This window comes from Neoarius graeffei, chromosome 23 (genome assembly GCF_027579695.1).
Source record: "Neoarius graeffei isolate fNeoGra1 chromosome 23, fNeoGra1.pri, whole genome shotgun sequence".
In the NCBI taxonomy this organism is placed as follows: Eukaryota; Metazoa; Chordata; class Actinopteri; order Siluriformes; family Ariidae; genus Neoarius; species Neoarius graeffei.
This window is the reverse complement of record NC_083591.1, coordinates 43,604,800-43,724,970: the sequence shown is the minus strand read 5'-3', so window position 1 is coordinate 43,724,970 and position 120,171 is coordinate 43,604,800. Positions and strand designations below refer to the sequence as shown.

Sequence of the window (120,171 nt, the reverse complement as noted above, 5' to 3'; positions counted from 1 at the left end):
CCGGTAGTCGCCATATTTGTGACCGTCAAAATGGCGGCATAAATATTATCGCTATGGAAACAATGACGTAGGCCGAAATCCTCTATACACATGGAAAAACATTTCCTGGATTCAAAAATGGCTTCCTACACTTCCTGTCCAACCAACCAGCATTTAATTTTCAGAACATGATGTGTGTGTGTTTTAAAGTAAATAACCAAACTATCGATTATTATTCATCAATACAGTTGTTCATTCATAAACGTACATAGAGTAATAAATACCCTGGGCTTGATTATTTATTACACACACAAATTTGCCCTGAAAATAATGAAGGTGCTTTTATTTTTTTCTATTTTTAATTTGATTTGTATTTCTAAGTCCCTGGTCTAACTGTTAACCAAAACTAATAAATTATATATATATATATATATATATATATATATATATATATATATATAGAGTTTTTATTTCGTCCTCAGTTGGTTCAGCAACACGCTCCATCATTTTGTTTTTCTGTACTCACAGTATATGAGCTGATATCCTAGTAGTAGAGTAGCCAATCAGAGCACGCGATTGCTCATATCCAGTGAATGTGAATAGATTTTTTTCTATCTAGCAATCTTTTATTTATATATATGCATCTCAAAAAATTAGAATACCATGAAAAAGTTCCTTTTTTTCATAATTTAATTCAAAAAGGTAAACTTTCATATATTCTATATTCATTACATGTAAAGTGAAATATTTAAAGCCTTTTTTGTTTTAATTTTGATGATTATGGCTTATAGCTCATGAAAATCAGAAATCCAGTATCTCAAATTATTAGAATATTCCCTAAGATCAATCAAAAAAAGGATTTACAATACAGAAATGTACAACTTCTGAAAAGTATATTCATTTATACACTCAATACTTGGTTGGGGCTCCTTTACCATGAATTACTGTATCAATGCGGTGTGGCATGGAGGTGATCAGTCTGTGGCACTGCTGAGGTGTTATTGAAGCCCAGGTTGCTTTGATAGTGGCCTTCAGCGTATCTGTATTTTTGGGTCGGGTGTTTCTCATCTTCCTCTTGACAATACCCCATATATTCTCTATGGGGTTCAGGTCAGGCAAGTTGGCTGGCCAATCAAACACAGTAATATCATGGTCAGCAAACCATTTGGTAGTAGTTTTGGCACTGTGGGTAGGTGCCAAGTCCTGCTGGAAAAGGAAATCGGCATCTCCAAAAAGCTCATCAGCAGATGGAAGCATGAAGTGCTCTAAAATCTCCTGGTAGATGGCTGTGTTGACTTTGGACTTGATAAAATACAGTGGACCAACACCAGCAGATGACATGGCACCCCAAATCATCACAGACTGTGGAAACTTCACACTGGGCTTCAAACACCTTGGATTCTGTGCCTCTCCACTCTTCCTCCAGACTCTAGAACCGTGATTTCCAAATTAAATGCAAAATGTACTTTCATCTGAAAAGAGGACTTTGGACCACTGAGCAACAGTCCATTTCTTTCTCTCCTTAGCCCAGATAAGACACTTCTGACATTGTCTCTGGCTCAGGAGTAGCTTGATATTAGGAATGCGAAAGTTGTATCCCCTTTCTTGAAGATGTCTGTTCGTGATGGGTCTTGATACACTGACACCAGCCTCAGTCCACTCCTTGTGAAGCTCTCCCAAGTTCTTGAATCAAGTTTTCTTGACAATCCTCTCAAGACTGCGGCCATCCCTGTTGCTTGCGCACCTTTTCCAGCCACCCTTTTCAGCAGTGACCTTTTGTGGCTTACCCTCCTTGTGGAGGGCATCAGTGATCATCTTCTGGACAACAGTCAAGTCAGCAGTCTTCCCCATGATTGTGGTTGTGTGTACTGAACTAGACCGAGAGATACACTGTGTTCATACTCTCGTCTCTCGTCTTCTTCCGCTTATCCGGGACCGGGTCACGGAGGCAGCAGTCTAAGCATGGAAGCCCAAACTTCCCTTTCCCCAGACACCTCGGCCAGCTCCTCGGGAAGAACACCGAGGTGTTCCCAGGCCAGCCGAGAGACATAGTCCCTCCAGCGTGTCCTGGGTCTTCCCCGGGGCCTCCTCCCAGGGGGACATGCCTGGAACACCTCCCCAGGGAGGCGTCCAGGAGGCATCCGAAAAAGATGCCCGAGCCACCTCAGCTGGTTCCTCTCGATGTGGAGGAGCAGCGGCTCTACTCCGAGCTCCTCCCGAGTGACTGTGCTTCTCACCCTATCTCTAAGGGAGCGCCCATCCACCCTGCGAAGGAAACTCATTTCAGCCGCTTGTATCCGCGATCTTGTTCTTTCTGTCATTACCCAAAGCTCATGACCATAGGTGAGAGTCGGAACGTAGATCGACCGGTAAATTGAGAGCGTCGCCTTTTGGCTCAGCTCCTTCTTCACCACGACGGACCGGTAAAGCGACCGCATCACTGTGGAGGCTGCACCGATCCGCCTGTCAATCTCACGCTCCATCCTTCCCTCACTCGTGAACAAGATCCCGAGATACTTAAACTCCTCCACTTGAGGCAGGACTTCTCCACCAACCTGGAGAGGGCAAGCCACCCTTTTCTGGTCGAGAACCATGGCCTCGGCCTTGGAGGTATTGATTCTCATCCCAGCCACTTCACACTCGACTGCAAACCGCCCCAGTGCATGCTGAAGGTCCTGGTTTGAAGAAGCCAACAGGACAACATCATCCGCAAAAAGCAGAGATGAAATCCTGTGGTTCCCAAACAGGATTCCTTCCGGCCCCTGGCTGCGCCTAGAAATTCTGTCCATAAAAATTATGAACAGAACCGGTGACAAAGGGCAGCCCTGCCGGAGTCCAACATGCACTGGGAACAGGTCTGACTTACTGCCGGCAATGCGAACCAGACTCCTGCTCCGTTCGTACAGGGACCGGACAGCCCTTAGCAAAGAGCCCCGAACCCCATACTCCCGAAGCACCCCCCACAGAATACCACGGGGGACACGGTCGAATGCCTTCTCCAGATCCACAAAGCACATGTGGACTGGTTGGGCAAACTCCCATGAACCCTCGAGCACCCTATGAAGGGTATAGAGCTGGTCCAGTGTTCCGCGACCAGGACGAAAACCGCATTGTTCCTCCTGGATCCGAGGTTCGACTATTGGTCGAATTCTCCTCTCCAGTACCATGGAGTAAACTTTCCCTGGGAGGCTGAGAAGTGTGATTCCCCTATAATTGGAGCACACTCTCCGGTCCCCTTTCTTAAAAATAGGGACCACCACCCCAGTCTGCCACTCCAGAGGCACTGTCCCCGACCGCCACGCGATGTTGCAGAGGCGTGTCAACCAAGACAGCCCCACAACATCCAGAGACTTGAGATACTCAGGGCGGATCTCATCCACCCCCGGTGCCTTGCCACCGAGGAGCTTGCAAACCACCTCAGTGACTTCGGCTTGGGTAATGGACGAGTCCACCTCTGAGTCATCAGCCTCAGTCTCCTCAGTGGAAGACATGACGGTGGGATTGAGGAGATCCTCAAAGTATTCCTTCCACCGCCCGACAATGTCCCCAGTAGAGGTCAACAGCTCCCCACCCGCACTGTAAACAGTGTTGGCAGAGTACTGCTTCCCCCTCCTGAGGCGCCGGACGGTTTGCCAGAATCTCTTCGAGGCCGACCAATAGTCCTTCTCCATGGCCTCCCCGAACTCCTCCCAGTTCCGAGTTTTTGCCTCCGCAACTGCCCGAGCTGCAGCACGCCTGGCCTGCCGATACCCGTTGGCTGCCTCAGGAGTCCCGGAGGTCAACATGGCCCGATAGGACTCCTCCTTCAGCTTGACGGCATCCCTTACTTCCGGTGTCCACCACCGGGTTCGGGGATTGCCGCCACGACAGGCACCGGAGACCTTGCGGCCACAGCTCCGAACAGCTGCGTCCACAATGGAGGTAGAGAACATGGTCCACTCAGACTCAATGTCCCCCGCCTCCCTCAGAAGCTGGGAAAAGCTCTCCCGGAGGTGGGAGTTAAAGACCTCCCCAACAGAGTGCTCGGCCAGACGTTCCCAGCAGACCCTCACCATACGTTTGGGCCTGCCAGGTCTGTCCAGCTTCCTCCTCCGCCAGCGGATCCAACTCACCACCAGGTGGTGATCAGTTGACAGCTCAGCCCCTCTCTTCACCCGAGTGTCCAAGACATAGGGCCGGAGATCAGATGAAACGACTACAAAGTCGATCATCGACCTCCGACCTAAGGTGTCCTGGTGCCATGTGCACTTATGAACACCCCTATGCTCGAACATGGTGTTCGTTATGGACAAACCATGACTAGTACAGAAGTCCAATAACAAAACACCACTCGGGTTCAGATCGGGGAGGCCGTTCCTCCCAACCATGCCCCTCCAGGTGTCACTGTCGTTGCCCACATGAGCATTGAAGTCCCCCAGTAGCACAATGGAGTCCCCAGTCTGAGCACCCCTCAGTACCTCTCCCAGGGACTCCAAGAAGGCCGGATACTCTATACTGCTATTTGGCCCGTAGGCACAAACAACAGCAAGAGCCCTCTCCCCAATCCGAAGGCGCAGAGAGGCGACCCTCTCGTTCACTGGGGTAAACTCCAACACATGGCGGCTGAGCTGGGGAGCTATAAGCAAGCCCACACCAGCCCGCCGCCGCTCACCACGGGCGACTCCAGAGAAGTGGAAAGTCCAGCCCCTCTCGAGGAGCTGGGTTACAGAGCCCAAGCTGTGCGTGGAGGTGAGCCCGACTATCTCTAGCCGGTACCTCTCAACCTCCCGCACAAGCTCAGGCTCTTTCCCCCCAGCGAAGTGACATTCCATGTCCCAACAGCCAGCCGCTGTGTCCGGGGATCAGGTCGTCGAGGCCCCTGCCTTCGACTGCCACCCAATCCACACTGCACCAAACCCCTACTGCTACCTCTGTGGGTGGTGAACCCACAGGAGGTCGGGCCCACGTCACCTCTTCGGGCTGAGCCCGGCCGGGCCCCATGGGCAAAGGCCCGGCCACCAAGCGCTCGCATACGAGCCCCAACCCCGGGCCTGGCTCCAGGGTGGGGCCCCAGCTGCGTCCTACCGGGCGACGTCACGGTCCTGGATCTTTTCTCCATAGGGGGTTTTTGGTGAACTGCTCTTGGTCTGGCCTGTCACCTAGGACCTGTCTGCCTTGGGAAACCCTAACAGGGGCATAATGCCCCCGACAACATAGCTCCTAGGATCATTCAAGCACACAAACCCCTCCACCACAATAAGGTGGCAGTTCTAGGAGGGGTGTGTGTTCATACTGTTTTACTCAAACTCGAAATGAAATATTCTAATATTTTGAGATTTTTTTTTGTTTTTGTACTGTATGCCATACTGATTAAAATTAAAATAGAAATGCTTGAAACATTTTAGTTTATGTGTAATGAGCCTATAATATATAACTTTCACTTTCTTAAATAACTGATGGAAAATATTGAACTTTTTCACAATATTCTAATTTTTTGAGATGCACTAGTATATATATATATATATATATATATATATATATATATATATATATATACACACACATACATACACACACAGTGTAATGTGTGTACACACATATATATATATATATATATATATATATATATATATATATATATATATCTCACACACACACACACACGTGTCGTGTGTGTATATATTTTTTTCTATCAACATTCACTGGATATGAGCAATCGCATGCTCTGATTGGCTACTATTAGGATATCAGCTTATATACCGTGAGTAGAGAAAAACAAAATGGCGGCGCATGTTGCTGAATCAATCAAGGACAAAATAAAAATTCGACTCAAAAACAAAACCCTAAAAAAAAATTTTAAAAATGGAATGAAAAGTATTTGATGGTAAGAACATATCTTTTTTTATTTTCTAAAACTTGTCGCATTTTTCACAAATTGCGATCGTCCTTTCACCAGGTTGTTTACATTCTAAGCGGAAATTATTTTGTCAGACATTTTATACAAAGTTTTTATTTATTGGATTTGCAAAAAATAAAAAATGTCCGGTTTCTCAAAATCCACTGAACGTGGAGATAAAACAATTAATCCACTCAATCGTCATACATGACTTTCGCTATGCGACTCGTCAGCTATATGCTCATGTATGACTCAATTTTGTGGAATAACCTTTTTTAATATATTATATATATAAAAAGAGAAAGGGGCGGCATGGTGGTGTAGTGGTTAGCGCTGTCGCCTCACAGCAAGAAGGTCCGGGTTCAAGCCCCGTGGCCGGCGAGGGCCTTTCTGTGTGGAGTTTGCATGTTCTCCTCGTGTCCACGTGGGTTTCCTCCGGGTGCTCCGGTTTCCCCCACAGTCCAAAGACATGCAGGTTAGGTTAACTGGTGACTCTAAATTGACCGTAGGTGTGAATGTGAGTGTGAATGGTTGTCTGTGTCTATGTGTCAGCCCTGTGATGACCTGGCGACTTGTCCAGGGTGTACCCCGCCTTTCGCCCGTAGTCAGCTGGGATAGGCTCCAGCTTGCCTGCGACCCTGTAGAACAGGATAAAGCGGCTACAGATAATGAGACGAGATGAGACGAGTCCGGTTGAACACACTCATACATGCATTGCCAATCAAAAGTTTTAACTTTGTATACACCCAGTACTGTATTTTTTTATACTTAGATTTAAATTAGTGTTCACACTGTAGACATTCTAGACAATCTCAATAAGAAATAGGTTTAACTGAACTGAGAAATGTGTACGGCTTCTCATTTATGCACTTTTCCAAATCAGCCAATCATGTAGCAGCATGCTTTTCTGCTCACCATGGTTGTAAAGAGTTGCTATGAGTTTCAGTATCCTTCCTAGCAGCTCGAACCAATCTGGCCATTTTCCTCTGACCTCTCTTATCAACAAGGCAGGCGTTTCCACCCAGAGAACTGTCACTCACTCAACCTTTTTTTGTTTTTCGCACCCTTCTGTCTCAACTAGAGACTGTTGTGTGTGAAAACACCAGGAGATCAGTAGTTTCTGAAATACTCAAATCAGTCCATCTGGCTCAAACCAACACCCATGCTACAGTGAAATGAAAGTCACAGGTCACAATTTTTCCCATTCTGATGTTAACATTAACTGATGCTCTTGATTTGTATTTGCGTGATTTTACGAATTGTGCTGCTGCCATATGACTGGCTGATTGCATACCTGTATAAATGAACTGGCGTTAACGAGGACGGGGAGTGCGTTATCCACTATAAGAGAAATCAAAACAATGGTAACAAATCTATGCAGTGAATCCAGACATAATTCGAAAACAATATTCCAGTCTTCAACTGTCCAGTCTTACGGAGCCTATGCATGCTGCATGTTCAGATTCCTGTTCTTGGCTGACAGCAGTAGAAACGGATGCAGTCTTCTGCTGTCGTAGCCCATCTGCATCAAGCAGGGCTGTGAAATAGAAATGACAAAATCCGAGGAAACAATTTTAGCAGGGGGTCTGGGGCCCACAGGGCCCCAGAAGCTGAACAGAGTTTGTGTATATTGATAGATTTGAAGCATCTCCTTGAAAGCAAATATTTTCTCAACCATGCCATTTAATTTGAACTGTTTATTATTATTATTATGAGTTTCAGTATCCTTCCTAGCAGCTTTCCCCGGTTCTTTTATCTTCTGTATGTGCTCATGGAGATATTCACTACCGACTTTAAAAGGGATAGTTCGGGATTTTTGACATGAATCTGTATGGCATCCCCATCAACAGTGTCGTGCAAACACACTGACTTACCCCTGAGAGCATCCTGTGAGTCCAGTTCTTGTCCAGACGAAAGTAGTCCGGCAAGTTTGTTGGGGTCACGAAAGTAAAACGTTTTTCGTCTCAAAACAGTATGTGTTCAAAAGAGTGATATATTTGCATCACAAAACCGTTGCCAAATAAAAAGTCAGACCTCGCAATTATTTGGCGCTATATTTTGTCTCCCTCGGTATCACTGTGCGCTGTCATGTTGACATCTGCGCAGGAATCAACACCTTTCCCATTGTTTGGCAGTGATTAGGAGTTCAGATCAGCGGCGCTAACAAGCTGCAGCTCCAGCTTCACCTTCTTCCACTTCTCTGTCCACCCTTTCTCTCTTTGCCCGTTCTAACTCCATCTGGCGAATTTCTTCATCTGTATATTCGGGTTCATAAAGATATCCCTTTGGCTGTGAGATGAAGTCAATGTTTTCAACGTCGCTGTCGTAGTCAGACATGTTGTCGCTAACTTTGCTAGCAGTAAACAATGAATGAAACAGCCGTGGCTGTCACCTGGCGGCAGCGCGCAGTGATAAGAAGGGAGAGAAAATAGTGCCAAGCGATTTCGAGGTCTGACTTTTTATTTGGCAATGGTTTTGTGATGCAAATATATCACTCTTTTGAACACGTACCGTTTTGAGACGAAAAACGTTTTACTTTCGTGACCCCAACAAACTTGCCAGACTACTTTCGTCTGGACCAAAACTGGACCAAAACTGGACTCACAGGATGCTGTCAGGGGTAAGTCAGTGTGTTTGCACGACACTATTGATGGGGATGCCATACAGATTCATGTCAAAAATCCCGAACTATCCCTTTAAACTCCAGCCATCGCCAGTTCCATGGTTTTTTGATGCCGTTTTCCTTGTCAAATGTTTTTGACATCGTCGGTCTCACCGTCCTCCCTCTGAACGATGTCCCTCCGTGACACGAACATACCGCGAAATTGTCCTTTTCAAAACCGTTGATATCGAAAGCGTGTTGGGCAATTCCACGTAAATGTCAACCTCACCATGCAAAAATAAAGCAACATATAATACATCAAAACCACTCCCAGAGATATCACCTAGGCCTGTATTTTACAGATGTGAATAAGTTGAACCAATTTGTAACCAACCTAATATGTCACTGTCAGTCTTTCTTTCTTTCTTATAATGTAAAACCCAAGCTAAAATCAACTTTGATCATGTACAATTCTATATTATTGCCACAAGCCACAGAAATGTATGCTAAAATCCACAAAACAGCAAAACAATAGCCATCCTAAATATTATTTAAGAACTTTGATAGTTTTAGCTGATATTTAGAGAGTTTTTCAAAGGGTTATGGTGGTTAAATTGCTGATTTTCTAAACATATGCCATGTCTATTTCAGACGCGTCACATCCATAACGCTGACTTTTCCTTCCGAAACTCTGCATGAAATACAAAATATTTTAAACAAAGATTTTTTAATATTCACCTTAGACCCCTCTATCAAACGGATATCTCCATTTCGACATTAGGTTTACAATTTCACAGAGTTTGATAAAAATGTACAGTCACCCAAGAAAAGTGATACTTTTTCTGTCACATCCATAACGCATCTTTTATTGGCGTTTTCTGGCATGCCCTAGATGTACTATGGGAATTGTTCTTGTTCTATCACTTCTCCAGTATGGTACGGCCTTAAAATATGCAACACCTGTTTAAATACTGGGAGACAATAAAACATGCACTGGGTCATTTGTTGCCATTTTGAGTTCAAGTGTCACGTCCATAACGCTGGAATTCCTCTGTTTAAAGAGCACAAGATTCGCGCCGTGGTTTGTAAGCATGGCGCAAATGCCGTAAACCGGTCTGTCATTGTCGCAAAAGAAACCTCCCCCCCCCCCATTTTTATTGCAAAATTAGATGATTTACTAAAATGATATTTTTGGCGGCCAAATTCGCGGAATTCCGCGGATCCTTCACAGCCCTGATCAAGGTTCAACATGCTCCGAGATGCTTTTCTGCTCACCACGGTTATAAAGAGTAATTATTTAAGAGTGAGCTAATGTAAGCTTCCTGCCCTTCACTTTAAATAACCAGTCAGTGTAAGCCTGTGGTCAGAACATGACAGGGTCTCCATTCTTTATGAAGCAACAGTTGTTTTCTTGATAGGTTACTATGAAACCCTTCACCCAACCTGGGTCATGATATTTACATTACAATAACCGGAATACTTTTTTCAGACATAACATTTATTACATTTTGTAGCATCCGTCTCCTAGTAAAGACAAGGGGCTACAAAAAGCATATCAAGAGCATGAAAAACTAACAGTGAGAAGGTATGAGAGCTTCATCTTCGCTAAACATCGTAAGAGAACCAGGAATGGAACAGAAATTATAAATTTAAGATGACTTCCTAGTTCTGACAACATGAGGGGAGGGGAGGGGAGGGGAGTGGAGGGAAGAGAGAGGAGGAGAAACCACACACACACACACAAAATAGAAAGAGGAAACACAGATTATATATAGTGCTTAATGGAAGGGTCATATGAAGAGGAGGACAACATGCTCTACGTTCCCGTGGAACACATACTGTGTTATAAATTTGGAGTCATTACTTCCTCTCAAAGCAATCTCAAATAATCAATAAGAAAGACAACTTGGACGACAATAATAATAATACCCTTGTAGTGCTATCAAATAATTGCATGATGAATTACTGCCAACAATTTTGATTAGGTCAACATATTTTGAAACACAAAAGTGTATATAAAAAAAGACTTTGTAAACACAATACAAAACCTTTTTTAAACCTAAATAGCATGTCGACAATGTGACCATCAGGTGTTTATTGCCAGATAGCTATGCATTGTACAGTTGCACTTTATTTCATAATCAAAAGAACCGATACTTAAATAAATGTAAATATATAAAATAAGAGCATCTGCACTTCATCGTCTGATCAGTTTTATTTCTTCAGTGTAAAACTTTGATCCTGTTGTAGTCATTCACCTATGGCACAGAGGTTTTATCATTCTCACACACAGACGCGTGCACACACCTTTGGAAATAACCCGAAGGACTTCTTAGATCTTAATCCTGGGTCTGGACCCCTCAAAAAAAAAAAAAAAAAAAAAAAATCTGTCAAGAAATGAAGAGACCAATATTTTTTTTATCCCGTTTTCTGGCATTAATGTTAATACTTTCCCAAAATTATTTGAAGAACGACAAAAAAAAAAAAAAAAAAAAAATCAGTATTGCCTAGGTTTGAATGAAATTAAATCCTAACCAAATTATTGGTGAAGCTCTTATTATAGATATATTAATTTAGTTTTTGAAACTACAGTCACCTCACTGTCCCCAACACGACAGACGCCAATCATATCATATCATATATCATGTGTTTGATCTATATCGGTAGATTTTGATTAACAGTGTACGTTTTACTAGGTGAAGCTTTTAAAGTGTCCTTTCCTGGCTTCCCATTGGCTGGAGCTGTTGAAGCAGCGACACTGGCATCGCCGGGGGTTGCCATGGAGACGGGTATGTTCCGTTTGATCGGCTCATCGCTTCTGGATCGCTCCTCTGGGCTGGGCTGTGTGGGTGGGGCCTGCTCCACTGTGGGAGGAGCTGTGTGCTCCTGCTGCAGCTTTTGGCTCTGAAGGAGGCGGAGCTGAACGCGGAGTTCCAAAATAGCCTCTTGCTCCTCGTGGATGGCCTGATTTAGATGAGTGTTCTTGTTCTGCAGAGAGAAACCGCAAAATCCTATTATTGAATAAAGTACATGTCTGATAATGTTTTAAACTGATTATTATTGATAAATACTTTTTGGGCTCAACATCATATCAAACATTAAAAGGAGTACGCCACCCCCAGGTGAAATTGAGTCAGTCCCTGCAGTTGGATGAGTGAGCCAAAGCGTTTTGTAGCCGACCCAGCCATTGCTCTGATCTAGAAACGCCCCGGTTAGCTTTAGCTTAGCGTAGTCGCTGTAATCCGGCGTGTCCAGCTACCATTGTCGTTGCAAAAGTGAATCAAATAACTCAAGATTTTTTATAATTATTTCTCATGACCTGTACATTCACATCGAGTACACATATCAATGCAAATTAATATGAAGGGATTTACTAGACCAATTTATATCTGGAACTAGCCTGGCTAACGTGACTTCAAAGCTCTCCGAGCATTTGGTCTGGCCAAGCTATTAAGCCAAACCGTTTCCCAGAGCCCGTGGTTGACCCGCCTCCCTGAAATGCCTCAGTTTGCTACTGGTCGAAGCCAGAAAAGGCTGTGACGAAGCTTAAACCAAATCACATCACTCTTTCCTCTGACGTATGTGACGCGACGGAAACTGCTTGAGTAACTGGTAGATTAAACTCTTACCAGAGCCGGTCGGGAGCAAGGCGAAAACGTCCTTCCTTTCAATAAATACCTCCAAAGCTGCTCTTTGCTCCGTTTTCAATGAGAACTTCCCGTTGAATGCTTTCAATACAGCATCTACCGCTGTAAACAATCTATGGCTTCCGGTCACAGTTCTACTACGTCAGTGCCTTGAACACGCCTCTACCCAGGGCCGTTGGAGATGCTCAAAGTTGATTGGTTCCCGATTTTTCAGGAGCTTGGAAATGCTGTAGATAGCCTGCCTGGCCAGACTAAGCTCGGAACAGGCCCTTGTGTTGCGTCACGCTTAGGATGGGCGGGCCCAGGCTAATCTGGAACCATTTTCGGCCACAGCACAGGCAAAGCACCGCTGCAGGCGCAAAGACACCACGCAGCACCACAACTTCCGTCAATACACCAGTGTTACCAGCATGTAGTTGCGGTAAGAGGAGAAGAGAAGAAGTTGTAGTAAGGTTGTTACGCAAGTAGTTTGAAGTTAGTTTCACATCTACTGAGGAAAAATGGTTATTTGCTGTGTGAAGGGCTGCAATAACAAGCAGAGGACGTACACGAACATAATGTTTCACAGAATTCCAAAACCAGTGGAACGAAGAAATCTTTGGCTTGCAGCCCTCGGCATTCCTGCAACACCACCAGTGGATAAAATCAATCAATATCGTGTTTGCGATGAGCATTTCAAACCGGAGGACTACGAAGAAAAAAAATGCAGTATGCTACGAGAAAGGTGTTGCTACATCTGAAGGATACGGCCGTTCCATCCATTTTCAGTACAGAGGCAGAACAGAGTTCATCATCCATGCCTGTACGTATAATTTCTATCCCTCCTTCCTTGGGTTATACATTGCCAACGTTATAACTGAAACGTCCCGTTAGTCCGACTCACATTTCGAACTCGGGTTCGAAAAGGTAGGGTCTTGGATCTTGGTAGTCGAAGTCATCATCTTCGTCTGTCGTGTAATCTTCCATATTCATCGCCATTACAACTCGAGAAAGCACACCTGTCAGTGTCAGCCTAGTAGCAGAGAACTTAGAAGTCACGCTGGTGTATTGACAGAAGTTGAGGGTTTTCAGGTGCTGCGTGGTGTCTTTGCGCCTGCAGCGGTGCTTTGCCTGTGCTGTGGCCGAAAATAGTTCCAGATATAAATTGGTCTAGTAAATCCCTTCGTGTTAATTTGCATTGATATGTGTACTCGATGTGAATGTACAGGTCATGAGAAATAATTATAAAAAATCTTGAGTTATTTGATTCACTTTTGCAACGACATGCTAGCTGGACACGCCGGATTACAGCGACTACGCTAAGCTAAAGCTAACCGGGGCGTTTCTAGATCAGGACAATGGCTGGGTCGGCTACAAAACGCTTTGGCTCACTCATCCAACTCTAGGGACTGACTCAATTTCACCTGGGGGTGGCGTACTCCTTTAAAGGAAAAGGCAACTTTTGTACAAAATCACCACAAATAGATAGATAAATATATAAAGTAATCGATCATGGAATTTATAGAGAAAGAACAGACCGCATAACAGTATCTTTTAACTTTTAATAATATGGGCTTGCGCTGAGCTCAGCGAAGATGCGTTCCGCCATATTGATCTACTGCGTGACGTCATGCGACCCACCACTGAAAAGAACTCTTCAGTGTTTCATGGTAATAAGGTAAAAAACCAGTACAATCGCTTCTTCAAAGTTTCACCAAATGGTTTTATTTATGCAACTTAAAGCTCATAATACTGTATAACTTTGGTTGAGTAAAAACACGGAGCAAAAACATGGCTGAGTCCTGAATGACTCCTATTTGGATTTGTCCTACCAAGCCTACTGCGCATGCGCGAAGCGGCTCGGCTCGGTTTTCCCTTTCGGGCGCTCTCGTTTTCTGTTAGAATTTGGTAAAGAAAAAAATAAATAAATATTATTTACCAGCTTACCGGGTCCATGAACATAAATCGGACAGCTGACAAGGTCGGGATATAAACGAATCGAATACAAGCCACCCGCCGGGACTCCTAATCACAGTGATCTGCTTGTAAACACTGTTTTCATGGGCCCAGTGACATCACAGATCAGAGGGAGGCGCATTAACGAAAGATTCTGATTGGTTTATAGTTGCCCACAATCTCAAAATGGCTGCCTCCTCCAACTTCGACTCCTCTGTGTCAATTCATGATTTCAAAGTTAAAAATATTTTTTCATGTTCGATATATAATGGAAATAATTAACGGAATTGATTACGTACATGTTTTTCTCCTATTACACACCTGGTTTTGTACAAAAGTTGCCTTTTCCTTTAAATAAATAAATAAGATAGATAGATTTTATTAATTATACAGACACGAGTGGGAAATACACCACTTTTATTTTTCATACAAACTACATCTGGGATCACCGAGTACCATATTTTCCAATATCTCCACTCGTGAGGATACCGATGACGTCACTCCCAGTATTGTCCTGCGGAGTTGATGCGCGTTGTCAAAATGGCAAACCGATTCAAAATTAAAATTCGTTTGATTAATGTGTGTTGTTTTTATTTTTGGTGGATGTGTTTATATAATTAAATAATATTGGCTGGCTTTTTTTCGTTGTCTATCAGATATAGTCCATCTAACTAGCATGATATTGAATGAGTCGAAGACGAGTTCAATATCATGCTAGCTGAACAGAATATATCTGACAGACCATGAAAAGAAAAGCCAGCCAATATTATTTAATTATACATACACACTCTTCATATCAGCATTCTCAAATGCCAACGCTAGCTTACCCGCAACTCAGTGCTGTTAGCGCGGGTCCAGTTACCTTCATCAATAGCGTTAGCGAAGGCCAACACTAGCGCAGTCAAGCCAGTGCTACCGAGAGCTCCTAGCACAGGCTAACAACCGAGAAACTAAGGGTGTATTCAGACCAGGATAGTTCGATAGTTCACTTGCTTTGGTCCGAACCAAATGTTTTTTTTATTTTTTCATTTTGGTGCGGTTCGCTTTCACACTGTACATTTTAGTAAGCGGACCAAAATCTGTCAACAAAGCCACGCGCCCTGAGGTCGTCCAGCTATTGGTCAGAGACGACACGCACAAAGCGTTAAGTTCAAAAGTAGTCATGGAGGCTTTCCGTGCTGTTATTCTTTTTAATGTCATCAAAGCTATACGTTTTTTCCAGTTTTTACTGTTTTCACAATTGTGCGATTACTATGCTGTTGTACAAGTAATTTATTAATGACGACTTCAAAGGGCAAGGCGGCTACGGAGGATAGCGCTGATGAGTGCACATCATGTGACAGTTCTGGCTCTTCACGCAAGACGGAGGAGGTATGTGTCGGGATATTCGCCTTATCCATCGTAATAGATGAATTTCTTTTTTGCGTCGCTAGTACCGCCACTTTTTGAAAGAATGTCCCTGATTTTAATGTAGGTCTGACGGAGTTTCTTCACTTTTAGCCGACATTGTTCTGGGGAGCGCGTGAACCCCTTCTCCTTCATTTTCTCACTGAATACAGCAAACACGTCGCCATTTTTGTGTGTTCTCTCCAAAAGCACAGATATGTGGACATCTGCCCATATATCCACAAGGGGACGCGTTTCTTCCTCGGCCCACGTTTGCCCCCTACTCATTTTTTGTACTCTGTAGTCTAGCCTACCGCTGGTCTGAATGACTGAACGACTGTTGTAAGGTTCCCTTGACAACCGAAACAGTGTTTACACTTTGCGGTGGAGTGTCAAGACTCTGTTTCCCATAATGCTCGACAAACGACAGACACTCCCGAGGTACAAAAAAGCAAAACTGTCGGATTAGGTCCGGTCTGTTTTCACACCTCCAAAAGGTCCGCACCAGGGTTCCTTTGGTCCGGACCGAGTCCGACCTTGCAGCTCGGTCTCGGTCCGCTTGTTTGGTCCGGACCAGAGTTCGGTGGTTTGTATTCAGACCAACCCAAAAGGTCCGGACCAAGGGAAATTTGGTTCGTTTGGTCCGGACCAAACAACGTAGGTGTGAATACGCCATAAGATTTCCATCTCCAGACTCTTCTTCCATGCATGCTCACCACAGTATTTTTCACTCATACTTAAGGATTCATTTCCATGTAATTTACTTACTTATAAAATCAACACTGACCGTTACACACAACGGCGCGACTTGGCAGCCAAAATTCTCTCAAAATCTTCCGTTTATAGACGCAAGCCTGGCGGCCATGTTTGTTTACAAATTGTCACAATCGCTCGCTAGCGTGGAAGTTTTATATCTCCGACGTGTGACATGTTGTCTTGACAACATGCAATATTGTAACGTTTCATGCGCATTCTACACTGGGTAGAGTAGCAGAATACATGTAGGATAAGCGATATAACAACAATATTGCATGCTATCAAACCAAATGAATGAAACCCGCTAGAAGGGAACAGAATGCATGTTTTTATTCCATATAAATAAAAAGCACAGTGGCATGAAGATGTGAAGTTTGTCTTCTTGTGTTGAAAAATCTTTCACTCACTCAAACTATGTTCACCACTCAAAGATAAACTTCATATCTTTGTGCCACTTTGTAATATTTATTTATATTCATTACCGTATCTCCCTCATTCTCTCACCTCCAGCTCCTCATTCTGCTTTTGTAGATCTTCCAGAATAATCTGCAGCTCCTCCTCGTCCTCGCTCTCACTCTCGCTGTCTGACGAGTACTCTTCCGTCTCACTTCGGCCCTGCTGCCGGCTGTGCGCACGCGTGTATACACGTGCAGGAGAAAGATATGTTAGTTAAACCAGAGTTTCCCAACATTCTTATTTCAACTGAACCTAAATTACTTGCCCTAAAAAGTACCACATGACTAGTCTGGCTAACGTGACAAAGCTCTACGAGCTATTGGTCTGGCCAAGATATTAAGCCCAACCGTTTCCCAGAGCCCGTGGTTGACCCGCCTCCCTGAAACGCCTCAGTTTGCTACTGGTCGAAGCCAGAAAAGGCTGTGACGAAGCTTAAACCAATCACATCACTCTTTCCTCTGACGTATGTGATGCGACGGGGCTAACTGGTAGATTAAACTCTTACCGAAGCCGGTCGGGAGCAAGGCGAAAACGTCCTTCCTTTCAATAAATACCTCCAGGGCTGCTCTTTGCTCCGTTTTCAATGAGAACTTCCCATTGAATGCTTTCAATACAGCATCTATGCGTAATAGATGCGGAAGCGTGAATGAAGCGCTTCCGGCATAGATTCTGTAAACAATCTATGGCTTCCGGTCGCAGTTCTACTACGTCAGTGCCTTGAGCACGCCTCTACCCAGGGCCGTTGGAGATGCTCAAAGTTGATTGGTTCCCAATTTTTCGGGAGCTTGGAAGAGCTGTAGATAGCTTGCCTGGCCAGGCCTTCGTGTTGCGTCACGCTTAGGATGGGCGGGCCCAGGCTACCACATGACATTAGCAGATGCAATGGCCAATATTTATCCATCCATCCTTCCCTTTTTGCTTCTTACCATGACAAAACCTGGGAATATCCAGGGCACAGGGAGGGAGGGAGGAAAGGGGGGGGGGACCCAAACACACACTTATTTGTTGAATTAATGCAATCTAAGGGCCTCTGCATGCTCTTGCGACAAGGCTTTCGCAGATAGCTTTTCGCAGACAGTTGTAATTTATCGTTGAGCAGGGAGTAATAGGCGTGCGCGATGTTATTCACCGCCACAACGCAAGGGGGCGCGAAGTCGCGAAATCGCTAGGAGTAGTTGGTGGGTGTGGTTAGTGGAGTGTTTATCCTCCGGTTACTTATAATGACTAGAACTGGAGTCGTATAGATGTACGTACTTCCTCACTTCCTCGATCAACCGCTCTTCGTGCTGCTCCATCTTCGCTCGTGTTTTTAAAAATGGCGGTCGTGAAAACAAACCAAACCAGGAAAGTAGGGAAGCAGAAGTGCGTGTACAGCGGATGTAGAGTGGACCAATCAGAGCCCTCTTGTCTGCGACGCTGTCTGCGAGGCTTCTGCGGTGGTCACAATTTTTGGGAGGTGCGCGCAGAGCGTCTGCGAAGGTGGGGGGGCTACGCAGATGCTATCTGCGACGCTATCTGCGAGGACTGCGTTGTCAGCATAAATTGGCCTTAAGTAAGTGCATGATATTTCTGAGGGAAAGAATTATAAAAACAGAGTTTGGACTCTTTGGTTCTGTTTATATCCCTCTTCTCAGTCATGTTACTGCCACACGTCCAGTGGTCACGTTACCCTCATTTTACTGCTTAGAGATGGAAACAGAGAAATCCAGTGCTAAACAGCCAATGTAGCTAGATAACACTGATATGGGCAAAAAAGCATGCTCACTAGTCGATGTGCAAATAAATAAAGATGCCAAAAGAAATATAGAACAAGAACAAAATGTGGAAGCTGCTTTTCCTAGATCGAGAAACCTGTTGATCATGAAGTTGGACACAGTATTAGCTACATTCTTCCTGGACAGCCAATCCAATCATTATTTATTAGAAACTGATAAACTTGGATCAATGACTGCTGCAAAAAATAAAATATCTGGTGTGGCAACGTGTGTGTTTTTTTGCTAGTATGGTCATATCTGACTTGCAAGAATAAGATGACGGACATTTGTCAAGCTAGCTACTCTGCCACTGTCGCTCCTGGGGGGGCTTAGCTGTGTGTACATGGGTGTCGAGAGAGTGGGGTCAAACAAGACGACAGTGTCATTTATATCCCCCGCCCTATATACCAAGTTTCAAGATATTATTTGTCACATTTTTCAAGTTCTGCTGCAGGAAACCAGCCCGACCTCTTTACATGGCATAATAAACCCACCGGACCTTTGGTCCAGGTGAGCTAAAAAATAAAATCTCACATTTCTTAGTATCAAAAGGCACATATACATTACTTAATCAACACATATACCCAGGGTGCGATTTGTCAAAAAAACAGAAGGGGGGATGTTTTTTTTTAATCATGAAACGTCACAAAATTAAGGTAACAATAGGCTAACAGCTCAATAACATCATCCGATGATATCAGATGAATAACACTAAATGAAAACGAACACTAAACCAGAGATAGTAAATTCATCTTCCTATCTCTCTGACTAAATACACGAACACTAACACAACAAAGTTCGCATTGCTTGTCGTGTTGCTGTGATGTTTCTCTCCCTCCGGATTAAATGGACAGTGACTCGAAAATCACTAAAATACATGAATACTAAATGAAGTTTGCTCTGATGGCGCAGTTCACAATGTGCCCAGCTTTCCGATTTAAACTGTTTTTTTCTCATCCTTATACTTCCTGTTTCATGGACTGTAACGGATTTGCTTATTTAGTAATTTTAATACAGAATTTACTTTGAAACTATAATCAGACACTCCAACGCCCCCCCTAAAAAAAAAAAAAATCGGCCATGAAAAAGGCGGCATCCGCTAAAAGGCGCGCTGTTTGCATCCCTGCATAGAACGCAAAGATATTGTTATTATCTACAATGTATCTATTTGCTGGGGACGTTCGTGAACATCAAAGCTGCCACTTCGGGTCATTTTGAAAGTGAGTGCAATGTAGACCATAGAAAACTGTCTCACAACATGCCTGTCATGTCAACTTTTTTTTTGGTTTGTTTGTTTTATTGACGGGGTTGTCCCCGAGGATTTTTTTTCAGCAGAGATAAAAACCAGAGGGGGGCAAATCACACCCAGCATACAGGGGCTTCAAAGTTTGGGAGAATAGCAGGATACAAATAATTTACAGCAGGGTGCAAAATGGTAAAATGTCTGCCAGCGGCAGACATAATGCACGCAAAGCGTGCAGGGATATATATATATATATATATATATATATAGATAGATAGATAGATAGATAGATAGATAGATAGATAGATAGATAGATAGATAGATAGATAGATAGATAGATAGATAGATGCAAGTATGAATTTTTCATGGGGCGGGATGGTTTGGAACAGGCCATCTAAAATTGGGATAACATTTACCCGGGACGGGTATTTGAGGCGGGTCGTCTAGCTTAAGCTTGATTAGCATTGTTACGCACACCAGTGTTTCCCACAGAAATTTTGGAGACTATGGGGGAGGCGCGGTGAACGTACGTTCGCGGTTGTTTAAAATTGAGTGATATGTTAAATATTAAGTTATTACTGAAAAACTATTGATTAAAAAAACAGACACTGAGAAATGGTCCTATAAACAACTTTACCAATATAAAAGATTACCAGGACTACAAAAATGCAGAAAAATAGGCTTTACTTATCCAAATGCACCTGTTGGTTCAAAAGTTAAAGTGCAGAGAACCTCACAGCACGACATGAAGTTACCTTAAAATATAATATAAATGCCTCAGCTTTCATGTAAGAAAAAAAAAAACTATTAATACTAGTACTGTGTGCAGGCAGTCTCTCCTGAAGACTAAATTAAACAATAATTATAAACTAATAAAATAAATGGCTCAGGCTTCATAGAAGAAAAAAACAATTTGAACAGAATCTCACAGTATGATGCTGAAGCTGCCTAAACAATGGAAAATAAAATACCATTTTGGCAAAAACGTTGGCATCCATTAATTTCTTGTATTAAGTAAAATAATATGTTGCCAGATACTGCTGACGTTTTACAGCCCAAAATATGTTCAAAACCCGCCAAAATGCACTTAAAACTGCCCAAATTGGGCGGGAAAACGCGCAATCTGGCAACACAGGCGGCAGTAATGGCTGCACTCGTGTCGAGGATGTAAACACAGTTGACGCGGCAACGGACATACATGACATAGTGGATGTAATTTACGTTCACAACTTTTTTTGCTGTCAGAAATATTTAATATTAAATTTTGTGACTCGACTGACAATAGCCGGCGGCATAACAAGCCATAGCCGTCGATTTGCCGCCGGTGACCGGCTACTTTTGAGACCGCTGAGCATATACCAACTTTCAAGACCGTACCGCTCATAGTTTTCAAGTTCTGCTCCGGAAACAAAACCTACCTCTAAGACTAATCTGAAAGACTAAGTCTGAAATTGTTTCCATGGAAACATGAAAAATTTCTCAAATTTCTTAGTATGAAAAGACACGTCTACATCACCTTGTTAACCTGTATATCAAGTTTCAAATCCATATCATGAATATATCTGTGAAGAATCTCAGTCATCCAGGTACATAGTAATCTGTGGTTACTATGTACCTGGATGACTGAGATTCTTCACAGATATGTTTCTACGCACTTTGGGATGAGTTCCCTTCGACTGGTGCGGGAGTATGAGAGGACTTCCAGAAAACTGGCAGACATCTTAGCCAGAGAGGTTCGTTCATTTTTGTCAACCTGGAACGACCATCATTGAACAGAGGTGGGTGTCTAAGACATCTTTCATCAGCCACCTACAATGCAGCCATCAGCATTCTGATTTGGATTCTATGATGATCCATGAGAGGATAAATACTGGATACTCCCTATTAGTCAGACAGAACTGAGGAAGCCTTTCGGATGAGAGGCGAAACGTTTTCAAGAATCTTCAAGCAAGTCCAGTTGCTCTCTTCTACCAACCACATATCATGAATAGTTTTGGATATGCGCTCCGGAAACGAACATTGCTCTTAGAAACTAAGTCAAAATCTATTTATGTAAAAATGTGAAAAATACTTTTTTTTTCCCCCCCCAAAAAATAGCAAAAGGCTAGCCTGGGCCCGCCCATCCTAAGCGTGATGCAACACGAGGGCCTGTTGCGAGCTTAGTCTGGCCAAGCAAGCTATCTCCAGCTCTTCCAAGCTCCCGAAAAATTGGGAGCCAATCAACTTTGAGCATCTCCAACGGCCCTGGGTAGAGGCGTGTTCAAGGCACTGACGTAGTAGAACTGCGACCGGAAGCCATAGATTGTTTACAGAATCTATGCCGGAAGCGCTTCATTCACTAGAAACATTACGAACATGGAGCAAGTTCTCATTGAAAACAGAGCAAAGAGCAGCCCTGGAGGTATTTATTGAAAGGAAGGCCGTTTTCGCCTTGCTCCCGACCGGCTTCGGTAAGAGTTTAATCTACCAGTTAGCCCCGTCGCGTCACATACGTCAGAGGAAAGAGTGATGTGATTGGTTTAAGCTTCGTCACAGCCTTTTCTGGCTTCGACCAGTAGCAAACTGAGGCATTTCAGGGAGGCGGGTCAACCACGCACTTTGGGAAACGGTTGGGCTTAATATCTTTGCCAGACCAAATGCTCGCAGAGCTTTGAAGTCGCATTAGCCAGACTAGCAAAAGGCACCAGTTCACATGTTGCTTGATATGTATACAAAAGTTTCATGAAGATATCTTCAGTAGTTTTAAAGATATGACCTGGAAACGAAAACGTGACCGGACGGACGGAACCCGTTTCTACATTCCCCACCCAGCTTCTTTGGGCAGGGGATTTAAAAAATAAATAAATAAATAAATAAATAAAAACCGGGGGTGGGGGTACCGTTTTTGTAGTTCACCGTGTCCAAATTCTAGCAATACACCTTTACATAAACACATGTATAAAACACTACGTTATAAGATTTTAAGATGTTTCTTTTCATTTAGTGAAATTATTCGTAATATATATGTTATTTACCAGCTGGGAGGTCCGTATGGTGAAATACCGTGACCGAGGTCTTGAAAGAGGGCCTCAGTCAGTATTCAAGGCCAAGGTCACGGTAATTCACCATACGGACCAACCTTAAGCTGGTAAATAATATATTTATTTTTTTCTTTACCAAATTCTAACAGAAAACGAGAGCGCCCGAAAGGGAAAACCGAGCCGAGCCGCCATTTTGAATCCTCATTCACGGCTGTAATGCAAATGGCTTCCTCCTCGGTATACAAGTGCACTTCCATGGCAGGAAAAAAACTACATTTTACCACCTATGTAGTCCCCTATTTATACAAATAGGAGTCATTCAGGATTCAGCCATGTTTTTGCTCGGCGTTAGCAAATTAGAGGTTTTCGGCTTTCTCCTGAAAAGTTTTCTTTTATTTCTTCTTCCTCAGGGTAGTAAAACTCGCTTTCGCTGTGAAGACTGTCGTTATCGCTATCCATGATGTAAAATTAATGCTATTCTCCTGAGAAATGCTGGCAAAAATTTATAAGATTTTTGATAATCTTATAAATAAATCTTATAAAAGAAGATAAATGTTGACAAAAAAATGCTACTATGTTTGTTGTCGTTGTGAACGAGCAAGTCACCAGAGGTCCGTAACCGGGGTCCGTACCGTAGGATATGGACCTGCTCGCCAGCCAATCAGAGCGCAGGATTTGATGGAAACAGGACCGCGAAAATAATATTTGTTATGGACAATGCCTTCATATATATTTTGTCTAGTATTCAGATGCTGAGGCTTGGAACCATTTGAATCATGATGTATGATTTTATTTATTTATTTTTACACACAGTCACAGTGAAACGATTGCTTTAATTTGATTTGGCACTGACGTTTTCAGTTCCCTGATTCATGACCGCAAACATGTGACAACAAATTACATGCTATACTACTGACAGTGTAGTAAAATTAAACCGGGGTGTTAAGACTCGTAATATATTACCCCGCTGAAAAGAGAACCTGTTAACTCTGACCTCTGTATGTCAGCAATCTCAGCACGCAGTCGTTCGATCTCCTCCTTCTCCGTGGCGATCTGCCTGCGCAGGACCTGCTCCAAAGCAATCAGCTCCTCCTGCTCGGTCAGGATCTCGTTCTCCTACGAGAGAGACATGAGTGTTTTACTCCTGCACGTTTAGTCTGTTTGAGCTGGAAATAGATAGCACTCTACTGTAATTTAAAAGCAAAATGAGAAGCCCTGGATCAACGGGACATCTATAGCTTACATCCATTAGTTCCTGAAAACTCATTGTCCCTCATACAGTCAGGAAATGTAACCTGAGTTTCTCTGAATCCAGCAGATCGCTTTGGTCTCACCTGAGCCAGGAGAATGTTAAGGACCTCCTCTTCATTCTCAGACATCTCCTCTTTGGACACGTCTTCTTTAGACAGGCTGGCGATCTCTTGTGCTATCTTACTCTCACACTCCTGCATGTGTGTGTAAAAAGAGACATCAAAGAAAGAAAGAAAGAAAGAAAGGTGAAAGAAAGAAGGTGAAAGAAAGTGAAAGAAAGAAAGGTGAAAGAAGGTGAAAGCAAAGAAAGAAAGAAAGAAAGAAAGAAAGAAAGTGAAAGAAAAGAAAGGTGAAAGAAGGTGAAAGCAAAGAAAGAAAGAAAGGTGAAAGAAAGAAGGTGAAAGAAAAAGAAAGTGAAAGAAAGGTGAAAGAAAGAAAGAAAGAAAGAAAGAAAGAAAGAAAGAAAGAAAGAAAGAAAGAAAGAAAGAAAGAAAGAAAGAAAGGTGAAAGAAGGTGAAAGCAAAGAAAGAAAGAAAGGTGAAAGAAAGAAAGAAAGAAAGAAAGAAAGAAAGAAAGAAAGAAAGAAAGAAAGAAAGAAAGAAAGAAAGGTGAAAGAAGGTGAAAGCAAAGAAAGAAAGAAAGGTGAAAGAAAGAAAGAAAGAAAGAAAGAAAGAAAGAAAGAAAGAAAGAAAGAAAGAAAGTGAAAGAAAAGAAAGAAAGAAAGGTGAAAGAAGGTGAAAGCAAAGAAAGAAAGAAAGAAAGAAAGAAAGAAAGAAAGAAAGAAAGAAAGAAAAGAAAGTGAAAGAAAGTGAAAGAAAAGAAAGGTGAAAGAAGGTGAAAGCAAAGAAAAAGAAAGAAAGAAAGAAAGAAAGAAAGAAAGAAAGAAAGTGAAAGAAAGTGAAAGAAAAGAAAGGTGAAAGAAGGTGAAAGCAAAGAAAAAGAAAGAAAGAAAGAAAGAAAGAAAGAAAGAAAGAAAGAAAAGAAAGTGAAAGAAAGTGAAAGAAAAGAAAGGTGAAAGAAGGTGAAAGCAAAGAAAGAAAGAAAGGTGAAAGAAGGTGAAAGAAAAAGAAAGAAAGAAAGAAAGAAAGAAAGAAAGAAAGAAAGAAAGGTGAAAGAAAGAAAGAAAGAAAGAAAGAAAGAAAGAAAGAAAGAAAGAAAGGTGAAAGAAAGAAAGAAAGAAAGAAAGAAAGAAAGAAAGGTGAAAGAAGGTGAAAGAAAGAAAGAAAGAAAGAAAGAAAGAAAGAAAGAAAGAAAGGTGAAAGAAAAGAAAGTGAAAGAAAAGAAAGAAAGAAAGGTGAAAGAAGGTGAAAGAAAGAAAGAAAGAAAGAAAGGTGAAAGAAAAGAAAGTGAAAGAAAAGAAAGAAAGAAAGAAAGAAAGAAAGAAAGAAAGAAAGAAAGAAAGAAAGGTGAAAGAAAGAAGGTGAAAGAAAAAGAAAGTGAAAGAAAGAAAGAAAGAAAGAAAGAAAGAAAGAAAGAAAGAAAGAAAGGTGAAAGAAGGTGAAAGCAAAGAAAAAGAAAGAAAGAAAGAAAGAAAGAAAGAAAGAAAAGAAAGTGAAAGAAAGTGAAAGAAAAGAAAGGTGAAAGAAGGTGAAAGCAAAGAAAGAAAGAAAGGTGAAAGAAGGTGAAAGAAAAAGAAAGAAAGAAAGAAAGAAAGAAAGAAAGAAAGAAGGTGAAAGCAAAGAAAGAAAGAAAGAAAGAAAGAAAGAAAGAAAGAAAGGTGAAAGAAGGTGAAAGAAAGAAAGAAAGAAAGAAAGAAAGAAAGAAAGAAAGGTGAAAGAAAGAAAGGTGAAAGAAGGTGAAAGAAAGAAAGAAAGAAAGAAAGAAAGAAAGAAAGAAAGAAAGAAAGAAAGAAAGAAAGAAAGGTGAAAGAAAAGAAAGTGAAAGAAAAGAAAGAAAGAAAGGTGAAAGAAGGTGAAAGCAAAGAAAGAAAGAAAGAAAGAAAGAAAGAAAGGTGAAAGAAAGAAAGAAAGAAAGAAAGAAAGAAAGAAAAGAAAGAAAGAAAAGAAAGAAAGGTGAAAGAAGGTGAAAGCAAAGAAAAAGAAAGAAAGAAAGAAAGAAAGAAAGAAAGAAAGAAAGAAAGAAAGAAAGAAAGAAAAGAAAGTGAAAGAAAGTGAAAGAAAAGAAAGGTGAAAGAAGGTGAAAGCAAAGAAAGAAAGAAAGGTGAAAGAAGGTGAAAGAAAAAAGAAAGAAAGAAAGAAAGAAAGGTGAAAGAAGGTGAAAGAAAGAAAGAAAGAAAGAAAGAAAGAAAGAAAGAAAGAAAGGTGAAAGAAGGTGAAAGAAAGAAAGAAAGGTGAAAGAAAAGAAAGTGAAAAAAAAGAAAGAAAGAAAGGTGAAAGAAGGTGAAAGCAAAGAAAGAAAGAAAGAAAGAAAGAAAGGTGAAAGAAAGAAAGAAAGAAAGAAAGAAAGAAAGAAAGGTGAAAGAAGGTGAAAGAAAGAAAGAAAGAAAGAAAGAAAGAAAGAAAGGTGAAAGAAAGAAGGTGAAAGAAAGAAAGAAAGAAAGAAAGAAAGAAAGAAAGAAAGGTGAAAGAAGGTGAAAGAAAAAGAAAGAAAGAAAGAAAGAAAGAGAAAAAAGAAAGGTGAAAGAAGGTGAAAGCAAAGAAAGAAAGAAAGAAAGGTGAAAGAAAGAAAGAAAGAAAGAAAGAAAGAAAGAAAGAAAGAAAGGTGAAAGAAAGGTGAAAGAAAAAGAAAGTGAAAGAAAGGTGAAAGAAAGAAAGAAAGAAAGAAAGAAAGAAAGAAAGGTGAAAGAAGGTGAAAGCAAAGAAAGAAAGGTGAAAGAAAGAAAGAAAGAAAGAAAGAAAGAAAGGTGAAAGAAAGGTGAAAGAAAGAAAGAAAGAAAGAAAGAAAGAAAGAAAGAAAGAAAGAAAGAAAGAAAGAAAGAAAGAAAGAAAAGAAAATAAAGAAAGAAAGGTGAAAGAAGGTGAAAGCAAAGAAAGAAAGAAAGAAAGAAAGAAAGAAAGAAAGAAAGAAAGGTGAAAGCAAAGAAAGAAAGAAAGAAAGAAAGGTGAAAGAAAGAAAGGTGAAAGAAAGAAAGAAAGAAAGAAAGAAAGAAAGAAAGAAAGAAAGAAAGAAAGAAAGGTGAAAGAAGGTGAAAGAAAGAAAGAAAGAAAGAAAGAAAGAAAAAGAAAGAAAGGTGAAAGAAAAGAAAGTGAAAGAAAAGAAAGAAAGAAAGGTGAAAGAAGGTGAAAGCAAAGAAAGAAAGAAAGAAAGAAAGAAAGAAAGAAAGAAAGAAAGAAAGGTGAAAGAAAGAAAGAAAGAAAGGTGAAAGAAGGTGAAAGAAAAAGAAAGAAAGAAAGAAAGAAAGAAAGAAAGTGAAAGAAAAGAAAGGTGAAAGAAGGTGAAAGCAAAGAAAGAAAGAAAGAAAGGTGAAAGAAAGAAAGAAAGAAAGAAAGAAAGAAAGAAAGAAAGAAAGTGAAAGAAAAGAAAGGTGAAAGAAGGTGAAAGCAAAGAAAGAAAGAAAGAAAGGTGAAAGAAAGAAAGAAAGAAAGAAAGAAAGAAAGAAAGAAAGGTGAAAGAAAAAGAAAGTGAAAGAAAGGTGAAAGAAAGAAAGAAAGAAAGAAAGAAAGAAAGAAAGAAAGAAAGAAAGGTGAAAGAAGGTGAAAGCAAAGAAAGAAAGAAAGGTGAAAGAAAGAAAGAAAGGTGAAAGAAAGAAAGAAAGAAAGAAAGAAAGAAAGAAAGAAAGGTGAAAGAAAAAGAAAGAAAAGAAAGTGAAAGAAAAGAAAGAAAGAAAGGTGAAAGAAGGTGAAAGCAAAGAAAGAAAGAAAGAAAGAAAGAAAGAAAGAAAGAAAGAAAGAAAGAAAGAAAGAAAGGTGAAAGAAAAGAAAGTGAAAGAAAAGAAAGAAAGAAAGGTGAAAGAAGGTGAAAGCAAAGAAAGAAAGAAAGGTGAAAGAAAAGAAAGTGAAAGAAAAGAAAGAAAGAAGGTGAAAGAAAGAAAGAAAGAAAGAAAGAAAGAAAGAAAGAAAGAAAGAAAGAAGGTGAAAGAAAGAAAGAAAGAAAGAAAGAAAGAAAGAAATCGGTCAGAACGTGTACCCTCTGTCCTCGTAGTTGAAAAAGGAACTAACTGAGACAAGGGCAACTTTAGTGTTACTATCAGAACATTTTCTTTAATACTGAATAATGAGATTTGATTTATAAATAAGTTCATGTTTATTTACTCTCTCTCATATATATATATATATATATATATATATATATATATATATATATATATATATATACACATACACACATACACACACACACACACATATATACATACACACACACAACCGTTCAAAAGTTTGGGGTCACCCAGACAATTCTGCGTTTTCCATGAAAAGTCACACTTTTATTTCCCACCATAAGTTGTAAAATGAACAGAAAATATAGTCAAGACATTTTTCTGGCCATTTTGAGCATTTAATCGACCCCACAAATGTGATGCTCCAGAAACTCAATCTGCTCAAAGGAAGGTCAGTTTTATAGCTTCTCTAAAGAGCTCAACTGTTTTCAGCTGTGCTAACATGATTGTACAAGGGTTTTCTAATCATCCATTAGCCTTCTGAGGCAATGAGCAAACACATTGTACCATTAGAACACTGGAGTGAGAGTTGCTGGAAATGGGCCTCTATACACCTATGGAGATATTGCACCAAAAACCAGACATTTGCAGCTAGAATAGTCATTTACCACATTAGCAATGTATAGAGTGGATTTCTGATTAGTTTAAAGTGATCTTCATTGAAAAGAACAGTGCTTTTCTTTCAAAAATAAGGACATTTCAAAGTGACCCCAAACTTTTGAACGGTAGTGTATGGGCAGCCGCCGAGGGCTGCATCTTGCAGCGAACACCCGCACAAAAAAGGCTGTTGGCTAATCGATTACATCTTGACTGACTATTTTAGTATCTTTTCTTCAACTCCACCCTCTGTTTGCTAGAGAGCTGTGATTAAAACGAGCGTTTGGAGAAAAGCGAAGACGCCCATTCCATTACGGCATGACACGGCACAATTTCAGTGTTAAATTGTGTGTAATGGAATCCAGTCGCATTACTTTTCCTGTTAGTGGTTGAACAGGATATAAAAACAAGATCAACTGTGCGCTACTGCTCACTTGCGTATCCTCTCCGTCTCGCTTATATCAGATTGCAAGCAATCGAAGGAATAGGAGACTTTTTATGAATGCTGACTTCAACAAATAATTAACCCTGAAACAAGTAAGTAAAGAGCAGTGTCTCTCCCCAGGGATTTCACACAGCATCCTGGTAAACTGTCAATTTGAAATAGCGTCAAAATCCACCCCGTATGTTTCGTAAATACATTCAGTCGGTAAACAGGAAGTCGATGTTTTCAGGTCTGTGGCACGGTATACAACCCCCAAGCTGAAGCTCGGTACCAAATATCAAGCAGTTGTGATTTTGTAGTTGCTGAGAAAAAAAAAAAAAAAAAAAAGTGTTATGAACATTTTGTAAATCCATGCTATACATGTTTCATAAATAGATTCAGTCAGTAAACAGGAAGTCGATGTGCGACAGACCTGAAAATGGTATACACGGTATAGAACCCCAAGCTGAAGCTCGGTACCAAATATCAAGCAGTTGTGATTTGTAGTTGCTGAGAAAAGTGTTATGAACATTTTGTAAATCCATGCTATGGTTTCGTGAATAGATTCGGTCGGTAAACAGGAAGTCGATGTGCGACAGATGGTATACATTAGGGGTGGGCAAAAATATCGATACGGCGACATATCGCGATACTTTGTCTTCCGATTCAATATCGATACTCAAATTTGAATATCGATATTTTTTCAAATAATAAATCATGTTTCAGACGGGTTGTAAATCCAGTACGACTTCCGCACCTCCGCTCTGCAAGGTGTCGCTGTGCCGCTATCTCACTGCAAGGCACTCTTCGTCTTCTCTTTTTTCCCGGTGGTTGCAGTGAGGAAAAAAAACAAGCAAGCATGGCTGTTAACGTAAACCTAGAGACGCCGCCGAACTTTAAGGCAGATGTTTGGAGGCACTTTGGATTCCAAAGGAAAGGAGAAAAAAAAAAACAAAACAGTGAGCTGGACAAAGAGTACGCACTTTGCAAAACCTGTTTCGCTCCAATTAGATATTCAATTTCTACTGCAGGTGACATAATCAGCTCTCAGAGGAGCTGTCTCACCTCTGAGCATGCTGACCAGCTGCTCTTCCTGAAGAGGAACATGCAGTTTTGAAATGTGTGCTCACAGTACAGGTTTGGATTAAACTTTCCATAAGTACTAGGCACAAGTTAAATGTTCTCAAGTTTACAAAGAACAAATTGATATTAGTGTTAGCACTGAAATGTATGTGCAGTCTGCAGTGCAAGTTTTAAGTTTTCATAAAACAATTTGATTCTGCTTGTTAAGCAGCACTGATGTGTCCATGCTTACAGAAAAGTTGAGAATACTAGCACAGAAATGGGAATTTTCTGTATGTTGTAATGAAGCAACTCTTGGTTTTGCCAGCAGTGGAACAGAGACAAATATATGTCTGGCTAGAGTGTGTAGTTATGTATGTGAAATGTAATTTTACAGTGGTCAATAAATTCTGATTTTCTTCAGTGACACATATCATGATGTGGTTGAAATTTCTTGCAATATATCGATTATCGCTGAATCGCTGTACCGTGATATTATCGTTATCGTGGGCAAAATATCGCCATAGTATCGTATCGTGAGGTATCTGGTGATACCCAGCCCTAGTATACATGGTATAGAACCCCCAAGCTGAAGTTTGGCACCAAGTGGCTATGATTTGCGGCTGCTGAGAAAAAGGGTGTTTCGGACGGACGGACAGAGGTGAACCAGTATACTACCCCCTAGGGCTGTGCCGATAGACGATGCCATCGTCCATCGACGATGGTGGTCATCCATCACGATGGAGAGCCACCATCGTGATACCACGCCCCCTCCTGTCATAATCATGCATATACGGTATCATCTGGGCCTATTTAACCAAAAAGTTAGTTTTTTGTTAGCTTAGTTAGTTAGTTTTGTTTAATATATAAATATATAACATATTATAAATACATAATTACATAAATCATTATAAAGTAATATCCTATTACTGCTTGTTCACGTAGGCTATGGTGCAGGGACATGCTAGTGAACATAACGTGGTTACACAAATATAGTATGCTACTAATAATAAATTTTGACTTCATTTTTTAGCCTACACTATACTTTTGTAAAATTTGTCATGTTGTTCAAACAAATAGCCACTATTAACGACTTCAGTCGGGAAATATTGCACCCCAAACGGCAGTGAAGCGCAGACTTCGGCAGAAGTCAAATAACTTTAATCTGGTAAATAGGCCTACTTTCAGACTCAAAATGGTCCACTCTAAGCCATAATGTCAAACCAAATGGAAGAATGAAGGTGATTCTGACAAATGTAAAGACAGTAAAAAAAAAAAAAAACCAATATTAAATCATGATTTTAAAAGCTGGTGCAATAATTCAAACACTAATAAATTGGAAAAATTAGCGCGTTCAAGTGCGCACTAAAGGCCGAAACGCATCTTCAATTGATATGGTGTAAATAAACAATGAGTAATAGCTTAAGTGTAGTTTCTTCTCATAGTTTGAATACTAGTCTTTCATTGTTAGAGCTGATTAATATCTTGCCGTGATCAGTGAGTGCTCGGGGAGGTTCATTTCCACCTGCGCTTTGCGCAGCTCATTTCTCCGAAGCCAGCTGTGCGCAAACGCAGTGTTGACTGCTCGGCAAACTCCAAACGCTCGGTCTGTACTGGCCCTCTGCTGCACAAGTGAGTTGGTTATGGCCAGGTTCAGATTGTGCCCAAAACAACTTAACCACGGCCATTTCAATTGCCTGATGGCTGTGACAATATTCTCCCCGTTGTTATGCAGGCGATCTTTTTCTCCTCTATTTTCCATTCGGCAAGTGTCTCGCGCAATGCGTCTTCTAAATTGTCCGCTGAATGTGTCTCTGGCATGAAACTCGTCTGCAGGCATTTGGACTGCATTGCCCACTCTCGGTCCACATAATGTACGGTAGCTGACATATAGGGGCATCATGTTGCAGCTGGACCACATATCCGTTATCAAGGCCAAATATTCCACATCACCTAGCACTTTTTTTTCTTTACGTGCCAAAGCCTCGGATGAGTATCTAATAATTTTAATAATAATAATAATAATAATAATATATTTAATAATGTGGTATTAAAATCCCCCCCGCCGCCCACGATATGATCGTCCATCACGATGTTTGCACTGTAAACATCGTCGATGCCAATTAAGGGGACATCGCACAGCCCTACTACCCCCCCACCCCCACCCCCCAGAGTGAAGGGATAACAATGAAATGATTATGTTTTACACTGGGGCACAATCACCGATATGCATTGCGTTTCCATAGGACACGGTTTCTACGTGCTTATTGTAAAAATATATCGTGGCGACTGATTTTCTCCTCATCATGGGAAAGTCATGTTTCCAATTCAGGGTGGCATGAAATTCTTTCCATTACAAATAAACAAACGGATAAGAAAAAGATCCAAGCCGTCAGGTGCCTGGTTTAGGAAAAAGAGGAAAGAAGAAGAGGAGAAACACCTAAAAGACATGCAGCTATTTCATTGCTTTATGAGTATAATATTATGCAGGTAATGAAATAGACTAGTACAACATTTATGTTGCTTGCTACGTTATTGCACATAGGGCGACAATATTCCATTTGCTGTCCAGCTAGCTTACATAACACTGGATATAATTTCACACAGTTTCATCATGATAATGCGTGTAGCCTGCAGCAAAATGATTCCACTCGAACCAGCACAGACCAGATTTGGTCAACTTTCACTGAAGTGATATCAGAAAGGTTTTCCGTGATTGCACTGATTAGTTCCTGAGCTTCCAGGGTCTATATTATACTGATGATATATACATTTTGAGTCTTATGCCGAGCATTAGCCAAGGAGGGTTGTCTGGTTCACTTGGTGCCTGCGTTCAAAGTTTGATAAACTGTGCATAATGACACACAGGCCTAGAATTAACTGTGCAACAAATGTACACTCACCGGCCACTTCATTAGGAACACCCACACACCTGCTGTTTTATGCCGATATCTAAATCAGCCAATCCTTTGACAGCAGCACAATGCACGAAAACACGGGCGATTGCTCTAAGACAACGAGGGAGGCTCAGCCTCCTCTAAAAATGACGAACATCGTGTAGGATGAATTGCGCTAGGCTTTTGTTATAGCCGACCTTATAACATTGCTATTTCAGATCCAGAATCATAGAAATATATGTGCTCAACCCAACTACAGTGCGAAATCATTCCCTTATAACTTTAATGTGTGTGTGAGTTTTTCCCCCTCGTGACAGCGCGATGCAGCCCAGCCTCAGTGGACTTCAATGGCATTTGGGAGCTCTGCGCTTTTCAATCTCAAAATGCAAGACGATTATTGGACAAATACTGCGAAAACGCCCGCCCACGGAGTCTCACGGACTCCCAGCCTCAGTGGATTTCAATGGCATTTGGGAGCTCTGCGCTTTTCAATCTCAAAATGCAAGACAGTTATTGGACAAATACTGCGAAAATGCCCGCCTACGGACTCCCAGCCTCACAGTGGGAGGGACATGGCAGTTTCCGCGAGGAGACTGGTGATTGGTGAAAGCGGCCGGATATTTTCTTTGATTGACAGCTCGTTTCAACTATAGACAGGCAGCGGTGAATTTCAGTTCAGTCCCATGCGGATTCGCTAGTGCTGTGGTGTATTGTAAGAGATCAGCTTACATTTCGATTTCATTCATTACATACGGTTTCTACCAGCTTTTTTAGTTTGTATATATTTTCATTGTAAATAAAGTGTAAATATAGTGTTGTCAAGTTTGCTATCTTAGTTCCAGAAATTTCGTTTATCTGAGTGACTGAACTTGAGGGGGCTAGTCAGCCAGCAAGAAAGCTGCGCACGGATGCCGAGCATTGCTGATTTAATTTTGGCGAAGCCATTTGCCAGTCTTCCTTTCGAGGAAAAAATTAAAATTAAAGAGCAGGGTAGACCAGCGCCTCAAATTGACTTAGTGAAAAAGGTAGGGAATAATACTTGTTCCTTTCAGCTCTCCTGGTACGAGAAAGTGAATTGGCTAACAGCAAGTGACCCACATCGACAACAGTAAATAGGCTACTTTAGTAATATGTCATGGATGGACCAAAAATATAGAATCTATTTAAAATGTTTATGCTGAGTATATTATATTGGAATATATATTTTTCTGGATATGAATTAAACACAGCTACAATTTGGAAAACATTTTTAAACAAAAACACAGCCGAGAACATTTCACACTACAGACCTGGATTAAAAGTGAAGGGTTATCAAAATTGTCAATAAAACATTTCTCAGTCAAAATAAGTAAAATATAGGGAAAGTGTCACTGAATGAAATGTGTGGCACCCAGCTCTATGTTTGGCTCCCCAAGGTCAGTGCTTGTGCTTATTCCAGAACACTCTGCTGTTACTGCTGAGGTTCCTGACAAAGAGCTGCTTTCAATAATGATCAATTTTTAAACAACATGCCACAATTTTAAAATATAAAATGTTAAAATATACCCCCCCAACACCACCATCATGTATATTGGACAGTAGCTAATGGGCCAAAAGAACCTGTTATTTCACAGTTTGTGACGCTGCCAACAATCAGCCAGATCAGAGGCAAGAGTATGGGCAAAATTGATGTTTTTTCTTTTAAAATCTGGAAATATTGTAACTGACCAGCCTCCCCTGTTTGAAAGACTACCAGCCGCCACTGCATGAAAATCATGCAGATACAAATCAAGAGCTTCAGTTAATGTTCACTTCATTACATTTACGGCATTTAGCAGACGCTCTTATCCAGAACGACGTACAACATGCCCACAGCAGCTTGGGGAGCAGTAGGTGCCTTGCTCAAGGGCACTTCAGCCATTCATTCCTGCTGGTTCAGGGAATCAAACCAGCAACCTTTTGGTCGCAAAGCTGCTTCTCTAACCATTAGGCCATGGGTTCCCCAGTATCAGAATGGGAAAAATTGTGATCTCAAAAGTGTGCCATGGGTGTTGATTTGAGCCACATGGACTGGTTTGAGCATTTCAGAAACTGCTGATCTCCTGGGGTTTTCACACACACAAAACAGTCTCTAGAGTTGAGACAGAATGGTGCGGGGAAAAAAAAAAAATTTATGAAACGTCTTGTTGATAAGAGAGGTCGGGGAAAATGGCCAGATTGGTTTGAGCTGCCAGGACGGATATAGCAACTCATAACAACCGTGGTGAGCAGAAAAGCATCTCAGCACGCAACAGCAGACGCTCTTATCCAGGTTTCGAAGATTCAGCCAAGAACAGGAATCTTAGAAAGTGGCTGGTGAGTGTATTTAGGGCGTCAGACTCATATGCTGGCTTTAAATGAAAATTCAGGGGGCAACTATAATAAGTAATTAAAAAAAAAAAAAAAGCAGAGTTTTGGGGGCTTTTTTGGAAAGGGGAAGGGGAGTTGGGGCGCTATACAAGCTAGAACCACCACTTATTCATGTAATACACGTAGTTTTAGCAATGTGACCAACGTACACATGTAGAGCTCTTTTCCAAAATGCTATAAATCCATTTTGATTGTTTTCAGAAAAATGACATTTATTTACCCAGACCCATAAATTTTGCAAATATTTAATTTATCCTGTTATAATAGATAGTTGGTTCAGTCTGAACATTTTCAACAATAATTGACAAATCTAACAGCGTTACTGATTATAAATCCAAAGTTTATTTTTTTTCAAAATGCTTTAAATCCATTCATTTTTTCTGTCTTTCTGTTTTTAAAACAAGAGAACATGCTGTAGATATATAATATCAGGAACTTGTATCCTTCCTCTGGTGTTAGCTTTCTGTTACTATCTCTTATGGTAACAGGTCGGTTTTGACCCGTGTCTTAAATCAGCCATAAAATACCCTAAAAACAATTATTTATCATCCAATTTGTTTCTTACCTCTTGGTTACCTTGTTAGGCTCCCTTATCCATGAAAAGATTGGTTTTAATATTTTTGTTGTGGCCCCCTGGGCCTTTCTTTTAACAGCATACCCCTCGTTTTCAATATAAAAAAAAAGTGGTCAAATGAACCTCAAGAGAATAATGTAAACAAATAAAAGGTTGTTCTGTTACCTGACTATTACTGAGGGGTATTAGATATTATCAACTATAGTAACCAGGCTTTTGTCTAAACGGGGGAACAGGGGCGCTGCGCCCTCTTACTCTCGGCGTGCGCCCCCTTACCGACTCCGTGAAAACATCCCAGCAACACTACGTGACAATGTGTCTGATCATCAAATACGTTATAATTGCTCCAAAAATATTCCAATCATAGTAGATACACCGCCAGACGGTGCAAAAACAATCCGAATTGGCGTTTTCCAGACTGAGGCGCCATGTTGTTTACTTGTCGCGGCTGCTCTCGCGAGATTTGACATGGGTTACATACAAGGTCAGCTGACTTGTAGAGCGAGATTTCTCGAGACTGAATGACCTTTCACCCACCAGCGGGAGCTTTTGACAGAAGTAGTTCGCGAGTTGTTTTTGTTGACACTTGGGCATTTAAAGATGTCATCCCGCAGCACGAAGCGGAAGAAAGCCAAAGACTGTCCGTCCGGGGCAGAAGAAGATTACTTCTTTCTTTTTCAATGTTGACAGACAATTTGTTACAATCTCCCTCTCAGATAGCCTCAGAATGTCCCATTGGAGCATTTTTCAAAGGCTTTGCACGGCGGGGGGGGGGGGGGGGGGGGGGGGGGGGACAACCGGCACCATCCCCCCCCCGCTTCGCTCCCTCGCCATGGTGAGCGCCCTCATACTAAATTTTTCTAGAAAAAACCCTGGTAACATCTATGGTGTTTCGGGTCAATTTCGACCCATATATATTTACTTCAAGAAAAGGCCAAAAACAAGTCTTTTTTTTTTTTTCTGTTGACTATCAGTGGCCTCATTGCTGGATCTGTACACTCCAGCAAGGAGAACACCACCAATGTAGGCATCCAGGCATGCACAGATTTTTATGCCATATTTGTCTGGCTTACTGGGCACGTATTGCCGGAACGGGCATTTTCCACGGAAAGGGAGAAAACGTTTATCTATTGTCACCTCTGGCCCTGGGTTGAACATCAGTGGAAGGAGTTGCACCCATCTCTCCCAGACATCCCTGATGGGAGCAAGCTTGTCAGATTTTGCTCTGGTGTCTCTGTTGTCAAATCTGAGGACTCTTGATATCATTCGAAAGGTCTGAAGTGACACTGTTGCCCGGAAAATATTCCTGCCTGTCGATGCGTCCCAGAGACTATCAGTGGCCTCATTGCTGGATCTGTACACTCCAGCAAGGAGAACACCACCAATGTAGGCATCCAGGCATTCCTCATCAATGTCATTCCACATGTTGCCATGGACTTTTTTTCCTTCAAGGTTTGTCATAGCAATTATGACTTTTTTTTAGTGACGATGGCATAAACAGATCAAAACATGACTTGATGTCACTTACTCTCGTCACAGCAAACCTTGTGATCCCAGGGGTCATTTTGATGACATCTGCAGCAGCTGTCCTGCCATGTACGTCAGGAGGTACTGAGCTCCAACAGATGTTGCCACTTTTGGATTTGAATGTTTCAGCAGGAGCAGCTTCAGCACCGGTGACCTCCTCATCAGACTGATCAGATGTGTCTGTGTCTTCTGGTTGAAACGCCACATCATCCTCCTCCTCAGAGACCTGCTCATCTCCATCGCTATACTGCCCTGTGTCCTCTGCCTCATTATCAGCAAAGATATGATCCAGAGCTTGGCTTACATTCAGTCCTCTTCTCATTGTTGCATGCTGTAAATTGGAGATGTGTACTCTGCAAGTCACCAACTCTAAACTCAATTGGCCTTACACGCCTGGACATGTCTGTCTTTGTTTGTTCTGTCAAACAAGCAAAGAGAAAAGCCCCTGACTGAAGCTCAAGTGGTTGGAGGAAGAGCTGGCTGTAGGCTGTTGGCTGATTGTGCGTTTATGATTTCAGTTTTGGCATTTATTATTGTTTTATAAGCTTATATTTTAACTGGGTCGAAATTGACCCTAACAATAGCCTAGTAAACTAGACCCACCGGCCTAGCGGCCAAAAATATTTTTTGCCTAACGAGTGGGTCTAGCCTCGCACCATATAAACAAAAACGACCCGGGCATCAAATCGTGCCCGCCAATCACAACGCAAGGTTTTTGTTTGGATTCTTTGGGCGGGCTTTTGCAGGAGTGACGACAAAGCTGCGCGACGCTGGAGAAAGCGCAGCAGGAAAGATGGCTACGGCTAGTGAACAGCGCGCGTTTGACTCCGCTTTGGAATCAGTTTTAGAAGAATTAGACCTGGAGTTTTCGTTGAAACATGAGCAGGAAGAGGCTCTCCGCTCATTCCTTTTCAAGAAGGACGTTTTCGCTGTTTTGCCGACCGGCTATGGCAAAAGTCTGATCTACCAGCTGGCTCCGCTCATAGCCAAAAGGATGGGGCTAGTTTGTGCAGTACGAAGAATTAATAAACAGCTTTGAAACATTACTTTTTGATTGTTTCTTATTTTCCCGTTATTTTAAATTTAAAGGAAATTATTTCACCAAACACCACTAAATAAAAACTCTCAAAAACAGTTTAAGCAAACACTTGAAAAACACTTGGAAAAAATGTGTATGTGGTACAGACTCCAAACCTGTGGTCATTATCTCCAAGCTTCTTAATATCTAGAACCTGTTTATTAATTAATACGCATTTTGAAAAATTATTTATTTCAAGGCCTCCCCCACTGCTTTCTGTCGCTCTGACTACGTCACAGTTGCGCTGATTGGTCAGAGCGTTGGCCTATACGCACAGAGACAGTTTGAAAGACAGCGGTTTGTTCCTCCTACCCGCTTCGGAAATGTCTACGGATCGAGGCCAGACTAAATATTCACATTTAGTCTGGCTTGCCAGGCTACCCTAACAACGCAAAGGTCACAATTTTCACCAGAGCATTTTATAATTTAGTAAAATTATTTTTTTGGATTTTATTTTGTTTAAATAGAAGTTCCTGACAAAGTCAAAAAGTCTTGATGCAATAAACAAATTTATGTAGTACTTTTATGCATGCTAAACCTAAAAACGGGTCGGTGCCGACCCTAACACTAGAGGAAGGATATCATACAATTTATAATAGAATCAAATAAATTATATAAACACTTGAATAACATTCATTCATTTATGTTTCCTCTCGTTCATGGTTATCTTTGTTTAAACGACGTCTTCTACCACCTGGTGAAGGTCTCACAGGTTCTTCAAAACCATCACAAGTATTCACAACCACCATTTGCAAAAGTTATTTGGGCTCAAGAAGCTACACAAGCAAACAAAAGGGGTGTTCACACAGCAACTTTTACTCCGGTGTAGCACCGGGGCTGCCCCGGTAGAGCGTTCACACGGTACAAAGTTATAGCGGTGTCGCCCCTGAAAGCTGCTTAAACCGGTGCAAATCTAACCCTGCTCGGGAGGTGGTTTAAGAAATTTACTCCAGAGTAAATGCTAGTTTGCGGGGCAGCAGCGATATAAAATGGGACGTCTGAACGCTACAGGGGTAGACTCGCTACGCGTGAGGAGAGTTGATTACATACGGGCATTGCATAATTTGCATCCTGGTATTTTGCGCTTCCAAAATGGCGAATATCAACAACAACAGAACTGCGTGTCTTCCAGTGTTGCCAGATTGGGCGGTTTTAAGTGCATTTTGGCGGATTTGAACATATTTTGGGCTGGAAAACGTCAGCAGTATCTGGCAACACTGGTGTCTTCATCCACGTTGTTTTCCCGGTGCTTGGTGATGTCATGACAACCGGGAAAAGGAAGTACATTTTCACGCATGCGCATATATCATTTCCGCATTATTACTATCGGAAATGATAGTAATAATGATAGGAAATGATAGTAATAAAAGGAAATATCAAAACTTTATTACTATCAAAGGAAATGATAGTAATAAAGTTTTTGCTACTATTGCACGGTCGCAGAAACTGCCGTGTGAACGCAAGTGGGGCTGCACCGGTGCTAACACGCTTCTCTCTAGTAAGCAGGTTTGTGACGTGTGAACGCTGCGCAAAATTTACACCGGTGTAAGATATATCGCAACAAAATACATCGGTGCAGCATCGATGCAAATATGTGCCGTGTAAACACCCTAAAAACTCCTCGCTTCCGGGCGCCGCCATGTGGGATAGTGTAGAACGCTGACCGAACTCTGATTGGTCTAGAGGAAATGTCGCACTCAGCCAAAAAACAGGTGTAGCGCCTATGGTGTTTTGGCGAGAAACTACAATTTGCAGCACATATGAACAAGGAAATATAGCGATTTGGCATGAAACATTAATGGAGCAGTGAATAGGCTCAGTACACAGCAGAATAGCATGACGAACTCGTTTTTTTTAAAATTCAGCGTTTATCGTGTTTTGGAAAAGAGCTCTTCACATATTAAAATAAAAAGACTAAGAACCCGGGCGGCACGGCTCTACATGTGTACGTTGGTCACATTGCTAGTACTATGTGTATTACATGAATAAGTGGTGGTTCTAGCTTGTATAGCGCCCCAACACCCTCTCCCCTTTCCAAAAAAGCCCCCAAAACTCTGCTTTTTTTTTTAATGATTTATTATAGTATGGACGGCACGGTGGTGTAGTGGTTAGCGCTGTTGGTTAGCCTTTCGCCCGTAGTCAGCTGGGATAGGCTCCAGCTTGCCTGCGACGCTGTAGGAGGATAAAGCGGCTAGAGATAATGAGATGAGATGAGACTAATGCCGCTTTTCCACTACAAACGCGGCTGAGCCGTGCCGTGCTGAGTCGAGCTGAGTGGGGCTGTTGGAGTCGCATTTCGACTACAACCGCGCTGAACCGTGCTGGCTGGAAGTGGGTGGACACATTGGGTGGAGTTAGCGAAAGTGGGTGGACGTCACGTGATGTCGTAGCGCAAACAGTGACATCAGTGAGCTTTTAAGCGGTAGTCTCACGACCCGGAGAGTAAACAATAAACATGGAGGACATGGAGTCGTTAGTGTTGCTGGTCTTGGTGCTGTGGCTTGTTGTCACCGACAACGCGGACAGATACTGGCAAGAGCGTATAGATGAGGCGAGGCGCATAAGGCTTCAGAAATTCTCGTAATTCGTAATTCTTCTCCTTCCGGGTTTACGGTGTTTACAGATCCCAGCGTGCTCGCGGGGCGTGTGTGGGCATGTGAGGACACTCCTCCTCACCAATCAGTGCACAGGGGAGTGTCTGCTCACGCCCCCAGCCTCACTCGGGTCGCTTTGGCTCGCTTCAGCCCCACTCCAAAACCGTGCGAGTTTTAGGGGCTAAGCAGGGCTGAAGCGAGCTGAGTCGTGCTGGTTTTTGGTAGTCGAAACGCGAGCCGTGTCGGGCTGAAGTGAGCTGAAAAAGGGTAGTGGAAAAGGGCCATAAGAACCCCCTGGCAGCAATGTACTGTTGAAATCTGTTTCAAGTCTTCTAGCATGCTGTTTTGGATGCGGATTAATCTGCATCGCTGACCAGAACGTTCAGAGTGATATGGTGTGTGTGTGTGTGTGTGTGTGTGTGTGTGTGTGTGTGTGTGTGTGTGTGTGAGAGAGAGAGAGAGAGAGAGAGAGAGAGAGAGAGAGAGAGAGAGAGAGAGAGAGAGCCCATGCCTGTCTCTTTGCTTCGCGCAGTTTGCGTTTGAGAGCGGTGAGGATACGCTGCACCTCCCACAAGCGCTCCTCTTTGGACAGGTCTTTTATCCCAGCCTGCAAGTCTCTGTGCAAGCGGTTCAGCAGGAACTCCTATAGAAAAACCACACACACACGTTACACTTTTTTCCCCCCTAAACAGATCACTGATCATTACAGAGCATCAGCCAGGTCAGATTTTTCCCCCTGATTATTTTCCCAGTGCACACATTCTCATTTGTTTTGCAAACACAACTGAAACCTCCAACCTCATTTGTGTATCACACATTTCCTTATGATGCACAAGTTTTTCTCCAACTTCCTTATATAAAATATGCAAATGTGCTAAAAATAAATTCCACTTCCCTTTGCTGGTCAGGCAAGCCTCAACGTTTTCGCCCGAAACGCTTCAACAAGTTTCAAGCATACAGTATAACATGCATGCTGTATCGTTTAGCTTCTTTACAGCTGTACCTGTCTCCGGATCTCCTCCTTAATGCTCTCCTGGGTATCAGGCAAGGCCGGCATGGTGGCTACGTTGGACCAGCGCAGAGGATGCACCACTGGTTTCAGAACCACATCACCGAAAAGCTCACGCACATGTGTGAAGAAGACGTAGAGCACTCGGTTCCCTATCTGTAAACGGAAAGGAGGAGAGTTTTTAGTTATCTACAGTAGATCATTACAAGTGTAATATATCAGGAGTAAAACATGACGCAGAGTTCTTGGAGAGTTTTTTCCCCTCCAATAACACCACATCCCAAACTGCTTCATTCCTCTTATAAAACAATCTGCTAATGAAGTTAAGTTATGGAGAAACGACAAAAAGCTTCTTACCGAGTTAAAACTTAACAAGATGTTTTATTGTAATTACAAGATTGAGTTTCTCTCACGTGGCAACAATATGCTTCGGTGTTTAATGACATCATACAAGTCTCGAGAAGTGCAGATTCAGGAGTAACATCGTAGGGACATAACATACAAACAGTTTGCTGTTATTTATGAACAGCTTTAGTTTTACTGATGCAGGAAATGGGCTTAAACCATTCAACAGAGACAAATCTGCCCCAACCCTGTGTTTAAACCATGTAATCCTTGCAAGTTGCCTTTGAAGTAAACACAGCCAAGCTAAGCAGCTCTAAGAACCAGTAACATTTAAACACAAGCATGAAAAGGAGGGGGGAAAAACAGCCAGATCCAGCGTATGGCAAAATTATGAATCACAAGTTTCTAAAGCATCTTCAAAACGACGTGATTTTAAAGGAGAACTGATGGCAAATTTTTTTTTATCATCAAAATTCTATTTCCAGAGATGCCTACCCCAAATTTTGAATTTCAGTATTCTTGAAAACATTTTTCAGTATTTTGGAATGACTTTCAGTAACATTAATTTATGCGCATGGCCATTATAAAGAGGTGTATATACCAATATGTTTAACATTTAAATTATTAAAAAGAACTGTTTTGTGTGAATTGAATAAACAAAACACGAGCAGCCATCTCAACTGAATTTCCACTCAACAAATTTCTAGAGCATACAATATATCACATTTTTATAAATACAATAGTGTTCTCTGTTTGCAGACATTACGGTTGACTACCAATCATTGGTATTGAATGTAACTCCTCAAAAGTATTATATTATATTGCCTGGCAAAATGTTCTACCTGTTAACGGATTCTAATAAAATTTTAAAAAAAATTCTTATTTCATGCCAAAGAGAGTCTGACATTGTTATCTTAATGTCCCAATATATAAATACTTCAGCATAATGCTTCAGAAGAGACATTGAATAAAATGACATTAATAATTGTATTTAAAACAGTTTGCAATTTTAAATTAAAAAATTAAAAATTTAAAAATTAAAAACAGTTAAATCAATTTTTTGCCACAATCCCAACAGCACTAATCATAAAATTCTGTTTTTGATCATACTACATGTACATTTGCACTTGCAACACTGAAAAGACTTTGAATTAAAGAAGTACAGCCAGTGTTTGATATTTCAGTGAATAAAAATCAGACATGTAAAAAGAAACTGAATAAGTTTAACTCATATTTCATGGCACTAATCGGCAAGTTCAACTCCAAGCACAGGTCAACCATCACTGCTTCAGCACGTGTCACGTTCCGTGTCTTTTCATCCACAGATTTCGTAAAAAACTGCTGGATACCCCCAGATTTACTTTCCGCCTGACTCGCCATTTCAGCATACTCCATATGTTTTTTTGTAGTTGACATGCCGCATGCAGTCATCGTGACCACCATGAGTGATGTTAATGTCAGTTCTACACAGTTTGCAGTGTGCGTATCCATTGCCCTCTTGACTGGGTGTAATGCACGGCCATTCTACTGTATATCGTGGGAGGAACACCTGAGACCTGTGTTTCACTTGTCCCGATACTGAGCGTTTCATTTCCACTATTGAGAAGCAGCACCATGCGTCTGTACTGTGTGATGCCGAGCGAAAATAGCGCGAACAAATGTGCGGAATCTGCGCATGTCACACACAGCATGTACGGAATCTGCGCATGTCACACACAGCATGTACGGAATCTGCGCATGTCACGCACAGCATGTACGGAATCTGCGCATGTCACGCACAGCATGTGACAAAACCTCTTTTTTTTTTTTTTTTACACATTTTAAACATCTGTGCTTTTTTAAAACCTCTTTTTTACACATTTTAAACATCTGAGCTTTTTTAAAACCTCTTTTTTACACATTTTAAACATCTGTGCTTTTTAAAACCTTTTTTTACACATTTTAAACATCTGTGCTTTTTAAAACCTTTTTTTACACATTTTAAACATCTGTGCTTTTTAAAACCTTTTTTTACACATTTTAAACATCTGTGCTTTTTTAAAACCTTTTTTTACACATTTTAAAACCTCTTTTTTACACATTTTAAACATCTGTGCTTTTTTAAAACCTCTTTTTTACACATTTTAAACATCTGTGCTTTTTTAAACCTCTTTTTTACACATTTTAAACATCTGAGCTTTTTTAAAACCTCTTTTTTTACACATTTTAAACATCTGTGCTTTTTAAAACCTTTTTTTTTTACACATTTTAAACATCTGTGCTTTTTAAAACCTTTTTTTTTTACACATTTTAAACATCTGTGCTTTTTAAAACCTTTTTTTTACACATTTTAAACATCTGTGCTTTTTAAAACCTTTTTTTTTTTTACACATTTTAAACATCTGTGCTTTTTAAAACCTTTTTAACACATTTTAAACATCTGTGCTTTTTAAAAGCTCTTTTTTTTACACATTTTAAACATGTGCTTTTTTAAAACCTCTTTTTTTACACATTTTAAACATCTGTGCTTTTTAAAACCTCTTTTTTACACATTTTAAACCCTTTTTTTACGCATTTTAAACATCTGTGCTTTTTAAAACTTTTTTTTTTTACACATTTTAAACATCTGTGCTTTTTAAAACCTTTTTTTTACACATTTTAAACATCTATGCTTTTTAAAAGCTCTTTTTTACACATTTTAAACATCTGTGCTTTTTAAAACCTTTTTTTTTACACATTTTAAACATCTGTGCTTTTTAAAACCTTTTTTTACACATTTTAAACATCTGTGCTTTTAAAACCTTTTTTTAACACATTTTAAACATCTGTGCTTTTTAAAACCTTTTTTTTTACACATTTTAAACATCTGTGCTTTTTAAAACCTTTTTTTACACATTTTAAACATCTGTGCTTTTAAAACCTTTTTTTAACACATTTTAAACATCTGTGCTTTTTAAAACCTTTTTTTTACACATTTTAAACATCTGTGCTTTTTAAAAGCTCTTTTTTACACATTTTAAACATCTGTGCTTTTTTAAAACCTCTTTTTTACACATTTTAAACATCTGTGCTTTTTAAAAGCTCTTTTTTTACACATTTTAAACATCTGTGCTTTTTAAAACCTTTTTTTTTTTACACATTTTAAACATCTGTGCTTTTTAAAACCTCTTTTTTACACATTTTAAACATCTGTGCTTTTTTAAAACCTCTTTTTTACACATTTTAAACATCTGTGCGTTTTTAAAACCTCTTTTTTTACACATTTTAAACATCTGTGCTTTTTAAAACCTCTTTTTTACACATTTTAAACATCTGTGCTTTTTTAAAACCTTTTTTTACGCATTTTAAACATCTGTGCTTTTTAAAACTTTTTTTTTTACACATTTTAAACATCTGTGCTTTTTAAAACCTTTTTTTTACACATTTTAAACATCTGTGCTTTTTAAAACCTTTTTTTTACACATTTTAAACATCTGTGCTTTTTAAAACCTTTTTTTACACATTTTAAACATCTGTGCTTTTTAAAAGCTCTTTTTTACACATTTTAAACATCTGTGTTTTTTTAAAACCTCTTTTTTTTTTACACATTTTAAACATCTGTGCTTTTTAAAACCTCTTTTTTTTACACATTTTAAACATCTGTGCTTTTTTAAAACCTTTTTTACGCATTTTAAACATCTGTGCTTTTTTTAAAACCTATTTTTTTTTTACACATTTTAAACATCTGTGCTTTTTAAAACCTTTTTTTTACACATTTTAAACATCTGTGCTTTTTAAAACTTTTTTTTACACATTTTAAACATCTGCTTTTTAAAACCTTTTTTTTACACATTTTAAACATCTGTGCTTTTTAAAACCTTTTTTTTTTTTACACATTTTAAACATCTGTGCTTTTTAAAACCTTTTTTTTTTTACACATTTTAAACATCTGTGCTTTTAAAACCTTTTTTTTAACACATTTTAAACATCTGTGCTTTTTAAAACCTTTTTTTACACATTTTAAACATCTGTGCTTTTTAAAACTTTTTTTTACACATTTTAAACATCTGCTTTTTAAAACCTCTTTTTTACACATTTTAAACATCTGTGCTTTTTAAAACCTTTTTTTTTACACATTTTAAACATCTGTGCTTTTTAAAACCTTTTTTTTTTACACATTTTAAACATCTGTGCTTTTAAAACCTTTTTTTTAACACATTTTAAACATCTGTGCTTTTTAAAACCTTTTTTTTTACACATTTTAAACATCTGTGCTTTTTAAAAGCTCTTTTTTTACACATTTTAAACATCTGTGCTTTTTTAAAACCTCTTTTTTACACATTTTAAACATCTGTGCTTTTTAAAAGCTCTTTTTTACACATTTTAAACATCTGTGCTTTTTAAAACCTTTTTTTTTACACATTTTAAACATCTGTGCTTTTTTAAAACCTCTTTTTTTTACACATTTTAAACATCTGTGCTTTTTAAAACTTTTTTTTTTACACATTTTAAACATCTGTGCTTTTTAAAACCTTTTTTTTACACATTTTAAACATCTATGCTTTTTAAAAGCTCTTTTTTACACATTTTAAACATCTGTGCTTTTTAAAACCTCTTTTTTACACATTTTAAACATCTGAGCTTTTTTAAAACCTCTTTTTTACACATTTTAAACATCTGTGCTTTTTAAAACCTTTTTTTTTTACACATTTTAAACATCTGTGCTTTTTAAAACCTTTTTTTTTTTACACATTTTAAACATCTGTGCTTTTTAAAACCTTTTTTTTTACACATTTTAAACATCTGTGCTTTTTAAAACCTTTTTTTTTACACATTTTAAACATCTGTGCTTTTTAAAACCTTTTTTTAACACATTTTAAACATCTGTGCTTTTTAAAAGCTCTTTTTTTTACACATTTTAAACATCTGTGCTTTTTAAAAGCTCTTTTTTACACATTTTAAACATGTGCTTTTTTAAAACCTCTTTTTTTTACACATTTTAAACATCTGTGCTTTTTAAAAGCTCTTTTTTACACATTTTAAACATCTGCTTTTTAAAACTTTTTTTTTACACATTTTAAACATCTGTGCTTTTTAAAACCTTTTTTTTTACACATTTTAAACATCTGTGCTTTTAAACCCTTTTTTTTAACACATTTTAAACATCTGTGCTTTTTTAAAACCTCTTTTTTTTTACACATTTTAAACATCTGTGCTTTTTAAAACCTCTTTTTTACACATTTTAAACATCTGCTTTTTAAAACTTTTTTTTTACACATTTTAAACATCTGTGCTTTTTAAAACCTTTTTTTTTACACATTTTAAACATCTGTGCTTTTAAAACCTTTTTTTTAACACATTTTAAACATCTGTGCTTTTTTAAAACCTCTTTTTTTTTTACACATTTTAAACATCTGTGCTTTTTAAAACCTCTTTTTTACACATTTTAAACCCTTTTTTTACGCATTTTAAACATCTGTGCTTTTTAAAACTTTTTTTTACACATTTTAAACATCTGTGCTTTTTAAAAGCTCTTTTTTACACATTTTAAACATCTGCTTTTTAAAACTTATTTTTTACACATTTTAAACATCTGTGCTTTTTAAAACCTTTTTTTTTTTACACATTTTAAACATCTGTGCTTTTAAAACCTTTTTTTTAACACATTTTAAACATCTGTGCTTTTTAAAACCTTTTTTTTTTACACATTTTAAACATCTGTGCTTTTTAAAAGCTCTTTTTTACACATTTTAAACATCTGTGCTTTTTAAAACCTCTTTTTTACACATTTTAAACATCTGTGCTTTTTAAAACCTCTTTTTTACACATTTTAAACATCTGTGCTTTTTTAAAACCTTTTTTTACGCATTTTAAACATCTGTGCTTTTTAAAACCTTTTTTTTACACATTTTAAACATCTATGCTTTTTAAAAGCTCTTTTTTACACATTTTAAACATCTGTGCTTTTTAAAACCTTTTTTTTTTTACACATTTTAAACATCTGTGCTTTTTTAAAACCTTTTTTTACGCATTTTAAACATCTGTGCTTTTTAAAACTTTTTTTTTACACATTTTAAACATCTGTGCTTTTTAAAACCTTTTTTTTACACATTTTAAACATCTATGCTTTTTAAAAGCTCTTTTTTACACATTTTAAACATCTGTGCTTTTTAAAACCTCTTTTTTACACATTTTAAACATCTGAGCTTTTTTAAAACCTCTTTTTTACACATTTTAAACATCTGTGCTTTTTAAAACTTTTTTTTTTTACACATTTTAAACATCTGTGCTTTTTAAAACCTTATTTTTTACACATTTTAAACATCTGTGCTTTTTAAAACCTTTTTTTTTACACATTTTAAACATCTGTGCTTTTTAAAACCTTTTTTTTTTTTTTACACATTTTAAACATCTGTGCTTTTTAAAACCTTTTTTTAACACATTTTAAACATCTGTGCTTTTTAAAAGCTCTTTTTTTTTACACATTTTAAACATCTGTGCTTTTTAAAAGCTCTTTTTTACACATTTTAAACATGTGCTTTTTTAAAACCTCTTTTTTTTACACATTTTAAACATCTGTGCTTTTTAAAACCTCTTTTTTACACATTTTAAACCCTTTTTTTACGCATTTTAAACATCTGTGCTTTTTAAAACTTTTTTTTACACATTTTAAACATCTGTGCTTTTTAAAAGCTCTTTTTTACACATTTTAAACATCTGCTTTTTAAAACTTTTTTTTACACATTTTAAACATCTGTGCTTTTTAAAACCTTTTTTTTTACACATTTTAAACATCTGTGCTTTTAAAACCTTTTTTTTAACACATTTTAAACATCTGTGCTTTTTAAAACCTTTTTTTTTTACACATTTTAAACATCTGTGCTTTTTAAAAGCTCTTTTTTACACATTTTAAACATCTGTGCTTTTTTAAAACCTCTTTTTTTACACATTTTAAACATCTGTGCTTTTTAAAAGCTCTTTTACACATTTTAAACATCTGTGCTTTTTTAAAACCTCTTTTTTTACACATTTTAAACATCTGTGCTTTTTAAAACCTCTTTTTTACACATTTTAAACATCTGTGCTTTTTTAAAACCTTTTTTACGCATTTTAAACATCTGTGCTTTTTAAAACCTTTTTTTTTACACATTTTAAACATCTATGCTTTTTAAAAGCTCTTTTTTACACATTTTAAACATCTGTGCTTTTTAAAACCTTTTTTTACGCATTTTAAACATCTGTGCTTTTTAAAACTTTTTTTTTACACATTTTAAACATCTGTGCTTTTTAAAACCTTTTTTTTACACATTTTAAACATCTATGCTTTTTAAAAGCTCTTTTTTACACATTTTAAACATCTGTGCTTTTTAAAACCTTTTTTTTTACACATTTTAAACATCTGTGCTTTTTAAAAGCTCTTTTTTACACATTTTAAACATCTGTGCTTTTTAAAAGCTCTTTTTTACACATTTTAAACATCTGTGTTTTTTTAAAACCTCTTTTTTTTACATATTTTAAACATCTGTGCTTTTTAAAACCTCTTTTTTTACACATTTTAAACATCTGTGCTTTTTTAAAACCTTTTTTACACATTTTAAACATGTGTTTTTTTAAAACCTCTTTTTTTTACATATTTTAAACATCTGTGCTTTTTAAAACCTCTTTTTTTACACATTTTAAACATCTGTGCTTTTTTAAAACCTTTTTTACACATTTTAAACATGTGTTTTTTTAAAACCTCTTTTTTTTACATATTTTAAACATCTGTGCTTTTTAAAACCTCTTTTTTTAACACATTTTAAACATCTGTGCTTTTTTAAAACCTTTTTTACGCATTTTAAACATCTGTGCTTTTTTTAAAACCTCTTTTTTTTTTTTTTTACACATTTTAAACATCTGTGCTTTTTTTAAAACATCTTGTTGTACACATTTTAAACATCTCATAGCATCATTAGCTAGCACCTCTTGGCAGACAACACCCTGTGGAGCATCTTCATATCCAGTCCATGAAAATCCAAACTTTAAATAATCGTGGTCATACTTCCTTCTTTTTTTGCTTGGCCCAGACTCTGTCTCCTCACTCACTGTAGCTTTAGGTACTAAAAATCGATCCATTTTGTCTCTGGCAAAGGCTAGCTGAAGTTCGCTAAATGTCCGCAATAGTAACTTCTTCTGGTTTATTTTTCCTCACGTTGCCCCCCCCCCGAAGAACTCTGGCGCCCCCTAGGGGAGGCGTGCCCCACACTTTGAAAAGCCCTGTGCTAGGTAATATATCAGTCCATATGTCAAAGCAATGGCCGTAAACGAGATTCATCGAGACCTGTGCGAGACACTGTAGGATGGAAGTAAAACGTACAGCAGAAATCAAAGCGACCAACATCTGCCAATGTTGTCAAAAGACACACGCGCCTTCTTTCGAATGCTGACGTAATCAAACCGGAAGTGTTGTTTGTTTTGATAGCAATCGGGAAAGTCTGAAAAAAGTAGGCAGTAATCGTCATTTAAACTCGTTTTTTGGAAAACAGTTTTCAAAATGGCGGCGCTGACACTTCATGTTTTGAAGTCTCGCACAAGTCTCGTGAAGATCGTGCGGATGAGCGATGCCTGCCGTGGACCATCCATCCATTACCTGTAGCCGCTTATCCTGTTCTACAGGGTCGCAGGCAAGCTGGAGCCTATCCCAGCTGACTACGGGCGAAAGGCGGGGTACACCCTGGACAAGTCGCCAGGTCATCACAGGGCTGACACATAGACACAGACAACCATTCACACTCACATTCACACCTACGCTCAATTTAGAGTCACCAGTTAACCTAACCTGCATGTCTTTGGACTGTGGGGGAAACCGGAGCACCCGGAGGAAACCCACGCAGACACGGGGAGAACATGCAAACTCCACACAGAAAGGCCCTCGCCGGCCACGGGGCTCGAACCCGGACCTTCTTGCTGTGAGGCGACAGCGCTAACCACTACACCACCGTGCCGCCCCTGCCGTGGACCAAATGAACTAAATTCAGCATGGATAAAAACCGAATAGGCTGATAAGTATAATATTTAATTGCAATTAGTTGCCAATACGAGTGGCGATATAAGGTTACTAAAACCGAAAAATGTAACTGAAGAACATGTTAATTAAGAAATAAAGCAAGTTTAAAAATGACTTCAGTTCTCCTTTAAGGCATGAAGTGTTGAAAAAAAAATGTGTTAAAAATTAAAAACCGCACCTTTAAAAATGATCTAACCTCAGCGTTAAAGTCTCACCTGAACAGTCGGATTGAGCACAATGGAGATGTTCTGGATGTTCATCTTGGTGTCCGCCTCACGGGCGATCACGTGGTCCATATGAGTGATAAGCCATGACAAGAGCAGCCTGCTTCCCTCAGGAACCTCGGCCAACAGCCGCTGGAACTCGTGCAGCTTCTCTGCCTCGCTGGAGCGGCCGCACGCATCCTCAAATCGCGGCGCCAGATCTCGGCCCAGGAGGTTGTCGGGCAGCTCGCGCAGGTACTGCTTCATTAGACTGGCCACAGTGTGTGGCTCGTACTCCTCCAGGCACGGGCACTCCTCCCGGTCGTACGCCGCCTTCAGCTCGTCCACTTTCGACTTCATTCCTGCAGAAAGGCGAAGTAGTTATAAACCTCACAATCAAGAATGGATAATGACCCGAAACTAGCTAGCAACGCAACACCACAAACTAGCTCTCCTCGTTATGCAACAGCAACAAATTGGGAAGAGCGAAGGCTTGCATATGCTTCCTTGGAGACATGCAATGCCATAACAATGTTTCTTCAAACTGCAGCTCGTGCTCTGAAGACATCCAGAGGAAAGCGCTATCTACCCTCTTCTGCATACATGAGCTCAAAGACACCCATGATTGGCTAATGTTGCTCTGATTGAGAGGACAGAATGGAATACCATACCTCCTACCAAGAAAGCATGAGCAGTTATCTCTTAAAGTGCATATTCTGGACCAATTTCATTTTTTTTTATATGAAAGTATGTCCCTTTACACACTCATCCAGAAGGGTAATTTTGCACAAGGCCATCTGTCTACAGCAGAAAAAAATAAAATAACAAAACGTGTCTGGAAAAATCCCAAGGGAGTCTGGAGCCAGATTCGTGACGTCACCTGCGGAAGCGCCAGCAGGCTGCGCGAGCTTTGCACGGTTTCAGTGCACAGCCTGTGTAGACCAAGCGCTCCCATTTCTCTCTTGTTGTCCGGTCTTTTGGAAAACGATGAGTACTAATCCCATCAAGATTGGTGTTGCTACACCCTCCTACGCTACATCTGTTAACCATTTTAATAATTACGTGATAACGTTGAAGAAATTTGCAGAAAACCACCAGGTCGTTTTCTCATAAACAAACCAGTGCTGACGTAGCATTCAGAGGGAGGCGTCCCGCACGCGACGTCACGAAAATCAACATTTCCCTGGAAATCCAAATGCAAAGTTTTTTCAGAGGCGGACCAATTCGCCTCAAATGGCTTGATTTCAACTGAATTTTTCTGGTATTGCGCAAGGTAAAAAAATTACACAGAATGCAAAACGTGACAGATATTTGACCAAAGTTTAATATAAAATAGGAGAATTGCACTGATCTGGTTCCTGAATTTACCCGTGATATGCACTTTAAAATTCCTGCCCATGATTATGGCGGTGATGTTGGAGTTCAAACATTCATTCAAACCTCAGCAGTAGGGTGGACGATTTTCTTTTGCACCACTTAAAGGGCTGATGACACGAACATGACTCTATGCAATTTCTTAAATAAACTATACAACATGGCAAACATGTTAGATTTCTGTTATAATTACGTGAAAAGAAGCTGTTGTTACGCAAATATCCAACTTTTAATTGCACAGCGCAAGAAAACTGGGTCCGTGGCTCGCGGCCATGTGACGTCAGCAGGAGAACACGCTGCGGTTCACTGGCTGTTCTACTCTGGTTCTACTCAATGGAAATGGCGCATGAAAACGCCAGTGAACTCTCTAGTGCTAGCTCTTCCTCTTCTGGGAGTCTAGAATTGTGTTGATCTCTTCCGAATAGACTCTATGATAGCCTACCCTCTTTACCCTTTGCCTCTCGTTGCTAGGCGGCAGTTACATGAAAGCCGCAAGCTTTCACAAGCAAATACATGACTGATATCACGCCGACTTTATGATTACATTTATGATTATCATGTAGAATCTATAGCTCTACGTACCTTTATCTTATGTCGTTTCACAACACATGTTCTGACAGGAGGACTATCTTTGGATCCGGCATAGCTACTAGTAGATTCCCTCCGGAATACTGGCAGTGTTGCCAGATTGGGAGGAATCCCGCAACAGATACTGGCAACAGATACTGCTGACGTTTTCCAGCCCAAAATATGTTCAAAACCCACCAAAATGCACTTGAAACCGCTCAACTGGGTGGGAAAAATCCCAATCTGGCAACACTGTGTAGGCACTGCTGATGGTAGTAACACACGTTTGTGATGAACTGAACACCCAAGAGATTCTTTTAAGCTGGGAAGGGTGTCAAAACAATCCAAATCGAAGTGTTCAGAGCACAGGACGGATGTTGGTGAGGGCTCCCACTTGTCACGAGTGCGCCTGACTTGCTTCACCCACTTCGCATGCAGCTCGGGATCTCTGGGAAACTTGAATAAACTTACCCCATCCTTGTAGGTTTTGGAGCAAAAGCCGGCAACACAACGCGAAGGCATAATAACTAATATATATATGTATAATAATAATATTAATAATGACAAACTGAACACCTGTCGCATCAACAATAAACTGGTAAGTTAGGAGGAAGATTCTTTCGCTGACGTCATATAGCTCCTCCTCCTCATTCGTCTCCTGGGTGCTGCAGCCCCGTCAAATTTGCCCAAATAGCCGCGTTTTTTATCATAACTTGTAAAATAGGCGCCTTCGTGAATTAATATATGGATCATCGGGAATTACTTTTTATGTTATAAAACATCGCCAAAGATGTCAAAAACGTGTCATCAGCACTTTAAAATGTATTTCAATACTCGAACAAAATCCTGAAAATTTCCGCAGTTTTTTTTTTTAAGCTAGAACTAAGGTTATGAAAGCAGAGAATCATTGGATGTTAAATGCCCTACAGTATAAAAATTGAGGATTTTTACTAAAGCCAGTCAATTACATGTCACTTTCTTACTAATTTGTGCCAACACTGTGTTATAAACTGGTATAAGCAACCAAAGTCTGCTTGTTCCTTTATACAGTTACAAGTGTCGATGTAGGTTAACGCGACAGCTTACCAGAGACACGATAGATGCCTTCACACTTCATGCCATAGCTCTCGACGTAGTCAATGCACTCGCGGAAAATGGCAGGCAGCTGGATTCCGTCGTACAGCGCTGTCCTCCTCACTGCCTCGGCTAACGGCGCACCAAAAATGGGTCGGACTGTGGCTGGAGTCTCCACAGCGACTGGCTCTGGCTCTGCAGTGCTTGGCTTTTTCTTCTTCTTCTTCTCCTTCCACTGCTTGACCACGTCGGCTGCAGTCAAGTCTTTGGACTTCTTGTCCTTGGCCTTCTCCTCTTTGGGGCCTTTTTCCTTCACTTTAAAATCCTTTTCCTTCTTCTTGGAGAAGCTGGGCTTCTTGAACACGTGGATGCCTTTGGAGCGCTTCATCTTGGATGGGCTCTCGGCCTCGTCAGCCGAGCTATCCTCCTGGAAGGCAGCGTAGCCCTCGGCTACAAAAGAGAAGGAAAGAAAAGCAAATGAAGGAAGAGGGAGAGAGGTAGAACTCGCATCCTGCTCTACAGACCTGATACCATAATAAGCAATCAGGCAGATTACAAAGCTGTGAGAAATATCCCATGCCACCTCCTCTTTCATCTCTACTCCAGCCAATCTTCCTCAAGGTGAGCCGTGACCAAAAAAAGAGAAGACAGAGGGGAGATTTTTAAAAAAAAAGATAATAATAAAACGTTTATAAATGAGGTCAGCTCACAATTTAGTGCTATTCCCTGTGAGACTACTGCACCCGTTCTCTATTTAGCACTCCATCTTTGGAGCCGTGACACCTACTTTGCAAAGCGTACCCTCAGTAACTGAGCTCATAACAGCAATCAGAGCCCATCAGCCAGTGCTTATGAACCTGTCTCCTTAGAGAGCTTTGGAGTCAATCAGAGATGTTGCTCTGCCACAAATACACACCCACAGAGGACAGGGACTGACAGGGTGTGTCCTCAAACTGTCCATCACTTCCTGCTTCCCTGCAATAGGTTGGCTAAATATAGCCGGTGGGTGGAAAGCAGTGTACTCTCTCCAGAGCTGCGGAGTAAAATCCGACGCACTCGGCCAGCGCGGACTCCATCACACCGAAAATATTCTTATTCTCTTGAATACAATTACAGAAGCTGATAGCTGTTGGTGAATTGTAGAACTGATTACAAGGAACAAACCAGAACAGAATCTAGACCATAGTGATGGTTCAAGTCTGACAAGTTCTAGTATGACTAATCTTGAGGAGTACATCTAGAAGCTAACATGCAAATTCTGTATCAAGCCCAAGACGTACACTTAAGGCTTAGCTTTAGGCTAACAAGATTAATTATGTTCAGCCCCCCACACGAAAAAATAAATAAAAGCAGACAGCCAAGGCTAGCATACACGCATGAAGCTAATGCCTCGGTCACAACCGGCTGTACGTGCTCCTACAGCCGGTCTACGTGCAAAAAACGCAAGAAACGCACGGAGGGCACGCATGTGACGTGCTGATTTTCGAGCCGTAGACTGGCCGCAGAGGTTCTTTGTCATGTCAAACAAACTCTACGGGCGCTTACGTTTTTTTCAGGTTGCAAGACAAACTTACGGCCAACGTGCGTCTTTCTCCACAAAAAAAAAAAAAAAAAAAAAAACGCAGCGATTTGGGAAACGCCAAAAATCACACGGCCAAAAAAATCGTACGTCCGGTTGTGACCTAGGCTTAATTCCCACCCCATGTTCCTCACTCACATGTTGAAGGCCAACACTTGCTACTAGCTACTGGTTTTAATTCCCCAGTATAACAGCTTAGCTAGTTTTCTAAAAACCATCTATACTATACTGGTGAACACTAACTAATACTAAGTAGCAGGCAACAGAAATTTTCTAAAAAGTTCACATTGTTTTATTAAAAATTTTAGCTAACTTGTTAGGAGACCTAGCAAAGCTTTCATCCCAAAACTGCTGTTGTAAATGTTAGCTATCCTGATACCTTGGCTGTCTAATGCTAGCTAGCTCATTTGCAGCCTTGGGTAATGGTTTACACCAGGGGTCACCAAACTTTTTTCTCTGGGGGCCACGTTGTCGTTCCTGACTGTGATGGGGGGCCGGGGTCGGGTCAGCTATATAACATAGAATTGTATGACCCAGACAAATATGACCACCAGCAGGCCTCATTGTGTAGTAGAGATTACTAACCTGGCACAGCCATCCACACTACTATATCCCCCACTACTATATCCCCCACTACTATATCCCCCACCACTGTATCCACACTACTGTATCCCCACTACTATATCCACACGACTGTATCCCCCACCACTATATCCACCACTACTGTATCCCCACTACTGTATCCCCCACCACTGTATCCACCACTACTGTATCCACCACCACTGTATCCACACTACTGTATCCTCCACTACTGTATCCCCCACTGCTGTATCCCCCACTGCTGTATCCCCCACTGCTGTATCCACCACCACTGTATCCTCCACCACTATATCCACCACTACTGTATCCCCACTACTGTATCCCCCACCACTGTATCCACCACTACTGTATCCACCACCACTGTATCCACACTACTGTATCCTCCACTACTGTATCCTCCACTACTGTATCCCCCACTGCTGTATCCCCCACTGCTGTATCCACCACCGCTGTATCCACCACCACTGTATCCTCCACCACTGTATCCCCCACCACTGTATCCCCCACCACTGTATCCCCCACTACTATATCAACACTTGATTCCTGGCACATATTTATCTTTACTAGTGGTTTGCAAAAGTAGTAATCGAGTCTTCACACTTTGTTTTAATTTGAAATACCACAGATATTCCATTTATTTATTTTCTAATAAAAATAACATCAAAGCTGTCAAGGTAAGAAACATCTGCCTAGTTGAGGTGATTGACACTGGCAAAGGTGAGTGGAAAATTATAAAATTGTAGGTAGGCCTGTTGATATTAATAATAGTGTGCAGCACTTAATAAAGGTCAAATAAATAGGCCTATAAAATAAATACATTTAAAAAAAAAACAGTGAAATTATAATATGAGCAATAGATCACAGCAGTTGTGCTGTGTCCTGCACGTCATTGCTCTCATCCATGGCCAAAGCAAAAAACTCGAATTCTGATACTCTCTCATTCAGCTGGTCATACACGTTGTCCCCCAAATCTTCGGTTCGCCTGGTCATAGTAGGTGCGGAGAGACTCACCGCGTTGAGCGCATCCTTCTTGTCGGGACACACCTCCTCAGCCACAGCAAGCATGCATACTTTAACAAAGTCCCCATCAGTAAACGGCTTTCCATGGGTAGCTAGTAGGTGAGCTACCTTATAGCTAGCTCGGACAGCAGCCTGGTTGATCTGGGTTTGGTGAAGGAATCCATTCTGTTGTGCAGCCAGTCCACATTTCATCCTCCGAATCCTGTCTTCTCTTGTTTGCCCTCGCAAACTAGCAGACTCTTTGTGGCGGGTTTCGTAGTGACGACGCAGATTATATTCTTTGAAAACCGACACACTTTCTTTACATACAAAGACAAACTGCACGGTCCTTACACTGAACGAAAAAATAATCGGTGGTCCACTGTTCTTTAAAAACTCTGCACTCTCTGTCAGCTTTTCGCTGACTGCTAGCCATTTTGCTGTCCTGAACACTGACAGTTCTCTGCGCGTGCGCTGCCTGTCACTGCTTGATCGCGAGCATATGATGAAAATTCGGAAAATATGAATAGTTCATTTTATAACTAAATATCAATTTTAATTGATAAAATCAACAAAATACAAGATGCAGACATGTTATTATTTACCAAAAAGCAATTTAAAAAAATAGGCCATGACCACTTTTGGGGATTGCCTCATAGGACCGGTTCAAGTGGTGGGGGGCAGAGGGGCTGGTCAAAGAGGGGTGGCGGGCCAGAGTCAGCCCGCGGGCCGTAGTTTGATGACCCCTGGTTTACACAATAGCCAAATGCTAAGTTGCTTGCTAGCAAAATTGTCTGCAGGTTAAATAAATAAATAAATAAATAAATAAATACAGCCTACTTTTTGCTAATTAATGGGTTTAATTACCTAATAGGTATCTTAATGTTAGCTAGCTTGTTAGCAACCTTAGCTGAGGTACAAAAGTGCAAACTTTACTCTCAATAAATACTCTGGTAAAACTTGAAGTAAATTCTTTGCTCAAGCTAAAATACAGAAACACAAACTCTTAAAAAATTTACTAAAAAGTATGAAAAAAAAACTTTTACAGCCTCAAATCAAACTGTAAATTAGTTTGTCTTTCAGCAAGTAAGGTGGGAAAACATTAGCTAAAGCAAATCTTTCAAACATTACCTAGCATGATGACTGACAATAGAGATCTTGCAGTCACGTGACCGGAAAGTACACAACCGCCATCTTGTCGGTCAAAAACACCGCTGAATACTGCTGCACTCGTGTACAGAATGGATCAATTTCAACCGACGGACTACACGGCTCATTTTTCTAATGAACAGATAACTAGATATATGTCTAAAATAAACGATCTACAGATTAGTGACCCTTATGGCTAGGGCTGCACGATATCAGAAAAATATGCGATATTCGATAACATGACTGAATATCTCGATATCGATATGTATCACGATAATTAAATATATACTGTTTTTCTTACCTCTACTCACCGTTCTGCCCTGTATCTAGCATTTAAAAAAAACACCCAATGCATCGCTTCCATTCCAACATTATTTTTTATTGGAAAAACATGGCTACACCTGCAATGGTGTCCATCAATCATCTTTAAATCTCTTAATTTTAGTGAGCGCAGCAGAAAATGTCTTAAGTTGAAGTAAACAAAAAACTGAAAACTACATTACATTAAAGCATTCAAAATGGCAATTTCAGCGGCTCCCGGGAGATGAAGGTGAGCGACACAGATTCACCATAAACTCAAACACAATCTGTTAATAACACATGCGGGTGAGAGAGCAGTGGTGTGTGTGTGAGCGAGCGAGCGAGCGAGCGAGCGGTTGTGTGTGTGTGTGTGTGTGAGAGAGAGAGTGAGAGAGAGCGCGGTTTTATGTTTTCATGCTGCTGTATATCAGTGTTTGTCCCAGTGAGCCGCCCCACCACTGTTTTACAGGTACATGTCTTGCAAAGTACCTGAGTTTGCAGTACGTCATCCCTCCTGAATCCAAAGTACTTCCAAATAGCAGACGTGCATTTTTTTTTTGGAAACCAGTTCCTCCTCACACAAGTTTGTCTCACCACACTTGCTACCGCTCCCACCTTCCGCCATCACCACGAGGCTTTTACTTGTTTTGCAATAGGGGGCGGAGTTATCCCGCGGTGCTTGTTGACATTCAAATGTGATTGGACGGCACAGAAAAATGTGCCTTTTATCGAAATTTAAGTAATTTTTGCGATATGTGTATTGCAAACTATGATATCGCGATATCGATACTTTTTCGATATATTGTGCAGCCCTACTTATGGCTTACCGGACGGAGTTTTCACGACCGGATTTTGAACTGCCAGCGGAATACCCGGACATGTATAATTACCTCATTAACTTTCCCTCGCTGTTCAGTGGTGAAGCACTGCGTGCTTATAAATCTCTGGACAGTTATCTTTACAGAAATTCAGGATTTGTCAGCGACTCAGATGTGGCATCTTGTAAACAAGAATCCTCATTGGATGGGTAAGTCACTTAAGTATTGAGTATAGCACTGACCAGCCGATTATAGAATAGAATAAGGTAATTCCAGCTGTAATTCCAAATCGTCCGTCTTGTTTACATGGATCTGGCGTTGGAGAGGTAGAGGCTTGGCAGTGGAGGTTTGAGTGGCTGTTTTCTGAGCTTAGTTAACAGGCCGGCTCTGCAGCCTCGCTTTTGCTTCCGCTCCTGACACCGCCTCCTTCGCTTTGCTTCCGATAACAATCCACAGAGACCCCACTGGTCTCGCTATCTCGTCCGGAATGTTGTGCATGCGATGGAAATCGCTACAAACCGTCATTTTCTGCTGGAAACCAATGTCCAGTAAGTCCATACGGTTGTAGTGGATATTGAAGTCCAGTACAGATGAACAACATGCAAAAATACACACAAAAAACATAAAAAAACGTGCACAGGTAGGGAGAGCTTGTAGCCGCAGCCGTTGTAGTAGAATTGTATATAGTAGGGTTTTCCAGAAGAAAAGGTAGAAGTAAAAGCAGAAGTAGAACCAGAAGTAGAAGTAGAAGGCGGAATATGGCGTTTGACCTACAAGATGGCGTCTGTCACAATCTGGATCGGCTGTGACGTCACATGCAAGTGCTCCATACAAACTATTTTGCATGCTAGTAGCTATCCGTTATAACTATCTAAACAAATATGACAAATATATAGATTACATAGTTTTCCCCAGTGTTTTAGCGTGTCGGGCCCGATATGCTTGCTCTGCCTGCCAATACGCTTAGTCGCTTTAGTTAAAATCCGATACGCTTAGATTTATACCGATACGTTAAATTTCCTACCCACAAGTAACTAGATACATAAGAGAGCAAATAACAGATCCATTTACATATTGATTGATATTTGTGTTAAAACAAGTGGTCTTTTTTCCAATGTTTGTGTTGATTTTGTCAAAGTAATATGTCTGCGTGGTATGATGTAAACAAACTAATCTGTTGCCATGTCAAGATCACGTGTTCAAACCGTCCAATAAAAATATCGAAAGAAAACGTCAGACATCCTGGAATTTTCCGATTCATTATAAGCGATCTCATTGGCTGCCGATGTTGTCCCCCACCAGACGGACAAAGCCGACTGATTTTAATCACAAAAGTTTGACCTGGTCTATTACCATTATGGATCAAAGATTGGTTGACTAAACGTCAACAAACCCACGTGAGTGATGGCGCACAAAACCAGACAACTGTCACGACAACGAAAACGTCGTCAATTTTGATCACAGCGACCGGCTCAAAAAGTACTCGCTGGACAATTTGATCCACATCAGCATGGATGACAGCGAGATGGACAGCGAGATGGACTGTGAGAGGGTCACCCAACATTGGGCCGAGCAAAAGCCAAGGAGAATTAATCTGCTTTAAAGGAGTAGAAAACTTCATTCATTAGTTTGGGTTTGCAGAAAGATTATGTACTTATAAACACACTCACAAAGTGAAGTTGTCCAAATGTGTCAAATATACAGTAGCATAATTTCAAATAATAATCATAAGCATTTTTGGCAGTGTGATGTCACTGGGATCCATTTAACAAAAGGCGGCTCCGGATTATTCTTTTGTTCAAAGCTCACAGTGACGTCACACTGCCAAATACGCTTATCATTATTATTCGAAATTATGCTACATTTGACACTTATTAACAAATTCTCTTCATGAACGTGTTTATAAGTACATAAAGTTTCTGCAAACTTAAAGTGCCATTCCACCATTGGATGTATTCTTTGGCATAAAATACAATATATTTTATGACATGACTAGACAGAGAAATCTTTTAGCTTCAAAATGATATATCAAACATAATTTTTTGACAATGACAAGTATATTAATTTTGCGACCAAAGTCACCTACCCTTTTAATTTCCGCGCGGTAGTGAAACGTGACGTCATCGGCAGGTTCCCCTTCTTGTATACCACGTGTCGGTCTATTTTTAGACCAGGAAACCCCCAAAGTGAGAGAGTCATTTCTCCTCGTATATGGGGGCCAAAAAAATTGCGCAAAATTTTGAGTTAATCTTTCAGTTAGCTAGATTTATTGGTATTAGCTAGATTTATTGGTATTATTTTTATCGCGTTCTATCCGCCATTGCTGATAATATGTGCCACGTCACACGGTACACAAAGGGGAACCTGCCGATGACATCATGTGCGGAAATTAAAAGGGTAGGTGACTTTGGTCGCAAAATTAATATACTTGTCGTTGTCAAAAAATTATGTTTGATATATCATTTTGAAGCGAAAAGATTTCTCTATCTAGTGATACCGTTTATATATGTTGTCAAAATATATTGTATTTTATGCCAAAGAATACATCCAATGGTGGAATGGCACTTTAAATGTATGAATTAAGTTTTCTTTTCCTTTAAAAAATAAAGTGTCAAAATTTAAACTTGATAATATGCAGTTGCCTTACTTTTCTTTTCAGTGCATCTTAGTTATACATATATTACGGTAATTGCATCAGAAACATTCTAAATCATTACAGTTATAGTAATACAGCAACTTATTTTCAGGTAGAAGTTCTTAGGTTCAGATCCCTTTGTGATCAACAGGAGGTCATGATGATCGATTCTCTTCATTGGATTGTGTAAGACGGAGCAAACCACTGGTCATATTTTCATGCACATTTTTGTTACAGCACTACTTGATCATAGATAATTAAGGGATCCCTGTAGATTTTCAATCTATCATAGACCTCAGTAATCTGTAACAAAACAGTTTAACTTGCATGCTGAACTTTAAGGTGAAATTTCAAATGTGTATACATTAATACTATTTAGGTCAGAAATCACTGAAACACTGGTAAAATCTATCCGATAATCATGGATCTAAAACCTCTCAGACCCTGAAAATGCACCTGAGAGCTAGCCTAGTAAACTAGACCCACCCGCCTAGCGGCCAAAAATATTTTTGCCTAGCGAATGGGTCTAGCCTCGCACCATATCAACAAAACACCCCGGGCATCAAATCGTGCCCGCCAATCACAACGCAAGGTTGTTGTTTGGATTCTTTGGGCGGGCTTTTGCAGGAGTGACGACAAGGCTGCGCGACGCTGGAGAAAGCACAACAGGAAAGATGGCTACGGCTAGTGAACAGCGCGCGTTTGACTCCGCTTTGGAATCAGTTTTAGAAGAATTAGACTTGGAGTTTTCGTTGAAACATGAGCAGGAAGAGGCTCTCCGCTCATTCCTTTTCAAGAAGGACGTTTTCGCTGTTTTGCCGACCGGCTATGGCAAAAGTCTGATCTACCAGCTGGCTCCGCTCGTAGCCAAAAGGATGGGGCTAGTTTGTGCAGTACGAAGAATTAATAAACAGCTTTGAAACATTACTTTTTGATTGTTTCTTATTTTCCCGTTATTTTAAATTTAAGGGAAATTATTTCACCAAACACCACTAAATAAAAACTCTCAAAAACAGTTTAAGCAAACCCTTGAAAAACACTTGGAAAAAATAAGAGTGTATGTTAAGTATGTGGTACAGACTCCAAACTTGTGGTCATTATCTCCAAACTTCTTAATATCTAGAACCTGTTTATTAATTAACATGCATTTTGAAAAATTATTTATTTCAAGGCCTCCCCCACTGCTTTCTGTCGCTCTGACTACGTCACAGTCACTGTTGCGCTGATTGGTCAGAGCGTTGGCCTATAGAGATCTTGCAGTCACGTGACCGGAAAGTACACAACCGCCATCTTGTCGGTCAAAAACACCGCTGAATACTGCTGCACTCGTGTACAGAATGGATCAATTTCAACCGACGGACTACACGGCTCATTTTTCTAATGAACAGATAACTAGATATATGTCTAAAATAAACGATCTACAGATTAGTGACCCTTATGGCTTACCGGACGTAGTTTTCACGACCGGATTTTGAACTGCCAGCGGAATACCCGGACGTGTATAATTACCTCATTAACTTTCCCTCGCTGTTCAGTGGTGAAGCACTGCGTGCTTATAAATCTCTGGACAGTTATCTCTACAGAAATTCAGGATTTGTCAGCGACTCAGATGTGGCATCTTGTAAACAAGAGTCCTCATTGGATGGGTAAGTCACTTAAGTATTGAGTATAGCACTGACCAGCCGATTATAGAATAGAATAAGGTAATTCCAGCTGTAATTCCAAATCGTCCGTCTTGTTTACATGGATCTGGCGTTGGAGAGGTAGAGGCTTAGCAGTGGAGGTTTGAGTGGCTGTTTTCTGAGCTTAGTCAACAGGCCGGCTCTGCCTGCAGCCTCGCTTTTGCTTCCGCTCCCGACGCCGCCTCCTTTGCTTCCGATAACAATCCACGGAGACCCCGCTGGTCTCGCTATCTCGTCCGGAATGTTGTGCATGCGATGGAAATCGCTACAAACCGTCATTTTCTGCTGGAAACCAATGTCCAGTAAGTCCATACGGTTGTAGTGGATATTGAAGTCCGGTACAGACGAACAACACGCAAAAATACACACAAAAAACAGAAAAAACGTGCACAGGTAGGGAGAGCTTGTAGCCACAGCCATTGTAGTAGAATTGTATATAGTAGGGTTTTCCAGAAGAAAAGGTAGAAGTAAAAGCAGAAGGCGGAATATGGCGTTTGACCGACAAGATGGCGTCTGTCACAATCTGGATCGGCTGTGACGTCACATGCAAGTGCTCCATACGCACAGAGACAGTTTGAAAGACAGCGGTTTGTTCCACCCCCACCCTTCGGAAATGTCTACGAGCGAGGCCAGACTAAATATTCACATTTAGTCTGGCTTGCCAGGCTACCTGAGAGCATCTATTTTCAAAAAATTTTCCAGGGAGGGCATGCAGGGCTCGAAATTCGCGGTGGTCCGGTCACCCGAGGCGACTTAATTTGTCATTTGGCGGGTAATTCCTGTCACTAGGCAGCCCGGCTGGCTAATGGAAAATAAAAAATATATATGAAGCGAAGATTCAGACTAGGACTGTGCGATATATCAAACATACTCGATATATCTCCGAAAATTCTGTGTGAGATGCATAAAATTATTATATCGTAACTATAGAGTATTTTATGGTTATCTGCCGACTTGCGTTTGTTTAAAACCTTTTCCGGTGGTTTTCTCCCTGTCCCTCAGGCAGTAACGTGAGAGGCTGCCTAAGGGTAAAAAAAAAACAATAACGTCACACACTCGCCAACCAATCCCGGGCGACATCTAGGTGCTGAAAGGAACTTGCGGGAAGATTTTCTTGTTTCGGTTTACAGCGCTGACTCAGTTCATGCAATCGCTGGTGTTGCATAGGCTACCGTGTAAGCTCTGGCAATTTCAGCGACAAATTAAAAATGGAAGCGGACGAATTGGTTCCTAAAAGAACTAGTAAGGGGTCAGTCATCTGGCATTTTTTTGGATTATATTATGGTGCTCTGTGTTGTTCTCATTTATGTATTTAACAACAGTATCAAAATAGTCGGGTCTTGAAATAAATGCACATTAGTCATGAACAATGGTAACTACTCTCTTTTGTGTTATTTTTGACAGAAGTAAAATTCATACATGAACAAATTTTGGCAAGTTGATTTTCTGTTTGGCTAGTTACTTTGGAAGGTAACTAGTCCGGCTGGCTGGTGAAACAATATATGAATTTCGAGCCCTGGCATGCCTTCGGACCCCCTAGTTTCGCTTCGCGCCGTTGGCGCTCAATTGTCTGTGTATTATTAGGGCTGGGAATTGATCCAGATTTCCTGGATCGATTCGATTCCGATTCATAAGGTCACGATCCGATTCGATATCGATTTACTTAGATATTGCTGGATTGTCACTTTAAAGTAAAAACTGTCCCTATGGAGATCTTGCAGTCACGTGACCGGAAAGTACACAACCGCCATCTTGTCGGTCAAAAACACCGCTGAATACTGCTGCACTCGTGTACAGAATGGATCAATTTCAACCGACGGACTACACGGCTCATTTTTCTAATGAACAGATAACTAGATATATGTCTAAAATAAACGATCTACAGATTAGTGACCCTTATGGCTTTCCGGACGGAGTTTTCACGACCGGATTTTGAACTGCCAGCGGAATACCCGGACGTGTATAATTACCTCATTAACTTTCCCTTGCTGTTCAGTGGTGAAGCACTGCGTGCTTATAAATCTCTGGACAGTTATCTTTACAGAAATTCAGGATTTGTCAGCGACTCAGATGTGGCATCTTGTAAACAAGAATCCTCATTGGATGGGTAAGTCACTTAAGTATTGAGTATAGCACTGACCAGCCGATTATAGAATAGAATAAGGTAATTCCAGCTGTAATTCCAAATCGTCCGTCTTGTTTACATGGATCTGGCGTTGGAGAGGTAGAGGCTTAGCAGTGGAGGTTTGAGTGGCTGTTTTCTGAGCTTAGTTAACAGGCCGGCTCTGCCTGCAGCCTCGCTTTTGCTTCCGCTCCCGACGCCGCCTCCTTTGCTTTGCTTCCGATAACAATCCACGGAGACCCCGCTGGTCTCGCTATCTCGTCCGGAATGTTGTGCATGCGATGGAAATCGCTACAAACCGTCATTTTCTGCTGGAAACCAATGTCCAGTAAGTCCATACGGTTGTAGTGGATATTGAAGTCTGGTACAGACGAACAACACGCAAAAATACACACAAAAAACAGAAAAAACGTGCACAGGTAGGGAGAGCTTGTAGCCGCAGCCGTTGTAGTAGAATTGTATATAGTAGGGTTTTCCAGAAGAAAAGGTAGAAGTAGAAGCAGAAGTAGAACCAGAAGTAGAAGGCGGAAATATGGTGTTTGACCGACAAGATGGCGTCTGTCACAATCTGGATCGGCTGTGACGTCACATGCAAGTGCTCCATAGACAAGAACAGCCCCATATGTGTTTGTGCATGTAATTTAACACCAAATGCCTTCTCCAGTGCAGTTTGATTCGCCGCAGGTTTAGCTGAAACTGTGTCGGCGTGGTGCCTGGATAAGTGGTTGCGGAGATTGGTTGTATTGCCACTATATTTTACCTCTATGTGGCACAGTTTGCACACTGCTTTTGTTCTGTCGACTTCGTCTCTGCCCTCGTAACGTTTGAATCCAAAGTAATGCCATACATCAGCTTTCAGGCCAGGCGGTAATTTTAGCTGTGCAGCTTCAGCCATCTCGCGTTCTTAAGTTTCGGTTTCGTTTGCCGGCACCCGCTTTTTATAGCGGTCCTTGTGCGGTCGAGAAAATAGTGCCTATTGAGGTTTTTCACCTGACGTCACAGGGTCACGTGATGCCCCGGTGTCCGTCGTTTTGAACGGCAAGCTAGCTAATGTCAACATCATAGTAGCTAGTATGTTACTGTAGCAACATTTACGTTCAGTCATTTGGATGACTATTAAAACCTTTCAGTCTCAAGTTTTTCCTTTACTGTATTTACTAGTTTACTGAGCCAGCCAGCCCCGGAGCGCACTAACTAGCTAGCTAGCGCCAGCCAGCCAGCCAGCCCCGGAGCGCGCTAGCTAGCTAGCTAGCACCAGCCAGCCCCGGAGCGCGCTAGCTAGCGCCAGCCAGCCAGCCAGCCCCGGAGCGCGCTCAGTAAACTAGTAAATACAGTAAAGGAAAAACTTATAACGGGCCATGTCTCAACAGACTAAGAAGTTATTTCAATGACATTTAATAACATTTTGTTTATCCTGAGGACCGAAAGTAAATGAAAATGTGAACAAACCTTAGCTGTCAGTGAACAATCCTGGTGGAAGCAGGTAAACGTCGTTCTCTAAGCCTGCTAACCTCAATTTTTGCAAATACCTCTCCCTCTGCTCACCCTGTAAATGCCCTACGTCGCTGGATAGTGAAGGTGTTTTCTGCATCTCGCTCCTTTTTCTTTTATGTTTTTCATTTGTCGCCTTCCTCGCATTCAAACTGATTCGAGCCGTGCCGTCCAAAATGGCAGCATCACATGACTTGGTCACGTGGGTGAAATACCTCAATAGTCACCTGGAAGAGATCGATCCACACATTTTTGAATCAATCTCGTATTTTTTAAACGTGAATCGATATCGGATCGTGGATCGATCTTTTGAACCCAGCCCTATGTATTATCATGCCAGAATTTAGGGCTTTAATTTTTTTCCGGGGAAAACACTGGATTACAATGATCGACATTAGGTTTCATATTATTTGTTTTCATATTTATTACAGTTAGCATTTGTTAGTTTTTTTTTTAAATCAGCTGCTTGAAGCTATGAAGCTGGATGCTAAAAAAAAAAAAAGTCACTTTATGGCTAACAAAAGTGTAACAATTTTAGTCAGGATGTACCGATGTAGTGTCAGGAAATGTAAGCAGAAAGTGCATATTATAAAAAAGAAAATTTCAGGTAAAGAACAGTCCTTTCTTACCTCAGAAACTTGGCTACTAGTTTAGACAATAGAATAGTTAACTTAATCTAACTAGTTTGTACTTTTTAAGTTTACCTTACATTATATAAGACTTAAACTAAGATTAGCTAGCTTGGCTAGCAACTAAAAACTAGAGTTGACAATTCCCGGGGGAAATTGTGAGAGTGATGCAGTGCGCATAGCCACGCCTCTAGGTGAAAGCATGCCAGAGCAGCGGATGTCTGAAAATGTGTGTAGTTTTTCCAAAAAATCCCATTTTTCCTAGGTATAGCGCCCCCTAGCGGCCAATTTGCTCCAATTTTTTTGTGGGTCTTTCTGGTGGGGTGCGGCATACTGCCACCAAGTTTCATTAAGATGCGCCAAAGGGCGGCCGAGATATGAGCACACCTCCTGTTGCGCGTCCGTGAAGGCAATTTTGATTGGCTGCCATGGCCAAACGCCTATGAAATTCTAAACACCGGTTGAGACTCTTGTGCAGCCTAGTCCAAAGTTGGCATGTACCAAGTTTGAGAGAAATTGGTCAAAAATTGAGGGAGGAGAAGCATTTTAATTGTTTTTCACAAAATTCAAAATAGCGCAAAAACTTTCCGAGGTTGAAAATTTTGTTAGAGGGTGTGCTGGATTCTCTTGGCCCAAGGATTCCAGCGATACTAAGTTTTTGAAAATCGGACCAACGGTTCAAAAGTTACAAGCAGAAATGTACCTGCGACTTTGAGCTGCTGGTGGCGCTAGAGAGTTTAAGGTGGTGACTTGAAACTTGCTGAGAAGAACCTTGAGGCAGCCAAGAATCAGTGTGCAAAATTTCACAACTTTTCACCAGACAGTTCTGGGGCCGGCAAAGTTTTTCAAATAATTCCATAGAAATGAATGGGAAATTTTGGACGATTTTTTCGCGACTATGTCGCGAAAAAATCGTATTCTGATGAACAAAGTAATAGCATAGCGAGTCCGATCGAGCCGCACGTTTTGATATATTGCTTGTCTGTGTGCGATGTACGGTTATTGAGTTATTACGAATCGAAATTGCGTAGGAATAAGTTTAAGAAGAAGAAGAAACACATAGAAGAACAATAGTGATGCCGTGCTTTGCATTGCATCACTAATCAAATAGCTGCCGCTGAAGGGGGAACATTAGCCAAGTTCGCGACACAGCGGACAGCATCAGAGCAGTGCTCTGTGGGGGTAGGTGGCTCGCTGGCTAACTGAAATAAAATAAAATGCAGCTGTGAATTCATTTCCGTTTTAAATTTTCCATATAAACATTCACATAATCTCTAGTTCGGTGTGGAAAATTGCGTCTGACAGGAAATGTGCAAGTACGCTGAGGGAATGTTTTGATGTGAACTCTTACACATAATAACATCCTGTGCAGTGATGAAATCAAGCCGAGAAAAAAAACTGACATTTACACACGGATACACACACATTCATATTTATCCACAAAAATGAAAAAAAAAAATTATTTCATTTCTTTTTGTTAAGTGTTAAAATATAATCTATAAAATAAAAACACTCAATTTCAAATGACAGCAGAAGTGCTTAAAACCAGTAAAATTAAATAAAAGAAAATTTGTATTATTAAAAAAAATGCAACATTTATTTTACTATTCTTTACCAACTCAAATATTCCTTTTATTGAATTTAAAAAATATATACAGTATATTTTCTTAATCTCCAATAATAAATAACCCACACTTGTAAAGGTTGGAGTAAAATATCAGACTATGAACTAAAATATTCCTGTTTAAAAAAAAATACACATTAATAAAAAATTTACAACCCCGATTCCAAAAAAGTTGGGACAAAGTACAAATCGTAAATAAAAACGGAATGCAACGATGTGGAAGTTTCAAAATTCCATATTTTATTCAGAATAGAACATAGATGACATATCAAATGTTTAAACTGAGAAAATGTATCATTTAAAGAGAAAAATTAGGTGATTTTAAATTTCATGACAACACCACATCTCAAAAAAGTTGGGACAAGGCCATGTTTCCCCACTGTGAGACATCCCCTTTTCTCTTTACAACAGTCTGTAAACGTCTGGGGACTGAGGAGACAAGTTGCTCAAGTTTAGGGATAGGAATGTTAACCCATTCTTGTCTAATGTAGGATTCTAGTTGCTCAACTGTCTTAGGTCTTTTTTGTCGTATCTTCCGTTTTATGATGCGCCAAATGTTTTCTATGGGTGAAAGATCTGGACTGCAGGCTGGCCAGCTCAGTACCCGGACCCTTCTTCTACGCAGCCATGATGCTGTAATTGATGCAGTATGTGGTTTGGCATTGTCATGGTGGAAAATGCAAGGTCTTCCCTGAAAGAGACGTCGTCTGGATGGGAGCATATGTTGCTCTAGAACCTGGATATACCTTTCAGCATTGATGGTGTCTTTCCAGATGTGTAAGCTGCCCATGCCACACGCACTAATGCAACCCCATACCATCAGAGATGCAGGCTTCTGAACTGAGCACTGATAACAACTTGGGTCGTCCTTCTCCTCTTTAGTCCGAATGACACGGCGTCCCTGATTTCCATAAAGAACTTCAAATTTTGATTCGTCTGACCACAGAACAGTTTTCCACTTTGCCACAGTCCATTTTAAATGAGCCTTGGCCCAGAGAAGACGTCTGCGCTTCTGGATCATGTTTAGATACGGCTTCTTCTTTGAACTTTGAAATATTCCTGAGCCCATTTTGTGATTTCCAATACAGAAGCATGCCTGTATGTGATGCAGTGCCGTCTAAGGGCCCAAAGATCACGGGCACCCAGTATGGCAGGGGTGTTCAAATTGATCCATAAAGGGCCGTGTGGCTGCAGGTTTTCATTCCAGCCATGCAGCAGCACACCTGACTTGGCTCATTCAATCAACTGAACTGTCTTCACACAGTCAAATACTTGCAGCCACACCCACCCTTGATTAAAGGGTGGGTGTGTCAGTTGATTGAATAAGCCAAATCAGGGTGCTGCTGCATGGCTGGAATGAAAACCTGCAGCCACACGGCCCTTTATGGATCAATTTGAACACCCCTGCAGTATGGTTTTCCAGCCTTGACCCTTACACACAGAGATTCTTCCAGATTCTCTGAATCTTTTGGTGATATTGTGCACTGTAGATGATGATATGTTCAAACTCTTTGCAATTTTACACTGTCGAACTCCTTTCTGATATTGCTCCACTATTTGTCGTTGCAGAATTAGGGGGATTGGTGATCCTCTTCCCATCTTTACTTCTGAGAGCCGCTGCCACTCCAAGATGCTCTTTTTATACCCAGTCATGTTAATGACCTATTGCCAGTTGACCTAATGAGTTGCAATTTGGTCCTCCAGCTGTTCCTTTTTTGTACCTTTAACTTTTCCAGCCTCTTATTGCCCCTGTCCCAACTTTTTTGAGATGTGTTGCTGTCATGAAATTTCAAATGAGCCAATATTTGGCATGAAATTTCAAAATGTCTCACTTTCAACATTTGATATGTTGTCTATGTTCTATTGTGAATACAATATCAGTTTTTGAGATTTGTAAATTATTGCATTCCGTTTTTATTTACAATTTGTACTTTGTCGGAATCGGGGTTGTAAAAAGATCATCGTAAATAGACCTAAACTTTTGTACATTTGTACTTCCTCCATTTGCTTCTCTTTTCTTTAGCTTTCAGCAGTCTGTAAAGACAAAGCTCTGATTTCTTGTTAAATCTATTTGTAGTCAATCACAAAACACTTCTTTCCAATTTTAGATCCTTTTTTTTGTGTTTCACTGCATTAGAGCTGTTACTTCCACTTACGGTGAAGTCATGCACATTCCCTTTATTGTACGTTATTACTGTTTAGCCAGCAGAGGGCGTACAATGCAATTACAGCTAGTAAAGACTAAGAGCTCACACAGCGTGATAATAATCATGGTTCATTTTTTTTTTTAAATTTCATTTATTTGTATAATCAAATTTGTACTGCGATTCATCGTCGCACAATGTACAGTACCAGTCAAATGTTCGGACACGCCTACTCATTCATAGGTTTTTCTGTATTTTGACGATGTATCATGACATGCCTTATCTTTAGTATGTGACTTTTACCAGAAAATGATAGTGTGTTTTTCAAAACAAATCGAGTACTTTAAGTACCACTGATGTACCTTTAAAGTTTAACTCTAGAAATTAAAAGTGCACCACATGCACCTTCTCAGGTAACATCCGAAAGGCGCAAAACACGTAAACGTTTTAATGGGACCATTCTAATCTTAGCAATATCTAATCCTGTAAATATCAACCCGTGAGAAAAACAGCAAAGAGAGGAGTAAGAAAAGCCTTACTGCGTTTCTCCTTTTTCTTGAACTTGTTCTTCTTCTTGCTGTGCTCCTTATCATCATCAGAGGCAGCATCAGGGGGCTCATGGTGGTGTCCGTCATGCGGCGGTGACGGTTCACCCGTGCGGTACAGCCCCGGGAATTTAGTGGGGCTGATTTCCTCTGAGCTGGGGGTCCGAGGAACGCCGCTCTGATGCTCCGCCCCTCGCCGCTGCTCTGCAGGGCTGCTATTGGGTGGCAGGAAGCACTCAGTCATTGCGCTGCCACTTTCCTATTGGCCGATCACGGCACTTTGCACTGCTATCAGTTACACTCTGATGGCACGTCACCTCTCCATACTACCTGAAAAAATAAATTGAACATGAATAATCAATTTTATGCTTATAACATTGCTATTATATAATAGTTCAGTGACTGTATTTATCTCAAGCAAACAATTTTGAAACTGAGATTACAGCAGCCTTTTTTTTTGGGGGGGGGGGGGGGGGGGGGGGGTCGTCGTCAACTTCACAGAACACAGCTAATCCCCGAACACCACCACCCCACCACCGTTCCCAAGGACCAATCCCCAAACAACAACACCCCACCACCATTCCCAAGGACCAATCCTGGAACACCACCACCCCCAACACCGTTCCCAAGGACCAATCCCCAAACACCACCAACCCCAACACCGTTCCCAAGGACCAATCCCCAAACGCCATCACCCCCACCCACATTCCCAAGGACCAATCCCCAAACACCATCACCCCCACCCACATTCCCAAGGACCAATCCCTGAACAACACTCACTACGTTTACATGCACATGGAGAGAATCGAATTTCTGCCATTGCTCGACTGAAATCGAAGTTCAAAATGCCATGTATACACCTTAATCTGGCTGAAATTGAACCGAACTTGATTTCTCGGAATCGAGCTACACGACCTAGTTTATGCGATTTCTGCCGAGCTACTTTGTGCATGTATACCCTATCGAGCTAGTTGTCGAGCTACTTCCGGAAGTGACGAGTGACGAGACCACAAGCGGGAAACACAACAGCCTCGGTCGGCATGACAACGAATCATGACAACGGCATGAATCTTTTCTTTTTGTGGCATTGTTTGCACTGTTAAAATTTAGCTCACTTACTGTATCACCAAATACATCTGTACAGCTGTTGCATAGCTGTGAATTGTGTACATAAACAAGTCATTGTATTTGTGTGTGTGTGTGTGTATATATATATATATATATATATATATATATATATATATATATATATGTCCAACATCTGAAGAATGTCAATAAAAACAAAACAATTGAACTTTGTGTGTTTATTAAGACATAAGTTAAATTGTAAGCAAAAAAAAAAAATTTTTTGTAAGCAAAAAATGGACTTTAGAAAAATATTATTGTGCAAAATAAGTTGTCTTACAAAACAGTGGTCTGCGCAGGACAGTTTGTAGCCATAGTCTGTTAGAGCAAGCCTAACAGCTTGAACACGGAACTGCTAGTGTTGCCAGATTGGGGGTTTTTAGCGGATTTGAACATGTTTTGGGCTGGAAAACGTCAGCAGTATCTGGCAACACTATAGCTCTTCTTCATGACGACAACCGGAAGTGTACCAACACGATGGGGCGTGTAGCGCCACGTGTGGCTCGGGTGCACAATGCACCTTGCACAATAGCCCGATTTCACTTGTGCGTGTAGGATTGGATTTCTCTGGCACCCCTGCTGGGACCCTTTGCTCGATTACCAACAGCAGCTCGATTTGGACGTGCATGTAAACGTAGTCAATGTTCCCCATGACCTTTCCTTAAACACCAGTAACAAATCACTAATCAACAATGTTCCCAAACATCTACTACTCACTACTTCTACTTGTTTTTCCTCTGCACTCTTGATAAACAATTTTAGTATAAGCACGCAGTATAAATAGGGCGTTCTAACTATTTCTCGATAATCAACACGAGCAACTCAGCAAAATGGCAGCCAAGCGCTTTGTCACCGGGCCATTATTAAAAAATGTTCTGTTTCCGGTCCACCGGCTGGGTGAGTGCCATTTGTGTGGGTGAAATTTTTTTTTTTAACGCCGGTTTTTCGACATTTTTTTTCGGGTTCGTAAATCTAAAATCGAACTTAACATTTACGCATTCCCAGGGCTTTCCACTAAGGCTCATACTAGCCAGCCATGACAAATAAGTAGCCGGGGGGGTAAACACAAAATAAACTCCTGTGCACGCAGTTCCCAGGGTTAAATGTATTTTCCACAGACCATTTATTTATTCATTCACTTTACTCAAATACAAAGTAAAATGGCAGTAAATCTTCTTTCTTTTCTTGCGTATTGCATCATGAGGCATTCCTGGCTTGTAAATCTCTTATTTTCGGTGCATGACACATTCACGCAGCTGAGTGCGCGCGCACACCGCATGTCGGAGCGCGGATGAGTTACTCTCCCTTGATCGACGGTTCAGTTTGACATTATTGTCAGTCCGTTAGATAAACATTTAATTTTATTAAAATCGAAAATTTAATATTTAGAGCCTGTGGGCTACAAAAATAGTTATTAAAGTAGCCGGCTGGACTTAATTGTGTGGCCGGCAGCCGGCGCTTGTGGAAAGCCCTGTCGAATCAGCTCTGCGCATGCGCCGTGCGGCACAAAAAAATGGCAGCCACCATGAAGGAAGGAGATCCGGAGTTTTCAAACATTTGCTTAAGTGTGAAATCGCAAAATGGTATTCTAGCGAACAACAAAATAGTAAAGATTCAGAAAAACAAATCATTCAGTGATCATTTTAATAGTGTAATTTCATCCGAACTAGGCCTAACGCTCGATTTAGAACTACAAAAAGTCAGTGTGTCGGACATTTTAAGTACCTTTGTAAAAGTTTTGCAAATGTTGCAGTCAGCATTTAAAATGCTAACTTAAAGTTTTTGTACAAGTTTCAGTTGATTAAACTGTTATATTTTATTAAATGTGTCTGCTTTTGTAATAAAAAAGTACTGAAAAAAAAAGCAAACACAGCATTGCGATTTCTTATCCATCCATATATAATAAAATAAATAAATAAATAAATAAATAAAAAATAAATCCCTCCCTCCCGACTGAAATTTTTTTTGCCCACCCGGTGGACAGGAAACGGATTTTTTTTTTAAGGATGGCCCCGTAACTGAAGAAAAATGACAAATTATGAAAGAAAACGCTGTTCCTAAAAGCACTAAAGATGCTACGAACTTTGGTCTCAAACTATTCAAAGGTAAGGTGAAACTGATTTGATTTATCCATTTCAAAACAACATTTTTTGTATGACTTGGCATAGATAAGTGACAACCCTGCACATGCCTTTATTACATTTGTAGGCTGCTTTTGAAGATTGAAATAAATTATTTTTTAAATACGATTTATTTAAAAAAAAAACAATTATCCGCCTCAGGCTCAGTGAATAATAACAATGTTGACTTCGTGTCAGTTATTATTCATCGATATTCACTTAATCTTCAGCGAATAATTGTTAAATAGTACACGTTATCCCAAAAGTCATCTCTCCGACTCATGATGAACTGGTGTTAACATGTCTGGCGTTATGTACAGTATGTAACTGCACTTCAAATGATCTTTGTGCTGCAGTCATGAGAATGATATGTTTCAATACGTCCTTTTGTCAAAGGCAATCTGGGGGGAAAAGTTACGCATACACACAGATTATACAGGGTTCCTGCTGGCGCTCGTCACTGACGAACATAATCCATCAGTGACGAAGAGGAAATTACTAGCAGTCGTCACAGTGACGGATGTAGGGGTCATCATTATTGTGATCATAACTCATCTTTTCTAGAAATCCCTCCATTTGCTGAAATCCAACCCCAATGAAGAGACTTCGGGAAGCCAGAGTGTAAACAATGAGCACGTGCTTGTGACCAATAAAAACCCACTACACATAATGACCAAATGGGCGCCAAGCTTTTGACCAACTGCAGTTCGTCTTAATCGGCCTGGTGCGGTGATGTAATTATCTCTGCGTGAACCGAACAATGGTGCAGTCTAAGCTGAGGAAGTTTGTTTTTTGGGCAGGCTTCTTCAAACACTGAAGATGATTTAAGGGTGGAAACAGCCACGGGGGTGGGGGTGGGGGGGTGGAGGCACGCTCAGAGCCCCAACCGTCCCCGAGCACATCGGACAGTGTCAGTAATATAGGGGTTGGTTTAAAAAAAAAAAGCCAAACTGAAAGTGCTGTCAGCCAGCGAGCGACTGAAGGGAGCGATGTTTGGGGGACAGGATGTGTCGAGTCCCTGTGGATAACGTATGATGAAAAACGCAGTTTCATCCTGTGTCCGGTTTCTAAATCAATTAAAAGAATTCAATCTTCCTCTGTTGCTTGTTCTGAGATTCTTCTTGACTCTGTTCAATTGTAAATCAAGTTTTATGTTGAAGTAAAGGCGAAAGGGAGTCCTAATACCTCTTTTGAATAATTCTTAAGCTCAAACTCAAGAGGTTTATTTGAGCTTGATGGTGCTCAAAATCAAGTCTCAAGTCAATTACGCCCCTTTTCCACCAAAGCAGTTCCAGGGCTGGTTCGGGGCCAGTGCTTAGTTTGGAACCGGGTTTTCTGTTTCCACTGACAAAGAACTGGCTCTGGGGCCAGAAAAACCGGTTCCAGGCTAGCACCAACTCTCTGCTGGGCCAGAGGAAAGAACCGCTTATGTCAATGGGGGGGGCGGAGTTGTTAAGACCAACAACAATAACAAGACCGCGAAATATTGCCATTTTTAAGCGACAAGAAGCAGCAGCTGTACAAACGCGAAGTCATCCATTATTATTATTGCTGTTGTTGCTGCTGCTTCTTCCGTGTTGTTTTTGCTTCGATATTTGCGCCAAGGTTTATGCAAGCGTAGCGACATAACTGACGTATACAGCGACGTAACTGACGTGGCTTCCCTTAGCACCGTGAGCTATGGAAAAGCAAACTGGTTCTCAGCTGGCTCGCAAGTTGAACGAGTTGTGAACCAGCACTGGCCCCGAACCAGCCCTGGAACTGATTTGGTGGAAAAGGGGTATTAGAGGCTGGAGTGGAGCCCAAATTTTATATGCAATGGAGAGGCCTCGCTGTATCTGTACAAATATTTGAATTGTAGCCAGTTTGGTTGGTATAAACCTGTATTAAGTCCATTTTGATAAATTGGTAACTAAGGAAAAATACAGACGAAGAAAAAGTGAAGAATATTTCTTTGGCTTAATTTTTCAAGGAAAAAAGTGGAGAATATTTTTCAGAACCCAGCAGGAATGGTGACATATATATAAATCACACACACACACACACACACACACGCAAGACCTTTTGCTAAAATCTGTTAATTTCCCCCATGTACAGTGGTGCTTGAAAGTTTGTGAACCCTTTAGAATTTCCTATATTTCTGCATAAATATGACCTAAAACAACATCAGATTTTTACACAAGTTCTAAAAGTAGATAAAGAGAACCCAGTTAAACAAATGAGACAAAAATATTATACTTGGTAATTTATTTATTGAGGAAAATGATCCAATATTACATATCTGTGAGTGGCAAAAGTATGTCAACCTCTAGGATTAGCAGTTAATCTGAAGGTGAAATTAGAGTCCGGTGTTTTCAATCAATGGGATGACAATCAGGTGTGAGTGGGCACCCTGTTTTATTTAAAGAACAGGGATCTATCAAAGTCTGATCTTCACAACACATGTTTGTGGAAGTGTATCATGGCACGAACAAAGGAGATTTCTGAGGACCTCAGAAAAAGCGTTGTTGATGCTCATCAGGCTGGAAAAGGTTACGAAACCATCTCTAAAGAGTTTGGACTCCACCAATCCAGTCAGACAGATTGTGTACAAATGGAGGAAATTCAAGGCCATTGTTACCCTCCCCAGTAGTGGTCGACCAACAAAGACCACTCCAAGAGCAAGGCGTGTAATAGTCGGCAAGGTCACAAAGGACCCCAGGGTAACTTCTAAGCAACTGAAGGCCTCTCTCACATTGGCCAATGTTAATGTTCATGAGTCCACCATCAGAACACTACTGAATCGTGTGTATGGCAGGGTTGCAAGAAGAAATCCACTGCTTTCCAAAAAGAACATTGCTGCTTGTCTGCAGTTTGCTAAAGATCACGTGGACAAGCCAGAAGGCTATTGGAAAAATGTTTTGTGGATGGATGAGACAAAAATAGAACTTTTTGGTTTAAATGAGAAGCGTTATGTTTGGAGAAAGGAAAACACTGCATTCCAGCATAAGAACCTTATCCCATCTGTGAAACATGGTGGTGGTAGTACCATGGCTTGGGCCTGTTTTGCTGCATCTGGGCCAGGATGACTTGCCATCATTGACGGAACAATGAATTCTGAATTATACCAGCGAATTCTAAAGGAAAATGTCAGGACATCTGTCCATGAACTGAATCTCAAGAGAAGGTGGGTCATGCAGCAAGACAACGACCCTAAGCACACAAGTCATTCTACCAAAGAATGGTTAATGTTTTGGAATGGCCAAGTCAAAGTCCTGACCTTAATCCAATCGAAATGTTGTGGAAGGACCTGAAGCGAGCAGTTCATGTGAGGAAACCCACCAACACCCCAAAGTTGAAGCTGTTCTGTACGGAGGAATGGGCTAAAATTCCTCCAAGCTGGTGTGCAGGACTGATCAACAGTTACCGGAAACGTTTAGTTGCAGTTATTGCTGCACAAGGGGGTCACACCACATACTGAAAGCAAAGGTTCACATACTTTTGCCACCCACAGATATATAATATTCAATCATTTTCTTCAATAAATAAATGACCAAGTATAATATTTTTGTCTCATTTGTTTCACTGGGTTCAGGTCCTGCCCCAGGGTCTCCTCTCCAGGCTACCACTCCCCGGAGACTGACCTCCAGGGGCCGCGAGGTTAAACTGCCTCTCAGATTTAGAGACTGTTAGAGACATTGACTTTAAAGTTCTCTTTACTAGATCTGTGTTGGTGTTTGTTCTTACAGGAACCACAGATGAAGAGGACTGAATTGGGGGGGGGGGGGGGGGGGGTTTTCATCCTCCTCTCTCATAAGGGCAGAATAATCCCTTCTCAGGACTGAGGGTGGTCTACCCCAATGATGTCCAGTGTTCAGTTGAGGAGAGAGAATGGGAGAGCATTATTATGGGAAAAAAAAAGTTACGTTTTATACTGTGAAATGGAAACTGATACTGTTTATTTACGGTATTTACAGTGGAATAGTTACAAATGTTGTCTGCCTTGCAGGTAGTAGGTTCGGATGTAAGAGAACAATGGTTGCTGTTCAGTGGCAAGTAGTAATTTCACTGATTATTTTTCTTCTAAAAAGGGGAGATGTTGTGAGATAACCTATTGTCCATATGAGGCTACGGTAGCCAGCGGGGTGCTGGGTGTGACGACGTGACTGGAAGCTGGAAATTTAGTTGGGAAATAGGTAGGTGACTGTTAAGGCCTCTGCATGCTCTTGCGACAAGGCTTTCGCAGATAGCTTTTTGTAGACAGTTGTAATTTATCGTTGAGCGGGGAGTAATAGGCGTGCGCGATGTTATTCACTGCCACAACGCAAGGGGGCGCGAAGTCGCGAAATCGCTAGGAGTAGTTGGTGGGTGTGGTTAGTGGAGTGTTTATCCTCCGGTTACTTGTAATGACTAGAACTGGAGTCGTATAGATGTACGTACTTCCTTACTTCCTCGATCAACCGCTCTTCGTGCTGCTCCATCTTCGCTCGTGTTTTTAAAAATGGCGGTCGTGAAAACAAACCAAACCGGGAAAGTAGGGAAGCGGAAGTGCGTCTACAGCGGATGTAGAGTGGACCAATCAGAGCCCTCTTGTTTGCGACGCTGTCTGCGAGGCTTCTGCGGTGGTCACAATTTTTGGGAGGTGCGCGCAGAGCGTCTGCGAAGGTGGGGGGGGGCTACGCAGACACTGTCTGCGACACTATCTGCGAGGACTGGGTTGTCAGCATAAATTGGCCTTTAGGAGTGTGTTGTGTGCTAGTGAAATAAACAGTTACGAGGAACCTGTGTCTCCCTCTTTTCATGACATACTTTTAGGACTTGTGTGAAAATCTGATATTCATGTTATCACAGAGACTCAGATTGTTTTGCAGGTCAAGGGACCCACAGGGCCCCTCCTGGGAAAAAACAGGGGCCCATTTCTACAATGGGGGGCCCAGTGATTATCCTTCAGTTGAAGCGAACCTAGTGAGCGAAGCGAGCCCAATGAACAGCTGGGGCAGCCCAGGGGCTGTTTTTTTCTTCTCAATTCTGTTTTTATTTTTTGGTATTAGAAGCCATATGAAGCAATGTAGATGACAAATCAATGCTTCAACCAAATATATTGAGATATTGTTTAATCAGTGGCAATATTTTGGAATTCAATCACAGGCCACTATATATTACATCTATATTATCTCCTCCTTGTAAATTATAATTTATTTTATTAACTTGTTTTCAGTTTGGTGTAGGTCTATAGTAGTAGTAGTCACCAGTGGTAGTGGCAGTAGTAGTAGTAGTGGTTGCTGTTGTAGTAGTTGATGTTGCAGTAGTTGTTGTAAATCTAGTATGACTAATTACCTTGGGTATCAGGGGTATCAGTTTTTTCAGGTGAATGTACTCTCTTTCTGCCGAAGAATGACAAAATAGATGCATTTCTTTTTTTTCTTATCCATGTTTTCTTGTCTCTTTCGAATATTCGTACATAGACTGTAAGACGCCACCTAGCGAAAGACTTGGATCAGGTTTTACTCGCTTGGGACGCTACAAACGGGGCGGCGTAAATACACGAACGGGTCCGACATATATTCAATATGGCGGCGGTCAAAACAAATTCATCTGATGCTGAAATCTGTTGAATATCCAGATAATTATGTTGGAAGTTGCATATTTGTGCAAGATTTTCGATATTGAGACCATGAAGTCAAGTAATACCAGTCCCCCCCAGGATTTTGCGGGCCTTTTTTGTGATTGTTGCGGGCTAAAATGTCTGATGTTGCTGGGGTTTTCCAAAAAAATTGCGATGAAAGTTGCGGTGTTTTTTAGGTTTTTGTTGCGATTACATTGCGGGAGGAAGTGAAAGTCGCGAGAAATTGTTGCGATTTTCTCTTTTTGTGATTAAAATTGAGTGATATATTAAGTTATTACTGAAAACCTATTGATTAAAAAAACAAAGACACTGAGAAATGGTCCTATAAACAACTTTACCAATATAAAAGATTACCAGGACTACAAAAATGCAGAAAAATAGGCTTTACTTATCCAAATGCACCTGTTGGTTCAAAAGTTAAAGTGCATAGAACCTCACAGCACAACATGAAGTTACCTTAAAATATAATATAAATGCCTCAGCTTTCATGTAAGAAAAAAAACTATTAATACTAGTACTGTGTGCAGGCAGTCTCTCCTGAAGACTAAATTAAACAATAATTATAAACTAATAAAATAAATGGCTCAGGCTTCATAGAAGAAAAAAAAACAATTTGAACAGCATCTCACAGTATGATGCTGAAGCTGCCTAAACAATGGAAAATAAAATACTATTTTGGCAAAAATGTTGGCATCCATTAATTTCTTGTATTAAGTAAAAAAATAACGTAAAGTGCACACAGTCCTTCACTGTAAACATAACACACTTTCAGTAACAGAATTTAAGCCTACAGAAACACTGACTCGCGCTGCTGCTTCTCTTGAACGGAAACACGGAAGTAAGCAGTGTTGCCAGATACTGCTGACGTTTTCCAGCCCAAAATATGTTCAAAACCCGCCAAAATGCACTGGAAACCGCCCAATCTGGCAACACTGGAAGTAAGGCAGAAGGTAGTTTGTCGACGTCACCTCAAGACGACGCCAACGATTGGTCAAATTTGCGGGAAAGTTGCGGTGATTGGATATAATTGCAACACAGCCCTGAATTCGTGGGGATTGGTTGAATTTGCGTTGAAGTTGCAAATCGCGAAATCCTGGAGGGTCTGTAATATGCCACGAAATGTTCCAAATAGGGTATAAAATGCTCCCGTCCATATTGGCCCCTGCCTCTCTCGACAATGCGTTCATTATTCGAAATAGTGCGTCTTAGACGCGGGCGCGCCAACAATCTGAGTCTCTGTTATCATATATGTTATTTACCAGCTTAAGGTTGGTCTGTATGGTGAAATACCGTGACCGAGGTCTTGAAAGTACTGAGCGAGGCCCTCTGGGCCAAGGTCAGTATTTAAGGCCGAGGTCACGGTATTTCACCATACGGACCGACCTTAAGCTGGTAAATAATATATGTTTTTTTTCTTTACCAAATTCTAACAGAAAACGAGAGTGCCCGAAAGGGAAAACCAAGCCAAGGTTTTGAATCCTCATTCACGGCTGTAATGCAAACTGCTTTCTCCTCGGTATACAAGTGCACTTCCATGGCAGGAAAAAAAGCTACATTTTGCCGCCTGTGTCGTCCCCTATTTATACAAATAGGAGTCATTCAGGATTCAGTCATGTTTTTGCTCAGCGTTAGCAAATTACAGGTTTTTGGCTTTCTCCTGAAATGTTTTCCTTTATTTCATCTTCATCAGGGTAGTAAAACTCGCTTTCGCTGTGAAGACTGTCGTTATCGCTATCCATGCTGTAAAATTAATGCTATTATGCTGAGAAATGCTAGCAAAAATTTACAAGATTTTTGATAATCTTATAAATAAATCTTATTTTTAAAAAAAGATAAAATGTTGACAAAAAAATGCTACTATTGCCGCTTTTCCACTACCAACTCGGCTGAGTTGGGCTGAGCCGTGCCGTGCTGAGTCGAGCTGAGTGGGGCTGTTGGAGTTGCATTTTGACTACAACCGCGCTGAACCGTGCTGGCTGGAAGTGGGTGGACACATTGGGTGGAGTTAGCAAAAGTGGGTGGACGTCACGTGATGTCGTTAGGCGGTGCAAACAGTGACATCAGTGGCCTTTTAAGCGGTAGTCTCACGACCCGGATAGTAAACAATAAACATGGAGGACATGGAGTCGTTAGTGTTGCTGGTCTTGGTGCTGTGGCTTGTTGTCACCGACAACGCCAACAGATACTGGCAAGAGCGTATAGATGAGGCGAGGCGCATAAGGCTTCAGAAATTCTCGTAATTCGTAATTATTCTTCTTCCGGGTGTACGGTGTTTACAGATCCCAGCGTGCTCGCGGGGCGTTTGTGGACATGTGAGGACACTCCTCCTCACCAATCAGTGCACAGGGGAGTGTCTCCTCACGCCCCTAGTCCCACTCGGCTCGGTTTGGCTCACTTCAGCCCCACTCCAAAACCGTGCGAGTTTTGGAAGCTGAGTAGGGCTGAAGCGAGCTAAGTTGTGCTGTTCTGAGGTAGTCGAAACGCGAGCCATGTCGGGCTGAAGTGAGCTGAAAAAGGGTAGTGGAAAAGGGCCATAAGTTTGTTGTCGTTGTGAACGAGCGAGTCGCCAGAGGTCCATAACCGGGGTCCGTACCGTAGGATACGGACCCGCTCGCCAGCCAATCAGAGCGCAGGATTTGGACTGCGAAAAAAATAAACTCTTATTAAACATGACAAAAGAAACATTGAGTGTTCGGTAAATGCAAAAAAAAAAAAGGTAAAATTAGAAAATTTTATTTTTTGACCATAATGTCCCGAGTGAGAGAGCAGTTTCTGAGATGGACCCAGACACAAACAACCCCGCCCATGAAATGAATATGCAAATTAGTCTGTTGCGTCATCAGGCAGCTTCTAGCGCCTTTGTGAGTGTTCAGGCGCTACTTTCCCCTGAAAACACTTGGCAACACAACACTGAATAAAATTTCCGCCTTCCAGTCCTGTCAGTCTGTTTCTCATCAAACACAGAACAAAAACAACTCATCAACCCCAAACGTGTTTCATTTTAACGGCTACAGGAAGGTTTTCTCACTAAACTGAGCGTTTATAAACTCAAACGCGGATCCTACAGGTCACTGAGTCTCACACAGGCGAAGGAAGGAAGCGAGAAAGCGTCATTGCAGTGACTTATTAACGCTGTACTCTTAATGAGCTTTTGATCTGAAATTTAATTGCTCAAAACAGCCATTATTTATGACCTGATTCATTTAGCTCCAGAGCTAGCCGTTTTTGCGAGCTAGCCGGCTAACTCCCGGTCAGCTAGCTCGGCTCGTGCAGCAGTCCCTGGAAAGGACCGGGTGAAATATCCGGTGGCAGCTCTGAACTCCAATACAGCACAACGACAAGAGGAATAAAACGCATGATCTGTCTGTAAACATAATCAAAGGTCCTAATTTAATTTCCAGCACCAACCTGCTCGGAGTCATTTCACAGAGCTGCTTCCGGTTGCCGTGTTTACGGACCAACTGTGACGCGAGTTTGCGCAGTTCGTGTCCGCTGTGAATTCTGGGAAATGGAGGTCATGACAAACAGCTCTCCTGCTGCATCTCCAGGAGGATGTGTTCCGTCGTCTTTACAATCTGTGGCACAAGAGGAAAGGCACATGAAAGCAAATAAAATGTTTACACCACAGTGCTGTTAAATCAGAATAGATAGATAGATAGATAGATAGATAGATAGATAGATAGATAGATAGATAGAGTGGTAGGTTTGGGTAAGGGTGCCATGGGCAGCCACCCGGGGTGGCATCTTGCTGTTGGCGGTATGGGGTACCCTCACAAAAAAAAAAGTCGGATTGGTGACATTTGTGCGATGGGTTTTCGATCACTCATTTGCACATCACGTAAATGATATTTCACAGATATTTGACAGACTGGCACCCTGATCACCAGTGTTCCCAAAGACCTATCTCTGAACACTGTGCCCAACGACCAATCCCTGAACTTCATTGTTCCCAACAACTAATTCCTGAACATCATTGTTTCCGATAACCAAACCCTGAACATCTATTTTTACAGTGACCAAACCCTGAACATCAATTTTTACAGTGACCAAACCCTGAACACCATCATTATCAATGACCAATCCCTGAGCATCACTGTTTCCGATAACCAAACCCTGAACACCATTGCTCCCAATAACCAAACCCTGAACATCATCATTTCTAATGACCAATCCCTGAGCATCATTGTTTCCAATGACTAAACCCTGAGCATAATTGCTCCCAATAACCAAACCCTGAACATCATCATTTCTAATGACCAATCCCTGAGCATCATTGTTTCCAATAACCAAACCCTGAACATCATTGTTTCCAATAACCAAACCCTGAACATCATTGCTCCCAATAACCAAACCCTGAACATCATCGTTTCCAATGACCAAACCCTGAACACCATCATTCTCAATGACCGATCCCTGAGCATCACTGTTTCCAATAACCAAACCCTGAACATCATTGCTCCCAATAACCAAACTGTGAACACCATTGCTTCCAATAACCAAACCCTGAACATCATCGCTCCTAATGACCACTCCATGAACATCATTGTTTCCAATAACCAAACCCTGAACATCATTGCTCCCAATAACCAAACCCTGAACATCATCATTTCCAATGACCAAACTCTGAACACCATCATTCTCAATGACCAATCCCTGAGCATCATTGTTTCCAATAACCAAACCCTGAACATAATTACTCCCAATAACCAATCCCTGATCATCGTTTCCAATAACCAAACCCTGAACATAATTGCTCCCAATAACCAAACCCTGAACACAATTGCTCACAATAACCAATCCCTGAACACCATTGCTCCCAATAACCAATCCCTGAACAGCATTGCTCCCAATAAGCAATCCCTGAACACCATTGCTCCCAATAACCAATCCCTGAACATTATTGTTTACAATGACCAAACCCTGAACACAATTGCTCCCAATAACCAAACCCTGAACACAATTGCTCCCAATAACCAATCCCTGAACACCATTGCTCCCAATAACCAATCCCTGAACACCATTGCTCCCAATAACCAATCCCTGAACACCATTGCTCCCAATAACCAATCCCTGAACATTATTGTTTACAATGACCAAACCCTGAACATCCTTGTTTCCAATAACCAAACCATGAACACAATTGCTCCTAATAATCAATCCCTGAGCATTGTTTCCAATAATCAAACCCTGAACATCGTTTACAATGACCAAACCCTGAACACCATTGCTCCCAATAACCAATCCCTGAGCATAATTGTTTCCAATAACCAATCCCTGAACATAATTGTTTCCTATAACCAAACCCTGAACACCATCATTCTCAATGAGAAATCCCTGAACATCACTGTTCCCAATGACCATCCCCTGAACACCATCACTCAACGACCAAACCCTGAACACCATCGCTCTCAAGAACCAACCACTGAACACCATTGTTTCCAATGACCAATTCCTGAATACCAGTGATCCCAACAACCAATCACTGACCAACATAGTTTCCAACAACCAATCACTGATCATCATCGTTCCCAACGACCAATCCCTGATCACCACTTTTCCCAACGACCAATCCATGAACAAGATTCTTCCCAATGACTAATTTTTGAACATTGTTTGTCCCGCCCATACAATTTATTGTTCATTCAAAACTTTATTCTTGTCTGTATATACAAGTAATAAAAACGTTATTATATCTGTAACTCCTCCATTCATGTCAATTTGTTCACTACTCGCTACTACTACTACTATTTTTTCTTCATTCTTGATAAACAGTTCCGTACAGGTTGTCCCAAAATAATTTTTTTTGCTAAAAAGTTTTTAACAAAAACATCCTTAACATGATTGCCATATTTTTGTAAACACAGCGCCGTCTCTCCCACTCATGATGAACTTGTGGTAACATGCCTGGTGAACGATGCGATGGGGAGGGGGCAGGGTTAGGTTCACCTTTAACCTCAGGTCTCCCCCTCAGAAACCCAAGGTGGGGGGAGTAGGGGATAAATTTATAAATTCATATGTTTAAAATGTATATCCAGAATGTATATATTTCTGTAAAGCTGCTTTGTGACAGTGTTTGTTGTTAAAGCGTTAGACAAATAAATCAAATTGAACAAAATGGAATGTAGACCTCTGCCACCTTAGAGATTCTGCTTCACAGATCAATCCGGGAGCAAACAGTCGCTGACACAGACACAGCTGCTCAGAGAGATTTCTCAGTTTATTGTAGGACAAACATGAGTATACATTCACATTCAAGAGCGTGTTGTAGCTATGTGATTGGATGATGATGATGATGATGATGATGATGATGATGATTTAATTGACAAAGCTAAGTTCTTTATGTAGAACGTAAATGGGTGATGAAGCATTACATCACTGGTTTAGACTACACTACTGTATGAGAGACATTATGTACCATTTCATCACCCGTCAGGATCATATTCTTATGAAAAGGAGAAAAACATTACTGGTCAAAGTAACCTTCATTAAGCAGGGAGCAGAATGTGCGAGCGAAGATAAATCTCAAGGATGTAACTTAACCAAAACAAGTAGCAATCAGGACCACCTGTACCAGTTTCAAGAACAAGTGGTAATCAGACCAGCCAGTACCAGTTCAAGCACGCCAAGTGTATATTTCTACCACTAACTTTGTACAATACTAATGCAATCAGAGGAGAAACATGCAAAAGATAAATGCATGCAGAAATTACATCTCTTTTATTATTATTATTGTAATGGGGCGGCACGGTGGTGTAGTGGTTAGCGCTGTTGCCTCACAGCAAGAGGGTCCGGGTTCGAGCCCCGTGGCCGGCGAGGGCCTTTCTGTGTGGAGTTTGCATGTTCTCCCCGTGTCCGCGTGGGTTTCCTCCGGGTGCTCCGGTTTCCCCCACAGTCCAAAGACATGCAGGTTAGGTTAACTGGTGGCTCTAAATTGACCATAGGTGTGAATGTGAGTGTGAATGGTTGTCTGTGTCTATGTGTCAGCCCTGTGATGACCTGGTGTTGTCCAGGGTGTACCCCGCCTTTCGCCCGTAGTCAGCTGGGATAGGCTCCAGCTTGCCTGCGACCCTGTAGAACAGGATAAGCGGCTACAGATAATGGATGGATGGATGGATGGATAGTATAACACTTATGTTAGCCTATGTTGCTTGCTATGTTATTACATATAGGGCAACAATATTCCTTTTTCTTTCCAACTAGCTTACATAACACCAGATATAATTTCACACAGTTTCATCATGATAATGCATGTAGCCTGCAGCAAAACGATTCCAACTTATACTACCGTTCAAAAGTTTGGGGTCACCCAGACAATTTTGTGTTTTTCATGAAAAGTCACACTTTTATTTACCACCATAAGTTGTAAAATGAATAGAATATAGTCAAGACATTTTTCTGGCCATTTTGAGCATTTAATCGACCCCACAAATGTGATGCTCCAGAAAGTCAATCTGCTCAAAGGAAGGTCAGTTTTATAGCTTCTCTAAAGAGCTCAACTGTTTTCAGCTGTGCTAACATGATTGTACAAGGGTTTTCTAATCATCCATTAGCCTTCTGAAGCAATGAGCAAACACATTGTACCATTAGAACACTGGAGTGATAGTTGCTGGAAATGGGCCTCTATACACCTATGGAGATATTGCACCAAAAACCACACATTTGCAGCTAGAATAGTCATTTACCACATTAGCAATGTATAGAGTGGATTTCTGATTAGTTTAAAGTGATCTTCATCGAAAAGAACAGTGCTTTTCTTTCAAAAATAAGGAAATTTCAAAGTGACCCCAAACTTTTGAACAGTAGTGTAACTAGCGTATTACTGATTTGGTTAACTATCACTGAGGTGACTTCTGGAATATTTTGGAGAACCCTTTGACTCCAATCTGTTGTACTTATATAGTTTTAGATATTATGATTTTTTTTTTTTTTTTGTGACTTGTGTTGTTTCAAATGTCTGAACCTAAGAAGTACAGAATGATGTTTTTTTTGGCTGGGGGTTAGAGGTGGATAAACGGGGGGGGGGGGGGGGTGTTTCCCTCAGGGTGCTGGATTAGATGGATGGAAAGATAGATAGAAGTGCCTCTCTAATACTACTACTATGACTTCTACTGCTGTATGGAAAGCTGTTTGAGCATTTTTTATATATCCTTAATATCAGATGGCAATTTCCATCATAAGTTTGGTCTTTGTTAGCACCATTTGGATACCTGTCTGACCTGTTTGGTTGTATGAGTTCCCCATTTTGTATTACTAGTTGAACAAAAACTCTTGGGTCACTCTTTTGCAGCAACTAGTTAACTATTGAGAGCCAAAATCCTGACTAATTAACTAGTTAAACCCTTATCTGACTTTAATTGTTAACAATTGAGGCTCAAAGTGTTTAATCAACTAGTTGAAGTGTCTTTTGATTTTACTAGTTAACTAGTGAAGTGTTTACTAGTTGAACCAGTAAAAGCCAAAATGCTCACGAGTGACACACAATGCTATGAGGAGGTTGGGAAGAAGTGGGTTTCCTATTGGCTCTCCAGTTCTTCTTCTTCTTTTGGCTGCTCCTGTTACAATGGATCATCATGATCCATATGTTTGATTTGGCATAGGTTTTTACAAATGATGCCCTTCCTGATGCATCTCTCCCCAATCTGTCTGGGCTTGGGACCAGCACTATGTATGCATTGGCTTGTGCAACCCCAGTGGCTAGGTATTTATTTTTTTAACCTAACCTGCATGTCTTTGGACTGTGGGGGAAACCAGAGCACCCGGAGGAAAGCCACGCAGACACGGGGAGAACATACAAACTCCACACAGAAAGGCCATCGGTCGTAAGGTTCGAACCCAGAACCTTCTTGCTGTTATGGGACAGTGTCAACCACTGCACCACCATGCCATCCCCTATTGGCTCTCCAGTTAAAAAAATGAAAAATGCCAACCAATCAGGACTCAGGAATTTGTCATTGTCCTGCCCACTTCATTTATGGCAGGGGTGTCCAAACTGATCCATAAAGGGCCGTGTGGCTGCAGGTTTTCATTCCAGCCATGTAGCAGCACACCTGACTTGGCTCATTCAATCAACTGAACTGTCTTCACACAGTCAAATACTTGCAGCCACACCCACCCTTGATTAAAGGGTGGGTGTGTCAGTTGATTGAATGAGCCAAATCAGGTGTGCTGCTGCATGGCTGGAATGAAAACCTGCAGCCACACGGCCCTTTATGGATCAGTTTGGACACCCCTGATTTATGGGTTGCACACAAGTTAAAAGATTGACCTGAGGAACTGTAGCTAGTTAATTAGTAGCTGCATGTTGCAGCTTACTAGTTAACTAGTAAAGGCCAAGATGTCCACTAGTTAGGGTCTTTGTAACTAATGAGCTTCTAAACAAGTCACTATTTAACTGGCAAGAGCCAAAATGACCACTAGTGACAGGGGTCCTTTTGGCTTTCCTATTTAACTACTTACACACATGTCCTCTTACTAGTGAACTAATCAGGTCCAAAAAGAGACACTAATTAACTCAAGTTTATTTTTATAGCACTTTTAATAGCAGACATTATCGTAAAGCAGCTTTACAGAAAATTAAAGACTAAATACTTGTGTGCACTAGTTGACATCATAGTAGTTCAACAAAATTGCTCAGTAGTCGATATGAACATGAAACTAGTTCAACTTATTTATTTATTATACTTAAACATATCCTCACCATGTATAAGGTTTTCAAACCAGCTTGCTTGGGGTTTGTCTGTTCAAATCATCAGCAACACAGATGGATCCATGACTACCACTGCTAGATGGGCCAGCAGCATCCCTGTATGTCTGTCTGTCTGTCTATCTATCTATCTATCTATCTATCTATCTATCTATCTATCTATCTATCTATCTATCTATCTATCTATATACAGTACCAGTCAAAAGTTTGGGCGCACCTTCTAATTCAGTGGGGGGGGGTGTTTCTTTATTTTTTTAATTAAGACACTTCATGTCTGAAAGTAATGATGGATGTCGTTTCTCCTTACTTTGTTGAGCGGTTGTTGAAATAATATGGATTACTACAGTTGTGGAATAGGGCTATTTACTGTTTTGGTCTCAAATGCATTAAGGAAGCACTGAATTGCACTAATTAACTTTTGACGAGACATATCTGTTAATTGAAAAGCATTCCAGGCGACTATCTCATGAAACTGGTTAAGATAATGCCAATAGTTTGCAAAGTGTCATCAAGGTAAACACTGGCTACTTTGAAGAATTGAAAATATGAAACACACACACACACACACACACACACACTTTATAATTTACCAGCTGGGAGGTCCGTATCGTGAAATACCGTGACCAAGGTCTTGAAAATACTGCCCAGAGGCCTCAGTCAGTATTTTTTTAGAAGAAGAAGAAACCTTTATTTGTCACATGCACACTTCAAGCACAGTGAAATTCATCCTCTGCATTTAACCCATCTGAAGCAGTGAACACACGCACACACACCCAGAGCAGTGGGCAGCCACACTAGAGCGCCCGGGGAGTAGTCAGGGGTTAGGTACCTTGCTCAAGGGCACCTCAGCCCAAGGCCGCCCCACATCAACTTAACTGCATGTCTTTGGATTGTGGAGGAAACTGGAGCACCTGGAGGAAACCCACGCAGACACGGGGAGAACATGCAAACTCCACACAGAAAGGCCCTCGCCGGCCGCTGGGTTCAAACCCGGAACCTACCAAATTCTAACAGAAAATGAGAGCGCCCGAAGGGGAAACCATATATAGAACAAACCTGCTACACGCTCATCAAAAACACGTCCTGGCTGTTTGTGGACGGTTTCCCTTCATGAAAACCTCGACCAACTACCGTTTATGGGCCACAAGGACTTCTCTTGACTTGTTGAACTCAGGGTCCATGAAGGTATTTCGTTTTGAGCTGGACTGATTCAGATAGCGCTGGATACTTCTCTGGAAAGACATGAGCGAGGACGGCTCGTACACATGGCCATTTTTCTTTGTTGCGGACATGAAAAAATTGCACAGCAACATGTTTAGTTTTTCACCAGGTATGTCTTCCACCTTTCAACCTTCATTTAGGTTTCAACAGAACTTCCTAAAGACATTGAGGTCATAGGTTATTTTTTTTGTTGTATTTTCTGCTTTTTGCTCCTCAATAAACTGCTGGATTTGCTTGGCGTTAGCAACAGTTACAGGTTTTCGGCTTTCTCCTGAAATATTTTCTTTTATTTCGTCTTCTGACGGATTGACCCTCAGACGTCGGAGGAGTAGAAGGCACCCCGAGGAAGTCCTCCCGGAACTGGCGTATGCTGATGACATTGCGCTCATGGAAGACACACTACATGATGCCAGAGATTTACTACATCGTGTGGAGAGGGAAACTCAACAAATTGGCCTCTTCTTGAACCCCACCAAGACAAAAGTCATGCACCTTAACCCAACATCTGAGGAGTCACTGCATACACTAGACGGGTTGAGCATCGAAAAAGTCAATGAGTTTCTTTACCTTGGAGGCTATACCAATACTGCCCATGACATGAAGACAAGGTTAGGGAAAGCGTGGGGAGCAATACACTCCCTCTTGAAGGTATGGTCCTCCCCCATAAAGCGGTCTACAAAGATGAGAGTGTTTAAAGCATCTGTTGAATCCATCCTTCTGTATAGTTCGGAGTCATGGTCATTAACAAATTCGCTTTCGAGAAAGATTGATGGTACTTACACCTCGATGCTGCGGAAGGTCCAGAATATATCTTGGAGGAAACATCCTACTAACAAGTCACTCTACGGATCCTACCCACGTATCTCTACCATCATTCGACAGCGTCGACTAACCCTCACTGGTCATGTGATGAGACATAAAGAGGCGGCAGGAAGAGTATTGCTATGGACTCCAGACGCCAGCAGAAAGCGTGGCAGACCCTGCACAATGCTTAGGGACATTCTGCAGGAAGATACCGGCCTCGAAGTTGGGGAACTCCGGACTGCAATGCAGGACCAAGAGTGCTGGAAGACGAAATTCACGCATGGCACCGACTCTGTCGGATGAGCAGTAGTAGTAATATTTCGTCTTCATCAGGGTAGTAAAACTCGCTTTCACTGTGAACACTGTCGTTATCACTATCCATGCTGTAAAATTAATGCTATTCTCCTGAGAAATGCGAAAATAAATGTTGACAAAAAATTGCTACTATGTTTGTTGTTGTTGTTGTGAACGAGCGAGTCGCCAAAGGTCCGTAACCGGGGTCCGTATCATAGGATTCCGGACCGCTCGCGAGCCAATCAGAGCGCGTGTTTTGCTGGAAACCGGACCACGAAAAAAAATTAGTTTTATTAACACTTTTGATTACCACATAATTCCATATGTTATTTCATAGTTTTGATGTCTTCAGTATTGTTCCACAATGTAGAAGAGTCAAAATACAGAAAATTCTATGAATGAGTAGGGGTGTACAAACTTTTGACTGGTAATGTATACACAGAGCACAGCTGATAAAGGATTTCTGTCTGAAATGTCCTGATTCTTCTGAATACAAAATAAATATTTATATACTTTGCTCCCCACAAAATCTTCCTGGCCCACCCTGTTACTGACAGCTGGAGCCTCCGTTCTTGACTTCTGTAGTCTGTAATGTCTCGTCTCATCTCATTATCTCTAGCCGCTTTATCCTGTTCTACAGGGTTGCAGGCAAGCTGGAGCCTATCCCAGCTGAGTACGGGTGAAAGGCGGGGTACACCCTGGACAAGTCGCCAGGTCATCACAGGGCTGACACATAGACACAGACAACCATTCACACTCACATTCACACCTACGGTCAATTTAGAGTCACCAGTTAACCTAACCTGCATGTCTTTGGACTGTGGGGGAAACCGGAGCACCCGGAGGAAACCCATGCGGACACGGGGAGAACATGCAAACTCCGCACAGAAAGGCCCTCGCCGGCCATGGGGCTGGAACCCGGACCTTCTTGCTGTGAGGCGACAGCGCTAACCACTACACCACCGTGCCACCCCAGTCTGTAATGTAGCTATTGTAAAAATGTTTAATCTGCATTTCTTTTGGAACAAGTTCATACACTACAGGTCTTCAGTGACCAGGTAAGCAAACAATGTTGCTGTTATTGTTTGAGAACCGTACTCTGCGGCATCACTCGGATGAAAGCTACAGCACCACACTGAATGCTGGGACCCCAGAGGCAAATCATTATGTGACAATAGTTCAGTATTGGGCGGCACGGTGGTGTGGCGGTTAGTGCTGTCGCCTCACAGCAAGAAGGTCCGGGTTCGAGCCCCGTGGCCGGCGAGGGCCTTTCTGTGCGGAGTTTGCACAACAAGATCATGACTCTGCTTCGACCTCAGAGAGTTTTGAATTGCAGGGATGTAATTTGTGGTTGACATTCACAAATAGATCTGTGAAACAAAGGACAAATATATATATTTTCTCTGTTACTGGTTTTGTGTTATTGTTTGTTTCTCTGTAACATTAAAACTTTAGGTGTACAGTGGTGTTTGAAAGTTTGTGAACCCTTTAGAATTGTCTATATTTCTGCATAAATATGACCTAAAACATCATCAGATTTTCACACAAGTCCTAAAAGTAGATAAAGAGAACCCAGTTAAACAAATGAGACAAAAATATTATACTTGGTCATTTATTTATTGAGGAAAATGATCCAACATTACATATCTGTGAGTGGCAAAAGTATGTGAACCTCTAGGATTAGCAGTTAATTTGAAGGTGAAATTAGAGTCAGGTGTTTTCAGTCAATGGGATGACAATCAGGTGTGAATGGGCACCCTGTTTTATTTAAAGAACAGGGATCTATCAAAGTCTGATCTTCACAACACATGTTTGTGGAAGTGTATCATGGCACGAACAAAGGAGATTTCTGAGGACCTCAGAAAAAGCATTGCTGATGCTCATCAGGCTGGAAAAGGTTACAAAACCACCTCTAAAGAGTTTGGACTTCACCAATCCACAGTCAGATTGTGTACAAATGGAGGAAATTTAAGACCATTGTTACCCTCCCCAGGAGTGGTCGACCAACAAAGATCACTCCAAGAGCAAGGCGTGTAATAGTCGATGAGGTCACAAAGGACCCCAGGGTAACTTCTAAGCAACTGAAGGCCTCTCTCACATTGGCTAATGTTAATGTTCATGAGTCCACCATCAGGAGAACACTGAACAACAATGGTGTGCATGGCAGGGTTGCAAGGAGAAAGCCACTGCTCTCCAAAAAGAACATTGTTGCTTGTCTGCAGTTTGCTAAAGATCACGTGGACAAGCCAGAAGGCTATTGGAAAAATGTTTTGTGGACAGATGAGACCAAAATAGAACTTTTTGGTTTAAATGAGAAGCGTTATGTTTGGAGAAAGGAAAACACTGCATTCCAGCATAAGAACCTTATCCCATCTGTGAAACATGGTGGTGGCAGTATCATGGTTTGGGCCTGTTTTGCTGCATCTGGGCCAGGATGGCTTGCCATCATTGATGGAACAATGAATTCTGAATTATACCAGCGAATTTTGAAGGAAAATATCAGGACATCTGTCCATGAACTGAATCTCAAGAGAAGGTGGGTCATGCAGCAAGACAACGACCCTAAGCACACAAGTCGTTCTACCAAAGAATGGTTAAAGAAGAATAAAGTTAATGTTTTGGAATGGCCAAGTCAAAGTCCTGACCTTAATCCAATTGAAATGTTGTGGAAGGACCTGAAGCGAGCAGTTCATGTGAGGAAACCCACCAACATCCCAAAGTTGAAGCTGTTCTGTACGGAGGAATGGGCTAAAATTCCTCCAAGCCGGTGTGCAGGACTGATCAACAGTTACCGGAAACGTTTAGTTGCAGTTATTGCTGCACAAGGGGGTCACACCAGATACTGAAAGCAAAGGTTCACATACTTTTGCCACTCACAGATATGTAATATTGTATAATTTTCCTCAATAAATAAATGACCAAGTATAATATTTTTGTCTCATTTGTTTAACTGGGTTCTCTTTATCTACTTTTAGGACTTGTGTGAAAATCTGATGTTTTAGATCATATTTATGCAGAAATATAGAAAATTCTAAAGGCTTCAAAAACTTTCAAGCACCACTGTATAACTCCATACTCGCTACTGTGGAGTCAAGCCCATGCATTCTAAGGCTAAGATAGCTAAACGCGAGCTAGAATGATTTAGTTATCTGTCCAGAAAAATGACGTCATCTAACCTTGCTCTATCTTGCAGTTGCACTCACTAGGCAGGCTTTCAGCTGACAGGAGAACAGAGTTCACCATGTTTGCTCACGCCAGCTTGTTTTGGTTAAAAGTAGGTGATATTGTTGCTCACTTGCTTCGGCAATCTCTGGAATCGTAAAATGCGGGACACGTTTTATCTCAGCAAAACATTTACACATAGGATACACGGTGTGTGCAACAGCGAAACATCTCAGCAGCAATAGAAATCAAACATTTTGCCCAGAATTCAACTTTACAGTCAGAACCTTTAAACATTATCGTCTCATCTCATTATCTCTAGCCACTTTATCCTTCTACAGGGTCGCAGGCAAGCTGGAGCCTATCCCAGCTGACTACGGGCGAAAGGCGGGGTACACCCTGGACAAGTCGCCAGGTCATCACAGGGCTGACACATAGACACAGACAACCATTCACACTCGCGGTCAATTTAGAGTCACCAGTTAACCTAACCTGCATGTCTTTGGACTGTGGGGGAAACCGGAGCACCCGGAGGAAACCCACGCGGACACGGGGAGAACATGCAAACTCCGCACAGAAAGGCCCTCGCCGGCCCCAGGGCTCGAACCCAGGACCTTCTTGCTGTGAGGCGACAGCGCTAACCACTACACCACCGTGCCGCCCTAAACATTATCGTTTCATGCAATATTTAAAAAAAAAACCTTGAATGTTTAAACAGGTAATGTGTGGAAGCATTCACCAGGTATTGTACAGGTTTACAAACAGGAACCACGTGAGACACTGCATTTTGCAATCCGTCACATAGATTTTTACAGAAAATGATCTCAAAATACACAAGTACACAATACCAGTATTGCGCTAAAAAGTTTGGATTGAAAAGAGTTTGTAATGAATTTTTCAAAAGGCCTGAATATGTAATGCTGACACTTAAAAAGGACAGAAATAAGGTTTTTTTTTTAAAGACTCCCGTCAATGACTTTCTCATTGATGATACTGAGGATAGGGAAGATGATGACATTATTGCAGTTCCTTTTGAAAGTGACAGTCTGATATCGGTAGGTTTTATTGTTTTTCACTACAGAAAACTGGGAGATTTTTTTTTTTGCATGAATTGTTCATGACTGTGCCTTTCACATACTTAAAATGAAAAGAATTGGATATTGCCATTATTTCAAGAAACTTCCAAGATCACTAGTGCCAAAAAGTGACTAACTCTTTTTGCTAGTCATTTCTGATATAGGTACTTCATACATTTAGGAAGAAGCGAATCTTGGCATCATTTTGAGCACTTTTCAAGAGGATCACCCTTCTGACAGTCTGATATCAACCATTTGTATTGGGAGGGAAAAGCTTCTGGAGAGCGTTATTAAAGCAATCTCTAGAGTAACTTTCTGTTGGACCCATTCACCACTCATGGAGTTTGTAGAAGATGCCGATGATATGGGGAGACCACAGCGAGAGTTTTTCAGACCTGAATACCTCAAGTAAATTTATTAAATGTCTCCTGACAAATGTGTGCATGTTTCCAGGTGAACTGCAAAGTAATACAGATTGTTGTTGCATTTCTCTTGATTTTATTCTCAACTCTTGCTGATAGAGGTACGGAGTTCTCTTGGTATTTTCGAAGGAAAGGCTGGCCAGGTCTTTCTTAGTTATGACCAAGCAGCATTAGACAAGCGTAAATATCTCAAAAGGTGGCAACTTTATCGTTTGGTTGATTGTGCCCAAAGGCCCATGTATTAAAGCGCTGCTGCCTGATCCAGATGTGCGAAGCAAAGTCAAAAAGGTGCTTAATAATTATCTTGTTCATATTTATTTATTTAAACATGCCATTGGATGGAACTTGAGTTTTTCCTCCAAGCTGCAATGAGAGGATGGGCCCCCACTTCTGTCTCGGAGGCGTCCACTTCCACGAAGGTGTTGAAGACATCAGGGTGTTTTAGGATGGTGACTGAGATGAACGATTCCACTTCAACCTTTTGGGTCCCTTCTTTACTAGAGCTGTTGGGGTGATGCTGTGATGCTGAAACTTCACACCAATCTCTGATAAAAAAGATTGCAAATCTTAAAAATTGCTGAAGTTCCTTCACTGTACTGGGAATGGACCAGTTGGTGACTGCAGTGATTTTGTCCTGGTTCATAAGCATTTTCCTTTATATACAACAAAACATTACACCTGGAAAAAAAAAGTTTATAAACAAAAAACTGTTCATATTCAGGTCTAAAATGCTGCGATATTCTTGATGCACAACATATACACAGTGCACACTGGTACATGATTTAAAAAACAAGCGTTATAAAAGCTATGACATTCATTAGAATCAAGCACAAGTTTTACCTCTAATTTTATGTAGCTTGTATAAAGATACACCAGAGATAAGAAAATTGAAAGCAACAAAAATAAATACTGATTTATTTAAAATGACAGTAATGGTCTTGTGATTTGGAGGAGATTTGATTTGACTGGAATACGTAGGAACTTTCAAGTTCTAATCCATGACTTCCTGATTAACCAGGGAACAAATATGAGGGGACACAAAGGCTAAATTGCTTTAGGCTGTGTCTGAAATCACTCACTCATTCACTAGTCCCTACTCACTATATAGGGAATTCTATATAGAGGACTATACAGTGAGCTCATTGGTAAAATGAAAAAACACTTTCGGACACTAGTCAACGCGCCGTTATTTACAGTCGCACAATTAAAACGTGCCAGATCAGTCGGCTGGTGGGTTTTCAAAATAATAAAAAACATGCATGCATTTTTGTGATAAATACATATTATACTGAGCGCATTTCCCACATTAATCAATACAAAATACTTTGTTTGTGCTGCATCTTTCAGTTCTTTTAAATCAAGGCTGAATACTTTCTTCTTTGCCGCTGCCTTTTATTAAATCAAATTTGAGGCTTTTGATTAATTCCTCGCTCTGCACTGTAACTTTTATTCTTGTATTTTATCTGCCTTAGTCTATCTTAGCTTATTTTCTATTCTCTTACTCTTTTTAATTGTACTTGAATGGCCATTTATAATATGTTTCTTCCTCCATCCATTTACCCCAACACACTTCATTTTTCTTTCAGTGCGACCACAATGCATGACGGTATATATTGCTTGGTTAGTGACCATCGGTTGTACACTACTTTTCATGATGCATTGTGGGATACTATGAGTCTACTATATAGGGTGTAATAATTCTCACTATACATTCGGACAGCACTACAAAATGGCAAACTCACTATATAGTCCAATATATAGTGAGTATTGAGTAATTCCGGACACAGCGTTAGTCATCCATCAATATGGGAAAAATAAGAGAACATACAAACCAAATGAGGATGGAGAAGAAGTGTGTTGACCTTCAGAAGTCAGGGAATGGTTATTAAAAAATATCTACTCACTTGAAAATGTCCATTTCTACTGCTAGGGCAATAATAAAAAAGTGGACACCAACTGGAACTGTTACAAACTTGCCTGGAAGAGGACCCAAATTTATTTTGCCCCCACATACAGTGAGCAGGAGGGTAAAAGGGGGGGGGGGAATCCCCAAGGATCACTGTTGGTGAATTACAAGAAAAAGTAAAATCTTGGGGTCTCAAAAACTACCATCAGATGCCACCTCTATGCCAACAGATGTACCACAAAGTGATATACATAGAGGCACTGGATGGCTTCAAGTGCTTATAAGGCCATCTCCCAAAGCAGGAAGATCATCTGGCACCAGGAACTGGTCATTGCTCGAGCACAGCAATGGACGATAAAGAGTGTGTGTGAGAAAATGGTGAACTTGCCAAAAATGATGCACTGATCTGAGCTACTGTTTATTTGGTAAAAAGAGTTCCTCATTGGCATCAGTTTATAGTGTTTAGTTCTGTAGGCATTTTAGAAGTTCTAGTAGAAGTCCTTATATCTTCAAAAGCAAACTTTTTTTTTAGATAAGGCAAATATTTTGGCATGAAAAAAAGCATTTCTTTCCACTAGCAAAAGTTCGAGCTCCAAAGCACAATTTTCAGCTTACATAGCTGTTAAGGTTTTAGAGAGAGAGAGAAAAAAAACCCCTCCAAAACAAAAGTACACAAAAAGGCCTAGATCGAGCTATTCATCCATCCACACTTAATGACGAAAAGGATATGGACACCTGACCATCACACCCATATGCTCTTCCAACAAACTTCATTGGAACCAAGAGGCCTAAACCTGTTTCAGCATGACCAATGCCCCTGTGCACAAAGTGAGGTCCATAAAGACAGAGGTGGGCAAGGTTGATGTGGAAGAACTCAACTGGGCTGCGCAAAGCCCTGAACTCAACCCACTCAACACCTTTGGGATGATTTGGATGCTGACTGTGCACCAGATCTCCTCACCTGACCTCGCAAAAAGTTCTTGGGGTTGAATGGGCAAATCTGTACAGCCACATTTAAAATCTCGTCAAAAGCCTTCCCAGAAGAGTGGAGGTTATTATAACAGTAAAGGGGAACTAAATCTGGAAAGGGATGTTTAAAAAGCACATGGGAACAATGGTCAGGTTCCACAAACTTTTAGCCATAGTGTCCACAGTTGAACTAGTTGCACATACATTGAGTAGTGAGCAGTTTTGTCAAACTAGTAAGAGGAAAATGTCAACTAGTGTACCAAAAATGTCTACTAGTGCAAGCGAGTAAAAGGACAGTAAAAGGATGTGTGTAACTAGTTAACAAAGAAGGTCAAAAATGCCCTGACGAGTGTAACTAGAGCATTTTTGCTTTGACTAGTTAACATGCAAGCTTCAATATGCAGCCACTAGTTAACTAGTATGGGCAGCATGGTGGTGTAGTGGTTAGCACTGTCGCCTCACAGCAAGAAAGTCCTGGGTTCGAGCCCAGTGGCCGACGGGGTCCTTTCTGTGTGGAGTTTGCATGTTCTCCCCCTGTCTGCGTGGGTTTCCTCCAGGTGCTCCAGTTTCTCCCACAGTCCAAAGACATGCAGGTTAGGCTAATTGGTGGCTCTAAATTGACCATACAGTAGGTGTGATGTGTGTGTGAATGATTGTTTGTCTCTGTGTCAGCCCTGCGATGACCTGCCGACTTGTCCAGGGTATACCTCACCCGTAGTCGGCTGGGATAGGCTCCAGCTTGCCTGCGACCCTGTACAGGATAAGTGGCTACAGATAATGGATGGATGGATAGATAGTTAACTAGTTGGAGTTCTTCAGGCCAACATGTTAACTAGTGTGCAACATGCAAAAGAACTGGGTGGGATAATGACAAAATCTTGAGTCCTGATTGGTTGACATTTTTCATTTTGAACTGGTGAGCCAGTAGAAAACCCTCATAGCATTTCATGCAGCTACAGTGGTGCTTGAAAGTTTGTGAACCCTTTAGAATTTTCTATATTTCTGCATAAATATGACCTAAAACATCATCGGATTTTCACACAAGTCCTAAAAGTAGAGAAAGAGAACCCAGTTAAACAAATGAGACAGAAATATTATACTTGCTCATTTATTTATTGAAGAAAATGATCCAATATTACATATCTGTGAGTGGCAAAAGTATGTGAACCTTTGCTTTCAGTATCTGGTGTAACCCCCTTGTGCAGCGATAACTGCAACTAAATGTTTGCGGTAACTGTTGATCAGTCCTGCACACCGACTTGGAGGAATTTTAGCCCGTTCCTCCGTACAGAACAGCTTCAACTCTGGGATGTTGGTGGGTTTCCTCACATGAACTACTCACTTCAGGTCCTTCCACAACATTTTGATTGGATTAAGGTCAGGACTTTGACTTGGCCATTCCAAAACATTAACTTTATTCTTCTTTAACCATTCTTTGGTAGAATGACTTGTCTGCTTAGGGCCGTTATCTTGCTGCATGGCCCACCTTCTCTTGAGATTCAGTTAATGGACAGATGTCCTGACATTTTCCTTTAGAATTCGCTGGTATAATTCAGAATTCATTGTTCCATCAATGATGGCAAGCCCTCCTGGCCCAGATGCAGCAAAACAGGCCCAAACCATGACACTACCACCACCATGTTTCACAGATGGGATAAGGTTCTTATGCTGGAATGCAGTGTTTTCCTTTCTCCAAACATAACGCTTCTCATTTAAACCAAAAAGTTCTATTTTGGTCTCATCCGTCCACAAAACATTTGTCCAATAGCCTTCTGGCTTGTCCACATGATCTTTAGCAGACTGTAGACAAGCAGCAATGTTCTTTTTGGAGAGCAGTGGCTTTCTCCTTGCAGCCCTGCCATGCACACCATTGTTGTTCAGTGTTTTCCTGATGGTGGACTCATGAACATTAACATTAGTCAATGTGAGAGAGGCCTTCAGTTGCTTAGAAGTTACGCTGGGGTCCTTTGTGACCTCGCCGACTATTACACGCCTTGCTCTTGGAGTGATCTTTGTTGGTCGCCCACTCCTGGGGAGGGTAACAATGGTCTTGAATTTCCTCCATTTGTACACAGTCTGTCTGTCTGTGGATTGGTGGAGTCCAAACTCTTTAGAGATGGTTTTGTAATGTTTTCCAGCCTGATGAGCATCAGCAACACTTTTTCTGAGGTCCTCAGAAATCTCCTTTGTTCGTGCCATGATACACTTCCACAAACATGTGTTGTGAAGATCAGACTTTGATAGATCCTTGTTCTTTAAATAAAACAGGGTGCCCACTCACATCTGATTGTCATCCCATTGATTGAAAACACCTGACTCTAATTTCACCTTCAAATTAACTGCAAATCCTAGAGGTTCACATACTTTTGCCACTCACAGATATGTAATATTGGATCATTTTCCTCAATAAATAAATGACCAAGTATAATATTTTTGTCTCATTTGTTTAACTGGGTTCTCTTTATCTACTTTTAGGACTTGTGTGAAAATCCGATGATGTTTTAGGTCATATTTATGCAGAAATATAGAAAATTCTAAAGGGTTCACAAACTTTCAAGCACCACTGTAGTGTCAGTGAGTATGCTTTCACTAGTTCAAATAGTAAACACTTTTAGCCTCACTAGTTAACTAGTCAAGACATTCCAACTAGTTAACTCATGACCATTTTGGCTTTCACTAGTTCATATAGTGAACATTTTGGATCTAACTATTTGACTAGTTAAATCAAAATCTCAGTGTAACGAATAGATATTTTTGGCCTTACTAGTTAACCAGTACACATTCTATGCCTCACTAGTTAAAAGAGTAAAGTCATAAGATGCTTTAACCAGTTAACTAGTCAGCCTTTTGGTCTTCACTAATTAACGAGTGTAGAAATTTGTAGGTCACTAGTTAGCTTGCAGAAAGAGTGACTAGTAAGAGGTTTTGTTCAACTAGTAAGACAAAATGGTGAACTAGCACAAGAAAATGTTCAACTAGTGCTGACAAAGACCAAGCTTCTGGAGGAGGCCATCAAAGGTATCAGATAAACGCTCAAACAGCTTTCCAGCTAAAGACTTTCATATTTGGGGGCATCCTAACCTAGATTCGGTTCATAAATACAGTATATCTTCATGAACTGAGGAGAAAGTGGGTCATTCGAAAGAAATAAATAATCCAAAAATTGGGGGTCTGGAGATAAGTGTAAAAAGATTAACACTTCATATTTAAATGTAACTTACTACTACTACTGTAACTCCTTCTCCTATTACAACTACTACTAGATTGTAAAGGTCACGGTTTTCTGAGACAGGAAAATGATGCATTCCCCCTTCCTTCCATTGTTATTGATTTTGAGAGAGAAAGGGAGAATCATATTCCTGTTTATTCATGCAGTTATCCAGTCAGCCAATCATGTGGCAGCAATGAAATGCATCATGAAGATACAGGTCAAGTGCTTCAATTAATGTTCATATCAAACATCAGAATGAGGGAAACCATGTGATCTCAGTGACTTTTACTGTGGCATGGTTGTCCGAGCTGGTCTGGGATTTTCATGTGCTACATTCTTCACCTCATTCTGCAGACAGTAACACTTTGTTAATGAGAGAATTCAGAGGGCAACAGCCAGACTAGTTTGAGCTTATAGGAAGGCTACAGTAACTCACTGTCAGAACTAGAGGTACAGTAGGAGTCCATTTCTGTCCCCCAAGGTACAATCTACACTAATGTACCCCCTCGGGCTTATTATTGGACCTCAAGGTAAGTACAGTATGTGTACATTTTTAGGGCCAAAAAGGTATATACTTGTTCCCAAGCAATATTTAAAGAGTACAAATTAGTGCCTTAGAGGGTACTGCCCCAGTCACAAGCCACTGTACCCATAAAGCTACAATGATATACTTAATTTTCTGAGAGTGAATAACCACTCTTTACCATTGTGGTGTGCAGAAAAGCATCTTAGAAAACACAATGTGTCAAACCTTGAGTCAAACGTGCTACAACAGGAGAAGACCGCATTGGTTTATGCTTCTGTCAGCTAAGAACAGGAATCTGAGGTGGGCATAGGTTCACCCAAAATAGACTGTTGAAGACTGGAAAAAAATGTCACTTGGTCTTAAACGTAACCAAGGCAAGGCAAGGCAAGGCAAGGCAAGGCAAGGCAAGTTTATTTATATAGCACATTTCATACACAATGGCAGTTCAATGTGCTTTACAGAAGTAAAAACAAAAACAGTAAACAATAGAGAAATAAAATTACATAAAATAATTTTATCTTTATTCTAAAAGAATTAATTAAAAGAATTAAAAGAATTAAAAGAAAATAATAAGAATTAAACAATAGTAGAAATAAAATATTAAAATGCCAAAAAGAAAAAGAAAAAGGAGAAAAAGAAAGAAAGAAAAAAAACTAGCAGAATAAAATAGAATAAAGTTAAAGTAAATTTAAAACATGCAGAGAAAGTAAAGATTATAAAAAATGTAAAAATATTAATTATTTAACAGAAAGCATCTGAAAACAGCTTGGTCTTTAACCTAGATTTGAAGCTGCCAACAGCAGGAGCATTTTTAATGTCCTCTGGCAGTTGGTTCCATAGCTGTACTGCATAGTAGCTAAAAGCTGCTTCACCATACTTTGTTTTAACAACTGGTTTTAATAGTAAATTTTTCTGTTTTGATCTGGTAGATCTGATTGGGTTAGGCCGCTGCAACATATCAGAGAGGTAATTGGGCCCTGTACCATTTAGAGATTTGTACACCAGCAGCAATACTTTAAAGTCAATTCTGTAGCTTACTGGAAGCCAGTGAAGGGACCTTAGAATTGGAGTAATGTGCTCTGTTCTTTTTGTTCGTGTGAGAACCCTCGCCGCTGCATTTTGAACCAGCTGAAGTCGTTTGATGGTCTTTTTTGGCAGGCCTGTGAAAAGGCCATTGCAGTAATCAACCCTACTAGAGATGAAGGCATGTATTAGTTTTTCCAGATCATGTTTTGACATAAGTCCTCTTAGTTTGGAAATGTTTTTTAGGTGATAAAATGCCGTTTTAGTGATTGCTTTCATGTGACTGTCAAAGTTTAGCTCGCTGTCAATGAAAACACCAAGATTTTTAACCATTTCTTTAGTTTTAATCCCTTTTGTGTCAAGAATAGTGGTAATCCTGAGTCTTTCATCTTTTTTTCCAAATAGAATTACTTCTGTTTTATCTGTGTTCAGCTGAAGAAAATTTTGTGACATCCAGCTATTGATTTGATCGATACACTGGTAGAGACATTCAAGGAGGGCATAATCATTAGGTGATAGAGCAAAAATAAATTTGGGTATCATCTGCATAGCAGTGATACAAAATTGAATTTTTATTGATAATTTGCCCAAGTGGGAGCATATAAAGGTTGAAAAGTAATGGTCCAAGAATCGACCCCTGGGGGACACCACAGGTCAAGGGCATTGACGTTGAGGAACAATTTCCCAGGGTAACAAAGAAGCTTCTATCTTTTAAGTATGATTTTAACCAATTGATAACTTTACCAGTCAATCCAACCCAGTGTTCAAGTCGATATAGCAGTATGTTGTGATCAACAGTATCAAAAGCTGCACTGAGGTCCAGTAATACCAGGACCGATGTTTTACCTGCATCAGTATTAAGACGTATGTCATTTATAACTTTAATCAGCGCTGTTTCAGTGCTATGATTGGCACGAAATCCTGACTGAAAATGATCAAAACGGCTGTTTGATATCAAGAAGGCAGTTAATTGATTGAAGACAATTTTTTTCCAGGATTTTCCCGATGAATGGTAGATTTGAAATTGGCCTGTAATTATTTAACACTGAAGGATCCAGATTATTTTTTTTAAGAAGGGGCTTTACAACAGCTTTTTTTAGGGACACAGGAACAACACCAGTCTCCAAGGATGTATTTATAATTTGAAGCACATCTGTAATTATAAGATGAAGAACAGACTTAAAAAAGTTGGTGGGCAGAATGTCCAGTTCAGATGTTGAGGAACTGAGATTTTGTACAGTTTTTTCAAGAGTCTCATAATCAATTAAACAAAATTCTGACATTGTGTTAAAGTTATCTATCTGTGTCATTGGTGATTGCAGTTTTTCAATTTTTTGCAGCTGAGATATATTATGAGAAATATTCTGCCATATTTTATCAATTTTACCTTTGAAGAAAGATGCAAACTCATTGCATTTATTAACTGAGAGAAGTTCAGGTGCTAATTGTGGTGGGGGATTAGTTAGCTTCTCAACTGTTGAAAATAGCACACGGGCATTGTTCATATTCCTGCTGATGATATTGGAGAAGAAAGACTGTCTTGCTTTACGAATTTCATAATTATAATTACAAAGCATCTCTTTATGGATTTGATAATGGATGTGAAGTTTAGATTTGCGCCATTTTCTTTCAGTCTTTCTACATTCTCTCTTTAGCAGTTTAACAGCCGGGTACTGCTTCCATGGTGCTTTCTGCTTATCATTGACTCTTTTTATTTTGAATGGAGCAAGATCATCCATAATTTGGGTCATATTTAAATTAAAAAATTCCAGTAAATCATCTACAGAGTCTGACATTTTGGTTGAGTTCTGAGAGAGAGCTTGCTTAAAAAGAGCACATGTGTTGTCGTTTATGACTCTCCTGCCTATAGTCGTTGAGCTATTCTGAATGTGAGGAGACATAGAAACTTCAAAGAAAACACAGAAATGATCAGATAAGGCCAGGTCAACAACAGTATAAGAAACAGTAAGACCCTTTGTGATGACGAGGTCAAGAGTATGACCACGAGAGTGGGTCGGTCCCTGTACATGTTGTACTAGGTTAAAGTTATCAATAATTGCAAATAGTTCTTTGGCATAACTGTTATCAGTATTATTTACATGCAAGTTAAAATCCCCAGATATAATAAGACCAGCAGATGGAAGCACTGAGCCACAAATCTGTGCAGCAGTCTGAACCTTGAATAACTCAATGGCTGGTGATCTAAAGACTTCCTGTGTGTGTGTGTGTGTGTGTGTGTGTGTGTGTGTGTGTGTCTAGATTCTGTTCATAAACATCTTCAAGAACTGAGGAGAAAGTGGGTCATTCCAAGTTACTTCAAATGTAACTTGAGTATGACCGCAGTGTAACACAGATTTACACACACACACACACACACACACACACACACACACACTAGCAAGAGTGCCTCAGGCAGCAGAAGACCGAGGGTAATGAGGATGAAGAGGAAAAATCATGAAAAACCCAAGCCCCTCCACGAGATGCATTATCAGCAGATAGAGGAAGGAGCTGACATCAAGAAGTTCTACCAATAGTTAGAGAAAGCTGGCTTGAAGAACAGCACAGAGGCTCTGATCATGGCAGAACAAGAACAGGCCTCAAGCACCAGGTCCATAGAGGCAGGTGTCTACCACAGTAGACAGGACCCAAGGTGCAGGTTGTGCAAAGATGCCCCTGAAACAGTCCAGCACATAGCAGCAGGGTGTAAGATTCAAATTGGGACAGCATACACTGACCAGCATAACCAAGTGGCTGGGATAGTGCACAGGAACATCTGTGCTGAGTATGGAGGACTAGAATTCTCCAAGTCCCAGTGGGACATACCACCAAAAATGTTTGAGAACAACAGGGCTAAGATCCTGTGGGACTTCAAGTTCCAGACAGACAAGCAGGTGCTGGCTAACCAACCAGACATAGTCAGAGGAGTGTAGTTGTGATAGATGTGGCAATCCCAGCTGACATTAACATCAGGCAGAAAGAGCATGAGAAGACTGAGAAGTACCAGGGACTGAAAGAACAACTGGAACAGATGTGGAAGGTAAAGTCCAAATTGGTCCCAGTGGTGATGAGAGCTTTCAGGGCTGTGACCCCTAAACTGGGAAGGTGACTCCAGAAGATTCCATCTGAGGTCTCTGTCCAGAAGAGTGCAGTCCTAGAAACAGATAAGATACTGCGCAGGACCCTTAAACTCCCAGGACTCTGATAGAGGACCCGAGCTTGAGGAAGACACACACACACACACACACACACACACACACACACACACACACACACGCATATATAACTGGGGAAAAAACCAAAAAGAATAAAAGTTCTTCTAATTTGTATGAATATTAGCAGGGTTCCCCCCAAACACTGCTAGATATGTTTGTAACAGATCTGAAATTATCCAAGATGTATTATATAATTTCACTAGCATCACTTTAAGGTGTCTGTCTCTGAAAATCATTCAACGAGATATGAAAAAGGATTATTTGAAATTTCATAAGTGAATAGGTGCTCTTTTGGTGAAAGGATGCATTTAGACAAGAGCATGTTAATTAATGACATTCCTCAAGATAAAATTAATCCATTTTAAAATTAAAATAAAATTAACCCAGGAGTCATAAAATATGAATTTTAATGACTAAGCAGTTTAATTGATCATTACTCAGAGAGAAGAACTAGGAAACAGGATACACATTTGTAACCCTACAGTCTGCATATATTCTCATTTAACATGCTTTATTCTGAAGATTCTAATACGTTAAAGCTAGACGGCCTTTCGATTTCATAAAATTGGTGAAATTTAGTTCCCTCTGAAATTTCGTCATTGTGTTATGTTTATTTCTGTAATATAAAAAAAACAAACAAACAGGCCATTATGTGGCTGGGAAGTTATTTAATTTGAAGTGATTCCCTAGCAAATAATGTGCATGAAATCGCTCACTTCGCGCAGTCAAGCAGACAGAGGAAGTCTGTGTGCACATGTGCAGGTTTACCTTCTTCTTTTGAGTTTTACGGCAGCTGGCATCCACAATGTTGCATTACTGCCATCTACAGGTTTACCTTGATCGTGCACTGACACTTACATCATTCTGTCACTAAACGAACAGCTGATCACACCGAGGTGTTCACTGACCACCGATATTTATTAGTTTGGTCCTGCGTTTCCTTTCCTTTGCAACATAACGTCTTTTCTTCTCGCTTTCCGTTACTGTAGTTGGTCTTTCACATTTCATTCGTGTCCTCCGTTTTTCTTTCCTGTTTCAAAATTGTATCCCACAATGCCTTGCGCGAACAGGGAAAGCCCACCATGTGATGCATGACATAGTATCTTGAATTGGGTCATGGTGAAGCAGGAAAAAATAGCGGAGTATTTAAGGCCACATGGCCCCAAATTCATTAATTTTTCTGTTTTTTTTTTTTTTAAAAAATTGGAAGTCTATGATTCAAATTCAGTAGCTTTAGGTCCACTAAACACAACTAATTGGGTGTCGGAGAAAATTCTTTTTATGACCTAAACTTGAAAAATCTGAAAGGCAGTCTACCTTTAAACTACAAAAAGTTTTATATTAACGCCCTTGCTCAAATACAGTATCTTTTCTATAGCATCAGCTAAAATAATTTTGGAAAGAGTCTCTAGTGTCACTGCTGTGTAACCATCAAAGGTAAAGTTGTTTGGACATTGTGTTGTTTCTCATCAACAAACTACATTTTTTCTTGTTAAAGACAAAGTAAAGGAATGACCGTTCCAAAACATTAAATGTCACTTTAAATGGATAAAAATATACAACATAACGTTAGCAAAACCCTGTGGTGTAAAAAGATAAAACAATTTAAAAAAAAAAACCACAACATGGGACATGTTACTATAAGAAAATAATTGAGATGATAACATTAACTCTGCTTTGGGCTGGGTAACAGTTGATTATTTTCCGATAGCAGCACAACCCTTTGGGCTCTAATTCTTATTTATTATAGAATACATTAAACATAAATAATGTGGAATGCAGGTGCTCTTGCCATATTATGGCCATATTAAATAGATTAGGATCCAATTCCTCCAGTGATTTAATGAAATAACAAAATACTAAATTATTACATCATAAAATACAGATGTTCCTAATTACACGTTTACTTTGCCTGCCAAAACATTTTAAAATAATGCAACTGGCATGGATCAAATCTTTCTAACAAGAATACATGAATACAATACTCAACATTTTTAACACAATGATCAATAATACCATCCTAATGTTGTTGTTGCTGTAGCTGTGCACTACAGGCCTACTGTAATGATAAAACATGTTGTAAATGCTAAAGCCGGTGGTGTATTAGGTGTCTTCAGATCTATAATTCAGCACAAATGCATTCAGTTCAGAATTTCTATTCCAAAGTCTTGGTTTTGATGTTGAAATGAAGAAATCCTCCATTTTTGAAGTTTAACATATAAAAGAATAGATTTTCGGGAAAAGGAGAGAGGGAAAAAAAATCAAAGGTCCTCTATATTACCTCCAAGCTTCACTTGTGCAAATACATTGAGAACTGTAGGAATTAGGGATGTAGGAAACCCTTCGAGGCTGTAGGAGGGAGAGTGATGAACTAAAACTTGCAAAGTAGTCACAAAGCATCGAGAAAAATGGGGGGGGGGGGATTCTCCATGTACCTCACGGAGTTCAGAGAGTGTAGATTTGTGCTCTTTTCCCCCACCTTCAGCTTCCTCACTTCACTGGTAATTGTTGCTATAACTGCAATGCAAGCGGAGAGGTTATTAATATCGTTGTGTTAGTGTTTCGCAATATAGTGATCAAGCTTTTGTTTACCTACTAGCATGTTTTCAGGAGATGGGAGGAAACTGAAAAGAAAAAAAAACAAGCAGAAACCCACATGGACACTGAGATAACATGCAAAACTCTTCATGGAGAGTAACCCAAGCTTAGGAACAAACCCTGGAGTCACACTTGGTTAGCTATGGCCTTCATCAAACACATCCTCAACGATTAGTATGGACAGTATGGACATCCAAGGTGTGTTCAGTGTGCTCAGTTCAAGTCACATGTCTTATGATTAAAACAATTAAGCCAAAAGCTCCGACTCCTAAGATTGTATACCCAGTAAGCCCACAGAGCGCCCTGACTCATTCATTCTTAAATACTTAGGCTATTAATCATCACTCAGTGCGTTTACATGCACATCCAAATAGAGCTACTGTCTGTAATCGAGCTAAGGGTCCCAGCAGGGGTGCCAGAGAAATCCAATCCTACATGCACACAAGGAAATCAAGCTATTGTGTGAGGTACATTGTGCACCCGAGCCACAGGTGGCGCTACACGCCCCATCGTGTTGGTACACTTCCGGTTGTCGTCATGAAGAAGAGCTATTCAAGAGTATAAACAAAGTTATCAGTTCCGTGTTCACAAGAAGAACGACGACGAGGACAGCAACATCGATATATATATATATATATATATATATATATATATATATATATATATATATATTCAACTCCTTAAGCTGAATGAGCATGAACTCTATCTCCTCATTGCTCCAGAAGTGCACGTTTCTACTACCGTTGTCATGCCGACCAAGGCTGTTGTGTTTCCCGCTTGTGGTCTCGTCACTCGTCACTTCCGGAAGGGGCAGTGCTGAAGTAAGTAGCTCGACTACGTAGCTTGATAGGGTTTACATGCACTAAGTAGCTCGGCTACAATCGCATAATCTAGGTCGCGTAGCTCGATTACGAGAAATCCAGTTTGTTTCGATTTCAGCCGAGCTAAGGTGTTTCCATGGCATTTAGAACTTCGATTTCAGTCGAGCTACGGCAGAAATTCGATTTTCTCTACGTGCATGTAAACGCACTGATTGTCATGGGAACCCTCAATGTATCTACAGTTGACAACTGGTTGCATATAATCAAGCATGCCCGAGATATTGCCAAGTACCAACTGAAGTCAGGAATTCCCAGCATACAGATGTGGTTTTCAACAAGAGACCTCCAACAAAAGATTACATCCAAGAAAGTTAAGCCCATGTTCATTTGGACCATTTAAAATATTGCAAGAGTAGATTATTCCAATTTCTTACTACCAATAACTTTCACGGACAAATGTATTCCTATTTTATTCTTCATGTATCTCTTCATCTGTGTCTGCTTGAGCCATCACTTCTTCTGGATATGGAAGGCAGCCAGTCTACCTGTTCATCCTGCCCTGCTAGACTTCAAACCTCTGGGCTACTATCTGCTTGGTAAGGACCATCCCAAAAGCTTCAGCTTGTGTTTCTTGATGTAGTTCATGGTGGATTTTGAGGAGTATTTTGAAGCATTGAGGAGATGCAAACCCCAGCCTTTTTTCATCATCAGTTTCTTGACTGACTGTGCAACATTTGCTTTCAGAATTTGTTCATATTTACTGGAATCCAGTCTTCCATTCTACTCGTGCAAGGTTTCCAGTGCCACAGAAACCCAAAGCATAATATATCTACCCATATACTTAACAGTTAGCAAGATGTTATTTTCATCAAATGCACCTCCTTCCCCCAATCAGGTCACATATATTGTTTCTTCTGGCTTATCTAGATGTTGTTTTACTTGAAGTCCACAGGTAAAAAATTTTTCCTTCTGATGACTCTTACATGAAGATCATTAATGGCATTTAGCAGACGCTGTTATCCAGAGCGATGTACAACATACCCAGAGCAGCAGCAGGGGGTTAGGTGCCTTGCTCAAGGACACTTCAGCCATTCTTGCTGGTCCAGTGAATCAAACCAGGAACCTTTTGGTCCCAAAGCTGCTTCTCTAATCATTAGGCCATTGCTTGTTTTTGCAAGCAATGCTACACGGTAGAATCACAGTACTATCACGTCAGCTAAAACTTCAAAGTCATTTGGGAGTTTTGCTGAGCTTTTCTGGTCAGAATGCAAGCAGCCATGTCTGAGAGTTTTCAGAGGTCTTCCAGATTTTGCCTTGACCTCCACAGTTGCCCTTAAAAGCCATTTTAATGACACTTCAGACAGTGGAAATTGCAATCCCAAAGTGCTTTGGTATCTTTTTATCACCTTGTCCTATTAACATCATTCAGATCCTCTTTCAGTTGTTTAGAGAAGCCATGCGTTGTTACAGTGGTGCTTGAAAGTTTGTGAACCCTTTAGAATTTTCTATATTGCTGCATAAATATGACCTAAAACATCATCAGATTTTCACACAAGTCCTAAAAGTAGATAAAGAGAACCCAGTTAAACAAATGAGACAAAAATATTATACTTGGTCATTTATGTATTGAGGAAAATGATCCAATATTACATATCTGTGAGTGGCAAAAGTATGTGAACCTCTAGGATTAGCAGTTAATTTGAAGATGAAATTAGAGTCAGGTGTTTTCAATCAATGGGATGACAATCAGGTGCGAGTGGGCACCCTGTTTTATTTAAAGAACAGGGATCTATCAAAGTCTGATCTTCACAACACATGTTTGTGGAAGTGTATCATGGCATGAACAAAGGAGATTTCTGAGGACCTCAGAAAAAGCATTGCTGATGCTCATCAGGCTGGAAAAGGTTGCAAAACCATCTCTAAAGAGTTTGGACTCCACCAGTCCACAGTCAGACAAATTGTGTACAAATGGAGGAAATTCAAGACCATTGTTACCCTCCCCAGGAGTGGTCGACCAACAAAGATCACTCCAAGAGCAAGGCGTGTAATAGTCGGCAAGGTCACAAAGGACCCCAGGGTAACTTCTAAGCAACTGAAGGCCCCTCTCACATTGGCTAATGTTAATGTTCATGAGTCCACCATCAGGAGAACACTGAACAACAATGGTGTGCATGGCAGGGTTGCAAGGAGAAAGCCACTGCTCTCCAAAAACAACATTGCTACTCATTTGCAGTTTGCTAAAGATCACGTGGACAAGCCAGAAAGTTGGAAACATGTTTTGTGGACGGATGAGACTAAATAGAACTTTTTGGTTTCAATGAGAAGCATTATGTTTGGAGAAAGGAAAACACTGCATTCCAACATAAGAACCTTATCCCATCTGTGAAACATGGTGGTGGTAGTATCATGGTTTGGGCCTGTTTTGCTGCATCTGGGCCAGGACGGCTTGCCATCATTGATGGAACAATGAATTCTGAATTATACCAGCAAATTCTAAAGGAAAATGTCAGGACATCTGTCCATGAACTGAATCTCAAGAGAAGGCGGGTCATGCAGCAAGACAACGACCCTAAGCACACAAGTCGTTCTACCAAAGAATGGTTAAAGAAGAATAAAGTGAATGTTTTGGAATGGCCAAGTCAAAGTCCTGACCTTAATCCAATCGAAATGTTGTGGAAGGACCTGAAGCGATCAGTTCATGTGAGGAAACCCACCAACATCCCAGAGTTGAAGCTGTTCTGTACGGAGGAACGGGCTAAAATTCCTCCAAGCTGGTGTGCAGGACTGATCAACAGTTACCGCAAATGTTTAGTTGCAGTTATTGCTGCACAAGGGGGTCACACCAGATACTGAAAGCAAAAGTTCACATACTTTTGCCACTCACAGATATGTAATATTGGATCGTTTAACTCAATAAATAAATGACCAAGTATAATATTTTTGTCTCATTTGTTTAACTGGGTTCTCTTTATCTACTTTTAGGACTTGTGTGAAAATCTGATGATGTTTTAGGTCATATTTATGCAGCAATATAGAAAATTCTAAAGGGTTCACAAACTTTCAAGCACCACTGTATCTGAGAATTTATCATGCTCTGGAATTGTCATCAGCTGACATTTCTGAATGCCAATTCTTGACCTCATTAAGAAGTTCTAGTGAGTTAATTAAGTTATGCTAATTAAGTTCTAAAACTTTGCAACTGGTAGGATGTTCAAACCTTTGCACATGCCTATTTTGTTTTTTTTTCCCTTCTAATTTTAATATCATCAAATACAGAGTAAGTGTTAGAGGTTAGATATATGTATAACTGTTTTTTTTTTAAATTGTTTTACCATAGAGGTTATGTTTACTTCTTTTCAGTTCAAAAATGAACAGAATATAAAATTTGACCAGGGATGCCCAGCCCATATTTTTTTTCATACATTTTTTATTTAACCCACTCACACACTCAGTCCTTGAAGAGTCTGGCTGTATTTTCAAAATGCTTAATTGTGTTATTGCCTTTGTTAACACTGTGCATGTTGTTTGAGCTCAGACTGTTATACCTGTTAAGCTCTTTGCCTTTGGGCCAGCCATTGGCTCATTTCTGCCTCTAAATATTGGTGGGTCGAAATGTTGCTGTGTTTACTAATTATGCATTTGGGTTGTGCTTTGGACTTGGAATTTAGACTGGTATTTTTGTTAATTAACAAAGAAGATTCTGTAGATTTTGTACATACGAGGCAGAAAAAACAGGCCATGATAACTGCAAGCTCAAGGGCAAGCAGAATCTCAAAAGCAAAATAGTTAGGAACTAGATAAACAGCTTGGTATGTAAAGAGCACAAGTTCACTAAATGAAGCTTTGCACTGAATGAGTGCTTATATAGAGGTGAGTGGTGATTGTGCCCAGGTGTGTGTGTTTGGAACATGTTAATGAATGTTTATGAAGGAGGTTCGAGTCCAAGGCAACAATGTCTACAGGTGGTGATATGCTTTGGGACCTGGAGTTCATGGTGGCCATGTTTGCAGCCTGAGGCAGTTTGGAAAATTTAGTTAGACATCGGGCGGCACGGTGGTGTAGTGGTTAGCACTGTCGCCTCACAGCAAGAAGGTCCGGGTTCAAGGCCCGTGGCTGGCGAGGGCCTTTCTGTGTGGAGTTTGCATGTTCTCCCCGTGTCCACGTGGGTTTCCTCCGGGTGCTCCGATTTCCCCCACAGTCCAAAGACATGCAGGTTAGGTTAACTGGTGACTCTAAATTGACCGTAGGTGTGAATGTGGGTGTGAATGGTTGTCTGTGTCTATGTGTCAGCCCTGTGATGACCTGGCGACTTGTCCAAGGTGTACCCCGCCTTTCGCCCATAGTCAGCTGGGATAGGCTCCAGCTTGCCTGCGACCCTGTAGGACAGGATAAAGCGGCTACAGATGATGAGATGAGATATCATCTCTAGCCTCTTTATCCTGTTCTACAGGGTTGCAGGTAAGCTGGAGCCTACCCCAGCTGACTACGGGCAAAAGGCGGGGTACACCCTGGACAAGTCACCAGGTCATCACAGGGCTGACACATAGACACAGACAACCATTCACACTCACATTCACACCTACGGTCAATTTAGAGTCACCAGTTAACCTAACCTGCATGTCTTTGGACTGTGGGGGAAACCGGAGCACCCGGAGGAAACCCACGTGAACATGGGGAGAACATGCAAACTCCTCACAGAAAGGCCCTCATCGGCCACGGGGCTCAAACCCGGACCTTCTTGCTGTGAGGTGACAGCGCTAACCACTACACCACTGTGCCACCCTGTAGTTAGACATGACAAACTAAAATTCATACAAAGGTTAAAGCTAGACGACCTTTCAATTTCATCAAATCGGTGAAATGAAGTTCCCTCTGAAATTTTGTCATTGTGATACATGTTTATTTCTGTACTATAAAAAACAAAAAAACAGGCCATTATGTGGCTAGGAAGTTATTTAATCGGAATGGATTCCCAAACAAATAATGTAAATGAAATCGCTTGCTTCGTGCAGTCAAGCAGACAGAGGAAGTCCGTGTGCGCATGCGCAGGTTTACCTTCTTCTTCTTTTGGGTTTTATAGCAACTGGCATCCACAGTGTTGCATTACTGCCATCTACAGGTTTACCTTTGACCGTACACTGACATTTCCATCATTCTGTCGCTAAACGAACAGTTGATCACACCGAGGTGCTCACTGACCACCGATATTTATTAATTTGGTCCTGCATTTCCTTTCCTTCGCAACATAATGTCTTTTCTTCTCGCTTTCTGTTACTGTAGTTGGTCTTTCACGTTTCATTCGCACACTCGCGTCCTCCATTTTTCTCTCCTGTTTCAAATTTGTATCCCACAATGCCTTGCGCAAACAGGGAAAGCCCACCACGTCATGCATGATGTAATATCTTGAATTGGGTCATGGTGAAGCAGGAAAAAATAATGTTGAATTTAGGGCCACATGGCCCTAAATTTATTAATAATTCTATTTAAAAAAAAATCTAATAAAACTGGAAGTCCGTTATTCGAATTCTGTAGCTTTTGGTCCACTAAACAAAAATAGAGTGTCGGGGAAAATTATTTTTATGACCTACACTTGAAAAACCTGAAAGGCAGTCTACCTTTAACATGCATTTTTTTTCCTGTGGATATTTCCATCTAACATAAAGAACATTAGATGGTGGCGTGAAGATATGAAGTTTCTCTTCTTTTCTCGTTCACTTTGCTCACTCATGAATATGTTCACCACTCAAAGATAAATTTCATATCTTCACGCCCTACACACACGCTTTTAGGCAGTAGAGCTCCTGATGAGTGTAGTGTTTTCTATAAAACTCCTTCTGCACTTACATCTGTCTCTCCCCCTTACATGACAAACCGTCAATTGTCCAACAAGCTAGTGGACTAATAAAACTGTTTTATTTAGTTTTATATGAAACTGTTGTGAATATTTTCCATAAAATGTGTTAGTTAATAATCCCATATTATTATTAAAAATAAGTGCTGGATAAAAAACCCTCTATCTTTTATAAATAAAGATACAAATTTTGTTGTCTGGTGGTCAAGTGTTTGAGATGTTGCCTTGTGCTCATGGTTGGGTTCCCTGTAGTGATACCTGTTCATCCTTCATGTGTATGATCAAGCCATAAAACATCAGGTCGATGCATTCTCTTAATTATGGGGCTCAGCTCTGTTATTATGCAACTTTTTTTACTGAGAAGATATATTCAAGGAAAGGCAGACTGTTTAATGGCACTCTTGTTCATGATAACAGTAGAGCCAAATGAATTTTGCTTGCACTGTTTGGGTTGATCATTTTGATTGCTCTGAGTGATTGGAGCTACACCCAAGGCAAAAGTACAGCACAGGCAGTAAAAGCCATGAACTATCAGAGTGTATCTGTCATGAATATTAATGTTCTAGGTTCCACTGTACAAATGCACACTAAACGCACATGCAAAAATAGACAAGTTGTATCAAACAAATACAAAACCAGGACATCGATGTAGGCTGGTGTATGATTAAAAAAATTGTCATACTTAATGATAGATTATTAAAATAATTATTATAATAATTACATATGGCGTAATTCCATGTAGTCCCATGGTCCTCGGATCACATGCTCTCCATGCGTTTGCATCAAATTTATTTATTTAATAACTAATTAAATACCAAATTACTAAATAAATGTACACCTTTTGTATGATCTCATATCCTAACCTGTACAGATTTCCAGGAAATGAAACTTCCTGAGAGAAATGAACTCATTCCTTATTGCATCTGCTTTAGTTAGATAAGCTCGTCATGCTCCAGTAATAAATATAAATCCTGTCCATCAATAATACAAGAAGGCATTCCTTCCTCGTGACAAATGAACCAAAGAGGCCTGAAAGGTGATGTTACCTGTCAGAGATAGCATTCTGACCAATTGTATGAGGAATTCCCACGTCAATCACACAGTGATATGGCGTTTCAGACTTTACCCCAGTACATAGAGCACATGAAGAGTCCCAGAAGAAAAGAGTGAACTCGAGAAACTGCTCATTGGATACATAATCGGTTAATATAGTTTTGCAGAACTGAGATAAAAGTGTAAATATGGCACTGCTTTCTGACCAGGTATTGTATTGTTTCTCATAAATCTTAACGCTTTGGATTAGCAAGAAGTTGGTATTAATGTCCTGTGTCACGACATTGATTGCTGTGCAAAATGTATAAATTAACCATAATGTCCTGAAAGATGTGTGTTGGTTTGCAAATACGTGATCAATTATGAAATGAAATGATGCGCAAATTTATAACAATGATTTGATTTAGTATTCCTCTGACCTCTGTCAGTCAGAGTATGTTGATTTACTGAATCAAGAATGTCAGTTTATTCAAG

The 120,171-nt window shown here is 40.6% G+C and overlaps 1 protein-coding gene across 2 annotated transcripts; it reads right to left on the bottom strand.

The window, feature by feature from the left end:
- Positions 1-10,520: 10,520 nt before the first annotated feature.
- ralbp1 (ralA binding protein 1) lies at positions 10,521-85,338 on the bottom strand. 2 transcript variants are annotated; one of them, XM_060906215.1, is made up of 10 exons: positions 85,254-85,338; positions 72,990-73,325; positions 54,691-55,128; positions 51,676-52,025; positions 42,106-42,267; positions 41,614-41,745; positions 23,988-24,098; positions 23,648-23,769; positions 16,685-16,805; positions 10,521-11,444 (listed from the first exon to the last, which is right to left on the bottom strand). In XM_060906215.1, the coding sequence occupies exons 2-10, from the start codon at positions 73,237-73,239 to the stop codon at positions 11,112-11,114; spliced, it is 2,019 nt and encodes a 672-aa protein (XP_060762198.1). In that variant the 5' UTR covers positions 73,240-73,325; positions 85,254-85,338; the 3' UTR covers positions 10,521-11,111. The 2 variants fall into 2 exon arrangements, with proteins under 2 accessions (XP_060762198.1, XP_060762199.1); XM_060906216.1 differs by lacking the exons at positions 72,990-73,325; positions 85,254-85,338 and adding an exon at positions 59,795-59,948.
- Positions 85,339-120,171: the final 34,833 nt, after the last annotated feature.

Bases quoted from the DNA above. Each gene is read 5' to 3' on its own strand.
- ralbp1 (XM_060906215.1), bottom strand. From the start codon at position 73,239: ATGACTGAGTGCTTCCTGCCACCCAATAGCAGCCCTGCAGAGCAGCGG. The intron at 52,026-54,690 runs GTAAGCTGTCGC...GCCTTTCTGCAG, and splicing joins AGGCATCTATCGTGTCTCTG to GAATGAAGTCGAAAGTGGAC. The intron at 24,099-41,613 runs GCATGGGCTCTC...ACACACATGCAG, and splicing joins TGCGCGAAGCAAAGAGACAG to GAGTGTGAGAGTAAGATAGC.